The sequence below is a fragment of the Lagenorhynchus albirostris genome, chromosome 16, assembly GCF_949774975.1.
Source record: "Lagenorhynchus albirostris chromosome 16, mLagAlb1.1, whole genome shotgun sequence".
Taxonomy (NCBI): Eukaryota; Metazoa; Chordata; class Mammalia; order Artiodactyla; family Delphinidae; genus Lagenorhynchus; species Lagenorhynchus albirostris.
The window spans coordinates 15,361,494-15,505,672 of record NC_083110.1 but is presented as its reverse complement, the minus strand read 5'-3'; the positions used below and the strand labels follow the sequence as shown (position 1 = coordinate 15,505,672).

General features: G+C 36.2%; 1 protein-coding gene across 1 annotated transcript; it reads left to right on the top strand.

Annotated features, from left to right (window-relative positions):
- Nucleotides 1-26,210: 26,210 nt before the first annotated feature.
- RTKN2 (rhotekin 2) lies at nt 26,211-103,572 on the top strand. Its single transcript, XM_060126310.1, has 12 exons — nt 26,211-26,270; nt 32,745-32,941; nt 48,756-48,814; nt 58,684-58,737; nt 59,990-60,107; nt 62,459-62,653; nt 73,152-73,246; nt 82,524-82,630; nt 83,596-83,727; nt 96,876-97,041; nt 101,158-101,265; nt 102,746-103,572. The coding sequence occupies exons 1-12, from the start codon at nt 26,211-26,213 to the stop codon at nt 103,279-103,281; spliced, it is 1,827 nt and encodes a 608-aa protein (XP_059982293.1). The 3' UTR covers nt 103,282-103,572.
- Nucleotides 103,573-144,179: the final 40,607 nt, after the last annotated feature.

The following is a 144,179-nucleotide window of genomic DNA, read 5'->3' as shown; positions in this document are numbered from 1 at the left end:
TAATTTCAGAATTATTTAAGTAGAATTCCTAAAAGATAAATTCTGACTCTACTGACATGAATCAAGATTTCAGTCCTTGGTCAGCAGTCACCACTGGACATGTAATTAGATTCAAAATAACACATTCTAAATTGGTCTCTTAACTCTCGCAAATTGTTTTCTGCCCCTCAGCTTTACCCCTCAGCCTCTACTTCTCCCTGGATTGTTCCAGACTTGTATCAGGATTTCACCTCTATTATTAGCCTAAACTTGTTTTTTAGCAAAATGACGATCAAATGTCAGGAGATTGGTAGCGTGCTGCCTGATTCTGTGTTGCGCAGTTTGGAGAGTGGATGTGGCCACAGTGTGGCGAGCAGTCAGTGGGGCTGTAGGAGGGAGACGAGAGAAAGCAGGACAGATTCCCCTGTCCCTGGCGTGCATGGAACATCTGTTCCTGTATATTAAATGGAGAATCAGACTCACCACAGCGCTATAAACCAACTTCTGAGGCATAATTGGGTAGTTAACATTCAAAAGAAATAGTAGGCTCTGTAAAAACAAACAATTTTCTCTTGGCAAGTGGGAAATTACTCTTGAAATTTTGTATAACATTAAATAATCTCTTATCACCATTTCAACAGTGGATTTCAAAACAAACCTAAAAGTGTTCTGTCTTATTTTATTTGGTCTTACAATGATAAACAGATTGGTGGTCCTCTCCTCTCCACCTCCCTGCACGTAGGGACATGTGTGGTATACATACGTTCATTAAACAGATAGAAATTGACCATCTATTATGGGCTGGACACTGTAGGTAGAGATGATAGTGTTCAAGACCAACAAAATGCCTGCTTTCAGGGAGGTTACATTCTGGTGGGATGTGACTATAAATAACCATCATACAATAAATGAATAAGCTATATATGTATATATATGTATATACATATATATGAATGCTGTGTACTGTATTATATATGAAAACATGATGGATGAAATGAAAAATATATACATATTAAAAATATATATATCTAATTAAAGCAGATTTGAGAGCTACTTTAGATTGGGTGGTAAGAAGCCATCTCTAAAGAGGTGTCATTTACGATGAAATCTAAGAAGCAGCCAGCCACAGAAAGGTCAGGAGATCTTCATTCCAGGAAGAGAGAACACCTAGGCCAAAGGCTCTAAGGGAGAATAAGTGACACACTTGAAAAACAGGAAGGTCAATGGCTAAAGCAAAAAGGAAGAGGGGGATGAAGTTGGTGAGGTGGGCAGGGCCAGGACCTTGTAAGCTGAGGTAAGGTATCTAGGCTTTATTCTAGTCCTTGCCATACAGGATTCATTTTATTTATCCATTTGACTGTTGATAGGCATTGAGGTGTTTCCGATGCTATGATAAAGGATTTTATAATGAAAGGGTATACCTACACCTTCCTATCTCCTTTGGAAACCCATACCCCGCTAACACCTAACACACGCTTTGTTTGGATAATAAGAAAGTATATCTAGGACTTAATAGCACGTTTTTACATTTTAAAAGTAATATATGAAATAACATAACTATGAAAGGAAATGTAGAGGAAGAAACAAAAAAAGAAAATCATCATTTCTAGTATCCTATCACCTGATGTCCTAGATACCCTCCCTTTGTCTCTGAAAATCCATTTTCCACCCTACTTTGAGCTCTGGAAGCCTGATCTGCATAGGCTGCATTAACCAGCCCCCTTTGGCTTCTGGACTCCTATTAGACTTGGCTAATGGGAAGTACCAGCCAGAGACTGGAAGGATGGAAAACAGAGAAATTGAGGCATTTATTCTCCTTGTTCACTTCCTGCTAGATCTCCATGGATTGGGTGTATCTTTCTATAAAAGGCCTCAGCTTCTGTTAGACGGCCCTCTCCACATAGCCACTTTCTAACAACTATTCTCTTTAAATCCTTTCTACATCTTTGTAAATAGTCCCTTTATTAAATTCTCCTCAAAATACCTGCTCTGAGTGTGCCAATCGTAACTGTCAGGAACCTGACTGATAGACCAGAGATAATATTTTCTGTATTTATTCCAATATATTTCCAATAACTAACGCATAGTTTGGATCATTCTCCTGTCTCTTAATATTTTCCCATATTATTAACTATTATTTGAAAATATTACTTGCATGGTAATATTTTTCTATTTGTGATTTAAGCATTCAGTAATTATTGAACACTTAAATTATTTCCAATTTCTTGCTATCATGATATGATGAAAAATATCAGTATTCCTACCTTTCTGATTAAAAAGCTCTTTCCTGGGCTTCCCTGATGGTGCCGTGGTTAAGAATCCGCCTACCAATGCAGGGGACATGGGTCCAGGAAGATCCCACATGCCTCGGAGCAACTAAGCCCGTGCACCACAACTACTGAGCCTGCGCTCTAGAGCCCACGAGCCACAACTACTGAGCCCACATGCCACAACTACTAAAGCCCGCATGCCTAGAGCCTGTGCTCCGCAACAAGAGAAGCCACCGCAATGAGAAGCCCGTGCACCGCAACAAAGAGTAGCCCCCGCTCACCACAACTAGAGAAAGCCCGCATGCAGCAACGAAGACCCAACGCAGCCAAAAATTAATTAATTAATTAATTAATTAAAAAAATAATAAAAAGCTCTTTCCTTACTCTGAGGTTATTAAAATATTCTCCTATATCATCATCTAAAGCTTTATTGTTTTGCCTCATATTTAGATCTACAATATAACTATAGTGGAATTTTCTTTCAGGACACCCAAGGTGTCCCAACACCATTGATTTGAGTGACCATCCTTTCTCCCTTGGATCTGCAGGGCCACCGTTTTCATAAGTTGTATGTCCATATATACGTAGGTTTATTTCTAGGCTTTAGTCTGTTCCATTGGTTTATTTATTCTTGTGTCAATAATACTATATTGTTTGAATTAACATGACTTCATAATAAGTCTTGATATGTAGTACAGTAAGTCCTTGTACCTCTTCTTCTTCTAAATTGTCTTGGCTATTCTTTTTTTTTTTTTTTTGGATATTCTTTTATTTTTAGGAAGAGGAGAGGTGCTGAAGGATTTCCTGTTTTGTTTTTAATTTTATTTTTTAAATGAACATACAATAACGTTGAATTTTTTGAGGGATACAGTTTTATGAATGTTAACACAACTATAGATTCATTTTATTACCACCCAAGTCCGGATGTAGATGGCTTCATGACCCCAGAACTCTCTCATGCTGTTCCTTGGCAGCCACCTTCTTTCCCACCCCAGCCCCTGGCAATCACCGATCTCTTCTCTATTGGTAGCGTTTTTCTTTTTCGAGAAATTCGTCTAAATGGAATCATACAGTATGTAACCTTTTGAAACTGCCTTCTTTCACTCAGGACAATGTCTTTGATATTTATCCAAGTTGTTGCATGTTCCTTTTTATTGCTGAGCAGTATTCCATTGTTTGGATGTGCCAAAGTTTGTTTAAATATTCGCCCTTTGGAGGACATTTTGGTTGTTTCCAGTTTTTACTGATTATGAAGAAAGCTGCTATAAACATTTGTGTATGGGTTTTGTGTGAACATAGATGTTCATTTCATTAGGGTAAATATGTAGGAGTGCGACTGAGGGATAAGAACTGTATGTTAACCTTTGTAAGAAACTGTGAAACTGTTTGCCAGGGTGCTTCTACCATTTGGTATTCCCATTAGCAATGCTTGATGGTTCCAGTGGCAGAACACTTGACATTGTCTTTTCTTTTAAGCCACTCTAATAGTTTGAAGTGATGTGTCATTGTGGTTTTAATTGGCATTTCCAAGTGACTAATGATGTTGAACATCTTTTTATGTATATATTTGCCTTCTTCTCTTTGGTGAAGTGTCTATTCAAGTCTTCTGCTTTATTTATTTATTTATTTTTGATTCACAGAGTTTATTTTCTTATTGTTGAGTTTAAGAAATTCTCCCTATATATTGGATACAAGTCTTTTTTGTAGGATATGTGATTTGAAAGTATGTCACGCTCATCTGTAACTTGTCTTTTCATCCTCTTAACTGTATCCTTCACAGAGCAAAAGTTTTTAATTTGAGAGAGAACTTTGATGCTGGTGGTGCGCCAAAGATGACTGAAGCAGTAGTTGTGGTAAAAATTCCTTGATGGCCTCAGGGCGATGTGGTGCCCAGGGTGTCTGTGATGGTGGTTGTAGGGGTCAGAAAAGGAAGGCCTGTGCGACCTTAAGTGGTCACCATCACGGTCTTGCCCTCCAGGTGCAGCCCAAGCATGTGAATAGCGAGTAGTAGCAGCCAAGGTGGTGAGAGAAGAACAGATTAGAACAATACTGTCTGGGGTTTACTGAGTGACATCTTAACAGACTTCCCTTAATGGAATTCAGAGGAGGGGGAGGTCCCTTTTGTGCAGAGTGGTAAATTAAAATGAGTTCTTTGATCCCAACACATATTAAATGGTAGTAATTTCTCCTTTTCCTGTCCTGGGTGTTCCACTTCACCAGCTGCAGCAAGTTGAGTATCCCATTAGCTTAGCACAGCCGAAGAACACTCTGTCTTCCAAAATAATTACCTTGGGTTCATCTACAAAAGGCTGAAACTTTCCAATAAAAGTAAACACAAAGATGTGCTTTAAACAAGCTGTGTGCGCCCTCTCGTAGTTTCCTGTCAGATTCCCAGAGAAAGTCCATTATTCCTCCAGATGAGTTTTTTGATCACTTAAACAAATAGAGCATTCCATTCCTCTCATGATTTGTCATAATGAATATTTTCAAATTAATGTATCACACAGTTAATAAGTATGGCATTATTGTTTTCTTATAAATTTGCTATCAAACTTTGGAATAAACAGGCCCATGGCAGCAGAATAGATCTATACAGTTTCGAATAGTTTCAAAGCTTATTTCTATTCCTACCATTCTAATTTCTGAAAGAATAACAGAAGCATAATAAATTCCTCCTTTCTTGAACATAATTTTTCGAAGCTAATGAGAAATATGACACTAAAAATGTTAAGGCTCAAAACTGAAATCTTTCAATATTTGTCCAACAAACATTAGCTTTTGTCCCATGTAATAGACAGTGGGATTTTCCATTGCTGTTGATGTTTTAGAGTAGTGAAAAGAAGGTGGGAAAGAGATGAGAATCTTCTTTATTTCTATAGAGGAAGATGTTTTCTATGATGAATTTAGATTGTATATAAATATTGGTCTATTCCAAGTTAATATTAACATTAAGACACATTTTAGAATAACATAAGTTTAAAAGGGGGGCTTGGGACTTCCCTGGAGTTCCAGTGGTTAAGACTCTGCGCTTCCACTGCAGGGGGCACAGGTTCAAAGATCCCGCATGCTGTGTGGTGTAGCCAAAAAAAAAAAACGGGGCGGTGGGGGGGTTATTTTGCAAAAGTCCTTCTTTGATAACATGGTCAAAGTCAATAGTCAAGATGAAGAATAAATCCGTATTTATTTTTTAATGATTTAAAAAAAATTTTAATTTATTTTTTGATTGTATTGGGTCTTCGTTGCTGCACGCGGGCTTTCTCTAGTTGTGGTGAGCGGGGGCTACTCTTCGTTGGCAGTGCGTGGGCTTCTCATTGCGGTGGCTTCTCTTGTCGCAGAGCACGGGCTCCAGGTGCACGGGCTTCAGTAGTTGTGGCTCATGGGCTCTAGAGCCCAGGCTCAGTAGTTGTGGCGCACGGGCTTAGTTGCTCCGCGGCATGTGGGGTCTTCCGGACTAGGGATTGAACCCGTGTCCCCTCTATTGGCAGGAGAATTCCTAACCACTGCGCCACCAGGGAAATTCCTAAATCCATATTTATTAAACAAAAAGTATTAAGAGATGAAATGCTCTCTCTCTTTTTTCCCTCTTTCTTTTTAAAGAATAAATAGGTGATAAATTCAGGATGATCAGTAATCTGACTGAGGTATTCTTAACCTGTCACCATAGGATCTGTCCCAGAAGAACTTTTCTTTCCTCAACTTTAACCTCCTTACGTTATTTCTGCTTCCTTACTTTCTCCTCTTCACTTTCTGAACTTTACTGTACTGCGCGGTGATGGTGCAATAGGGGCTTAGTAATTCAGCTTTTCACAGTAAGTATAGTAAACAGTTTCCAGCATGTAGGTAAATGAGTGTGAATGGATCCTTGAAGCCTCAAAGGAAGGCCAAGAGAATTTTAGCTTTCAGAATATGTACTATCAAAACAAAACAACTCAGGAAAGCACCAAATGAACTTTTGACTTTAACAACATAGCTTCTTGGAGAACTCACTTGAGAGAAAAACAGTAAAATGTATCCCTGGGAAATTAGTTGTTAACTATAAGGCAGTTAATTTTAGGGGAACATTTTCCAAATGTGATCATTTTAATTATGTTATTCAGTGTTTAAGTCTTTTTTTCTAGCAATAATTAGAAAACTGGGTAAGTTGTCATTTCATTTCATGATTAATCAAAATCAGTAATTCTTTGTTTTTAGGTCTTTATTGTATCAATTGGAGATATTTGTAACAAGAAGTTATAATAGAATAATCAGATTCTGAATCTGTAAAGAACCTTGGAAAAGTCCTATCCACCCTTTCCCTACTTCCCAGCCCACCCCCTGTTAATTTCCTGATGTGAATACAGAGAGGCTAGAACACTTGTCCAAGGCCACTGGCAGAGTTGGAAGTAGCCTAGAATTAGCCAAATGCATCAAGAGTTTAACTGCCCCTCTGACTTAGCTCATGGTGTTCTCATCATCTCAATTTTTTAAAACTTGGTTTTCATCTCACCCACTCTTGGAAAGTTTTTTGGCAGAAACCGATGCCTCTCCTTTGCCGTTCTCTTGTAAAACCATGACACGCAGTGCACGTGGCATTTATCTTCTATGTTGTAATCACGGATTTCCCTTTATCTATCTCCCTCACTAGACTGGGATGACAGGCATTGTGTTCTGAAATTCTGTATCCTCAGCACCTATGTAATATCCTGGATTGTTCTAGGAAAGGATATAGAACTCAAGTCAGATTCATCTGACTAATCCTAGGACTGCTTTCAGAACTCTTTTGAAGGAAGTTATCCTTAGGCTGAAACCATAGCAGTAAATATGATGTTAGTCTGAACCTGCCTGGGGCCACTACCTGGAGCCTGATAATGAAGCCAACACTGAGGAAAACAAGAGTTGTGAAAAGAACAGATAAATATTTGTTAATATCCCTCAAGCTTCTGAACACTGCGATGCTTGAAATCAGCAGTATCAACTAGGATGCTTTTGGCTATAAATAAAGCATTCCATTACAATGAGCATTTCTTTTCCACATATAACAAAGAGTTCAGGTGTAGATTGTTCTAGCAATGACTCAAGAGATCAAACTAGGGCTCTGGGCCCACACATCTTGTCCAATCACTGCAGCATCACATCTTCACACAACCATGTCCAAAGACAAGAAGGAAAAGTGGATTCTCCTTAAGGACTTCCTCTTTTTATAAAGAAGGAAAGTTTTTTAAGGGCCCTAAGTTGGCTTCTCCTTATGTCTCACTGGCCAGGATTGGGTCACATGCTCATATCTAGGTCAAGGGAGGCTGGGTAAGGGCAGATCTGTCATTTTTCACCTCCACAGTGAGAGACAGGCTCTTCCAGCAAGCAAAAAAAATGGTAGTAGGGGGAGGTAGACCACTAGCAGGGTCTACAACACTGATTCTCCACGGGTTTTTCAGGTACATGAGGAAAAATATTTAATTTATTTAAGACTCTTTGAGTCAGTTTCTGTCCCTTACAACAAATCATGTATAACAAAATATTTCATTTTACACATTTATCTTTTTATTATAAATTTCTTAATATTTAAGATAAATTTCTTATAAATTATATACCATTTCCAAAGAAATAAAAAATTATGAAGATTATAAAGGCTATTTTTTTTTTGCTGTCCATATTTTCAGGAGACCCAAACATTCATGTATGTTAAGTAGAGCATTCATGCACTTACTGAGAAGATAATTGAGCTATTATCTCACAAATAGGGTTTTGGTACAATTTCAACATAAAATCAGTTAATATTTTATAGGATTACTCACTGTTATCTTGTTTTCGATCTCTGAGATTAGAATTTAAGATTAGTGTGCTCTTTTATCCACCACACATTCTGCAAATGCATGTCATTCCATTGCTCACTGTTTAAATTCACAGAAGAAGAACATAGAGTGTAAAGACATAAAAGCTGTACTCAGTTGACTGGCAGAATTGGGACTCAGAAGTTTTCTGTACTTCACAAGAAAAAAAAAAAAAACTTGGCTACTTCCAGTAAAAAATATATTTCTTTAGTGTATTTTTCAGTGACTAACTTTTAAAGACTTGAACCATTTGTAAATTAGATACTCTTTCCAATTTTTTTCTTAATGATGTTGCTTTATTTTTTTCAAAAGCCAGGACAGATGGCTTTTTTATTTTCAAATTTAATTATAGCTGTACATATGAGAAGCAAACTTGTCACTGCCTTTTGCATGAATTTTCTCAAAATTTTGCAGACAATTTTATACATACTAAATTTTCTCAGGTTTCATAATGGGTTCAGAAAATAGATATCAGCAGGACAGCTGGACAAATTTGGAATGAGTAGTATTAAAAAATGTGCCTTGTACCCCAATCACAATTATATTGAGATATCGAACTCTTATGAGTATAATTATATTTTAGTGAATAAAAATATAATCTGATCAGGGAAGCAAGGTGAATGCTAATCCTAATTGCAGTTTTTTTTTTCCCAAGAAACTTAATTTAATGGATGGACTATTTGTTTAGCTTCAAAACATGTTCATTTGGTTTGAGGCACACCCTGACAACAAAAAGAGTGGGTGATCATTTTTACCGAGGAGCTCTGAGAAATGGAAGAAAAAGAGACATCTAAAAGTCTATACACATAGACTTAATATAACTTGAAGCAGAATGACACTTCATGGGAAAAATCTGAGCTTTTTTTACCAGCTTCCATGAACCTTCAGGAGACCATGGCATGCAAATAATTGCAGTTTTGAACTCTCTTTAAAGTCATTCAAAATTTTTAAAAATCTATGGTATATCTCAAATCATGTTAAAAATCATTAAAATTGGGCTTCCCTGGTGGCGCAGTGGTTTAGAGTCCGCCTGCCGATGCAGGGGACACGGGTTCGTGCCCCGGTCTGGGAGGATCCCACATGCCGCGGAGTGGCTGGGCCCGTGAGCCATGGCCACAGAGCCTGCGCGTCCAGAGCCTGTGCTCCGCAACGGGAGAGGCCACAACAGTGAGAGGCCCGCGTACAGCAAAAAAAAAAAAAAAAAAAAATCATTAAAATTGATGTAATTAATGCCAACAATTACTGCCTAAAATGTGAAGACGATAAAAATATTTAGACAAACTGGAAAAAGTTGGGGAAAAAAAATCAAGCTTGAACTTGACTGGGCCTCTAGAGTTTCTCAACCTTGGCACTATTGGCACTTTGAGCTAGATAATTCTTATTGGGGCAGGGGGCCTTTCCCATGTATTGTAGGATAGTTAGTAGTATCCCAGGTCTCTTCCCACTAGGTGCCAATAGCACTCACTTCCAGTGTGACAACAAAAATGTCTCCAGGCATTGACAAATGTCCCCTGGGGGCAAAATTGTCCCCCCTACCCCCGACTGAGAACCACTACTGTGGATCCAACTACCGATTTACAAGAAGTTCAGAGGACAGAGGAACAGGAGATGGAATCAACAAAATTTACTCTGTGGGAAATTCTGCAGATCAAATGACCTTGTTTTTTCTACAAATAAACTGCAAGAAAGAAAGAAAAAGAGGTTAAAAGAGACTTAAGAGGCATCAGCCAATTGCAATGTATGGAACGTATTTTTACCCTGATTCCTACAAAGTATAAAAATATTGTGCAACAATAAGAGAAGTAGGAACACACTGAATGGATATTTGATAATAGTATGGAATTACTGTAATTGTGAGATTGTGGCTATGTCCCTAAAAAAAAATTTTATCTTTTAGAGAGCCTACTGAAATACTTTCAGAAGACATGATATGGAATTTGGGATTTGCTTCAAGGTTGATCCAGGAGGGCTGGGGTTGGGAGGAGGGAGCAACTTAAATAAAACAAGACTGATTATGAGTTGATAGTGTTGAAGTCAGGTGATGGGTTCATGAGAATTCACTTAATTAGTTTCTTTTACTTCGGATTATGTTTAATATTTGCTATAATAAATAATTTAAAAATATTTAGACATGTGTTTTCGAATAGTTTTAGCCTCATACACTGTCCCTATAGTAACAGCTTAATTTTTGTACTGAGTTATTAATTAATAAGTTAATTGGCCAGAGAAAAACACAGTGCATTTGCTTTAATCTATATTGGTTGGCTCTATTGATCAACTTAAAATTATTGGTAAATCACTGTCTTATATTAGGTAGACAGAACAAAATCTGACACAATGCTCAGTATAGTAGTTTTCAGGTAATGCCCCCCTCAACCCTGGGCCCCACAGAAGTACTTTCAGAAATATTTGATTCAAATTTCACTTTTTAAACACTTTTTCCAATTATTTTTTTTAAACTGTCATTTAAAATAATCCAACTTGGAGATTTACCTATCTGTTAGCATATAAGTAAAGTTAACTTGATTTTCCTGACACTGAAGAGTGAAGTTGCGTCTGCCATCACTGTTTAATTGAGTAAAGAACATACTGCAATTGCAAGGTGAGTGGTTGAAAAGTAGTACAATTTCCATGACTAGTCTGTGTGAATTCAAAATTTCTCAGCGTTTTGTAACCCTCCCCAAATGCAAATATTTAAAGTACCTTATGACTGCAACTTGCAATACTAATATCCAAATATTAATTTTTTGTTATCCTTGATCATTGTATAATACTATAGAAATGTTTTCAATTATACTAAAATAATTGTGTGCCAATCAAATGCTGTATCATTTACTTTATACATTTGAAAAAATAATGCTAGAGCAAGAAGTTTGAATATCAATGTCCATGTGGAAAGAAAATCAGGAGACCTAGTGAGGCCTGGACATCAGGTTTGAGCAAACATACCAGATGCATCTGAGGCAGAACCACATTTCAAGAAATGAGGCCTTACATGTTAGAAATTTCATTCCAGTTAGAAGCCCCATAAGGTCAGGAATCACATCTGGGTTATTCACAACTGTATGCCCAAGCCATTACCAACAAATGGCTTGTGAGAGCTTTATTTCCCACCTGAATCTCCATTAGTTCCCACCAAGACACGCTAAATTCCAAATTAATTATTTGCAAAGTCTCTAATTCATAGTTTATATAAGTTTCTCGAAATGATTAAGATATTATCTAAGCAAACAGACTCCAATTCCATTTTTAAATGTGGTAAATATTTAGAAAATGTAGAAAACACTTAGAAAAATGGCATGCTTTCCTAAGCATACCATTTATTCAGCATACTAAGGTCCATAGATACAATTTAAGAGTAGAAAAATAAGCCATGAAATCAAAGCCATTAGGAAAATATGTGCTACTTTTAGGTAATGTAGGTGAGAAAGGAATTGGCCCCAATTAACTTAAATGATAAACTTAACATTAAGAATAATTGGTTGGGGGACTTTCCTGGTGGCACAGTGGTTAAGAATCTGCCTGCCAATGCAGGGAACTCCATTCAAGCCCTGGTCCGGGAATATCCCACATGCCTCGGAGCAACTAAGCCCGAGCTCCACAACTACTGAGCCTGTGCTCTAGAGCCTGTGCTCCGCAACAAGAGAAGCCACTGCAGTGAGAAGCCCGTGCACTACAACCAAGAGTAGCCCCCGCTTGCCGCAGCTAGAGAAACCCCATGCCGGCAATGAAGACCCAATGCAGCCAAAAATAAATAAATTAATTTAAAAAAAAAAGAATAATTGGTTAGTAGAATTTTCAAAAAAGAATTGTGTTTTCAGGTTAATGATTCTGCTTATCTTTATCCTGCAATTATTTTCACAATTTTTTCCATTTTATTATTCATCTGTAACTTAGCAATTGCTAAATGAAGTGGTAAATTCTATAAGTACATAAAGGGAATGAACTTTCTCAAATATAGAAACTATGGAAGAGCTTAAGCCTCTGTCAAAAACCCAGCATCTCTTCAACATGCCTAAGATTCACAGGTTTAATTCTTATTCAACATTTCAGGTCTATATTATTTACTATAGCTTGTTAGATAATATGACTCTTGCTAGTATTATATCCTCTGCTAAAAGAAAATTCAAAGAGTTTGATCCTTAATCTCTTGGACTCTAGCCTAAATTAATGACAGATTTGTGTACCAAACATGAAGTCATAAAAATCCAAACCAGAGTACAAAATAATTTAAAAATTAAGGATGTTAATGTCCCCTTTTATACTTTTAGCTAAACATCTTGAAAATAAGTTTCCCCTAATCAATAGTGTAATAATGAGAATGATGTTTGTACTCTGAAGTCAAATATGATTAATTTTAGAGTAAATCAATTTTACAAAATTTATTAGAAGTAGAACTAATAAAATTACTGTGGTATTATCATATTAGTATATGATAATTAAAGAGAAAATGAGCATATCAAATTTAAAGGATCAAACCATGATTTATAATATCCATAAGGATTAATAACTTACAAGAGAATCACTCATTTCTTTAAACAGCTTTGGTTTATTAAAAACTAAAAGTGTGAAATGACTAGCACTCATTTCATGTTGACCTATTTTAGAAAAAAAGCAAGTTGATTATTAGGAAAGCAAATGAGAGCCAAGAGAAATAATCTATCCTAATTGATCATTAATTAATTTTGACTGGTTGTTCTTGCTAGACATTTGTATGAAATTATTAACATTGAAAGTACTTCAATAATTTAGCCAAGTATTTGACACAAGTTATTTTAATGATACATGAAAGACATCTTGTTAACATTCTGGAGTGAATAATGTTATTCATACAATCATAAATACGATGATCATAATAATAGATTCAGATTTGTAGTCTCATTTTTTAAATTGATTACCATGGCATCAGACCGACATTTTATCTAGTTTTGTATAAGCTTTTGATATGAACCTTGTTAATTTGGGGTTTATAGCCACAGAAATAAATAATAATGATCCCGAGGAATTATTTAATTCCACATACAGAATTTTATAAAGTATATGGGAGAATTGAGACTGAGGGTGTAGGTGGCAAGGCTTTTTCTTATACTTTTCATCTGAAAAATCAACATAAAATTAAGCAGGTAAAATCCTATGTTGGTTATACTTCCAACAGAAACCTTTCTCTAATAAAACCTGAAAATGAATTCAACAACACTAAGGCTGACTCTTGACTTTAGAGAGAGAGAGATGTGACTACTGATCAAGAGCTCTATCTTAAAAGCTAGATTATGCTTTATTTTTCAAAAGAAAAATTGCTGCTACTGCTAGGAAGAAAAAAATTACTTTCTCAGTGGACAAATGAATATATTTGTTTTTTGGTTAGTGCAGCTGTACCATAGTGCAGTCAAGGAAGCGTTTTATTTTTTTTTTTTGGAAGCGTTTTATTTAAAAGACATTACAGCTGTCACGACCCCTGAGCTCCTGGTGATTAATGAATCTTACATAAACTATGACAATTGGATATGGAAGACTGGAAAACAAGTGGCACCGCAGGATCTTCAATACTAGGCATCTTTTCCTTCTCACTCTTTTCTTTCCATTTAACTGTTTACATGTCCAATAGGACATGTAAACTTTTAGGCTCACAGCCTGAAAGAGAAACCATAGCAGGAGCCTTTCATATATTTCTGTTGATGTTGATGAACATGAGGAGATGGCCATTGGGGAAATCATAAATTGCTACCTGGGTGAAACCTTTACCAATACTGTAAGCAGTCATTTTAAAGTGATGGAAAAATATTGTGGTAGCCAACCATTAACAACCAATTCATGTCCTTCGGTAAATGTTATCATCAAAAAGGCCACATCAGAAAACCACTTTATGAAATGTTCTTTTGTCAGATATAGGAACTGCACCTTAAGATGCCTTATAGTATATATCAGTGTTTATACAAATACATAATAAATGAAAGCTAGCAATTTATCATATTACTAAAGATCTTTAGGAAGAGATTGCCAGTATGCCTCAGTAGCATATTAAAGGTATTTAATAAGAAGTAAATTCTTTGTTATTTTTATAACATTTTACAATCATTACATTGTTTCTATCCTCTTTTATAAAATTGTGGAATAGAACTAGATAGATAATCTCTAAGGCTTGTTCTAATTTCTAAAATTCTGTGATTGAATCTTTTTTGCTCTGAAAGTCCTATAGTACATTTTAGTAATAGTCACAAAAATTCTGACCTGATAAGCCATAAAGAATTGACATCAACCCAGATCTTTTTTTGCTAACATTGTCACACAATACATTTTATTCTATACCTTAGAAAAACATAGTATAGCACCTATCTTGTTCATCTGGTGATAATTAATAACCCATTCTCATATTCAAAATATGTATTGTAAGATCTTCTATTTATTTAATAAATTTAATCTGTTATTCTATTAAGATGAATTTTCTGGGACAACCTACATTTTTTCAGGGGGAAATATTTTGTTTGAATAATAAAAGGTGATTGACATTATCAGTTTGAATTAAAAAGGTGATTAACATGCTTAGTCAACAATTAGTTTGTTTCCCCTATTAATGAATTAAGGCATAGAAAAAAAAGATACACTAAGGGCTTTTAAGAATTCTTTTTTTTTTTTTTTTGCGGTACGCGGGCCTCTCACTGTTGTGGCCACTCCTGTTGCGGAGCACAGGCTCCGGACGCGCAGGCTCAGCGGCCATGGCTCACGGGCCCAGCCGCTCCGCGGCATGTGGGATTTTCCCGGACCGGGGCACGAACCTGTGTCCCCTGCATCGGCAGGCGGACTCTCAACCACTGCGCCACCAGGGAAGCACCAAGAATTTTGAAAATTCTACAGACATCTTCAACTTATAAAACTTATATTTGTTAAAACTGCAGTATGTTAAAAAGTAACTTATAGTAATCCCAATTTTGTTAACCATTATTTTAATTTTTTTAATTTTATGAATTTGAAACACAGTTAACAAAGGCAAATTTAGTTTCAGTAAATAAATATAATGTTCAAAAGAGGAAACTAATTTCACATTAGGTAATAAAATACATATCATTTTGTATGTAATTTCTATAATTAGCTTGAACATAAGAAACTATTAAGCAAAGATGCGAAGTAGAACTCAATTAAATAAAAACTATGCAGAAAAATAAGGTATTAGGCATTGGGAAGAAAATTCTTTCAACAGGGAAACTACCTCATCTTTTCTATTTAGTATAAATAGCCTTTCTCAGTACAGCAACATTTAAAAGAATATTTTGGTTAGATACTTTTCAAGTAAAAATCAAGTGTATGATTAGTACATAGAATTCTTCAAAGTATTTAGAGCTACACATTAAGGAAGCTACACATTAAACCTGCATGTAAAATCTCGGGTTTTATTAATACTATGCTAGGGAGAAAGAGTGACATTGTTATACTAACATCTACAAAGCAACAAAATGAAACTCCAAAAGATGAAGATATTGTTAGGACATAAAAAATACAGATGTACATCTAATGACTATATGCTTTGGCATGCACAAATGTTCTTTCAAGAACTCAGAGCCACATTATTTGAGTTACAAGTGACAAGTTTCTTGTTGATGCTATACTATATACTATTCTATATTTTACTTATTTCAACTAAAGAGTTTAGTGCATGTTTTACAAAATGACTATTTTTCTGTAAGTAGCAGAGAAATGATTTGAAGAAGTAACTCAGCATTTCATGTATAATTATTCATCACACATCATCATCATTACTGTGACAGCACCAGACAACCAAGCACTTTATAGCATTAGCATGGAGCCCCACCCTAACTGCCTGGCCATTCATAACACAGCAAATGGCAAGCCAAAAATAACATTCCCATAAGACCCAGAATTCTCTCTCACGGACAGCTCTAGTGAACAGTTTACGGTCGTTGTTAACCAGTGAAGAAGAGCTCAACAGGCTCACACACTTTGCAAAGTGGTCAAAGGATTCTCCTGCCTTTAGATTTTCAGAAAATAATAGAAACAGCGTTTTTACAAGACTCTGTGATTCATTCTTTCCAATGTGAGGATCTCAATGGAAGACAGGGGTCAAGCCCTTGGAACTCAGAATGCGGGGGTGAAGGAAAGGCAGATGGAGTTTGAAAACAAAACAGTTTAATAAGCTTGACTCTGCAATTTGTGGTAAACAAGCCAACTCAGTGCTCACCTTGACATCACACAAAACAAAAATGTAATATCTTCTAAGGTCAAAATAAACTTGTTTCTTCTAAAATTACCTTTAGTTTTACTTTTGTTAGTGACAACTTTTTAACTTACAATAAAATTTCAAAAGCATTAAAGACTCTTTAAAGAAGTTTATGGTTGTAAAAGAAGGTGTGCATAGTTATTTAGCTACTTTAGATGGAAATATTACTACTTCATGCTGAAATTATCAAGTCATTCATTCCACTGTTATCTGATGTAAATCTAGAGTTTTCATAACTTCCCTAATGTTTTCTTCTTGGGATTAGGATTATATAGGGGAGAATAAACCAATTCAGTGTTGTTAATGATACTACTGGCATGTATTTGCACATGCTTTACATTTTTCAAACACTTTCACAAATACTGGATACCAAAAAAAAAAAAATCCAGTGACAAGGGAAGAATGATTAATCCTATATCACAAGTGATGAAACTTACATTTACAGATGTCAAGTGACTTGGTGCATAGATATTTGGTGGCAGGGCTAAGACTATAGTTTAAATACCATCTCTTAGTTTGGTACTTGTATCAATCAGGATGGGCTAGGTAATGCTGTAGTGACAAACAATCCCCAGATCCAGAGGCTCAAAACAACAAAGATATATTTCTTGCTCCTAATATATGTCCATCAATAGATGTCTGTGGGTTCTCCAGTTCTCTCACTCTGAAACCCAGGATTTTGCACCATCCACTATCTGTAAGGTTGCCTGTCACTGGGACAGGGGGAAAGAAAATTATAGCAAATCACATACTTGCTCTTAAAGCTGCCGCACAGACACTTCTGCTCACGGTTCATCAGCCAAAGCATGGCTCATAGGCACAGTCAACTGCAAACAGGCAAACTTAGGAGCAAGGGAACCAAACCAAAACTATTTTGTGAATGTCACTGATTACAACAGTCAGTCCTATTAGGCACTAAACATTCAATTCACTCTTCTTCCTATAGGCAATATGTACTCACCTGTCCCTGAAGGAGAAAACCCAGAAGTGTCTTTCAATGAGAACATCAAGTTCAAAGAGCAGAATCTATGGGTGATACAGTGTAGTCCCTACATCAGGAAGAAACATGCTTCATGTCTGAGTGTGGCTCTGCTTGATCCAAAAAACTTCTGAACTAAAAAGGCAAGTCATCAGTTCCCTAAACATCCAGTATACACTGGTAAACTTGTGTTCAGGGTAACCTCAATAACTATTCCCTGGAGAAAAATAGGAGACACAGCAGTTGCTGGTGCGTAGCAGGTGTGAAATCCCAGTAGGCAGATATTGTAAGGATCCTTTATCCCGAGACGAGAGAAATGTTCCTTGATTAGACCCGGAAGGGGCTTCCCAGTCCAGTTATTCTCCATGGGTCTCTGTTCTAACCTTTGAAAAATGCTGTCTTTTCCATTTTCCTTTTTGGACACATTCAAAGTGAGCATCAGAATATGACCTTGTTAGGACACAGAGCAGCTTCTTCAGTGGCTACATGTGCAGAAGGAGAAAAGCAAAGATAATATGGTGAGTTTTCCTTAAAATCAAATATGTGCAATTTGACTGCTTTTTATTCTGTAATTATTTACTTCTTATATTTGTGGTGTTCAAATACCCTTTCTTGTGGACTTTTATATCAGCAGCATGGTGGACTTCATGAATAATGGTTCCTCTCACTATTGAGTAATTTTGCATGAAACATAAATTTTGCATAACATATAACTTTTGTAGCATTGCTGAGATCTCCAGAAAGAAGAAAAATCTCTAAGGGACTAAAATTAGAATAACAACAAAAATAACCAACCAAACAGAAAAACCTTGAGTTGAAACCAGAGCTGTACATGCATATGCACTCACACACAAAGCATTTTGCTTTGTCACTGGCAAGTAGAAGGATCTGTACCTGAGAACCTTATATTAAACTTAAGAATCTGGCCTGACTGGTCTTAGGTACCTAGAGCCTTTTGGCTCCAAGCAGAAGCATAGGCAAATCCTCTCTGGAAAAAAGTCGAGATTAGCTAAATTTGAACACAATAAATAAGACGATAGAATAAGGTTTAACCTCTGTCTAATTGTAGTCCCTGAATAACAGAATAGAGAGAACAGAGGAAAGGCAATTTTTGAAGAGTTAATGCTTAAGAATGGAGAAAATAAATCCAAAGTAACAAGGTGAACAATGTATCCTTAGTGAGATAAAGAGTTAAACATTAGAAACATTTCCTTTAAAATCGTGAAGAAAACAAATATACCCACTATCACCACATCATTTAACACTATAATGGCTGCCTGTCTCAGCCACTGCACTAAGTGAGATAAAAAGAATAAGGAAAATTAGAAAAGAAAGAAACAAAATTGTTATTATTCACACTGAGTCATTTACATAGAATACTCCCCCGCAAAACCTACAGACAATTTATTGGAAATAATAAGAGAATTTAGCAAGGCATCTGGATATAAAACCAGCAGATGAAAATCGGTTTTATTTCTATATACCAACCACAAATCGAAGACATATTTTTAAAGCATTATTTCCAATAGCAAGAAGAGATACATGGAATCCAAAAATGGAACAAAAGATATGCGAGGCCTATGTGGAAAAAACTGTAAAACTTTAAAGACATTAAAGAATCTAAATTTGCAACATATGTGATGTTCACGGATAGGAACGGCCAATAACCTAAATATATCATTTCCTTCTAAATTCAGTGCAATTCTAATAAAAATTCCAGTAGGCTTCTTTTTTATTTCTTTGGAACTTGAAAAGCTGATTCAAAATGTTATGTGAGAGTGCACAGGCCTAGTTTGTTGGCTGGATACTCTTGAGACGGAGAAAACAATGGTGCATATCCATAAAGAGAACCTTAAAAGAACCAAAGCAGGAAGAGAAGGGTTTGTCTTTAGCCTAACTGATGGTATTAATGCGCCTAAAGAAAAAAGTTACCTAGAGAAGGAGCTGCGTTTGTCTTGGAAACGAGGGGTACATATGAGAGGCTGTGAGGGAGGATGGGGAGTGGAAGAAGCAGAATTAGAAAAATTTGAGGAGGTGAGTCTGCAGGTATGCCCTCTGTTAAACATAGATGGGTCTGAGTATTGTAGCGTGATGCTATTTGATGTGTAAGTCAGCGGTTTTCAAACATTTTCGTGCAAAACACCTAAAAGAATTTTTTAAAACTTTTTACCCCTTACATATTTTTAAGGCGGCATCTGTTATATTTTAGCATACATCTAAATAGTTACAAAGGATGTAATTGCTGATGTATTAAAAAATATAATTTAAAATTTAAAACATATTTATTTAGTGTATCCAATGGAATCCAAAATGTCAAAGACCCAGCCACCATTTAAATATATGAACAACTTAATCTATAAGTTGGAAATTTTAGTGTTCCTTTTCCTACTTGAACTTGTATTTTTATTCCACTTCCTCCACAGAATTTTATGCTCATATAAAATATTTTTATGCTTGAGAGGTCTTTATTGCTCATCCTATCATGTTTCTCTGCAGCAAACATATGCATGTTAATTGGAATTTTATATTTAACTGTCAAGAGTTTTCTTTTGGGTTGCATTATTAAAATCATTAGTAGTACACAATTGATAAAAACAAAATAAGTATATTACAAATTATAATGGATCAATATTAAACATCAAAAGTGAAATTTTCCTGGCAATGAACCTCATAATGAGATGGATGAGCCCCTTCTTCCCTCCAATTAGTTTATGTATCCATGGGTGAATATTAAATAATGCTAGAATGAGCCAGCTTTCAACATCAAGTCCACATCTGGTTTTCATTTTTATAAATGTAAGCCCTAAGCTTGTGGTTCATTGCTTATAGCAACATCAATACCAATAAATTTAATTGTCCCTTTGGCTCCCAGATGGCTTTTATACCCTGGGGTATAAAAGGGATGGGTAATGCAGTAGGAATGGGTAAAAGTAGTAGGAATGGGTAAAAGTGATGCCTTTCTTTTGTCAAGCGGGAACAGGTGGCTGTGAAAAGGGGCCTTATGTGAAGCCTAGAGAGCAGGCAGGTCATAGGATGGGGAATATAAGTTGAAGATCATGATGATGATTCCTTTAAAACTGCCCAAGCCTATATAAACCCTGACAAGGTCTTTGTGTGCTATAGTTTGTGGCTCATTGATTCAAGTCCTAAAACCAATTCCTCTGGCTGATTTGCTTGCTCAGTATGGAGCCCTCTGATTTTAACGCCATTCGAATGTCCTTAGGCCTGTGTGTAATATGCATGTCACGTTAACAGTAATAACTCAAATTGCACTTAATTTCGTCCCCACCTGCTGACAGAACCTCTCATCCTTTGCAAATTCCACCCACCCAACCCCCCACCCAAGCTCCTAAACAGCGGCTCTTAAGTGTTCACAGATAAATCCACATGGCCGGTTCTTGTCTCTCACTGGGCATGGGCACCAATGCATTACGGTTGTACTTTTAACTTTCACATAGTATAAAATGTACTGGAAATGAATTAAATGTAAATTAAATTTTGTAAGCCAAAAAATGTATTATTATTTTGTCAAGTAAGTATCTGTTAAAATACCATACATTATTACCATTGTTTAACTTGTACAAGAATATTTTAAATGTTTTAGAAATATTTATTATTATGAAATGTTTAAGACACACAAAAGAATATATGTAATATTTAGGTAAGTTACCAGGTAAACATTAAAATGAATACATGTGAACCCATCACCCAACGTAAGAATTAAAGCATTACCATTACTAAAGCATGCTGTTTCCATCCCATCCCACTGCTTTTCTCCCAGAGAGTCACTATCCTGAGTTTTGTTTTTAGCACTCTCTTCCTTTTTAAATATAAACTTGTAAATACATATATAAGTATATGTATGTATTCCTAAGCAATGTATTGTTTAGATTCTCTTATTCATCTTTATAAAAATTATATATTTCATGTACTCTTCTTCAACTTGCTTTCTTCATTCAGTATTTCTAAGATTCAGCCATGATGTTACATGTATCTATGGTTCATTCATTTTTGTTGATATATAATATTCCATTGGGTAAATCACCACAATTTTTTTGCCCATTCTCCTGAAATGAACATTCGGATTGTCTTAATATTTTTGTTATTACAAGCAGTGTTGCTGGTGCACATTTGCAAGAGTTTATCTAAGGATATATAGATCTAAGAGTGGAATTGTTGGGTATTCCCATTTTCGACTCTGTTAAGATAGTTCTGAATTTTTTTCCAAAGTGATTGAACAAAGTTGCATCCCCTCTACCGGTGTACAATATCTTCTTGATTTTCACTTTCACCAGTCCTTAGTATTATCAAACTTATTATTACCAATCTAGTGACTGTAAAATATTATCTCAATTTTACAGGTTAAAGTTAATGATAAATTTGAGCAACTTTTCACATTTTATTTGCCATTTGGATTTACTGTCCTGTAATATGTGCCTACCATAACTTTTGATCATTTTCCACTGGGACTTTTTTTGATTTGTAGGAATTCTCCCTATATAATCTAGGTATTATTTTTCAGTGGTGGGTAATATATCTTGAATATATCCAACCCTATTCACATAAGCTTTTCTCATTCAGTTCTCAGTGTTCCTCAGGTCCTGTACGTTAGCTCATAGGTACTGGCGTTTTCTTCCTGCAGTAGCAATGCCTCATGTTTATGTGGGATAGCCAGTTTACAAAGCACTCTCACAAATCTTATTTGAGTCTCTCAACAACTTCTAAAAGAGAAGTTGGGTATTATTATACTTGTTTTATAGATAAGGACACTGAGTGGCTTGCCCAAGGTCACAGGGCTAATAAGTCCTCAGACTCTGTACTCCATATCCCCCTTATGATTATATGATGCTTCAGTTGTTTATAGATGATGGCTTATTCATTTAAGCAAATGCTGCACTTCTGCTTAGCATCTTTACTTCAGTTCCTTCTTTTTTATGTTTATAATTCAAGATACAGCTCTAGTCTATGAAGTTCATTCTAAATTCATTACCTACAAGATAATGTAAGTATCCAGATGAGTAAAGGAAGCTCCAATATGATTATTTAATAGGGTTTTTAAAAAAAGAATGTCCAGGGCTTCCCTGGTGGCGCAGTGGTTGAGAGTCCACCTGCTGATACAGGGGACACGGGTTCGTGCCCCAGTCCGGGAAGATCCCACATGCCGCAGAGCGGCTGGGCCTGTGAGCCATGGCCACTGAGCCTGCGCGTCCGGAGCCTGTGCTCCGCAAACGGGAGAGGCCACAACAGTGAGAGGCCCACATACCGCAAAAAAAAAAAAAAAAAAAAAAAAAAAAAGAATGTCCAGGAGGATACCAGAAACCACAACAGTTACCTGTTCTGGGGCAAATCACATTTTTGAAAGTAACGGGTCTATTATGTAAGAAAGCTGATTTCAAATTCAGTATTTTTCTTTCTTTTGGCCTTTTAGAGAGTTAAAAAGAGGAATACAGTGAACAAAGAGAAGAAAAATGTACTTTAATATTTATTAGTATTATCTAAATTGGCTGTTCTATTTATGTCAAATACTGATTTTCTATTTATTTATTAATTACTAAATATTATTTATTTGTTGTATTAGCTATAAATAATACTTATAATTAGTATTAAATGTTGAACTTATAATGGGAAGTGATATTGATAGGACAGTAATTCCATCACTCAACCTCTGGCTGAAGCTCCTACACCTGGGCAGTTGAGTGAGAAACCACCTACTGTGGGAGCCCAAGTGGGTGGGCTGTTAGCTCTCAAATGAGAGATGCCCAAGTGTTACCTGTCAAGCATTTGAGACGGTGAAATGTAGTACTTCTTACTTTCTGGGAGTTGTTAAATTCGTTCATTCATTCACCCTCAACCTGATCAAACCACTGCATGTGAAACCTTTAATCATTTGATAGTTTTCATAGATTATTCAATTTTTATGTACATCACATACACCAGAGAAAATTATGTTTGATGAAATTAGCAGTAATAAGAAAGGACCTGAGTATAAATAAAGAAATAGCATTCCTACTCTGAGGTATTTTAATCACCATATAATAGTTGTGTCTTAAGCACTTCCTGGGTACATCCCTTGATGAGTAATAAAGAGATAGAACCTCATTGTATCTTCTTCTCCAAAGAGAAAAGTTTTAATAGCAACTGTCTGTTCTACAGATAATTACTAAATATGACCTTTCCTTGGTCTCTTTTTTCTAGTATAAATGCATCTCCAATTATACACCTAGTATTTACTCATCAAATATTCCTACATCAGTGTCCAATTTAAAATTTGTTGGCTTGCTATTTTATTTTTGATTAGTGGCATTTTTGCTACTTTAATTAGGGTACTGAACATCACTGTCAGTACTAAGGTTTTTGTTTTTGTTTTTCTTGGGTCTTGCTTTTTTGGCACGTGGAATTTTGTTTCGTATAAAACAAAATGACTTTCTCGTGGTCTCTGATGATGGTCTCCTTTAAAATTAAAGGAGCATCTGGTTTTGGTGTGGGGATGATCCACGATTACGTTGTGACTGATCTATATTAGTTACTTGTACATTCTTTTTTTTTTTTTTTGGAATTTCACAAGGGGAAAACTACAAGTAACGAGTTTTATATAATTAAATTTGTTACAGATTTTCATGTTCAGGATAAACGATTTTTCAACCTTGGGTGAAAAAACTTGCATTAGTTTAAGGTGACTGTGTTTTACCTTAGGACAACTGTTGCATGCCAATTTGCGCCTGCGCACACGCCTGTGTGTGTGTGTGTGTGTGTGTGTGTGTGTGTGTGTGTGTTTAAACAGTTAAAACTGAGTTAAAAGATGTAAATTTAAAATTGGTTGTGTATCTAATCTGCCCCAGGTTCAGTATATAAACAATTCTTTAAAAACAAACAAACAAAAAAATGGTTGGCTTGGTCCTATTTCCATGAAGTGATGGTTTCTCTCAGTATTTTGTTCTGAGTCTGAGAGCTGTGTATATGAGAAATAATATATGGCTGATAACGAGTACCCTGTGTGTATTTCTGAGTCAGGTACTATACTAGGCTCATAAGGCTCACTTTGAATAGGGGATAATTATACCACAAAGTGGTAAGCATGAGAGAGAGGTGTGCATAAGGGGAGAAGGGTACCTAATGACTCTAGAATTCAGATCTGTGTTTGGAGAGAATGAGTTGAACTCTGTATTGGTAGTTTTGAACTCTACATATTTCATAGCTCTGTGTAAGGATATGGGTCATCCCTAATGACCCATACATTCCTAATGTAAGGGGAGAGCCATTCTTAGATGGGCAGCTTCTAGTGTCACTTGGTCCAGGGCCTTGAAGAGGCAAACTACCCTTTTGAGAGAAAGGGCTTTCTTTACATTTTCACAAATTCATCTCCAAACTAACTGGTTTAAAAAGGTCTTGTGGATAATGTGACCACATAACTTAATATCCACTTTGCCTAGGACAAGACAAGATTTGTGGGACATTGGGACAACAGACCCAAACAAGGACTGTCTCAGGCAAATAAACAGTCACTTTATATATGGAATGAAAAGTGACCTAGGCCTTTAGGAGGTGAGCTGGGATGGTTGATTTGATAGATTCTACCCTCAGGAGAAAAAATTGTCAGAAGCCAGAGACTTCTGTTGCCTTTTCAAGGGAAGGACTGTGGATATTTTTTGTTGTTGTTTTTAATAAATTTGTTTATTTATTTATTTTTGGCTGTGTGGGTCTTTGTTGCTGTGCACAGGCTTTTTCTAGTTGTGGCGAGTGGGGGCTACTATTTGGTGTGGTGCGCAGTCTTCTCATTGCAGTGGCTTGTCTTGCGGAGCACAGGCTCCAGGCGTGTGGGCTTCAGTAGTTGTGGCACATGGGCTCAGTAGTTGTGGCTCATGGGCTCTAGAACACAGGCTCAGCAGTTGTGGCGCACGGGTGTAGTTCCTCTGCAGCATGTGGGATCTTCCCCAACCAGGGCTCGAACCCATGTCCCCTGCATTGGCAGGCAGATTCTTAACCACTGCGCCACCAGGGAAGTCCAGGACTGTGGATTTTTAAAGAGTTTACAAAGGCCTGAAATCTTTGGCACTTCAATTTTGATTTTTAAAGATTCCATGCTTTGCCATTATATTTAATTCCCAATAATTAGTTTCCCAATATGATTAAAAGGGTCTTTATATTGGTCTTTAGTGACAGCAAGAAATGGGACTCTGGGGAAATGATACCTCATTCAGCTGTCACTTTGGATGTTGGTGGGGAAAGAGTAATGAAAGAGGTTTTTTGCAAGAAATAACAGACTACTCGGCTGGGGGGGAGGGGCATCTGGAATTACAAAGAAACACTGTGGACACAAGAAAAGGGCTTGTGAAATGCCTGACACGGTGTCTCACCAGCCTGATTAATAAGGCCATGATCTCTAAGTGACCCCGGGTGACAATCTGCGCTGTGTGTGAGTGATCGCTGAGGGCCGTGTCATTTGGTTCTCTGGGAGTGAGACCACGGGTTGTCTGTGGGAGTCCAGGGACTGCAGCCTTGGGTCAGCCCACCCCGAGCGCTTTGGAGGGCCTACGGTGGGATGCAGGCCGAAAGCTCCCTTTGCAAAAGGCTGGCCTTGAAAACCAGCAGCCGAAATCGTGCACCAGGGCAGGTGCTCTCAGTGACCAGTGCTTTCCCCACGATCCCGCCTACTCCTGTCTCAGGCCCGCCCACACCCCAAGCATTGCCTTAAGTCGGCCCACCGCTCCCTATTGTCCAGCGGGCACTGAGAACTCAGGTCTCCGCAACGTTCAGGCGTGGGCGGCGGGGGCGCGCCCACTGCGCGTGCGCGCGCCGGCTCGCACGCCCCCTCGCCCCCTCTACGCCGGGACTTGGTACGGCCGGGACGTCCCGGCGGTTGGCGTCCTCCGCTGCTCCAGTCAGGGGCGGGCTTTTCAAATCTTACCTTTGGAAGAGTGGCGGCGGCCCAGGCTGTGGCGCTGGTGATGGAGGGGCAGATCCTGAGGGGACCCGAGCTCCGCCCGGCGGGGCTTCCCGCTCAGCAGGTGAGTGAGGAAGGGAGCCGGCTTCAGGTCCTCAAGCGGTCGTTTTGCCTGGACGACGGGAAATTCCCCCCCCCCCGCCCCTTCGCGTCTCGTATTCCGCCGTGGCCAGGAACAAAGAACTAGGCGACTGCACTTTTGAGGCCCTAATGGAGCTTGGAAATCTCCCCGTTCCCGTCTCCCCACCCTCTCCCCCAATTTTCTTAGGGAGGAAACAGGCCCGGAATGGGGAAGCGACGCCGGAGTCTCGAAGCGCGTTTTGGGGCGCACCTGTCCGCCGCCCCTCCTCCCAGGATTGGGACGCTTGTCTTTTTGCAAGGGTGGGTGACGCAGGGGGAATGGGAGCCCCGGGATATCCCGGAAGCCCACCCGAGGCCCGTGGAGGACACTTGGCTTATTACTAGATTTGACGCAAAGCACAATCACTGCAGGAGCTTTGTCTACACACAGTATAAACTCGGTGGAGAGGGTGGAGAAGTAAACTGCAACCTCTGAACTCGAGAAAAAGTTGGTCTGATAGTGGATTCTTTTTGAATTGCATAGGAGAGAAGTTTGGTGTTCGGTATTTATCCATGTAAAATGTGTGTTAGGAACCTTTCTACTTAATATAGTCCAACATTATTTCTTGGCAGTTATTAAAAGTTTATGCTTTCCACTCTTAACCTTTAAAGAAAACTTAAAAGATGGGACTTAGAACTCTGATGTCTTTGAGCTGGAGCTCCACTTCCAGTTTACTCTCCACCGTGTTTTCCCTATTTTTAAAGTAGATTAAACCATATGAAATTCCGAGTTTTGTAGGTCAAAATTGGTAGAATATTAACAATTTTGTATGGTCCCACCTATTACCTTTGCTTAGCAACCCATTTTCTTTTCTGTAAACCTTAGAACCCTCAGCAGATAGGAAATTGTTAGGAAGTCTCCATAATGCTGTGAAAAGGAAGACCTTGAGTCGTTATGCAAAGAGGGCAGTAACTTTATCAGTAATTTATGCTGTTATGCCAGCATTTCCAAAAATTTCAAACATTTCGATGCGGAGTGTTTCTTTTCTGTTCTATCCTGTTATGTACTTTTGTTACCGAAATTGGGGCCCGGCTGCTGGCTGCTCAAAAGCCAATAAAGAGGCAAGATTGGTGGAAAGGAGTTTGCTTTGTTTTGGATGCCGGCAAAGGCCGGGGTCGGGTGGTGGGGTGCAGTGTTGGACGCCTGTCCAAAGGCTGACTCTGCCCCGCTGACAACCTCTGGACATGAGCTTCTGTAGACAGAGGGAGGGGCCACATGTGGAAACGGCACAGCCAGCTCTGACAGCCGTCTTGAAATTGGTCTTGCAGTGGTCTGACCAGTGTCGTCGTGATTATTTTAAGCACAGTTAACCTTCAGTTCCAGGGTTGGTTTGTTCCCATTTCTTTGAGGCTAGTTCTCGGATTCTGGCAGCTTATGTCTCGGCGCAGTCTGGTCGCCATGTAGTTAACGTCCACCTGCTGGGGGTTTCAGTACCTATCAGACAGCTCCCAGGATGTGGCTCAGAATATTACCTATAGCCCTTGAGAAGGAACTGAAGGCCCTCGACGTGGCTTACTGACTAAATTATTATTGTTTTGTCCCATTTGACTGCTTTTCTTTGCTTCTGCATATTCTCACTTCTCTGATTAAACTTATCGTTTGACTCAAGTTTTTCCACGGGCAAAAAGGCAGGCTGAGGACATGGGGGGCAAGGACCACAGGGTCCTGCTCCGTTTCCCTTTGATTGTACTAATTGTTTTTTTAAATTTGATTTCTAGTGAATTGGTGATCTTGAGGTTCTTGCACTTACCATGTAGGTGTTGGTGAGGCCGATCAAGTATATTTCTTGAGCTGTGTGCACCAGTAAATGTTTTTGTATGGTACAAAAGAGATAAGAGGATAAGGTCATAAAAGAAGTTTAGCTACATGGAATGAAAAGAAATATTTAAATATACGTAACGGCTGGATTATTTACATGTAGGAAAGTACATTACTTAAAGATTCTTAGGCAGCAACAAATTAAAATAATTGAGTTGTGGAATTCCTTCTGTTTGGATCTTGGAGAAAAATTGCAAAATAGTAATAGGTTTTAACCTAACAGGAATATTGAGGGTCAGTAAGAGAATTTTATACTTGACTAACACTGACTCTTTGTGTTTCCTTTGATCCTAATGAACCTGCCGTCAGATAGGGATAGCACCAAAGATTTTGAGATGGTCACTCACTAGTGTAACACCTCTACTCAAACCTTGGAGTCATCTGTGACTACTCACAGCATAGAATATTGGCTTTGGAGTCAGATTAAGGTAAAATCCAACTCTGTTTGTTGTGCAGCCTTGAATAAGTTACCTGTCTTTTCTAAGTTGCAGTTTCTGCAGTTGTAGGATGGTAAACTGCTTATCACAGAAATTTGTTGGAATTTGAGAACCTCTTTAAAGTACTTGCCACAGTACCTAGCACTCATACATGCTTGAGAGATGACTTATTTTTGTTATTATCTTTTGTCGCATTCACCTGAATAGTTGGCATAGCCACCTACCTTTTCTTACAAATGTTTAAGCTTTTGAAATTTTTATAAAAATAAAATTTGAGAAATAATATTTTCTCATTGCAGAAAAGTAAACATAGACAGAAACGTGAATTTAAGAATTCTTTCTCCAATTCCATTCCCCAGAATGAGCACTGTTAACAACTTCTAGACTTTTCTCTGTATGTAAACAACTCTTAAAATACACAAAATTTCTTTTGGAAAGAATGTATACTGCATATACTCTTCTGCAATCTTTTTCATCTTGCTCTCTTAGCTAACATGGTTTAACTATACCCATTAGGTGGGTGATAGTTTCTATCTGGATTACTACAGTTTTCTTACCAGCAGCCCAACTTCGTTTGTTTTTTTTTTCTTTTTTTTAGTCAGTGCCTAATTCCAACACTAAAGTCATTTTCTTTGTACTTCCTTTGTGCCCTTCTAGCTCTTAAAATCTAGTATATTTCCATTTTCTACATTATCTAAGTTTGCACATTTAAGTCATCTGTTTCATTCTTAGCCTTGCCCTATCCATTTATTTTTACCTGCCTGACTTTAAATACCTACGAGATAAGGCTTCTCTTTGACCTGATAGCAAGCCCTTATTTAGAAAATTGAAGAAGAAATAACAAAAGGAAGGCTCTCTCCCCATTCTCCGCTCTTCTTGGAGGCTTGAATTCACACACTTCTAAGAGGGATGCATACAGGGAAACATGCTTTTGTCACGGGCCCTAGTCAGTCTTGACTCTGCCATTATGGTTGAGGCAGTGATGATTTTCGGTCCCTACTCTTCCTCTTTGAGGTCAGTAAGCATCATCATTGAATGCCACCCTCATTACCTGATCATTGTTCTCTCTGTGGTTCGCACTAGACATCACTCCTAGCCTAGGAGCACTTTGTACCCCTTTTTAACTTAAAACAAATCCTTTGACTCCATTATGTTTTTCTTGGCTAGAGTAGTTTGCTTGACCAGAGATGTTTTCTCTGCATGTAAAGTATAGATGTGTACTATATATTATAGTATATATTATACTAAAAGAACTTGTATGGAGAACACAAAACTGGCTAATACAATGGTCCTTTTTTTCACCCTGAATGTGTTAAAAAAAGAAACTAGCACAACATTTTAAATCAACTATACTCCAATTAAAAAAAATGCATACACTTAATTTATCCGTCTTCTGTCAGCCCTCCCAGATCCACATCCACTCACTGTAGAGCAGGGGAGGTAAGGTCATAGTTTACTAAGTATGTTCATTTGGCTGGGTTAGGGATCAGCAAACCACTTCTGTAAAAGGACAAATAGTAAATATTTTCAGCTTTGTGGGCCACACAGTCTCTTTTGAAATTATTCAGCTCTGCCTTTGTAGCTTGAAAGTAGCCATAGACAACACAAACGGGCATGACTGTGCTCCTGTACAACTTTATTTACAAAAACAGGTACTGGCCAGGCTATAGTTTGCTGCCCACTGCTCTAAAGGACAGAATTCTAATATAATATCTGCTAGCTATATCTCATTTCCTTCCTGAATATTTAATCTTAAAAATACTGTAATTTTTTTTAAACCCTGACTTTACATTTCCTTTCTCCACTATATCCCATGCCTCTCTACTTTTATGAAGTCTTTATCAATAAGTGAAGAAAGACAATCTTCATTTACCAGATGGAAACCTTTAGAAGTCCGAACTGATTCCTTAGTGTTGTCTCTGGCCACCTACTGGTTTCTAAAGGTTGTTGCAACTTTCCAGATGGCTGGGGAATTTCAAGTAGTGCAGCCCTGGTTCTCTGCCGTGGCTGTGCACTGAATCACCAGAGGAGCTTTAAATAAAAGAGCAGGTTCCACCTCCAGAGATCCTAATTATTTGGGGGTAGGTCATAAGCTTAGGTACTTTTGTAAGGCCCTTCCTCTCTGCCTGAGGTGATTCTAATGTGCAGCCAGCTTTAAGAAGGACTGTGCTAGTCCTTCAACTGGCTGCCTGACTGTAGTATTTAAACTGGCTGCCTGACTGTAGTATTTAAACTGGCTGCCTGACTGTAGTATTTAAAAAGCAAACTTGAATTTAATGGCACCAGATGGTATTCGTTTATATTTGAGTTGTGGGGTAAAGTTATTCATCCCACTTTCAAGTTTCTCCCTAAGTAGACTCTCCAATGCTAACCCGCCTGCCAGAGTTTATTTCTAAAGACATATGGGTCACATAGATAATTCTTATAATTGATTACTAATTACATTAAAGAAGAATTTACTTTGGGACTGACAAGTCATAAAAAGATGAGATGGAGTTGTTGAAATTCAGTCATGTGTAAAGAAGGAAAAGCAGCAAATGACTACATTTATATAGTACATCAGTTTTGAGTTATACTACAAAAGAAGGTTTTTATGTGGCGATTACATGATGTAATTACAGGAGGTAATTAAACAGATCTGTTTTCTGCGTGTGAATAGCACATTTGATTGATTTGGATAATCAAGTTAAATCATCTGCAGTTTTTCTTTTTGGGTAATCATAGACTATTGCTCTAACTTTCAGCTTTTCTTTTTGAAAAGATTGTCCTTTCAATATCTGGAAATTTTGTTATTAGATTCATTCAGATTTTTGATATAAATTTTATTCCAGTTAAAAGGTAAACTATAGCGTTCATGTTTTGTTTTTTTTAACTGCAGAAGCTAGGATGATCTCTTCATTTTTAGAAATAGACATACTGAAGCATTATTACATGTTTGTAGTATATTAAAGAGTATCTAGTGATTTATAGTTTTTTAAAAGTCACTGAATTTAAATCAGAACAATACATTTCAGTTTATAGAATTTTGATGTTACATATGAAACTTGTTTATAGAGCCAGGCCATTTTAAGATCATTGTACAGAATGAAAGACTTTCAGAACTAAAATGATTTAGTAGTTTCATGGTGACTCTTAAAGCTAAAATAAATATATCCAAAAACTGTGTTCTAAATCTCTGTTCCAGGTAGCTAAAGCTTCTGACATTTTCTTAGCATAGTTCTTTCACTCTCTTGCTTCTGAGATTTTATTTACATTGCTTACCCTAACAAATAGCCTGTCACCTCTCTGCTGTTAAACCTTAGTTCCTTTATTCAGCATCTGTTCTTTTAGAAAGTGTTTCCTTGGTTAATTTAGTGTCATCAGTTACATCTTGCCATCTCACAGTGCAACTTACATAATACATGCATGTGCTGTATTGTTCACATTGGTTATTATATTCTTGTATTAGTTTCCTGAGGCTGCCATAACAAATTACCAAAACTGAGTGGCTTAAAACAACAGAAATTTGTTCTCTCAGAGTTTTGGAGTCCAGAAGTCTGAAATCAGGGTACCTGCAGGGCCATGTTCCTGCTGAAGGGACTAGAGAAGAATCTGTCCTTGCCTTTTCCAGCTTCTGGTGGTTGCTGGCAATACTTGGTGTTCCGTGGCTTGTAGACTCATTACTCCAGTCTCTGCCTTCATCTTCACATGGAGTTCTCTATGTATCCCTCTGTGTCTTCACTTGGCTTTCCTATGAGGCCAACAGTCATTGGATTTAGGGCCCACACTAATCCAGTATGACCTCATCTTAACTAATTACATCTGCAAAAGTATGTCCAAATAAGGTTACATTCTAAGGTTCTGGGAGGACAGGAATATGTGGGGGACACTATTCAACCTTGTACAGTTACAGTAAGAATATATATTATTTCTCACCTTTGTTTCTGTTCTGTTTATCCAGTAGATTGTAAAGACTTCCTAATAAAGCAAGAAGTTAAGATTTTGCACAGAGCCTTTAAAAGATTTTGTACTATCATACACTAAAACTTTGTTACTTTCCCAATGTAGTATAAAATTATAATACTAGGTAGTACATTTTCCATCTATTAGGGGTAAAAAGAAATGTTATAATTTTGGGTTTTGCTACCTTTTAAAAATGCTTTTTCTCTCTCTTTTTTTTAAGGACTGCAGCATTCAAGAAAAAATACATTTAGAGATGCGAATACGAGAAGGGGTATGGAAACTCCTTTCTCTGAGCACTCAGAAAGACCAGATTTTGCATGCAGTTAAGAATCTCATGGTGTGCAATGCTCGAATAATGGCTTACACATTGGAGCTGCAGAAATTAGAAGAGCAGATTGCAAATCCAATTGGAAGATGGTTAGTGACATTGTTTACCTATGGCTTTTAATGTACTTAAATATTTACATTAAAAACATCATATAGGGCTTGCCTGGTGGCGCAGTGGTTGAGAGTTCGCCTGCCGATGCAGGGGACACGGGTTCGTGCCCCGGTCCGGGAAGATCCCACATGCCGCGGAGCAGCTGGGCCCATGAGCCATGGCCGCTGAGCCTGCGCGTCCGGAGCCTGTGTTCCTCAAGGGGAGAGGCCACAATAGTGAGAGGCCTGCATATCGCAAAAAACCCCCCCCAAAAAACGAAAAAAACACCACCATATAATTTAACCTGAAATGTCAAATCATCAAAGCTTTTAAAAATTACACTGAAGTAGCCTCTGATATCATAAACATTTTTAAGTAGGGCTCAGAGTAAACGTACTATTAAGGCAGCAGTTTTTACTGGCCAGTTTTGTTGTGTTCAGTACTTCCAGATTGTAAAATGAAGTGGTTAAGAAGCAAGGAGTGAGGAAATATTTTAAGAAGGAGGACTAAGACTGATATCTGAGTGTATAGAAATGTAAATTAAAAAAAAAAAACTAATTGCTTAAAAATAAACTGATAAAAAGATACTAGCTGAGAGTAATGGAAACTTAGAAATTGAAATGAGTGGGCAGCAAAATTAAAGATATAAATGGAATTAAAGCTATGAATGGGATTAAAGCTATGAATAGACTTAAAGATATGAATGGAAGGGAACTTAAAAATCTGGTAACACATTCCTTTCATATGTTGAGTGTAAGTTCCAGAGAGGCAAGTGACTTACTCAAGGACACTTGAGTGACACTAGTGACGCTAGAACACTAGTGAGTGTTCTAACTAGTGACAGAAGCTAATGAGAGGTTACTTACCATTTGCTAAGTAACTTCTGGTCCTTGTTCTCTCTGTCACTACATGCTGCCTTTTTGGATCAGGTCTAGATTTTGTGTATGAAATTTACATCCTATCCTACTTACAATGCCAAGTCTTATTTGGACCTTAGGATTGACTCGATTTAGTGGCTAGATATTGGTTTCCTTTTTAATATAAATGGTTTCACATTATTCATTGTTGATCAGTCTTAAAGCTGTAACACTAATTAAAAGTTTCTTTTTAGACATTAGTGGCCATTGATTGGGCTGTTCATGGTACACCTCCATGAAATTCTTGAAAAGTAAGGTAAAAACACAGGTCAGAGAAAGAGATTTTTGTAAATATAGAATATTGATGAAATCGTATAGTAAACACTTATGTACGAAGTGGCTAATATTTATTAGCTTTATTCCCTTGGGATAGCTGTTTAATCTCTTTGTGCCTTATTTCCTTCATTACAGTTGACATAATAATATTTACATTTTGAAAATTAAGATGATATATATTAAAAACCTAATAATACCTTTTATGTAATTAGTACTCAACGTATGTCAAACAATTTTCACTATTATTTATCCCTGGCATTATAAAATGAAATTATTCCAGTATCATAATCCAGGAAAATACTTTTCAGATACACATACACTGGACTAAGGCAGTGCTTCACCAGCTGTGTCAAATATATTACTTAGAGTAGATGATTTTGTATCACAAGATATGCAAAGCCAACGAATAAATATGGCGTATCTTTTTATAGCATGAATTTTTAAGATAAAGCATTAGGAATTTAGGATTGTGGCATGGTTTTGGATTATGCTACTCATCGGGATACATGTTCCTTCTCCCCAGCCTTTATAACAATGTGTTGTCAAGGGGCGGGACTGTTAAAGTGGAAGAATTTTAGAAGCACTGGTTTAAGTACAGTGTGGGACTAAACACTCAATATTATATCATTTCTCACAGTTATATGGAATGTTCCTCCGGGAATCATGTCTACCCTTCATATTCATGTTCTTCAAGTATAACGAATTGTGAACTGGCCATTTTCTTTAACAACTTTCCTCCAACTTTCCTGAAGTTGCTGATTTGGAAAAATGTTAAATAAGCTTAATTCCTGTTGGATTTATGTAACAAAGATAAGAAAAAATACCTGGGACTCTCAACTGAAGATGTGTACAATTTTCAGTTTCTTTACTGATTATCTTTGATAGATGAAAATAGCTTTGATGCTATATTTGTTTTATATTTGAACATTTATATTTGTTCATCACTCCTTGCCTCCGTTAATTATTGAATTATTTCTTTAAAAAATCTGAATATTCTATATGAATTATTTTGTTTACAACTTCATTTTGTTATGTGCAGATATAACCTGAGGTTACTGATCAAACGTAACTGGAAATTATAGTACTTTCCTTCTTACTACATAAAAATGATCTAAAGATAAAAGAGAATCCCATGATAGTTTTTTTAGTTCCTTGAAGAAAGTTATGTAAATTATGCCATTTGATTAGTCAATCCAATATTTATTGAATATCTACTACTTGTAGAACACTTATTTAGTATTGTGCCACTGTATCCAAATTCAAAGAACAGAATTTGTCGAAATGTGAGTATGTTTGTATATTCAGCAGTCAAATACCTTACCTTTAGAGACTCAGTGGTCTGTTCCTTAGCTTGGTTTTGAGGGTCTTTAAGATAGAAAAGTGCTCCACTTTTACTTTGCTACCAGAATTAAAATAGCATTTTAACGAGCCTCCTGCCTACCACTAGTCTACCTTCTCTAAAATTTTATGATAAAATGTAAAAAAAATTAATACCGACAATACATCTAGACTCTTTCAAAGAAGAATCAAATCAGTATGAAATGGTAGAATCGAGGAGGGTCTAATGGAAGAATTGGGTCTGAATCTTCCAGATCATAAAGGGTGGGTAGAGTTTGGTTTGTTGAGTAGAAAGAAAGCAGATTAAAAGTAAGAAAAATAGCAAAACAAAAGCTTAGGGTGAAAAATGAGCATGAATTCCAGAACATTGAAGAGATGTGTTTGGTTGAGGCTGAAGGTCAAGCCAAAGTTGAAAAGGAGGTGGGTAGCAAAATTCAAGGAAGTTTACAATGACATCAGGTTAACTGGTATTAACTGACAGCCTTTCCAGGTGCCAGATACTGTGCTAGGGTTTCACAAATACCACATCACAAACTGAGAGAGGTATAAACCTCTTTATTAAAGATTTGGGAACAGGAACTTGGAAAATATTAGATAACTGTTTCAAAGGGCACACAGTGACTCTGTGACTAGGATGTGAACCCGAACGACTTAAAAGCCTGAGCCTTGCTTAACCCTCCCCAGAGAAGCCCATGTATTTTGTACTACCCCAAGTTGCCCTGTTAAGTTGTTATAGGACTTTACATTTATTTCATTGTTTATCTTTTACCATTTTATTTTCAGTAAGAAAGAGGCATGATAAAATGGGTGTTTAAGAAGGTTATCTGGCAGTAGAGTATTGAAAAGGATGGTGAGACAAAATAATTGAAATAATAAATTTTTAGGGAAAATATTTAAGAACAGGCAGATAGAGAAGTGATCAAATAAGTAACTTTTGATGAGATAAATGAGATAAAAACTAGTGCATGAGTTTTGGGTTATTTTAATAGATATTTACTCAAGGTCCTCTTGATACAGTAACAACCATTCTGCAAACAGTTTCACTTATTTCTCAATTTATTATGAGTTTATTAAAGTAAGCAAATAGTCTTACTTCATTTTACAGCCTGTTTAAACTGGGGTTCCAGGAAAGAGTTAAGCCCTAATGCCCCAAGACATGCATTGTATACAATGACTTAACTTCCGTGTATTTAGAATACTACTAGTTTGGTACCATTCTTGGGAGAATTGAGAAAATAGTCATTCTCTGGTTTAGTTGAGGAACCCCACTTGAGAAATCAGTGATATAGTCATATCATTTATTCTTTTTTTAACCACCTATCTGAGAATATTGGTAATTGGTTAAATGTTCCATTACCATAATGTTCTAATAATGTAACAGAAGCTTTGTTCTCCTTAAATGTATGTAATTATGAAACACCTTCTGGTATACTATCTATTTTTTACATCTAAATATGCGAACGATACCCAGGTTTGTGTAAAATTCATAATAGAGTTGTGTAAAATTCATAATTATGAAACACCTTCTGGTACACTATTTTTTACATCTAAATATGCGAAAGATACCCAGGTTTGTGTAAAATTCATAATAGAGTCAGGGTGACTCAAAAAAAAAAGTAGAATATGGAAAGTTTTCTAGGTTGAGTAGACAGTAGCTAGTGAGGGTATGGAGTGGAGCACGGACAGCTGACTGCCTTATTAGTTCAAAGGGTAGGATTACTTGGTTACAGCAGTCTGTCAGTATGCTAGTCTTTTAAGTGGTAAATGAGACTATCTCCCTGCCTTTTCCCTGCATGTTATAGCCATATATACCTACTTAAAAGACTTGCTTATATTGGTCCACTTCTTAAAAAACAGCTAATGGTTTCCATTTACTAAAATTCCTTAGGTAGGCATCGCATTCCAGGATCTTCGTGGTCTGATCTCAAACTACTTTCATAGTAGTTTACAAATTAGTTCTTAACTTTCTACTTTACAGATTTATTTCAGCCAAATGCTTGATCTGTATCCCGAAAACAGTTCTTGAATTTTTCTGTCTCCAGTGCTTTTGCTTATACCGATGTGCCCTATCTTCCATTCCCATTTCATAAGACCTCTTTTGCTCTGCAATACCCTACTTGCATCATCAAAGTTTCCTTTGAAATTGTATTCAGAAAAAGATCATTTCTTCCTTTATGCTCATAGTAAGGACTCAAAAAATGATTATTTGCCTCCTTTTAGTTCTAGTAGCATCTGAACCATGAATATCTCACTGTAGTATACTATACTCTAATATTCTATATTCCATTTATGAGCATGTATTATCAATTAAATTATAAACTTTTAGGGGCAGGGACAATGTTGGTTCTTACTTATTAGATGAAGAAATAAAGATGATATCACCACTCATTTCATACGGTCATTTTTGAGGATTTAGTGGCTGGAGCTTGGAGGCAACTCAACTAATGTTGATTCTTTTCTCTTTCTTCTTTGTATCCCCAGAACACCTAACAGTGCTATATAACTATTTAAGAACAATTTAATTTGTGCTTCATAACGTTTTGCCTCCTCCTCCCTTCCATGTGTATGATGAGCAAATAGGGCTTATAATTTAATAACAGTTAATTATATGGCAGTTACTCATTTTTCTTCTTGTTACTTTCTTCCATGTTCTTAGGTTCTTCCTGTTTTTGTTGGCCTCTGTGCTTGACATGTTCCAGATTATCATTTACTATTTTCTACTTCGTTCACTTTTTTAAAACCAACTTTTTATTATGAAATTTCATATGTAAAAAGTTTAAGAATAGTATAGACGTCATGTATATTCTCCACCTGGAAGGACCAGTTAATAGTTTGCCATATATGTTCATCCACTCTCCTTCTCTATCTTGGTACTCATACACACAGACACATACTCACACACATATGCATGCATGCATGTACACACATACACATTTTTCTTCTTCTGTGTTGAACCATTTGAAAATAAGTTGCAGACAACATGGCATGTATATCTCAGTAGTTCAGCGTATATCTTCTAAAAACAAGAACATTCTCCTATATAACCAAAATATGGTTATCATATATAAAATATTGACAGTAATTGCATAATCATCCACTAATATTCAGTCCATATTCAATTATACCTAGTTGTCAAAAGAAAATTCTTTATAGTTCCTTTTCCAAAACCAGAATTCAGTCAAGATTCATTTGGTTATGTTTCTTTAATCATTTTACCTTTATCTAAAAACTCCTTGCCATTGATGCTTTGAAGAGTCTAGACTTTTAAAAATATCCTTTAAAAATATTCTGCACTGTATATTTGTCTATTTAGGGGAGGGAAGAATTTCTGCTCTACCCCTCTTGGTTCTTTTGACCGGTCTAATAATTAAATAGGTACAAGACAGATTAATAGGAGAAAAACAAATTTAATTTCGTACATATGGTGGTCCCATAGGTATAAGACTCAAGAGGTGACCAAAGCATGTTGTTTATACACCTTTTTAGACGAAGAGTAAATTATTTGTGAAGATTTGACAAAACAAAAGGGTTTGGGCTTGGAGTAGCAAATTAATGAAGAAGTAATAAAGTTTGTTTATACAGCTTCCCCTGCCCCAAACTCTGTATCTCTGGTAATAAGGATGCCCTCCATCCTCCAGCATAGGGAGGATATCTTCCCATGGGAGCTTTGTTTCCTGCTTTCAGGGGAACAAGGGAGGGTTAGGGTGTTCTTCTTGCATGGGCTGTTTCTCAAGTGACTTGATTTCATTTTATTTTTAATAAATTTATTTATTTATTTATTTTTGGCTGCGTTGGGTCTTTGTTGCTGCACGCGGGCTTTCTCTAGTTGCGGCAAGCAGGGGCTGTTCTTCATTGTGGTGCACAGGCTTCTCATTGCGGTGGCTTCTCTTGTTGCGGAGCACAGGCTGCAGGCACGTGGGCTTCAGTAGTTGTGGCACGCGGGCTCAGTAGTTGTGGCTCACGGGCTTAGTTGCACCGCGGCATGTGGGATCTTCCCGGACCAGGGCTTGAGCCCGTGTCCCCTACATTGGCAGGAGGATTCTTTACCAGTGCACCACCAGGAAAGTCCTCTCAAGTGACTTTAATTCAAAATAGTCAACATTCCACATTGGCATATTTTGGGGTGGCCTCCCACAAACCCCATCATCTAATTGTTTCTTTTGGTATTATTGAACCTTTTCTCACATTCCCTGTTTTTGCTGTAACTGGAAGTTGGATCAGACTTAATCAGACTCAGGTTAAACATTTTTTTTGCAAGAATTTTTCTTGGTTAGGTTGGGTACTGTATATGCTGCCAGTGTGGTACGATGTGATGTTTGTTTTTAACCGCTCTAAATGATGCTGAGTTTGATCCCTTGGTTTAGATGGCAGTTGCCACATTTCTCCTCTGTGATATAATGGTTCTCCCTTTGCAATTCATAAGTAACCTTTGGGCTATTATATTGGGGCTAGGAGAATATTCTGTTATCCAACAAGCTTTCACTTAATGACTGTATCCATTTATGATCCTTGCCTAAATTATTAGGGCTTTACAAGACAGTGATTATCTAATTCTATTATTTTTCTATACTTTTTAGCTAATATTCTTCTGTAAGGAAGGCCATTCCTCTTCTTTCTCTCTCCGTAGATTTGTGGATTTTTATTTATTCAATGTTTTATCATTTATAGTCATTAATCATTTTGATAGATTAAATTTTCCTAATTTTGTTCAATGGAAGTTCCGTCAAACTGGCTTCTTTTTTCTTTTGACCTGCTTCTATATAAGTCTTTAAGAACTTTCTTACTTTCCGGCCCAAAAGGTGACCCAGGCTTGCCTTGTATTTTCTGTGCCTTAGACCTAGAGTCGGCCATTTCTCTAATGACTCCTGATTGCCTTTAATGGTGAATAGTACTTTGAAACCAAGATGTGGGCACTAGGTGTGCTCATTGTTATTGGGGATCACTTCTTTTAGGCCTTGAAAAGGACATAGCTATGGGAAAGACTTTTTTAAAAATCATGAGTTTATATTGATATTTATAGGCTTTGTTTTCTTGAATCACTTTATATTTGTATCTCTTTTTCTTATGCTGAAAATCTTAATTGCTAACCAACAGTAATATATTTCCTTATTTGTTTTATATGTTTCTTATTTGTTTTATACTATGATTATATAAAATAGTTTCATAATTATAGTACCAATATGATTGCTGACATAAACCTACCTGGGCAAGTTCAAGATGTCCTTGTAGTTCTTTTCCAATGTACAGAAATTATGGAAACTTTCCAATATACAGAAAAGTTGAAAGAATTGTACAGTGAAGACTGATATATCCATCACCTAGAGTCTGCAGTTAATATTTTACTATATTGACTTTATCCTATATCCTTTTATTTATCTGTCAATTCATCTTATTTTTTATGATGCAGTTCAAAGAAAGTTCCTTTTTGTGAGTGTGTATGTGTGTATACATACAAATATACATACATTCTTGTGGATAAAGGGTTAGGAGACTATGTTTAAAAGTTACTTAAAATGATCTTTTTCTCTCTGTATGGTTATGTTATCAGTTTCATAAACAGTCATTTGTTACTTGTGTCAGTTTGGGGTTGCCTTTTTTTCCCTCTTTGAATAAATCATGCTTTCTGGATATGTTGTATTTCTTTTTCCCCAAAGCTGGATTAGTAGTACCTGCCTCTGTCCCCACTTCAAGAGGCAGCCACTGTTCTGCTTTTTTTTCCCCCACCATATGTTTTGCCTATTCTAGAACTTAATACAAATGGAATTGTCCAGTGTGTACCCTATCCGTTTCATCAGCATAATACTTTTGAGATTCTTCAGGTAGCTAGCATGTATCAGTGATTTGTTCCTCTTTATTGGTAAGTAATATTTCACTGTATGAATATACCATGGTGCTACTTCTTTCCTCTGGGGTTGACTTTTCTCTAATTTCTTCCTGGTTTTGGTTGCTTGCCAGTCCCTTCAGGTAGTTGTTTTTTAATAATTTTTCCATATTTTATATTGTTTTCTATGGGAGAATTTCTCTGATATGAGCTATTCCAACATTACCAGAAGATAAATTCATTTTGTTGCATCTTGAGCAAATAAATTTTTAGTTTTTTCTACTTTATGAAATATTTTGAAATTTTCTTTCTGACTTAATATGGTCAGTTTTCATGACTGTCATGGGCTTTTGAAGTTATATTTCATTTTTCAGAGTATGAAGTTCGATATGTATATATATATTTATATATATGCAAAAGATTTATGTTATTGATTATGTTTTTATCTTTTGACCAGTTGAACTATCTTGGACTGAAAGAGATAAGTTAAGATTTTTGTTATTAAGGTTTTGCTGTCTTACCCTTGTATATCCTGTACTTAATGTTTTATGAAACATTTGGTACTTTAGTACTTGTTATATATTTATTGCCAATTGCAGCCTTTAGCATTATAAAAGTGTCCTTTTGTTGTTGTTGTCCTATAATGCTTTTGGATCTGAGTTCTACAGTTTCCTGATAACAAGATCATATACCCTGATTTCTTATTGTTTGCATTTGTTTGGTGTATCTTTGCCCATCTCTTTAGTTTATTAGCCTTTATGAATTGTTTGGTTGAAGGTGTGTTTCTTGTATTCATCCCAGAGTTCGGTTTTACATTATGAGCCTATCTGAAAATCCTTTTACTAGAGGAGTTAAGCATACTTACATATATATTACTGATATATTTGGTTTCAGCTTTGTCATATGTTCTTTTATGTTATGTTAACTTACGTGTATTATAATTATAACTTGTCTTTTACCCTGTGGTCTGTTTTCTTTTTTTAAAATATTAATTTATTTATTTTTGGCTGTGTTGGGTCTTTGTTGCTGTGCGTGGGCTTTCTGTAGTTGCGGCGAGCGGGGGTACTCTTTGTTGCGGTGCATGGGCTCCTCATTGCAGTGGCTTCTCTTGTTGCGGAGCATGGGCCCTATCTAGGCACGTGGGCTTCAGTAGGTGTGGCTCGCAGGCTCTAGGGCGCAGGCTCAGTAGCTGTGACACATGGGCTTAGTTGCTCCGCGGCATGTGGGGTCTTCGTGGACCAGGGCTTGAACCTGTGTCCCCTGCATTGGCAGACGGATTCTTAACCACTGTGCAACCAGGGAAGCCTGGTCTGTTTTCTTTATTTAATTTAAGAAGAGTTTTATTGGTCATAGAAGTTACTAGAACTTTATATTTATAAACTATATACTGATAACTTTATAATGACCTTAGTTCTTTTTTTCTTAGGCTTTTCCTATTTTGTTTTTCTGCTTTAAATGATATCATTTTGTTTCCACTTACTATTTTCTGTGTAGAAATCAATGAACTTATTCTATTTTCCCATGTCTTCCTTCTCTACCTTTCTTTTTTTTTTTAGGGTTGTATTTCTCCTTTGGTAGGTGGATAGTGTTTACATACTAATCTTGTACTTGTAACTTCACCTCTGTTTTAGTCTTTGATCTGCAATTAAATATATATAATGTTCACTACCTGTCCTTTTGTTGTACTTTCCAAAATTATCTCTTGTTTAGAGGAAACTCATGAGCTAGTAGATTCCACAACCTGAGTGCAGTTTTCTTCACATTCTTGCATGTTTAAAGTGCTTTTCTTTAGTGTTGGTACCTAAAGTGCAGCTTGGCTGGATACAAAATCCTTGGCCAACACTTTCTTTCCTTGAGCTTCTTGAATACCTTGCTCCATTGTTGTCGTGTTATCAACAAATCTAATGTCTAATTTTTTTTTCCTTTGTTGACTGATTTTTTTTCCCTGTAAATGACTTGATCTTTTTATCTGGAAGCTGAAAGATATTTTCTTTATCTTAAAGGCTGGTAATTTTACTGGAATGTGACTATGGCTGAGCATTTTAGCTCATTTAGTGCCTTTTAAATATGTAGATTCAGTTCTTTTATTTTCAGGTTTTCCTGGAATTAAAGCCTCCAGAAAACATTAATTCTGTCCTATCTCATTATTTTATTTTTCTTATGTAAGGACTCCAGTTGCACACAAGTTGGATCTTCTTTGCCTGTCTTCTATGTCTTTCACTTTTTCTTTGATGTTTTTAAACTCTTTATTTTATTTTTGTTCTTTTGGTTCTTTGGGTTCTCATCCACTGTGTCCCTTAGTGTACTTTCAGTTTTATATTTTTGTCCTTGGGCACCTTGTATTTACTCTTCATTTTAGAGATGATTTAATTTTTTCCAGCTTCTTTCCTTGTTCTCTTATTTTTTTTCTTCTTTTTGCATTATTTACCTGCTCTTTATCCTTTACTAATGTGAGGTGTTAGATTTCAGATTCATGGTTTCTCTCATGTTTGCAATAGCTACTTAGCTACACTTAATTTATTTTGGAGTATCGTTGTTAACTTGTTTGTTATTGTATATTTTTTGGAAAGTTTTTGGTGGGGTATTTTTATCAGCTGAAGCATTCTGATTCTTTCTACTTTCACTTTATAATAGCTTTCTATGGGTGTTTGGATCCTTTTTTGTTGTTGTTCCTAATGAAACAAAATGAAATACGTAGGATATAGCATTTTCCTGGGCCAAGTGATGGTGGTGGGGAGGGGGTTGGGTAAAAAGGCTTACTTGGTTTCTTAGTTCAAGAGTGTTTTCTATTATTGGAACTATGAAAAGTAGTTTCTTTAATAAATGGTTCCTTTCGGGATGTTGGTTGGTTGGTTTTCTGATACTTTGATACTGGTTTGTTTCTTAGGGTTTTTAACTTAAGCTGCTTTCTCCTTCTTCTCCTCTTCCTCCTCCCCCTCCCTGTCCCTCTCCCCTCCTCCTCCTCCCTTTTTTTTTTCATGGCCAAGTCTTCAAAGGATACCTCCCCTATTGCATGTCTGTCTTCTCCACAAGACTAACAACTTCTGAACCAGAATTATTTTGGAGCCCCTACCAGTGCTGTGGTAGCACTGGTTTTATATCCATTCTCTTTTCTTATGATCTTCTAGAGGAGATCATAAGTTGATCTTATTTGCGTTTTGCAATACCAGACTCTTTACTTGTGTAAGGCCTCCAGGAACTGGTTTTAATGTTTTCAGTTGTCAATTTCCTCTCTTACATGTAAATTGAAGTTTGTGATAGTCTCTTTTCTAGTTATGCTGTCAGTGTGGGCTGTAGATGATTTTGCTTTCCTTGTTGACGTGAAACCTTTTGTAGGATTTCCTGGAGAGATTCCAGTTTAGGTGGCTACCATTATTTTACACAAACTGGAAAGTCATACTCTGATCACTTTAACAAATGATTTAGTGCCTCTTCCACATAAGCTCCAAGTTAATACTGAAGCCAAAAATACAAACACTCACAAAGTAATCCTAGTATTTATGTAGCATTTCTAAGAATGATTCAGAATACATTAAAAATATTATTGCATTCAGTAGCTATGAGGTAAGTAGGTACTTCCTGCATTTTACAGATGAGGTTGCTGAGGCTAAGAGGTTAACAGCAACTCATTAACCAGTTATTGATGGATAAGAGTCACACCTAAGACTTTAGTCTAAATCTACTGCTTGCTCTACCAAAAAGACATATCCTATTTTACTTCATTTAGTATTCACTAAGTCTTTACTGAATGCCTTAGAATGTACTGGGCTGTATACCAGGCACTGGTGATTGAGCAGTGAACAGAATAGACAAAAAAATCCCTATTCTTGCAGAGCTTACATTTTAGCAATAATATTCTCCTCTGCCCCAACCCACTAGTCTGTCTCTTGCCTTAACTTCTTAAAACTGTATTTGGCTTTGTGAAAATAATACTAGTCAAAGACATTTATAGTACCTAATTTTAGGTATCATTCACCATAATTCTGATTTTAATAATGCCACAAAAACTAGCTTCTCATACTCCAATTGCCTAGTTTAATTGCTTATATACTACAATATAAACAAAAATAAAAATGTGGGTTGCCAGTGAAAATTATGTACTCCTGGTATTTCTACAATAAAACATGGTATAGTTAAGACATTAATTATTTTATTTTTTTAAACTTTATATTGTTTGGTATCTGTTGAAAAGAGGTTGTTGTCTCAAGGTTTGAAGTAGAAAACTCATCTTCCCAGCTTAACATAGTTATGAAGGTATTAATTTTATACCACATAGTTTTAGGATGGTTTAAAAGTCCACATTAAGCATTTCTGTGTGTTTTAGTTTTCACTTATTTGCACAAGAGGTGAAGAATTTTATAACCTGCTTTGAAATAATAGAATAGTATTTAGAATTCTTCTAAATGCTTTGTTAATATAAAATTCTTTCATCATTATGTTATTTCTCATTGTATCTTGTTAATTCTGGAAAAGAAATGCTATTTTAAATTCCCATACGGAACAACATAAAATAGGATAATATGTATTTACTTGGCCAATTTTAATACAGATTTTTGAGCAACAAAGTGGCTGATTGGCACCCTCTGTTGGTCATTTTATTTACCTACAGGCAGAAATATAAGTTAATAAAACAAAGTTAAAACTTTGTCTTATATATTTTTATCTCTATCTTTTAAATTACAAGTCTTACCAAAATAATGCTCTAAACTGGGTTCATAAGAATAAGGTACAAAAAAAAAGAATAAGGTACACTATTATTTAGCTGTGCTTTTGTCTGAATGATTTTGTGGTTATTTGCTTTTTCCTCAGACTGGCTCTCTAACTGTAGCATTTAGAATTGACATTAACATTGCAGATTTTAAAACAACTATTGATTTAACTGTAGCAAACTATTAGCTACAGTAGCACATTATTAAACAGATAATGTTTAACAATTTATTGTCAATTTGGATTAATTAGAAAAACATCACATTTTAGCACCCTAAATAGCAGTTGAGTTATTTGAAATGAAAATAATTCAAGCTTCTGAAACATGAGTCTGGATTACTTTAGTTCATTTCTCAATTTTTTAAAGAAAGAATCATTCTGTAAGATTATATGGTTAATTGGATTTATATTATAATTTGATAATATTTGTATATAATAAGTTTGTTGACAGGTCCTGAAAATGCCTATGCAAGTAATTTTATACTTATAGGGGAGAAAGCTATACTCTGCCAGGTGGTTGAATAGTTTGGAGGGGAAAAATTTTTTTGGTAAATGTTCAGCAAGTTTGCTTTTGGTGATTCTAGTATTTTAGAATTTCACTTGTCTGCCAAAGCCTCAAGTTTAATCCAATTTAATAATGCCTAATGGATTTCAATTTTAACATAATTTATGACCTATTCCATAATACTCAAGTTACTCACTGAATTAGAGCTTCCTTGTATTTTTTCACTGAAATAAATATTTTAAGAATTTATATTATGCATTGCTCATATAGAACGTGTTTTTAGAAGTATTACAAATGCCAACCAACTGTATTTATATTGTATTTCTTGTACCAATTTGAGGAAATTGAGATTTGTGTTTGGTTTCTAGTGGGCCTTTCAGTATATTATTTTCACCATAACATAGTAGACTATTCAATTGAATTTTTCACTCTGATGAATTAATAAGCCAGCTAAAATTCTCCAACGTGACAAACTGAACTTGAGTATAAAATACCGAACTTGACTCTTTTTAAAATTTATGATTCAACAAAACATTATTTTGAAATAATGAGTACTTTTATTTTTCACTGAGTGAATTTCCTTTTAACTTAAATACCAGTGTGACCATAAGGTAATTAGATAGGATCCTGAAAATTTATGGCTTTAAGTCTACAACATTACTTTAGTTACACCTAGTGCTTGATTCTGTAAATACCATATAAATGTCCCATATAAGCTTATCGACTTCAATACATCAGTAAATTCTTTTTGCTCCTTTGGAATATATTTCACCTGTAATACTTATGTGCTTAATCCACTAAGAGAGTAAAAAAAGGTGGGATGATGTATTTTGTTTTCAAATTTGGATGCATGATAATGAATATATATGCAATCTTTTTAACAAGGCTACTGAAATGTGTTAAGGTGTGTCACTCTCCTGAAACTTAGTTAGATACACTTCAAACTCCCACCCAATCTTTCTCCAAAAGCCCTTTTAGAATCAGAACAGTATTCAAATGAAAAGTTTCTATCTTACCACGTATTTGAAGTACCTAGTTAAATTAACTGGCAGTTAATTGGCTAACCAAATCAAATAGAGGCCAAAAAAGAGTGCAAAGAAGAATACTCCTGGATACATTGCTCTAGAAATGGAATGCTAATCTCTAAATGCAGGTTATTAGGAAATAGGATATTGGATAACTATTCAGAGGTGGGATTGATTTGGTCTAATAGAAGATAACTATTTTGAAAAAAAATTTTTTTTAATATTTAAGTATTTATTTATTTGGTTGTGTCGGGTCTTAGTTGCAGCTCGTGGGCTCCAGTTGCAGCTCATGGGCTCCTTAGTTGCAGCTCATGGGCTCCTTTGTTGCGGCTCACCAGCTTCTTAGTTGTGGTACGTGGGCTCCTTAGTTGTGGCATGCAAACTCTTAGTTGTGGCATGCACGTGGGATCCAGTTCCCATACCAGGGATCGAACCCAGGCCCCCTGCATTGGGAGCATGGAGTGTTAACCACTGCACCACCAGGGAAGTCCCTGAAAAAATTTTTTATGATAATAGTATAGTCTACAGTCAGAACTGGAAGTGTCTTATATCCCAAGAATTTCCTTTGAGACCTTTTCTATTGTCATGATAATATTTTCCTCTCCACATTTTATTCTCTCTAGAGGGCTACTCCCTTCCTTTGCCAACTTAGTTCATTTATTGTTTCAGTGTATGCTTAGCTTTTTAGAACTTCAAGGAAATGAAATATGATATTACCACACATGAATATGTAGCAGAGAGTAATTTTTTAAATATTTGTTAGATTTTTTAAGGATAAGATACTCTTGGGCAGCATGTTCATGGTTGGGAAGTTCATTAACTTTTTCAGGCAACTATAATCTGGTAAGCTAGAAATATAATTTATGAAATGGTGATGCAAGGTATTATACTTCCTAGGACCTGTACAAATATTGCACATCTTGTTTTTAAATGTAAGAAGTCACAAAAGCCTTTCATTGTAGAGTAAGCCATTATATAATCGTCAGGGAATGTAAAGCTTGTATGAAAAAAATCAAAGATAATGGCTCTATATATTTCTTTTAAAGCCAGCTACTGTTGACTAAACATCATAAAGTTTGAGTCAAATAGTTTATGTTAACTGGAAGTCATTATTATTCAAGGATGTGTTTATTTTTAATATTTAGGCATTTGTGAAAGTTCGTTAAAACAATTGCTTATTAGAGAAGATCCTTTTTTTCATTAGGGTTTTTTTTCTTTTGACAGTGATGTGAATTTTGAAAGTAAAGCACGAACAGCATGTAAGGGAAAGATTGCCATATCAGGTATGCTATATTGGATCATTTTTCTATTGCTGAATAAATTCTATAAAGTAACTTCCTAGAGTTAGTGGGGCTTTTTAATTCCCTATGTCCATTTTCTTTTTTCATTTTATTTTGCATACCTCTATCAGAATATTTGTTCTAAAACACTGTTTTCATCATTATGCTCTACATTTGTATAGAATTTTACAATTGAGAAAACTGTTTCATGTATATTACATATATTATGAAGTTTTCTCTTCACTGCAACACTGTGTAATAGGTAGGGTAGTTTCCTTTTTCTATAGACTCAGAGGTTAAATGACTTTGGTTGAGCTGGGCTGCAAACTCAATTCTTTTGACTCCCCATTCCGTTTTTGCTCAGAAGTTTCAATACTGTGTTTAATGTTTGTCTACTCCAGAATTTCCATGAGGGTTGGAACCTTGTTTGCTTTGTTCATCACTATATACCCAGGAGCTGACACAGTGCTTGTACGTAGTTATCACTCAGTGAATATTGATTGGATGGATGACTACACTCCATTGCCCATAGGATAGAGACTAGACTTCCCCCTAGAGTTTTCTATTCCCAAATATTTTTCTAGTCATATCTTCCACTACTCCTATACATAAGCTGTCTGCTTTAGCGAGACATTTCTCTCCCTGTTCTGTCAACACACCCCATGTTCCTAATACCCAGTTAGCTCTTGAAATAACTATATTATCTTCAGGATCTATTTGCTCATCTATAAAGCCTTCCCTGTTCCCTGCTAGAAATGTTTTTCCCTTCTGTAATTCTTAATGCAGTTAGGAGACACTTTACCACTAGATGGCACTTATGCTGTGTTGTCTCAGTTTCTCCAAAGTGTTAAGGAAGCTAAAGACAATGGCTTGGAGATGCCACAGATTGAAGTGAATAAATACATGGCTGACTCATGTGTATACTAGTTAGATAATGTACCTTTTATAAATATTATCTCATTGGTACGTTTTGGAAACAACAGACCTCCAGCGGTCCTTAAATAATAACTAGTTTGTTTCATTGGCTAAAAGCCTCAGGGAGGCTGCTGCTGTATTTCAGGCCCTCTTACCCAAGGAACTGTTTGGTTGTGTTTTTTTTTTTTTCCCAAGGAACTGTTTTTAAAAATGTCTTCATGTTAAAAATTCTCCTACAGGAAGGATATACCTGAATTTTACATATGAAATAATTGTCCTAAATCAGAGGAATTACCCTCAGCAAAAATTCTTCAGAAAAATATCTGAGCTATATATAAAAATCCATTGCTTGTTTTATAGTTATTTATATTTATGTTTTCATCTTTCCAATTATGAATGGAATAAAACATGTTTTATATCTTATTTATCCTTTTGATGCCAAGCATAGCACTTTTACATATTAGTTGTTCACTATGTTCAATACATTTTAATGTGAAAAAACAAAATATTATAGATCTTTAAAGGGGGTTTTCTAAAAATACTTAAACATAATCCTCCATTCCTTGCTTCTGGTGTAGTGCCACTCAGTACACAAATGAGAGGTGTTAAATTGCTGTTGAAGACTGAATGCCATGATAAAGTTAGCCTCTACTGTCATTTCATAATAGTTTATTGACTGCAGCAATCATGAAATTAGCATTAACTCTCCATTTAGAAGAGTGTTTAAATAAAAACATTTAGAGAAAAAACTATTTTCTTGACCATGAATACTCGAGTATAGAAATTAAACTTATTTCTGCATGTGTTTCTTCTTTTTAAAAGATAATTTTAAATTAAATTAAGGAGCCAAAAGTCTCAGAAAATGGGATACATGTGCAATTTGTTTACATCTTTGCTTAGGCTTAATTATATCTTGTCTGTATATTTGTGAAAGATAAAAACAAAGAACATTAAAAACTAATTCACCTTTATAAATCCATTTTCTTTTGACATGGGAATGAAAATGTGACTTTTGTTTTGATCAAAATGAATATTTGCAACAAAGTTTCATAATGTTTCTGAGATTACATTGATTTCCAGGAGATACCTGGGATTTCTATTTCTAGCTTCACCACTCACTGGCCAGATCTTTATAAAAGTAAAAAGAATAATTGAGGTTTATCCCGATTGTTTCTGCTCAACACCAAATAATTGCATATGGTAATTGTCTCAGCCTATTCACTAACTACTAATTCGATGACTAAAGCCAAATCAGTTCACAAAGTACCTCGGTTTTCACTTTTGAAAACGATAGACTTCTAGGACCTGATAGCATCAAGTTAGCGATCCTATTATGGCTCTTTCACTTTACCATTAAAGTGTCAATTAAGACATTAAAAAAAAGACAAAGGTAAGAGTACTGTAAATTAAAACTGAGTCAACCATTTGCAAGAAGCTGGAAGGAATTTCTACTCTTCGAGAGTGAATTTTAAAATGTAGCTAATGAGTTACACATCTTTTGCCATCTGAACAGTACGTGACCACCTGGGAAATAGATAAGAAATGTCCACCTTCTCCTCTTGAGGATCTGACATAGCTAGGCATGGGAAAGAGCAAGACTGACCAATAGGCCATGGTTGTACAGCAACCATGTAAGTAAGGGTCCATGTTCCTTCCAAGATAGTGTAAATAGTTAATACCACCCTACTAGAAAAAGAATAGCTGTGAAAAAGAACAGTTGTGAACTGCAGTGAGTCAGCAATTCTGGTCAAGCAAGAAGCAGGCCCTTTGACAGGACATCAGCCAAGTCATAATTATAAAACAATAAAGGTGAGCCCATTAAAATCAAGAACAAAATAGCAATGTCTATTATATTAATATTACAACAGAGTTTTAGAAATTTTAGCTAAAATAGTAAGAATGAAAGATGAAACTACTGAAAATAAATAGATAAATTGAGTACTATTTGAAGATAATAGATTGCGGACCTAGAAAATATAAGGAAATTTACTGAAACATTGTTTGAATTAATAAAGAATTCAGTAAAAGTGGCTAGATTCAAGATATATACATAAAAAGTTGTAGCTGCTCTCAACACCAGCAAGAACGAGTTACAGTAAAAGCAGCAAAAAACAAAAACATTAAATACCACATGAATAACCTTAATAAAAATATGAGGGTAACTGTATTATGCTACTCTATGTAAATAGCATATTGTAAAGTTAACAGTTCCCAAGTTACTTTGGATACTAGAATTCTAATAAAACATTGGAGGGGGAATTTTGACACATTATTTCTAAGATTTACTTAAAGAAATTAGCAAGAGAGAATAAAATGTTTTTGGAAGGACATATTTCTGACAGATGGTAAAGTATATTATAATGTTTCAGTGGTTATGATGGTATGGTATTGGTATCAGGATAGATAACGATTCAATTAGATCTATAAAGCATATAGCCAAGGAAAGAACACTTACTCAGAACGGCATATATGATAAAGATGGCGTCATTCAATCAGTGAAGAAGAGAAGGCCTATTAAATATATAAATGGAGCTAGAACTGTTTTTATAAGAAGAATATGTTTACCTCACATACTCAAAAATCTTACAAATATTAAATAATTTTTTAAGATTCATTCATTCGTTTATTTGGGCTGCATTGGGTCTTCATTGCCACGTGAGCTTTCTTTAGTTGCGGCGAGGGGGGGTTATTTGTTGTTGCCGTGCGTGGGCTTCTCATTGTGATGGCTTCTCTTGTTGTGGAGCACGGGCTCTAGGCTCACGGGCTTCAGTAGTTGTGGCACACAGGCTCAGTAGTTGTGGCTCACAGGCTCTAGAGCACGGGCTCAGTAGTTGTGGCTTGCAGGCTCTAGAGCGCAGGCTCAGTAGTTGTGGCGCCTGGGCTTAGTTGCTCTGCGGCATGTGGGATCTTCCTAGACCAGGGCTCGAACCCGTGTCCCCTGCCTCGGCAGGCAGATTCTGAATCACTGCGCCACCAGGGAAGTCCCTAAATAATTAATTTTTAAAAGTACAAACCATAAATATATTTTTAAAAAGAACAAGAAAAATGGGCCATGGATACAAACATATTCACTGAACTGGCCAGTAAGTTTATTAACATTTTTCTTAGTCAAGAAAATGCAAATGTCCAGTGGCTAAGACTCCATGTTCCCAATACCTGCCTTTGATCCCTGGTCAGGGAACTAGATCCCACATGCCACAACTAGAGATCCCACATGCAGCAATGAAGATCCCGCGTGCTACAACTAAGATCCGGTGCAGCCAAATAAATAAATAAATAAATATTTTTAAAAAGAAAAGAAAACGTAAACAATTAGATCCTGTCATTGGCTATTAAATTAGTAAATATATGTATATTTAATTGAAGTACAGTCAGTTTACAATGTTGTGTTACTTTCTGGCATACAGCAAAGTGATTCCATTATACATATATGTGTGTGTATATATATATATTCTATTTCATATTCTTCTCTATTATAGGTTATTACAAGATATGAATATAGTTCCCTGTGCTAAACAGTAGGACCTGTTGTTTATTTTATATATATATAGTAGTTTGTATCTGCTAATCCCAAACTCCTAATTTATCCCTCGCCCACCCCCTTTCCCGTTTGGTAACTGTAAGTTTGTTCTCTGTGTCTGTGAGTCTATTTCTGTTTTGTAAATAAGTTCGTGTTGTATTTTAGATCCAAAATATAAATGATACCATATGGTGTTTGTCTTTCTCTTTTTGACTTGCCTCACAGTATGATAATATCTAGGTCCATTCATATTGCTGCAAATGGCATTATTTCATTCTTTTTTATGGCTGCGTAGTATTCCATTGTATTTATGTACCACATCTTTTTTATTCATTCATCTCTCAATGGACATTTGAGTTGCTTCCATGTCTTGGCTGTTGTAAATAGTGATGCTATGAACATTGGTGTGCATGTATTTTTTCAAATTATAGTTTTGTCCGGATATATGCCCGGGCTGGGATTGCTGGATCACATGGCAACTCTATTTTTAGTTTTTTGAGGAACTTCCATGCTGTTCTCCATAGTGGCTGCACCAATTTACATTCCCACGAACAGTGTAGGAGGGTTCCCTTTTTTCCATACCCACTCCAGCATTTGTTACTTGTAGACTTTTTCATGATGGCCATCCTGACCAGCATGAGATGGTACCTCACTGGTCAGGTAATTTTTGTAGTTTTGATTTGCATTTCTCTAAAAAATAGTGATGTTGAGCATCTTTATGTGCCTGTTGGCCATCTGTATGTCTTCTTTGGAGAAATGTCTATTTAGGATTTCTGCCCATTTTTTGATTGACTTGTTTGTTTTTTTTGTTACTGAGTTGTATGAGTTGTTTATATGTTTTGTTGTTGTTATATGTTTTGGAAATATATATATGTTTATATGTTTTGGAAATGTCATGGATCGCATCATTTACAAATATCAATACTTTCTCCCAGTCCGTAGATTGTCTTTTCGCTTCGTTTATGATTTCCTTTGCTGTGCAAAAGCTTTTAAGTTTGATTAGGTCCCATTTGTTTGTTTTTGCTTTTATTTCTATTGCCTTGGGAGACTGACCTAAGAAAACATTGGTATGATTTATGTCAGAGAATGTTTTGCTTATGGTCTCTTCTAGGAGTTTTATGGTATCCTGTTTTATATTTAAGTCTTTAAGCCATTTTGAGTTTTTGTGTATGGTGTTGAGGGAGTGTTCTAACTTCATTGATTTACATGTAGCTGTCCAGCTTTCCCAACATCACTTGCCAAAGAGATTGTCTTTTTTCCATTGTATATTCTTGCCTCCTTTGTTGAAAATTAATTGACTATTGGTGTGTGGGTTTATTTCTGGGCTCTCTTTTCTGTTCTGTTGATCCATATGTCTGTTTTTGTGCCAGTCCATGCTGTTTTGATTACTGTAGCTTTGAGGTATTGTCTGAAGTCTGGGAAAATTATGCCTCTAGCTTTGTTCTTTTTCCTCAGGATTGCTTTGACAATTCTGGGTCTTTTATTGTTCTGTATAAATTTTACGATTATTCAAGTTTGGTATAAAGTGACAGGGGTTAATGTGACAGGGATTGCATTAATTCTGTAGATTGCTTTGGGTAGTATGGCCATTTTAACAATATTAATTCTTCCAATCCAAGAGCATGGTATATCTTTCCATTTCTTTAAATCATCTTTAATTTTCCTCATCAGTGTTTTTATAGTTCTCAGCATATGTCACCTCCTTGGTCAGGTTTATTCCTAAATATTTTATTTTTTTGATGTGATTTTAAAAGTGATTTTTTTTTTAACTTTCCCTTTCTGGTATTTCATTGTTATCGTAAATAAATGCAACAGATTTCTGTATGTTAATCTTGTATCCTGCTACCTTGCTGAATTTGTTTATCAGTTCTAATAGTTTTTGTATGGAGTCTTTAGGGTTCTTTCTATGTACTATCATGTCATCTGCATATAATGACAGTGTAACCTATTGCCTTCCAATTTGGATATATTTTATTTATTTTTTTCTTGTCTGATTGCTGTGGCTAGACTTCCAATGCTATGTTGAATAGAAGTGGTGAAGGAATTCCCTGGTGGTCCAGTGGTTAAGACCTTGTGCTTTCACTGCCGTGGGCCCAGGTTCAGTCCCTGGTTGGGGAACTAAGATTCCACAAACTATGAGGTGCAACCAAAAAAAAAAAAAAGGTGGTTAGATTGAGCATCCTTGTCTTGTTCCAGAATTTAGTGAGAAGGCTTTCAACTTCTCACCATTGAGTATTATGTCAGCTGTAGGTTTGCCATAAATAGCTTTTATTATGTTGAGATATGTTTCCTCTATACTCACTTTGGTAAGAGTTTTTATCATGAATGGATGTTGAATTTTATCAAGTGCTGTTTTTGCATCTATCGAGATAATCATGTGGTTTTTGTCGTTTCTCTTGTTGATGTGGTGTATCACATTGATTGATTTTCATACGTTGAACCATCCTTGTGACCCTGGGATAAATCCAACTTGATCATGGCATATGGTCCTTTTTATGTGTTGTTGGATTTGGTTTGCTAATATTTTGTTGAGAATTTCTGCATCTGTATTCATCAAAGATATTGGCCTATAATTTTCTGTTTTGATAGTGCTTTTGTCTGATTTTGGTATCAGGGTGATGGTGGCTTCATAGAATGACTTTGGGAGTATTCCCTCCTCTTCAGTGTTTTGGTATAGTTTGAGAAGGATTGGTCTGAGTTCTTTGTGTGTTTGGTAGAATTCCACAGTGAAGCCATCCAGTCCTGGACTTTGTTTTGCAGGGAGTTTTTGTTTTTGTTTTTTGTTTGTTTGTTTAATTAATTATTTTTTTGTTAAATTTTTGGCTGTGTTGGGTCTTCGTTGCTGGGCGTGGGCTTTCTCTAGTTGAGGCGAGCGGGAGCTATTCTTCATTGCGGTGCGCGGGCTTCTCATTGTGGTGGCTTCTCTTGTCACAGAACACGGGCTCTAGGTGTGTGGGCTTCAGTAGTTGTGGCACGTGGGCTCAGTAGTTGTGGCTTGTGGGCTCTAGAGCACAGGTTCAGTAGTTGTGGCGCATGGGCTTAGTTGCTCTGCAGCATGTTGGATCTTCCCGGACCAGGGCTTGAACCCATGTCCCCTGCGTTGGCAGGCGGATTCTCAACCACTGCACCATGAGGGAAGCCCCTGGAGTTTTTGGTTTTGGTTTTTTTTGGAGATTCTATTTCACTTCTAGTGATTGGTCTGTTCAAATTATCCGTTTCTTCTTGATTCTTGATTCAATTTTGGTGGGCTCTATGTTTGTAGAAACTTGTCCATTTCTTCTAGGTTGTTCAGTTTGTTGGCATATAATTGTTCATAGTGTTCTCTTATGGTTTTTTGTATTTCTGAAATATCCATTCTTACTTCTCCTCTTTCATTTCTTATTTTGTTTATTTGGGTCCTCTCTCTTCTTGGTGAGCCTGACTAGAGGTTTGTCCATTTTGTTTACCCTTTCAAAAAAACAGCTCTTGTTTTTATTGTTTTTTTTTTTATAGTTTTTAAATCTCTATTTTATTTATTTCCTCTTTGATCTTTATTGTTTTCTTCCTTCTGCTGACTTTAGGTTTAGTTTGTTCTTTTTTTTTCTAATTCTTTCAGGTGGTAGGTTAGGTTATTTATTTGAGATTTTTCTTGTTTTTTGAGGAAGGCCTGTATTGCTATGAACTTCCGTCTCAGGACTGCCTTTGCTGCATGCCACAGATTTTGAATGGTTGTGTTTTTACAGTCATTTAAACTTAATTGATATTTTCAGGACATTATATCCAAAAAAATCCAGAATATACATTCTTTTCAAGTGCACATGGAACACTCTCTAGGATAGACCCACATACTAGGACACAAAACAAGCCTCAGCAAATTTAAGAGGATAGAAAGTTTTTCAAGCATCTTTTCCATGTACAACGGCATGAAACTGAAAATAAACCACATGAAGAGAAACAAGAAAAAACAATTACATGGAGACTAAACAACATGGTACTAAAAAACCAGTGGGTCAGTGATGAAATCGAAGAGGGAATTAAAAAATACTTTGAGACAAATGACAATGAAAACACAACCATAAATTAGTAAATATATTTTAAAAATTATTGTTGGATGAAATGTATGTAAAGTGTTTAGCCAAGCTTTCTACCTGGTTGGGCAGAATAGGGATGGAGTAATACAAAGATGTTCTAGAAAGGAACTTGGAAATAGGCACTAAGAACCTTAGAATTCTAAACAAATAAAAATGTAGACAAAAGATCATGGGATCTAAAAGTGAAGCACATCATAAAGGTAGCCAAATAGCTTATGTTCAGAAAGATTTATAATTATTTGAAAGTGGCATAATTAATAGGTATGAAAAATATGCAAATAAACTTCCTAAGTGTAATAAGGAAATGTCTTAAACAGAAATTTCCCAGAAAGGTTCGATATCGTTTTTGTACTGAGTACAAAATTAAAAATTAAAACTAACTTCACTTTATCATTGAGATTTCTACTGTGCTGTGTTATGCTGTAATCACACATCTTAATCTATTTGGTAATACCTTAATTCTCTAACTTTGAAACTATGCAGATAGCATAAGAATGTCAGAGGAAAATTGTTACTACATAATGTTAACCTAGTATTAAAAGTAAAGGGAAGAATGGAGAAAACTAGGAAGGCAAAATTTTGACTGTGTCAAAGCTCTAGATTAATTTCCGGAATAAAGATTGTTAACACAGTCACTTTGGAGTTTGAAGAACGTGTGAATGAGAGAAATATGTTTAGCTCACTTTTAGAACGTACGCCCTTTTCTTGGCCTGAAAGAAGTAATACATTCCTCTTTTTAGTTTTCTTAAGGAAAATGCTACAGTTTGTAACATGAATATACAAAGATCTGCAAATTCTTTTGTAGACAAGTTAAATCTTCTTAATGGAGAGATCTTGGATTTGTTTGTTAAGAGCTGGGTCTCTCCCAGAAACCAATGATCTTAGACAAGTCAATCTTAGACAATTTAATTTTCTTCATCTTTAAAGTTTGCATAGTGGACAAAAGTTCTAAAGTCATTTCTACCTCTACTATTCTATGATTTTGAAATATATTTAACTACATTTGCTGGTACCGCTTACCCAAAATAGAAATTGAACGCTAGGTTACCCAAATTTCACCTATTTCAAAAACATAAATCATGAAAAGAAAATTTTATGGCATAAGCTTATTACAGACCTTTCTTAATCAATTAATTTCTTGAGTAGTAGTTGGTGGGGTTTTTTAGTAAAATAAATATAACAGATTTTATATTCCTAGTCTAAGCTGTTTTTAAGAGAAAACATTATTGTGTTTGAATATTTAAATAATAAATAAATATTGGCTTTAATGGTCAGAATCCATTGTGGAATTCAGAGGTTTATTTCACTCTAAGAAATGAAATTTACCAAAATTATTACTTGTCATTTCTTTTCCCCCTCCTCTATAGATATTCGTATACCACTAATGTGGAAAGACTCTGATCACTTCAGCAGTAAAGAACGTATGTATGATTTTAATTGTAATTGAAATATCTTCTGTAATATGTAGTAAATTTGAGATTATTAGGAGAAAAAACTGCTTCTCCAGTGAAATAAATGGATGTCATTTGACAGAATAAGCAGAATCTTGTTGATAGGAACCTGTGCAAGGATGGTGAGTAACAGGTAATAGAGAAGGGAATTGTGCAATGGAAGGAAATGTTTGAGTCATGGTAAAGGCAACATTATTTGACCAAGATCTTGGAGATCTTTCTGCCTTGTTTTCTTACTTCAGATTATTTAACAGGATGTAAGAGGAAAAGATTTTTAGCTTGATCTGATTGTTTTCCCCTTCAGCATTTTATGGCTTCATATAGTCTTAACAAATCCATGCATTGTGGGTCATGGAAATTAACCTCAAATGATTTTTAGCTGTTAGAGGCAAAGCAGAAAAGATATGATAATCCTTTATCTTTCTTGTCTATTGTGATAGCTTTGTTCCTCATACTTTAAAATCTGAATCACATTGAGCACAATTAGTTTTATATGAAAAATCCAAAATCAGATTAGTACATTTGTTATTCAATTAGGAAATATAAATTACTTTACAAAGGAATACATGCAGGTATTAAGTACATCTTTCTGATTGCAGTAGAGAGTTAAGTTTTTCTGAAGAGGTACATTTTCTCAGTAATGAGGTTTCAGTCCTTTAATCACCTAATACTTCTTAAAAACATCATCAAATTAGAAGGCCCAGCAGCTATGGTTTTTGTGTTCACATGTCTACTTTTTATTGTTTTTGTGGTTTCCTCCCTTTCAGTTTGGTGGAAAATGTTTTGCTGTTAATGTGCTTGCTCCTAACCTCTCATAATAGAAAACTTATTTTTCTTAAAATATACTTGGAAACCAAATGACAGGGGTAATAGTATGTACATAAAATAATAAATTTGCTATTAATTAAAGCTTAAAGAGTTTTCTAGGAATAAAATTTGTGAGTTTGGTGGGTACTTTTAGGCTGCTGAGAGGCCTCTATTTTTAACTTTATTTTTTGATACTCCTTACTTTAATTGTTGTGCCTTAGTTGGGCAAGCTATTAATATATATTGGCAAAACAGTCTATGTAAAAAGTTAAAGGATTACAGTGTACAATGTATGAAAATAAGAATCTATTAGCAAATATTTAGGCTAATTATTTTCATTTTCAAGCAGATTTTAACATAATATAGGCATGATTCATCACATGAATCATTGTATTATGTTGTTTTTCTTCTCTAGGATCACAGCGCTATGCCATTTTTTGTTTATTCAAAATGGGAGCTGAAGTTTTTGATACTAACATGGTGATTGTGGATAAAACAGTCACAGATATATGTTTTGAAAATGTGACCATATTGTAAGTATTTTTTAATCTTCATTGAATGAAAAGAATCTAAAATTCTACCTTTTTCAAAGGAAGGCAAATTTATTGGATTATTTTTGAAGCATTAAAATCTTTAAATTGATTTTGAACATTGCATTATTCAAAATAAGCCCATCTCTGCATTTGAGATTTTTCCAGTGTAAAATAAAGTGGAAATCATGTAATATTAGTAGTAACACTATGAATACAATGGAATCTCATTATAACATTATTTTATGTAGAGTGAATTTGGGCATAAAAGAGGTTCTTACATCTCATATAGGAGATTTGGTTACAGAAATACCAAAATAGTATAACAACTTTATGAGATAGTTCTGAAATATGTACCATAGGCAAAGTACTTTGGTAAAATTTTGAGATATTCTTTTTCTTATGGTGCACTTCCATGTTTTCACTCCAAAACAATAAAAAGTTGGGTGATCCTCAGGGCTGTTTTTATTGCCCCTGCTCTTTTACAGGCTCATTTTATTGTGGTCATAATATAGAACCAGAAAGAACTCCTCAGGTAGCCATAGAAATCATTTTTAACTAACATAAGTTTTTCCTGGCCTTTTTTTCTATTGGCCTAAATCAGTATGTGATTTTTATTTCCTACAGGGTTTCAAAGACAGTATCTTTGCATCCAAATATTAATAACTACTTAACTATTAAAATCAATATACATGTTTTTCCCATCTTTAGCTATGGAGCTATATATACAGTTGAGATTGAAAGTACTAGTTTTGCCACTCATGTAGCATTAAAAAAATGATTGCAAACCATGTTTTGTGGCTTTGGTTCAGTGTCCCATAAGGAATTGTACAGCACAGAAAAATATAATACATTTTTCTGAGTTATCAGCAGTAGTGCAGGCCATCTTATAAGCTCTGTTGAACCAAAGAAATTTACTTAGGATGCCCCAAATATTGCCAAATGTTTACATAACTAAGACTTAAAAATAAATATTTATTATTTACCTAAATATACTAATTTCCATTATCAACTATTACTAGTGCATCTTTTCCTGCCAAAATCATCCTGTTAATGGACTCTTTTCTTCACATCACTTTGCTGTTGTTTGTTTTTACCACAAAGACAAAAATCATAATATTTTTCACAGAAAGAACAATGCAAGTTACTTGGGAAGACAACACATGATTTATAATTTTTTTTTAATTCTGTAAATATTTTAAATTGTTCTAAAAATAACTGCTCACAGATGTTCTAAATGTTATTTTAAAATGTGCTTTTTGTTATGATTGTTTTAATAAGTATTCAATATTTATGAATCTCTGGTTTTTCTCTAAATATTGACATTTGTTAGTCATTACCAGGAATACTGTATGTTTCAGAGTTGCCAAATAATAAACTATAAAAATATTTGGAAGTTATTCCTTGGATTTATTCAAACTATAGTTTGGCTATTTAAATCTTAAAAAGTCTATGCTGTGTTTTTAAAATCTCTGAGGCTGATGGATTGTCCTCTGCAGACAACATCTACTGCTGATGGACCTCCTTTGCGATTTGAAGTATATTTTACTGTTACTAACATCACCACAATCGTTTATAGTAAAGATAGTTCACTGTGTCTGAGAAAGAGCAAAGCCAATCTTGGCATTGCAGATTTTCTGCATATTGGTTTAATAAATACATACTGAATATCTTTTATGCTAGATTAAGAATACAAAGATTACCAAGACATCACTCCCCCTCAAGGAGTTCATGCCTTGAAATATATCTCTTTATATTCATTTTTTTGTTTGTTTTCTCCTGTACAACTAAATAGTGAAATGTTATTTCAGAGTTATTAGGTACAAAGGTGGAGCGGGGAGGAGGGGCGCGGTGTTGAGTGGACTGTATGACTCTTTATGAAAAAGGCGTGAAAACTAAAGGTTTCAGCAGAAGAAAGCTTTTGTTTCTTTTAATTTTCTTTGTGTTCTTTGTTTTCAAATCTTTTTCCTTTGGAGGAATCGTGATTTCAGGAAATCATACATATAATGTAAATACCTTAAAAACAGCTATATTATAGGAATGAAAAGGAGAAATGGCATTGGCAACGAAATGACCAGGGCATTTTATTCTTTTCCTTTAAATAATTTGCCTGTAAATATTGGTTAAATTGAGTTAAGATTGCCCTACTTTAGAAGCTGGTAGCTCTCGAAGTTGTAGTGACTCTCTCAGGTCATTTAGATACTAAATAAACACTGGGATATTCTATCTCATTAACATATATTAACATAAACCTGTTCCAAATGCTGCTTTTAAATGTTATGAAAACATCACAGGATGTTATTTTATTTTCTACTGAGTTAAATTTCTAACATTATGATTGTCCTTGTTTTTAGTAATGAAGCAGGGCCAGACTTTCAGATAAAGGTGGAAGTATATAGTTGCTGTACAGAAGACTCTTCTATAACCAACACACCAAAAAAATTAGCTAAGAAACTGAAGACATCTATAAGCAAAGCTACAGGGAAGAAAATAAGTTCAGTGCTTCAAGAAGATCATGAAATGTGCTTGTCCTTCAGTTCTGCTATTTAGTAAGTTTTCTAATACAATATTTACAGCGATACAGTATAATTATGTATTTGTGACATTTTAAAGTATTGTATATGGAGAATATCTTTACATTTTAAATGGGAAAAAACATCCTGAGGCAGGAATATAACTTGGTTGTCTGACATTTACCCAGCTGAGTTATCCTTAATACCTTCCTTTGAAAGTAGAAAGTTGGGGCTTCCCTGGTGGCACAGTGGTTAAGAATCTGCCTGCCAATGCAGGAGACACGGGTTCGAGCTCTGGTCCCGGGAAGATCCCACATGCCGCGGAGCAACTAAGCCCGTGTGCCATAACTACTAAGCCTGCACTTTAGAGCCCACAAGCCAAAACTTCTGAAGCCCGCGCACCTAGAACCTGTGCTCTGAAGCAAGAGAAGCCACCGCAATGAGAAGCCCACGCACCGCAACAAAGAGTAGACCCTGCTCGCCGCAACTAGAGAAAGCCCGCATGCAGCAACGAAGACCCAACGCAGCCAAAAATAAATAAATAAATAAATTAAAAAAAAGAAAGTAGAAAGTTGGGTGACAGTATGCTTTCAGTGATTTTGAATTCCAATATCTAGCAGAAAGATGAGTTATTTTTCTTGAAAAGGGACTATCTACATGTTAAGTTGTTTGCTACATATCAGTCTACTAATTGGATTTCTGCATATGTCATGCATTAGCCTTAAAGATTTTAAAAAATATTTTATTTCTTTATAACAAAACCACATTACCATTATCACATCTAACAAAATAAAAAATAAGTTCTGAATATCATCTGATGTCCAGTCTGTGTTCAAATTGCCCCAATTCTGAGGAAGTTCTCTTCTGATCTGTGCAAGTCAAGATGCAAACAAGGTCTACAACATTGCATTTAGGTGAGTCTTTTAATCTTTAACAATTTCCCAGCTACTTTTTTCCTTGCCATTATTTATTGAAGAAGCCAGATCTTATAGATTTCCCATATTTTGAATTTATCTGATTCCATCTTTGTGGTCTTTTTAAACATCTTTTTCTATCCTCTGTGTTTCCTACAACTTGTAGTCAGATCTAGAGGACTGATTAGTTTCAGGTTCTCTTTTAGGACAATGTACTTTCTACTGTATCCCATTTGGAGGTCTTGTCTCACTTTTCCTCATGTTAAACCTGACCAGTGGGTTCAGGTGTTGTCAACTTGATCCATCCATTATAAAGTTCCCTATCAATCTTTTATCTAATGGTGTTAGCAGCTATTGCAGGTCATTCATTATTTCATTAGGGGTTATAATTTGGTGACTTTCTAAATTTGTCCTTTATTTATTTATATTTTATCTTGATTCTTTTCTCTCTTTTTTAAAAAAATTATTTATTTATTTTTGGCTGCGCTGGGTCTTTGTTGCTGCATGCAGGCTTTCTCTAGTTGCAGAGAGCAGGGGCTACTCTTCGTTGCGGTGCACAGCCTTCTCATTGTGGTGGCTTCTCTTGTTGCAGAGCACGGGTTCTAGGTGCGCGTACGCGCTTCAGTAGTTGTGGCTTGTGGGCTCTAGAGCACAGGCTCAGTAGTTGTGGTGCGTGGGCTTAGTTGCTCCATGGCATGTGGGATCTTCCCGGACCAGGGCTCTAACCCATGTCTCCTGCATTGGCAGGCGGATTCTTAACCACTGCACCACCAGGGAAGTTCTGCATTTATTTTTAAACCTAGAATTCTCTCAAAGAAGAACTTTCTTTTGTTAACTCTCTGGATATAAATGCAAAAAAATTGGTGGAGGAGAAGGAGGAAAAAAATACTCGGTTCCTTCATTTTAGAATAATAAGTTGATGTTCTACCATGGAGGTGATCAATGTTTTGTTTTATTTGAACTCTTGTATTTTTATATATTTGTGTTTCAGTCAATTACAGTTATTCTCTTTGAAGCCAATTTGTCCCATCTTTGATCAGTGGGGAACCTTTAAGCTGACTCTGCATCCTTTTGACACAACCTAATCTCTGATTAGCTTCTTTGCTCTCTGGCCAGGGAACATGTTCCATGTTCATCTTCTGTTTTTCTGCCCACAGTTGGAATCACCATCTCTTCAAGAAGCCCTGGTTTCTTTCAGATACTTTCTTTAAACATTGTGTTTGCTTCTTTACAAGTATTTTTATCTTTTATGTTTCTTGGGAAAACTGTTGTACAGGCTGCATTCCTAGAATTTCTTTGCATGTCTTGGTAGGGTTGGCTCTTCAGCATGTAAGTAATTTTACTGTAATTACAAAAAGCAAAATATTTTAGGTGTAGATCCTGGAAATATCAATCATCAAAATGTAACTAAATAACTCTTTTCATATCAGATATATTACATGTGAAAGTGACTTGGGACCCTAGCATTGTGGCTTTCAGTTTATTTTGATTGAGATCCACAGTAAGAAATACATTTTACATTATTACTGAATACACAGTAACATAAGCAGACAGATTTCGTGAAGCAATACTTAGCCCTTGCTATTTATAGTATAGTCACTTGACTTTTTTTATTCTAGTTATTTTCAGTTTCTTTTAATTCCGTTTATGAATCATTAAATTGATTTCATGATTGTTGAATGGGTCCCATCCACTGAAAAAAAGAAGGCATAGAAGATGTAAATCTTTGCTAATATAAATGTCATTAAAAAGGAGGGAGGGATACCCTTTCATTTTCTTCCTTTAGAATTAAGGCTGTCTTAAAACTTTTGTAGATTAAGATGATAATCAAGTATTTGCTGGAAAATGCTTTAATTCAACTATAAGGTAATGGAACTCTGTCTTTTTGATGATTGAATGAACAATTGTATTTCTAGTTTGAAGCATAGATTTTAGAACTGAAAGAGATAATCACCAAGTTAGTAGTTTTAAAACGTTTTTAAGCAGCAAAATTCTTTATTTAAAAAAAAAAAAACAGGACCAACATAGGCAGAACACTCTATGACATAAATCACAGCAAGATCCTTTTTGACCCACCTCCTAGAGAAATGGAAACAAAAACAACAATAAACAAATGGGACCTAATGAAACTTCAAAGCTTTTGCACAGCAAAGGAAAACATAAACAAGATGAAAAGATAACCCTCAGAATGGGAGAAAATATTTGCAAATGAAGCAACTGACAAAGGATTAATCTCCAGAATTTACAAGCAGCTCATGCAGCTCAATATCAAAAAACAAACAAAACAACCCAATCCAAAAATGGGCAGAAGACCTAAATAGACATTTCTCCAAAGAAGATATACAGACTGCCAACAAACACATGAAAGGATGCTCAACATCACTAATCATTAGAGAAATACAAGTCAAAACTACAATGAGGTATCACTTCACACTGATCATCAAAATATCTGCAAACAATAAATGCTGGAGAGGGTGTGGAGAAGAGGGAACCCTCTTGCACTGTTGGTGGGAATGTAAATTGATAACAGCCACTATGGAGAACAGTATGGAGGTTCCTTAAAAAACTAAAAATAGAACTACCATACGACCCAGCAATCCCACTATTGGGCATATACCCTAAGAAAGAGTCATGTACCACAATGTTCATTGCAGCCCTATTTACAATAGCCAGTACATGGAAGCAACCTAAGTGTCCATCGACAGGTGAATGGATGAAGAAGATGTGGCACATATATACAAGGGAATATTGCTCAGCCATAAAAAGAAATGAAATTGAGTTATTTGTAGTGAGGTGGATGGACCTACAGTCTGTCATACAGAGTGAAGTAAGTCAGAAAGAGAAAAACAAATACCGTATGCTAACACATATATATGGAATCTAAAAAAAAAAAAAAATGGTTCTGAAGAACCTAGGGGCAGAACAGGAATAAAGATGCAGATGTAGAGAATGGACTTGAGGACACGGGGAGGGGGAAGGGTAAGCTGGGACGAAGTGAGAGAGTGGCATCGACATTTATACACTACCAAATGTAAAATAGCTAGTGGGAAGCAGCCGCATGTCACAGGGAGATCAGCTCGGTGCTTTGTGACCACCTAGAGGGGTGGGATAGGGAGGGTGGGAGGGAGACACAAGAGGGAGGTGATATGGGGATATGTGTATATGTATAGCTGATTCACTTTGTTATAAAGCAGAAACTAACACACCATTGTAAAGCAATTATACACCAATAAAGATGTTAAAAAAAAAAGAAAACAGGACCAGTAGTGTCCTGAACAAGTTACATTATTTCCTGGGCCTCAGTTTTCTCATGAAAGATAAGGATGCTTAGACATAATCATCTATTTTTAGAAGGCTCCTTAGAGACATTTTAGGGTTTCATATACCTTTCAAGCATGTAAAAACAATGACTGGGCTTCTCAAACAGTTTAAAATTTCATTGTTTGGCAGGGAATACTTGATTTTTCTATCCTGTCTTTTATTATTTGTGTGACCCAAGACAGATTAATTTACTCTGGGTTTTTATTTTTCCCTCTGTAAAATGGGAATAATAATAATGTAATACTATCTAACGCCATTGGATTATTATGAGACTCAAAAAGGTAATTCATGAGCTTGGTATGTAGTAAGCATTTAATAAATGTAGCTGTTACTATTATTGTTACTATTTTTACTGTTCTGAGACCAGTGCTTTTTCTGAAATTTTTTTTCAAATTCATGCTGAAGCACTTCAGTTTAGAAACCTTCATAGGATTATAAAATATAGACAGATATTTTAAAATTGAAAAACCAATGTTTATCATTTCATAGAAGATACTCTAAGTGATGTTGGAACTTGTGTTTAACCTATACTCCTCTTCAAAGCCTAGAGGTGTATTTGAGAATAACATTATTGCTATTAAGCTCTTTGTAATAGGAACTGACATATTTGTCTTGAAGTGTTCATTCTCCTCTTCAGATTTGTCATTCTATTTGGTTTATTTCGTGAATCCAAACACCAATTTTCCTTATCAACATTTCCCATGAAACTTGCATGCCATTTGCTTATTTATACCATTAAAGCTGATCAAAAGATAGGGTAAAGCCTTTTATAACATTTCACCAAATTATATTCTTCTAATACCAGCATTCTTTTGAGCTTCTGGTGTGAATGCCAAGTATACTAGGTTAAACTCATAGCCCAGAACTACTCTTACCTGATACTTCCTTAAGTGACCACTTCAGCACCCTGATAGGAGTTTGAGAATAGCATTAGTAATCAGAATGCATAAGAGGACCAATTTTTATTTCTTTAATAGTGATCTAGTTCAATGAGAAGATTCCTAATATAGCTTTTAATTTTTAACCAAAATGGGCAAACTATATCTTCTCTAATTATATGGCATGTGCCCAAATATAGCTGTTCTTCCTAACAAAAGAGTGCATTTTTTTCAGACTACCGTTTAAGGTAGTCATTTATTTTTTCATAACATTTTTGGAACCCCCGCTCCATCAAATGTTACAACAATTGGCCTATTTGCTTTTTTAAAAAAATGTAGCTGATTAAACTTTTGGGAACTCAATATTAGGGTTGGCTAAAAAGAATGAGAGTAATGTTTTAGTAAGAAAACGTTATCCTGACAAGAATGTTTTAAAACTGAGATCATTGTTGATTTTGGAAGCATTGGCATTGTAATTAGTCATGGTTTAAAAATGAAGTAACTTGAAATATCATCATAAAGTATTGTTTGATCTGAAAGAAGACAGTGAACATTTTTGGTAATTTTTAGCATGCTCCCTGGTGTGATTCATTTACTCATTTTATTTGTGGAATTTAGCTTACTGAAATTCCTGTAGCTAGATTTTCCCAGTGTTTCTAATAGCTGAATTAACTATTTTATGCTCCTTGAGAACCATTTAGTACATTATTCTTCATTGTATAAATTGTAGTTTTAAAGAATTGTGAAAACTAGTAAAATTGAGAGTGATTATTTACTGGACAAAAATGTGTATTAAAAAAAATAAGCCCCAATACTACATTTTAAATTAGATTGAAGTTACAAAACAAATATCCTTGGGCAGAGTAAGTGGATTATTTATGTTTTGAGGAACAGTGGTGTTAATGGTTTGGTAGTGTGAAAGATAATGCAGTGTTCAAAAATAACTAAGGAATTACTCACCTATTGGGTATAATTTTGTTTATTCATTCATTTAATCATCTTAGAAATTATAATTCAGCAGTTATGTCACATGGTACTTTGGATTTAAACGTAAGTCATGTTTCCTGCACTCAAAATTCTTAAGGAAGTATGAAGGTAGTAAGTAAAGTAGAGTGGGATTCTGTTTCCAGTGTACCACTTGCTAGTTATAGGCAAGTCAATTACATTCTCTGAACTTCAGTTTCATCATTTGAAAATATGGACCGAAATATCTGCCCTGCCTACCTTAAGTAGCTATTGTGAACTGTTAAAGATATTGCCTGTTAAAGTGCCTTAAACTGCACATAGGTAGATGTAGTATTACAAAGCTTTGCATGTCTCTGATTTTTGGGGGAGGTTTTCATCCTACTACCACTTCACAAATCCTACGGCATTTATTATTTCATTACAAAAGTAATATAAACTTGAGAAATAGAATCTAGAAGAGAAAAAAATGTATTCATAGTTCACCCTAAATCAAATACTTTTTATAATTTTGAACTGATATTTTTCCTCCAGGTTTTAAAATTCCTAGCCTTGGGTATATTCATAATTATACTACACATTCATATACATGCATGTATATACACACACACATTTTCTTCTTGAGTTATTACAGAGTCTTCACATGATCATTTTAATGACCACTATCAACTGTCTCTCTCATAGCTTATTCTTAGGGGAGGTTATCAATAATGTTTTTTGTATTGTTATTTTAAGATGTGTAATTCATTGGAAATAGAGGCAAATGTATTACATGTTTACCTTAAAGTAGTTGAGGGAAAGGTGTCTTAGTTACAATTACTTTTTAAGGCCTGAGAAAAAAATTAAACATATACTTGGGTCATCACATAATTTTAGCCTCTTTGTCACACAGGTTGTCACCTCTCCAGCGCACTCAGTGCAAATGAGCTTTATTAAAAGCTATATTAGCTACTTCCTGTGCACACTAAAAGCAGTATTTCGTACTGCACTGTGTATGGAAATGATGCTATTCCTGAAGTGACGCACACTCTAATGTTTTTAGTGGTCAGCGAGAATAAATTACATCACTCCTAAAAATAAAACGCAAAGTATCTTCATTCTCTTTCTCTCCCAGTCTCTGCCTCTCACTATTTCAGGTATTTTTCTTGTTGGATTTAAAATCCATATAGACTGTCCATCTAATACTTTGACCTCTAAGTTTGATGACCTCTTTGCCTCCAGTGATCTTGTTCTCATGCCTATTTTAGCCATCCACCCCACAATTGTACCCTAGGTCTTATCTGGTCTCTGTAGTAGTGTCCCACACTATCTACCACCTCCCACGTTTCCAGCTTTCTCCTTTCAGTACTCTGACTCCAACTTAGCTCAAGTTCTATGATTTACCATTTTGTTCTTTCCTAGCATTTCTCTCCTTTTGTCATACTTACCTTGGAAAAAATTCAACCTTGGTTAAATCCTGCCTTTAGCTCTTCTGCACCTGCACTCATGAGGAATAGATGAGGAACCTGGAGAAAACAGTCATACTGACTGGTCTCACTTTAGAGGGATCACTAACCTTAAGTGAGTTCCAGTATGTGCAGTCCTACTGAGTGTCCGTAGCCCTCCACGTTACGTCTCGTCAGAGTATTTCACATTGTGTCACTCTCTCTTATGAAACCTCCAATACCCACTCCTCTCCACTCCTTATTCAAAGCTGATGACTTCATTTCCTATATCATTGATGCTGCTGAAGTAATCAGAAGAGAACTTGCACATCCTCCATCAACCAAATCTATCAGCCTACCTGCATCTGTATATTTATTTGCTGCTTTCCTTCCTTGTAACTGCCTTTGCTCCATCTGAGGCCACCTACCTGTACACTAGATCCCATCTTCTCAAGTACACAGAAGTAGGCTCCTGCACATGTCCCCCACTTCTACTACCTCTTCAGTGTTTCTTTTCCTGCATCATTTCCAAAAACATACAAATATGCTGAAATACCTCACATTTCCTCTGCCGCATTTAACAGCTATCCTTTACAGAAAAGTTTTTTATATTCTCTATCTCCACTTTTTGTCCTCCCATTCTCTCTTGAACCATTTCAGTCAAGTTTCATCCATCGTTCAGAAACTGCTCTTGTCAAGGTCAGCAGTGATCTACATGTTGCCAAATACCATGGTCATTTATCATTATTCCTTCTCCTGGACCTTTCAGCATTTTTCAACACAACTGATCACTGTCCTGAAACACTTTTTGAACTTGGCTTCCAGGATACCACTTTCGGGGTGTCTCTTCTGCCTCAGTGACAGTCCCTTGCCTGTCTCCTTTGTTCATTGCTCTTCAACTTAATCTGAAATGATGGAGTACTTGTGTCCCAATATTCAGTTCGCACATTTTATTTAACTAACTTTCATTGAATTTCATCTATATACTGTTAACTCCCAAATTTAATTTCTTGAATAGTTTTTCCTCTCCTAACTGCAGATTCATATATTCACCTGCCTACCCTACAACCCATTCTCAAACTTAATCTGTTCAAAACTAAATTCTTACTTCCCATATCCATTCTCTCAGTCAGCCTCCTTGCAGTTAATGACAATTCGCTTTTTCTGGTTGCTCAGGCCAAAAACCTTGGAGTTGTCCTTGACTCTGTCCTTTCTTTTACATCCCATGACCACATTGGGTCAACTTTAAGACTATATCAGGAATCTTAGCACTTCTCACTACCCCATCAACTACCACCCTGTTCCAGGCCTGCACCAGCTCTGGACTGGTGAGGTGCAGTAACTTTCTAGTTGGCACTAACATTTTCAATCTTGGCCTCTGTGGTCTGTTCTCAACATGGCAGCCAGAGAGATCATTTAAAAATACAAGTCATATCATAGCATATGCCTCTGCTCCAAATCTACCACTTGCTTCCCATCTCACTCAGAATATAATCCAGGGTCCTTATCATGCTCTACAGGGCATGCCCTACTGCAGTGCAGAGTGTCTGCCCCTTCTTACCTTTAGACATCTTGTCTCACTCTCCCTCACTGTACTCCAGCCACACGGCCGTCTTGTTGTTTGTCAGATACACGCAGCATCACTTATCCACTTACTGTCAGTAATCTGTTCCTGAAAATAACATGTTTTGCACTAAAATGTTGATAGGGAGTCTATTTACCATTATTGTAAGTAGGAACAATTGTAATGTAGTTGCATAAAACCTGTGTTATCAGTTGACAGATTATCATGTTGAGATCATGTTTAACACATTGTGCCCTGATCACCAAACAACTCATATGATTGTTAATAGGCAGTTTTGTGTGTAGTAATATTTACTCTTCATTCTAATTGCTGTTCTCAATTGCTCCTATTCTTTCTCCACAGTTTTTTAAAATACTTCCTCCACTTTGGGGGGGCACTTTTTATGTAACAGTAGGGAAAAATAAGAGCTAATTATGGAAGGCACTACAGAAATGTGTTCAGGATAAGTGAAAATAGCAGAGAATGGCCCACACTGAGAATGAGGCTAGTGCCTCTTAGCTCTAGAAACAGTGGAGATTTGTTGATACTTAGTGGACTTTCCCAGTAATCTACACAGGAGTCTGAATTATACCAATCGTATTCAGAATGTAACTTAAAATTCTACTCGTGCATTGTTTTGTTAAAATTTTTTTGTTGAGTTTTAGAGAAAGAAACATAAATTTTCCTGTGTAAACACTGACAAAAAACATTGGCTGGTGAGAGATACCTCTGGTCTATATTGGTTGTATATTAAAAACCAAGATATATCAAACCAATAAATCAAATGCTTTAAGCCTTAAACTTATGCAGTAATGTATGGCAATTATTTCTCAATAAAACGGAAAAAAATACCCAAAACCAAGAGGCATTCTCCCAGGGAACAACATTCCGTGCGGTATGCCATTGTTTATTAAAGAAGTGCGTGCATGCATTGCATTCTTGCTACATGTATATATATATATTTGTGATAGAGATTTTATTACATATTTAGTAAGAGACAAAGAAGGTTTATGAAACATATCACCTGGCCCAATTAATAAAAATTCTCATCAGACTTTATATGCTAATTCTATTTTTAATTTTTTGAAGAATGACCACACTGTTTTCCATAGTGGTTGTACCATTTTATGTTTCCATCAGCAGTGCACAATGGTTCCAGTTTGACCACATCCTGGCCAACACTCGTTGCTTTGTTTCTTTTTATTTATTTATTTTAATAATGGCCATTCTAATGGGTGTGAAGTGGTTTCTCATTATGGTTTTGATTTGTGTTTTCCTAAGGATTAATGATCTTGAGTATCTCTTCATGTTTTTATTGGCCATTTGTATATTTTCTTTGGAGAAATGTCTGTTTAAGACCTTTGCCCGTTTTTTAATCGGGTTGTTTATTTTGTTGTTGAACATCTAAATATTTTATGTAGTGGAAAATATACTAAAATACTTAAAACATGTCTTTTTTCTCACTATTAGTGGTGCAAAGTACAGTTTGCTAGCTCATACTACCCTGAGCTTGGAAAGTGCTGAGAATAGCTTCAAGACCCATAATCTGTCTATTAATGGGGATGGTAAGTACAGTCTATATTTTACTTATTATACATGTTATGTCAATATTTGTGTGGTGACAGTAATAATTTTTAATTTTAATATGTTCCCCTGAAGTGATTATTGGCCTAAATAATGTAGTCACGAGTAACTCTGTGGATTCTTGAAAATATGTCTGTCCCTTTTCCCCAAAAGCAGAAAGTTTATTTTTCTCTTTCTACTGTTTGCTAGAGATTTGTTTGTGAGGCTTGCTTGGTGAGAACATAAAGGTTTTGCATATTCTGAATCCTTGTCTTTGACTTGAAATTGGTGACTTTACCACTCTTCTAGTTGTCAAAGATGTATCTTATTTTTAAATTTGAAATTGAGGAAGCCAGTAAAAGCATGAAGAGCCATCTATCTTTACAACAAAAGGTATAAGGAAGGTAGTATATAATTTTATATATTATACTTCAAAAAATGAAAAAGAATAAGTAACCCAAATCATATTTCCAAACTACTTTACCAACACTACTCTATATTTTTCATCATAGGTAAAAATAATCTTGGAGCGTGGACAGTGCTCCTGCTGTTTTACAAATCTTCTAATCACTTACCTCCCTTCTTCACCTTGCTATATATTTCTTTTTAATAAACTATAACTACAAATTATCATCCAGAGAAAAAGGTTTAAGATTAATTTAGCCCTACCTTCCCACATATCCTCTGCTTGCTACCAACAGAAGGTAGGCATGAACGATTCTGCGGATCACTCATTACGTCAGTATATGTTATGTCAATATATGTGTAAACACTGACAAAAGCATTGGCTAGTGAGAGAGATCTCTGGTCTATGATGGTTGTATATTAAAAACCAAGATAAATCAAACCAGTATTTTACATTCAGTATCAAATGGTTTATAACCCATATTGTATGATATTAAGTATTTGAGTTTAAATCTACCATCATATTCTGTGTTTTCTGTTTGTCTTACTTATTCCGTGGTGGTTTTCTCTTTCTTGCATCTTTAAGGATTGATAGTTTTATCATTTCAGTTTTTCCTTGTTCTAATTAAAGTTATAATTCTTTTTCTCATCTTTTAGACATTACCTCTAGAAATTTTATTAATCATACTTAAGTCTAAAATGAAAAGATAATTTTACCTTTTTCTCAGATCCTGCAAGGACTTTAGAATAAACTCCATTTCTTTGACCTATGTGCTGTTGTTATACATTATAATTCTGTTTGGTTTTTAAATTTCACAAGATGTTTTATACACTTAATATTTATTTAGATTTGCCTGCATGTTTCCATGTACTGCTTGTGTCTTATACCTTACATCTGGTATTATTTTCCTGCTGCTTGAAGTGTAATCCTTAGAATTTATTTTAGTTTGTTCTGCTAATATCATACTTCTTAGTTCTTTGTGTATGTCTGAAGATGACTTTGTTTAGCTTCATTCTTGAAAGATATTTTTTACATGATGTAGAAACTTGAATATTTTACTTTGTGAATATTAAAGATATAATTCCAGTACCTTCTGGCATCTCGTACTGGCTGTCGAAAATCATTTGTCAGTGTGTTGCTTCTGTGAAGGTAACTTTTAATTTTCTCTTTGTCTTTGGTTTTCTGAAGCTTCACCGTGCTATAGGTGTAGAATTTAATTTTATTTATGCTGCTTTTGGACATCCTTGAACTTCTTTAAATTGATGGATGTCTTTCATTATTTCTGGACAAAATCTTACTTGTCTATTCAGGCAGCCTCTGATCCATTCTATTGCCTTTCTCCCTGTAGCATTCCTAGTAAACCTATGTTAGTCTTTCTGACTGTATCCTCTATGTTTAGTACCCTTTATGATGTATTCCTCATCTTTTTGTCTGTCTATGCTGCTTTTCTGGAATTTTAATGCACTGTCTTCTGTTTCCTTTATTCTCTTTGCAGCTCTGTCTGATCTGCTGATAAATCTGTATACCAAGTTCTTCATTTCACTTATTGTACTTATTTCTAGAAGTTCTGTTTGACTTTTTCAAATCTGCTATGCCACTTTTCACTTTTTATTCTCTGCATATATTGTTAATATTATCTTTTAGGTTTTTATTAAAAGAGTAGGCATAGCTGTTTTATAGTCTATGGCTAATGATTCAGATATATAAAGTCTTTCTTGATCAGTTTCTCTCTTTTTTTTTTTTTTAACTGGTTCTCAGTCATGATGTCTCAATTCCTTGCACGTCTAGTTATCTTCATGTGCTTGTCATTGTAATTGAAAGTCTACATAGAGGAATAAATTAATGCTCGGTGTCTCTTTTTGCATCTCACAGGCACCTGGTGAGACTATCATTCTGGCCTCACTTTATCCAAAGACCATGTCTGAGTTTCTCTGCATCCCTTCATCCCTACCTCCGGGCAGTGGGAATCCTGGGCAGTTAGGTTGGTTTACTCATGGTTCACCACTACCCTGTTGGTGATTCCTTTGGGATATCAGTTTAATATGAGGAGAATCGTCCCATTAATCTGCCTACATTGTTCAGGTCCTAGACTGTGATTTCTGTTCTGCTTCCCTCGTCTTGCAGGATCATTAAGTCATAAATTGAGATTTTCTGGGATTGGCAGATGCTCTCAGGACAAACACAGCTTCTGTGCTCATTTAACTCACTGGTTCTCATTTATCAGATTTGTACTGGAAGTTTATTATAGTTTTGTTACCTCTTTCTTGCTCTGGGGAAAAGTTTTAAAATATATTTGGTTCAGCATTTTTAGTAGTTTTCAGTGGGAAGATTGGTCTGAACAATCTAATCAAGCCTTCTATCACCCAAAACTTGAAGTTTGCAATAGTATTAGCATTGTCAATTTTATCAGAAAACTTGGCAAATTAAGTTTGTTTAATTCCATTTGTGTTAGTTCTCTAGAATTACCAATATTATCACCATATGTTGAGTGCCTATTATGTGCCAGACATTGTTCATTGAAATATTATTCAGCCTTGAAAAAGGAAATTCTGCAATATGTGACAACATGAATGATCCTTGAGGACACTATGCTAACTGAAACAACCAGTCACAGAAGGACAAATACTACCTGATTCCACTTATATGAGGTATCTAAAATAGACAAACGATTAGAAGCAGAGAGTCGAATGGCAGTTCCTAGGGGCTAGGAGAAGGAGAAAGGAGGAGCTGCTAATAAACAGATCTAAAGCTTCAGTTATACAAGATGAATAAGTTCTAGAGATCTGCTGTACAACATTATAACATTTGTTAACTCTACTGTATTGTACACTAAAAATCTGTTAAGAGAGTACATCTCCTATTACATGTTCATACCACAATAAAATATAAATAAATACATGAACACTGTTAAAGCAGTTTTTATTCTTAGTCTCTGTGAGACGTAGTTATAAGGGAGCATCACAGTGAAGTGATTAATAGTGGAGACTGGAGCCATCAGCCTTAGATTCGTATTCCAGTTCTAGCACTGGCTAGCTGTGTGCTTTCACAAGTTCCTCATTTTGTTATCATTTATATTTTACAAATGAGTAAAATACAGCTTAGAGAATGTAACATGCCAGATTATGTAGCTAGCCAGTGGTCGAGCCAGACTTCAAGTAATCTAGGAAAGGCTGTGCTCTTTCTGCTATGCATTCTGGTTAGGCATGATTACTGATAAAGCACCTAAAGACTCAAAATACTATCGATGTGTGAATAATGGAATTGGTGATGAAAGGTCCCATTCTTTCAACCAAGTCACCTGAAAGGTTGTGGAAGGGAACAAAATTCACAAAGAAATCATCGATTTTAGCAGTGTCACGTCTTCAGTGTTCTATAAGATATTACTAGGTTCTCCTTTAATAAAATGCTCCTGAGCAAATAAGCATGGGAACTATGTGGTATACTTCTTTCTTTGAGAAACACAATAAAGACTAGCATGTTAAAGACTGTGAAAAGACCTGTGCTTACAGCAATAATACCCAACCCCTGTTGACATTGGAACTTGTAGATGCCACAGAAAAAAATTTCAAGAACACTAACCTATATGCCTAACCCTTTTGATGTGATAGGTATATCTCTAGAAATGTGTGTAAATTAAAATCTTGTAAATCAGTTATATTTTGAAAAAAAAAGAAAGCTTGTAATTAAAAAGAAACAAAATTTTATACAGAAAAAAGCCACCCTCGGATTTATTCATTAATAAATCTATGTTTAATAGGGTTTCCTAAATAAATTTATGTCAGTGTCTACCAAATACTATAAAATAAAGAGGAAATACAAGATTTTTGAAATTTATAACTCAACTTTATTACTTGTGCTAGTTTAAGGAAAAAGCCAAAATGATATCTTAAGGCTTATATTTGTCATCAAGAAATTTTTATACTTTTTACAAAACAATGAAACCACATTGTAAAGATAGACTCACATGGAACTGAGATGTTATCGATTCTTTCTCTTGCCTGTGTTTTGTTTTTGTTGTTGCTGTTGTTTTTAAACTCCATTTTGCTCCCCATCTGAAACTACAGATGAATTAGATAAAATCTTTAAGTAATGAAAAGTCAAACTGCTCTTTCACTTCCTGTTTCATTTCATCTTGTCCTAATACCACCTTTGGTTAGAAAAGAAGAATTAAGTATTTTGATTAATGTGTTGCACAAGGGCAGAAAGACAGCATTGAGAAATGGAAAGGATATGGTTTGGGGAGTGAGAGTGCCCTGGATATGAAATTATGAGAAGCATCTTTTACATGCCAGACACAGCGATAAATGTCATGCACACATTATCTTATGTGATTTCACAGCAACCCTAGTACTTAATAGGTAGTATTTTAAGAATGAGAAATTGATACTCGGGCAAGTTAAGTGAATAGCCTAGATGCTGTATTTCTTGTCAGAAGTAGGGAGAAAAAGCTGTGACTGTGCTTTATTCCACAGTGGTCATGAGCTGTAGAGAAACCTATGTAGGAAGTAAGAGGTGATTGCAGTGTATGTGGCACGTGATCTGTAGAGCAAAGAATTTTACATCCAGTATATCTTTTCAAGGTCTTTTCAAGGTCTGCAGTGAGGAAGGAATTATTTTTCTTGGTGTGCCATGAAATCTGAACTTATTTTACTAGAGAAGCACACTGTTACATGTGGTATTTAGGTTCCAGATACATTATTGATTGTGACTGGTCTGAAAAACTAATCATTTATGATTCTGTTTCTTTAGGAGGTGGATCCTAACTTAAAAACAAGCCATTCATAAATCTGGGTTTGCTATGTAAAGAAATTCGCTTTTGGGGCTTCCCTCGTGGCGCAGTGGTTGAGAGTCTGCCTGCCGATGCGGGGGACGTGGGTTTGTGCCCCGGTCCGGGAGGATCCCACATCCCGTGGAGCGGCTGGGCCCGTGAGCCATGGCTGCTGAGCCTGTGTGTCTGGAGCCTGTGCTCCACAACGGGAGAGGCCACAACAGTGAGAGGCCTGCGTACCGCAAAAATAAATAAATAAATAAATAAATTCCCTTTCAAACTTTAAACTCATAAATCACAAGGGTGATTTCAATTGTATTACGTAGATGCATGCTTTTATAGAATTTTTATTTCATTTCCTGCCTATTTTACAAAAGGAGATTCTAATTTATGTATTTATGTCTGCATTTTTAAATCATTGACTTTATTGTATTTATACACTTATTTCTCTCAGATCAAACCCTTTGTTTCTAAAAGACAGCAGCTTTAACAAAGAGTTGAATAGTCCCAGACAATTTGTGGTATGCTATTCTTCAGTAGAATGTTGAGCAGGTAAATTGTTAAAAAACTGTTTTTGTGTTAACTTTGTGCTCTTCATTTATGCTGGTCTTTTTCATTTAACTGATGTGTCAAGCCTTGGCTACACTGCCTCTATATATTAAATAATTGTATTTTTACAAAAAATGTTTTATTTTCCGGACTTACTAAGACCTTTTGGTCAATGATAGTAACAGCCAATGGTTAGTCATTTAATAGGCAGTTACCAACATGGGTGCAGTGAAAACTTTACAGATATTTTTTATGTGGTCCAGTGTGAACATAGGACCGTATGTTGCATTTTTATTTATACCCCAATACACAGAATAAATTATACAGTGCTTTCCTTCCATACAGTTATAAAGGTTGTATACCTGCCTGCACACTACATTAAAGGACTATCTTAATGTTTTTTGAAAGAACTTTTTTAAACAATTGCAGACTTACAGAACAGTTAAAAGTTGAATATCAAGATTTTTTTCCCCCCAAAATATATGAGAACAAGTTGCTTACCTGATGCTTCATTACTCCCAAATATGTTAATACCTGTTCCTACTAAAAGACATCTGGCTACATCACTACAGCTATTCAAGTCAGCATTAATACATTACTATTATTTCTACTAATACAGACACCATTCAAATGTTACTCCAATAATGTCCCTTATGACAAAAGGATCCAGTGCAGATTCACGCATTGCATTTAATCATCATGCTTCTTTAGTTTCTTTCAATTTAGATCAGTTCTCCAGTCATTCCTTGGCTTTCATAACCTTGACATTTTTAAACATCATAGTTATTTTGTAGAAGTTCCCTCAGTTTGGGTTCGTCTGATGTTTTCTTGGACTGAGACTCAGGATATGCGTCTTTGGCAGAAATATCGCAGCGGTGATGCTGCGTTCTCATTGCATTCTGTCAGGTGGCATCTTTTGATTCATCCCATTACTGATGATGTTCACTTGATTAGGGTGGTGTCTGTTAAGCTTCTCTACTGTTAAGTTACTCTTTTTGTTTTCCTCTTTGTAATTAATACATTTTTTATGTGTGGGAGGGGGATACTTTGAAACTAAGTATATTTATTAGACTTTCAACTTATTCATTGATTTATTTATATCAACATGGACTCATGTTTTACAGTTTTATTCAGTGCCTTATAATCTGCTAATATCTTGTTTAAGATTCAGATTGTCTCCATTTTGGCCAATGGGAGCACATTCAAGATGGCTTCTGTGTCTTTTTACATGTCCTCCTCATTCATTGAGTACTTCCTTACGTAAGGCATAACAAGATATTTCAGGCTCATCATGTACTTTCCCTGCCTCAGTCCTGGAGTCATCCGTTTCTCCAAGGAAGACTGGTTCTTTTTAATAGAAATAATATTTAGAAGACATGATCTGAGCTATAGGTATTTTCATTGCTATTAGACTGTCACTATTAGGTGTCACTTTTCCTAGGCCCTCTCAGTGGACGTACATGTATATATATTTTGTCATGCATTTCTTTTTTAAAATTTATTTATTTATTTTTGGCTGTGTTGGGTCTTCATTGCAGTGCGCAGGTTTTTCATTGTGGTGGCTTCTCTTGTTGCAGAGCACGGGCTCTAGGTGCACGGGCTTCAGTAGCTGTGGCATGTAGGCTCAGTAGTTGTGGCTTATAGGCTCCAGAGCTCAGGCTCAGTAGTTGTGGTGCACGGGCTTAGTTGCTCCACAGCATGTGGGATCTTCCCGGACCAGGGCTCGAATCCACGTCCCCTGCATCGGCAGGCGGATTCTTAACCACTGCACCACGAGGGAAGTCCTGTCATGCATTTGTTCTTTTTTTTTTTTTAACATCTTTATTGGAGTATAATTGCTTTACAGTGGTGTGTCAGTTTCTGCTGTAAAACAAAGTGAATCAGCTATACATACACATATATCCCCATATCCCCTCCTTCTTGCTTCTCCCTCCCACCCTCCCTATCCCACCCCTCTAGGTGGTCACAAAGCACCGAGCTGATCTCCCTGTGCTATGTGTCTGCTTCCCACTAGCTATCTAGTTTACATTTGGTAGTGTATATAAGTCCATGCCACTCTCTCACTTCGTCCCAGCTTACCCTTCCCCCTCCCTGTGTCCTCAAGTCCATTCTCTATGTCTGCATCTTTATTCCTGTCCTGACCCTAGGTTCTTCAGAACCATCTTTTTTTTTTTCAGATTCCATATATGTATGTTAGCATACGGTATTTGTTTTTCTCTTTCTGACTCACTTCACTCTGTATGTCATGCATTTCTTAATCTCTGTATGTTGAAAACCATGAGTTCACACCAGTATGTCTAGTTCTAATCCAATACCAAAGAGTTCATTCTGCACATTTGTAATGCCTTCCTCTGACAGCGAGAAACCTGTCTTCTATTATCTTTAATGCTTTTTATTCTTTGGTCAGTCTCCTCAAAAGCAACCATTTTCCATCTTTCTCACATAACTGCTTCTCTCTCCTGCCGGGGCTCTGACTCCCCTTCTGGGCTGCCCCTGGCCCCACAGGGATACTCCTTACCTTGCTCAGGCTCACACAGCCCCACCAGGGCTGCCCTCCTCAGCCCATGTGAACACCGTCCTCAGCCTGCTGTGCTCTGACACCCCACACCCGGCTGTCTCTCTGCTTGCATTTCCATCTCCCCAGGCTCTGACACACTGGTCTGGGTCACCAAATGTGTGAATGGTCCCCTCGTTACTCTCAAACTGACTCCCGTGGCTGGACCGCCCCCCGCACTCTTCTTAATTTCCCTGGATTCGGACACCTCACTTGGGCAGCACCGCACACAGATACCCTCCTTACTCTACCTGGGCCCCTCCTCCCCACGCCAGGCCGGCCACTGAGCAGAGGCCCCTTTTGGGTTCTGTATTCCCCATGCGACCCGTCCTCCTCCGCCCCTTCAGGCTCCGGTTCCTCATGCCAGGCAGCTCTCCCACTCGCCTTCCTTACCTGACCGGCCCCAGCACCCAGCTGTGGCACACCACTGCTCCCCGCCCGCCCCTGCCCAACTCCTGGCACAGATACCCATTGTGGTGGACTCCACATAATGGCTGACACCCGAGTTGTTCAGTAAGGGAAGGGACAAGGGGAAAGGTCAAAAGGGTTATTATTAAATTCTGATCATAAAGTTGTGCCCTGAACTGTTTTATTCAGAGCATCACTTTGCTAATTATTATAATGAAAATCAGAGCAAAAAGTAGAATTTGACGAACAAAAATCACTTTATTAGGATGTTTTTTAAAATACATGAGTTTACTTATATGCCCTGAACTACCTCCATTGATTAATTACTTTAAGATCAAACAAGAGATCAAGAGACTAAACGTTCCATGTCTACTCCAGGTGATAGCATGCTGTAAACTATCAGTTTAATACCATCCTGTCCTGACTGCTTTCTTTTATTTGATTTTGTCATTGAATACAGTCATTTGAGCAGGATGAACCTTTACATATGTTCTTATATAAAGCAAAAAAAAAATTGTAAAAATAATCAAAATGTATAATAATGACCTGAAATAAACATATATTTATAACTTGATTTTTTTCTCATTTAAATAGAAGAGTCCTCGTTTTGGCTTCCCTTATATGGTAACATGTGCTGCCGATTAGTCGCCCAACCAGCTTGTATGGCTGAGGATGCGTTTGCAGGATTTCTTAATCAGCAGGTTAGAGAACTTTAAATATCCTGCAACAATTATAGCTCTAATTTTGATCTTAATATCCTGGCAGTTGTTTGGCATTCTGATATTGTGAAGTATTTTTTTTTTAATAAAGTCTTCTCTTAAATGACAGTTTTCTCCTTGTTAGACATCAAATGTGGGGGGAGGGTGCAGCTGGGAGTGAGAAGGTAGGGAAGGGGAGGGGTCTGATGCAGTTTTGATGGCTAAGGGGCTACCTCTTCCAGGTTCCTCTGCTTCATTAATAGCAGTAACAGGATAATCAGTACCAGAGGACTCCCTGTGGAAACTGATGAGGACTGCTCAACACCTTTCACATGAAGGCCTTTCTGGCAGACAGCTCTTGGCACAGTTTAGGCCTCTGGGCTTCCAAAGCTGCCTCTGTGCCACCTACTCCTAATTTATTTATAACCATAGTTATTTGTATTCAGTAAATAATTAATTATGGGCCTCAATGAATCAATAGCTTTTTAAAAAAGATTCCATTAAGAGGAAAGAAAATTTGCATTCTTACAGGGAAGTCAACATTTTCCAGTGTTCTTAGAACAGTAAGGGAATATTTTGAATATTCAATTATTTTGAATATTCAGTTATTTTTATACTTTTCCTGAGTCAGTACGTGAATTGCTGTGGAATTCCAATCACTAATTTTTAATAGACTAGCTTCTCTAAAACTGCATTGATTTATGATTTTATGTATATAAAAGTTATGTGATAATTATTACCTCTATTTTGCTTAATGCTTTTGAGAATTCCACACCTTTCTTCTCTGATACAAACTTACTTTTTTACTTTGGGCTATTGACTTATTGTATCGTAAATTAATGGGTAACTCTATCACATTAAAACATTTCAAAAAACTAACTTTGCTAATTCAAGTATTTTGTTGAATTTAGAGTTAAGATGATAAATAATGATTTAAAGTTGAGAGTTTCTTGATTTTTCTTTTTCAGCAAATGGTAGAAGGTCTGATTAGTTGGAGAAGGTTGTATTGTGTTTTAAGAGGGGGTAAACTCTATTGTTTTTACACTCCAGAAGAAATCGAAGGTAAAGTGGAACCAGCTTTGGTAGTGTCCATTAACAAGGTAAATAAAATGCTATTTTGAAAATAAAGGTATAACATTTTATGAAGTTTGTTCTTTTCTATTACAATTCACACTGTTGTCATCTTATTTACAAAAAGGGAAGGACTGCTAAAACTAGGTTAGTTCGTAAAGATATTCTTATTTTTCTTTCCATTTATAGAGCTTATCTGGTAAAGGAAATACTATATATTTCCTACGAAAACATAGTAATTGGAATCTATACTAGCAAATAGATTTTAAAGCAGAGAATGTAACTCCACATTAACAGGGTATTTAAATTTTTTAGGAATTTATTTAATTAAGAGATTATAAAAACATAAATTGTTAGCTCATGTTAACGATGATGCTCTTTCTAGTTAATACTTAAATGAACCCATTAAAAAGAAATTCCTGAGTATACTTTCTGATTTCTTATGGGGCTAATGGGCAGTTGTTCAACCTTCTGCCAGGACAAGAAAGCCTCACATTCTGTTGAGAATACCACATACACATAAATATACTGGTTTGATCCAAAGGAAATTATAAAATTTTAGTTAGAAAGTTTTCACTCAAAAATCTGTAGGAAAAGTTTTCAGTCTAAGGCAGGCTTATTTTCTTTATCTCACAATCTTAATTTGTTTTCATCTATCATCCAAGTCTAGTGTTTATTAGAGGTTTTTTTCCCCTCTTTTTATAGCATTCCTACTCTAGAGTTAAAATGGCATTTCTAGAGTAGAATGTCATGTTTTCTGCCTATGGACTGCAATTAATTGTCTTAGTTTTTTTACTTTGCTTACCTGCAGAGTGGTTAAAGTGAAGTATATGATAAAATATGAGCCATCACATCTGTTAACTGTAAGATACGTGTTCTACTTGCCTTTAAGTTATCTTTTGAGGAAGAATGTAAAGTTATATGTCCTGAAAAAACATGTAGATACTGGTCTGCTAGTGTATAAGGATTTAGTTAATTTCTGTGATCTTTGCAATAGTAACATTTGATCTGTTTCTATCCTGCTTTTAGAAATGACACTACCTTTTGCTCAAAGGAAATCCTTCAGTGAGACCTTTTTACTATGTAATTAAGTCCACTTAATTTGTCTGTTTTGTGTATAAGAAAGATTAATGTTGCTCTTAAATAATATACCTCAGTATTATAACATAGTGAATTTATTTTCATTTAGAAAATTAGGTTAATGAAAGTATAATTTTATTATTGGAAAATTGATACAATTTTTTCATTGTTTTGTTTTGTTTATGCAGTGTTCATTCCCCCCCATAGTCTTTTGAAAATTTCAAATGTACAGAAAAGTTGAAAGAAGAGAAAAGTAAAACCTGATACCCATCACCTAGATTCTTCAGCTATTAACATTTTGCCACATTTGCTTTCTCTCTAGATAGTTAAAAAAAAATTTTTTCTGAACCACTTGAAAGTAAGCAGCATACAGCATAACATTTCTTTCCTAGAATATGTCAGCATATTTCTCCTGAAAACAAGGACATTTCTTTCATAACCATAATATTATTATCACACTCAATAAATTTATTGTTGATAAAATAATATTATCTAAGATACAGAGCAAATTGCCCCAGTTATTCCCAAAATATTCTTTCTTATTTTTATTTTTTGTTTTATCCAAGACCCCATCAAGGGTCACAGATTGCATCTGATCACTATGTCTTTTGTTTCCCTTTTACCTAAATTGTGCCCTTCTCTTGCCTTTTTTTTTTTTGGTTTTTATGACACTAACATTTTTGAAAAGTCCAGGCAAGTCCCCAAATCTGTTTTTGACTAATTGTTTCGCTAGATTCATGTTAAGTATTTTTGGCTGGAGTTCTACATAGATGATTTTGTCTAACCTTATTTTCACTAGGTAGTAAAAATGGAATCCTACCAATTTTTTTCTTACATGATGCACAATGGAATATGGATAGCTATAAACCAAATTAAAATGTAATCTAAGCAAATGCGATTTTAAAAGTTTGATCTGAAAACAGTCTTCAAAGTATTCATTTTACCTATCTCAGCCCTTTAAGGGAGGCAGAGCATGTAGGTCAGCCCTGATTTACAGGTATCTTATTTCTGTTTTACAAGTGACAAAACATACTCAGAGATCAGATAGAACTTGTTTAGCTAGTAAGTAGAATTATATGGCTTACTCTTTCCTAATGGGTAGAAAAAAATAGATAAAAATTCATGGATTGTTTATCTGTTTCTTCATAGACATACTGCAAGACAAGATTTGGAAGGCAAAATTAGACTTTTCCCTATCTCCATATCCACTTTGTATCAGTTTTGAAAGTAAAAAGTAACTCTGAAATGAAGTTCTGAGTCCAAAGCCAAGTTACCTGTAGGCAATGACTTAGGCATGTATTGAATCTTTACCATTTAAATTTAAGAGGACAATTATAATAGAACTCCTCTGTTATTGTAGTCAGTGCATCTGTATTTTCTTATTTGATGACAAGAGTCTAATTCCAGAAAAGTAGTTAACAGGATCTACATGGCCTGACTAAATTGACCTTTTTCAATTGACTCATTTTTCCTTGTGGTAATAAAGGTGATGGCCTGGCAACCGATGGGATTCTGTAGTCAATCGACTCCATTATTAAGATGACTGAAATCAGCGTACCTAGAAATCCCAGTGGTGGCTCCACTATTGAGCTTTACAAATTCACAGGAAAATGGTTTGTCTAGTAATTTGTATAGACTCGACCTTAGACTTGGCGGGACAGCGTGGGCTGTATTTGACCCTGAGGACTGATGACATAAATATCTCTTCCATCAAATATGACTTTTGTCTAAACTACCAAAAAGAATTTTAATATTAAACCATGAGGTAAGGTTAAGGTTGGGAAGAATAATATAATTTAGTTGCTTATCTCAAAGATTAAACTGATGACAAAGTGTTACATTCTGTAGCTTTGCGATATTTCCGTCTTAATTTTCTCCAGTGCCGGTTCCAGCACTGATTCCTGCCCTTTCTCTTTAGAAACTTTTCCCTTTGCATTTCCTACTTCTTTTTTTTTTTTTAATTTTTATTGGAGTATAGTTGATTCACAATGTTGTGTTAGTTTCTGCTGTACAGCAAAGTGAGTCAGTTACACATATACATATATCCACTCTTTTTAGATTCTTTTCCCATATAGGTCATTACAGAGTATTGAGTAGAGTCACCTGTGCCATACAGTACGTCCTTATTAGTTATCTGTTTTATATATAGTAGTGTGTATATGTCAATCCCAATCTCTCAATTTATTCCTCCCCCTCTTTCATCCCTGGTAACCATAAGATTGTTTTCTACCTCTGTGACTCTATTTCTGTTTTGTAAATAAGTTCATTTGTACCATTTTTTAAGATTCCACATATAAGCAGTATCATGATATTTGTCTTTCTCTGTCTGACTTACTTCACTTAGTATGATAACCTCTGGGTCCATCCATGTTGCTGCAAATAGCATTATTTCATTCTTTTTTATGGCTGAGTAATATTCCATTGTATATATGTACCACATCTTCTTTATCCATTCAAATGTCAATAGACATTTATGTTGCTTCTGTGTCCTGGTTATTGTAAATAGTGCTGCAGTGAACATTGGGGTGCTTGTATCTTTTTGAATTATGGTTTTCTCTGGGTATATGCCCAGGAGTGGGATTGCTGGATCATATGGTAGCTCTGTTTTTAGTTTTTTTAGGGAACCTCCATACCATTCTGCATAGTGGTTGTACCAATTTATATTCCCACCAACAGTGTAGAAGGGTTCCCTTTTCTCCACACCCTCTCCAGCATTTACCGTTAGTAAATGTTTTTGATGTTGGCCATTCTGACCATTGTGAGATGATACCTCATTGTAGTTTTGATGTACATTTCTCTAATAGTGATGTTGAGCTTCTTTTCATCTTTTTTGGCCATCTTTGTCTTTGGAGAAATGTCTATTTAGATCTTCTGCCCATTTTTTGATTGGATTTTTTGTTGTTGTTGTTATTGAGCCGCATGAGCTATTTGTATATTTTGGAGTTTAATACTTGGTCAGTCACGTTGTTTGCAAATATTTTCTCCCATTCTGTAGGTTGTCTTTTTGTTTACAGTTTCCTTTGCTATGCAAAAGCTTTTAAGTTTCATTAGGTCCCATTCGTTTATTTTTATTTTCATTACTCTAGGAGGTTGTTCAAAAAAGATCTTGCTTTGATTCATGTCAGAGAGTGTTCTATGTTTTCCTCTAAGAGTTTTATAGTATCTAGCCTTACATTTAGGTCTTTAATCCATTTTGAGTTTGGTTTTGTATATGGTTTAGGGAGTGTTCTAATTTCATTCTTTTACATGTAGCTGTCCAGTTTTCCCAGCACCACTTATTGAAGAGACTTTCCTTTCACCATTGTATATCCTTGCCTGTTTTGTCATAGATTAGTTGACCATAGGTGTGTGGGTTTATCTCTGGACTTTCTATCCTGTTCCATTGCTGTATATTTCTGGTTTGGGGCCAGTACCGTGCTCTTTTGATGACTGTAGCTTTGTAGTATAGTCTGAAGTCAGGGAACCTGATTCCTCCAGCTCCATTTTTATTTCTCAAGATTTCTTTGGCTAGTCAGGCCTTTTGTGTTTCCATACAAATTGTACAATTTTTTTGTTCTAATTCTGTGAAAAATGCCATTGGTAATTTGGTAGGGATTACACTGAATCTGTAGATTGCTTTGGGTAGTATAGTCATTTTGATAATGTTGATTCTTCCAATCCAAGAACATGGTATATCATCCATCTGTTTGTGTGTGATCTTTGATTTCTTTCATCAGTATCTTATAGTTTTCTGAGTACAGGTCTTTTGCCTCCTTAGGTAGGTTTATTCCGGTATTTTATTCTTTTTGATGCAGTGGTCATTGGGATTGTTTCCTTATTTCTCTTTCTGATCTTTTGTTGTTAGTGTATAGGAATGCAAGAGATTTCTGTGTGTTAATTTTATATCCTGCAACTTTACCACATTCATTGATGAGCTCTAGTAGTTTTCTGGTAGCATCTTTAGGATTTTCTATGTAGAGTATCATGTCGTCTGCAAACTGTGACAGTTTTAACTCTTCTTTTCCAACTTGGATTCCTTTTATTTCTTTTCTTCTCTTATTGCCATGGTTAGAACTTCCAAAACTGTGTTGGATAAAAGTGGCGAGCGTGGACATCCTTGTCTTGTTCGTGATCTTAGAGGAAATGCTTTCAGTTTTTCACTGTTGAGGGTGATGTTTGCTGTGGGTTTGTCATATATGGCCCTTATTATGTTGAGGTAGGTTCCCTCTATGCCCACTTTCTGGAGAGCTTTTTTTAATCATAAATGGGTGCTGAATTTTGTCAAAATCTTTTTCCACATCTATTGAGATGATCATATGGTATTCTTCAATTTGTTAATGTGGTGTATCACATTGATTGATTTGTGTATATTGAAGAATCCTTGCATCCCTCACATAAATCCCACTTAATCATAGTGTATGATCCTTTTAATGTGTTGTTGGAGCATTTCCTACTTTTATCTCAGGTTTCCTTTGAGCCCTTCCATTCATCTGAAAACTTCACTCTTAATAGTAAATGCCACTGGTCTCGTTATTTAACTATGTCAAACACCATCTCAGTCAAGAAATCTATTTGTTACTTCTAAAAACATGACTGTTATCTAATTATATCTTATATTAAAGTAATTTTTACTTATTTTTCTCAGCTTATAAGATTATTCAAATTTATAGAAAAGTTGAAAAAAATACTACAGTGAACACTTGTATACCACCCAGATTTAACCGTTAACATTTTGTCATATTTGCTTTATCTATTTTTCTTTTTTTTGGGAGGAGTTTAAGCACTTTATATTTTATTTAATTTTTTAATCAGCTGTTATGGTGGTATGGTTTACATAAAATAAAATTCACCAGTTTTAAGGGTACAGTTTGATAACTTTGACAAATAATATACAGTTGTGTAATCATTACTATAATCATTATTGGATTATAGTTTTTTAAATCTTTTTTTTGTTTTGTTTTGTTTTGTTTTTTTGCGGTACGCAGGCCTCTCACTCTTGTGGCCTCTCCCGTTGTGGAGCACAGGCTCCGGACGTGCAGGCTCAGCGGCCATGGCTCACGGGCCTAGCTGCTCCACGGCATGTGGGATCTTCCCGGACCGGGGCACAAACCCGTGTCGCCTGCATCGGCAGGCGGACTCTCAACCACTGCACCACCAGGGAAGCCCTAAATCTTTTTTATGAGAACATTAAGTCTACTCTCTTAGAAAATGTCACTTATTCAATAGTGTTATCAACTATAGTCACGATGTTTTACGTTAGATCTTTGGACCTTATTTATCTTATAGCTGAAAGTTTTGTTTTGTTTAGCTGCAAGTTTATAAAGTCTCTTATCTATATTTCTTGCTGAGCCATTTGAACATAAGTCTCCAACATTGATGATTCATCCCTGAATACTTCAACATCTTCCTTTTAGAAATAGGAGCCTCTCAAATTATATAAATTTATATATATATAAAATTATGTATATGCGTATATATATATAATTACAATACCATTATCACAGCTAAGCAAATTAACAGTAATTCTCTTATATCATCTAATATCCAGTCCATAGTCAAGTTTCCCCGTTGTCTCCAAAATGTCCTTTTAGCTCTTGTTTTCAATCTAGGACTATTCGAAGCTTGTGCATCCTTTGTACTTCTTCTAAACTGTAAATTAGGTCTAGGGGCTTGATTAAATTCATTTTAAACATTATTATGAGAATATTTCATGGATAATAACAAATACTTTATGAAGAATTCTGTTCAGAGGCATATGATGTCAAGTGTCTTACTATTGGCAATGCCAGGTTTAATGACTTGGTTAAGGTGGTTACCACTAGCTCTCTCCACTATAAAGGTAAATTTTTGTCTTTACAATTAGCAAGTAGTCAATGAAGTGATGCTTAGACACAGTGTGACTATCTTTATTGTTCAGCAATCTTTCACATAATGGTTTTAGTGAACTGATTGCCCTTACCTGAATCGGTCATTACATTGGAGATTGCACACGTTCTTCTACTACTGTCCTTCCTTCTGTATGTGTTAGCTGGCATTCTTTTGTAAAGGACTTTTTCTTATCAACTAGGAATGAATTACAGTCTTTCCTGAAAAGGCTGGGTAAATGTTTAATGTTAATGACCAATTTTCAGAGTAAGGAGTTGTGTTATTACATGTTGACATTGTATTGTTATTGGCAATATGTATTGGAGTGGAGTTACCTACCCCCTGCAGAAGTAGCACATGAGTGTCGTTTCTGTTGTCCCACACCACCTCCAATATTATGATAAACTCATAGATTTTAAACTATTCAATCTACTCAGTGTTTTAAATTACTTGGGTTTTAAATATAAGGTAGATGTTTTAATTATTTTGCTTACTTTGTAAATTTCTAAGGGACATGTACTATTAGAGTATTCTTAAATAAAGGGGATCATTGATAAATGCCAACTTGGTTGGATAGTGTTTTTGTTTCAGTTTTTAGTGTATTTCCAGTGCTGGGTCTCTAAGATCTTTTTATGCTTAATAATGTTAAATATTAAATACAAAGTTTCTTTCTTTTGGTTGTCTTTCTCCTCTCATGATTTAGAAAATAATAATTTTGCTTAATGCTGCTTTAAAAATTATGTGAAAACATGAATTTTACAGTTGCTAAGGTATATAAATAATAGTTCTGCTATTTTGATCACAGGATCTGTTCTCTGACTATAATTCTTGTCCTTCTAAATGGCATTTCCTGTAAGGCTAAGTCAGTTCATTAATTTTCAGAGGGAGCCATCTGTGGAAATAGTCACATTAAGGAAAGAAAAGCCTAAAAGCTATCCCCCTCCTCTTTTCAATCCAAATTTGAAAGGATGATTTACTTCAAAGTGATTGCTTCAACTTCAAAAAACTTCCCTATGAATGTTGTTGAGCTAGACATTCTCAATAAGGGGTACTTAACTGGAGCCACTGAATCTCCTGTACGTTGTAGAAAGCATTTTATTAGCCAAAGTTTTATCCATTGCCAGTGGGGTGGGGATTGGAATGGAAAAGAAATGTGAGTCTTTGAGATCAATAGTCTTTTCTTGATCTAAATAGTATGCATCACTTCATTTTAATGAATCATAAAATCTGTACCAAACAAGTCAATAACACTAGTTGGTGTGATAGTCCTTTGTTAAATTGTCTTGAAATTGTTTTTAACCATTACATTTATCATGGACCCTAGCAAGTAAAATTACCATGAAGCACATGGGATTTTCTTCATATTATGTTAGTCCTCTTAATGCATGTATCACCTATTCAGATTGTCCCTTATTAAATACAGCAAAAAGAATTTTTTAAGCAGTCTTTTCCTTTAAGAGTTTACATCTGATTTCATTGACATAAATTGAAAATAACTATATCACTAATACTAATCAGACCTAATGCTTGGTTTAATTTATGGTTATGCTTTATATACTTCAAACATTCCTTGTCATATATTGTAGAAGGTATGCTTTCTTTGTCATTAGAATACATATAAGGTCTAAAGCTTGTTTTTAGCCATCAACAATTTTGTCTTCATCCCTGGTTAACAAGACTTTAGACCAGACACCTTTCAAAGAACTCATTTATCCTTACAACATGTTTGTGAGGAAGGTGTGAGTGAAATATTATCTCTGCATTATAGATAAGAAAGCAGGCTCTTAGTTTTTTGTACTTGTATTTTATTTTTTAATTGTTTTTTTGAAAAATTTCAAGATAATCTATAGAAAGAATAGTATAAATGAACCCGTCTGTACCCTCACACATTTCCTCCACCGTTGGATTATTTTGAAGCAGATCCTAGCAATCATATCATTTTACTTGTAAATATTACACTGCCGTACTGAAAATTTATAGCCGTACATGAAGTCAATTTATCATCAAAAATCCAGACAGTGTTCAAATGTCTCAGTCTTGTAATTTTTTAAACAACTTTTTGAATCAGGATCCAAATAAGGACCATACATTGCATTGATTGATTAGTTCTCTTAAATCTCTTAGTCTGTTGGCTTTTATTCTACCACCCTCTTTATCTCGCTCTCTCTTTCCCCTACACATATACACACACAATTTATTTGTTGAAGAAATTTGGTCATTTATCCTACAGAGTTTTTCAGAGTCTAGAATTTGCTGATTGCATCTTCAAGTTGTCTTTTTTCTTCTATTTCTGAATCAGATTTAGGTTTGTTTGTTGGTTGATTAGTAAGGATATGTCTTAGTACTTTTATCAGGAGGCATATAATAACGTCTGGGTCTTCCACTCACGTTAACATCCACTGATGAACGTTGCTTAGATTCTTTATTTCATTAGGGATTGCAAACTGCTGCTATTTTAACATTCTTTCTTCATTTATTAGCTGGGACACCTCTACTTCATCAGCTGTTAGGTTGAAGGACAGTTTTTACAAGATACCCAAGATAAAGGTTTGATTTTTTGCATTTATATACTAGTTACCAAATCTATGAGGCGGTTCCCTAGCATCCTTCAGAGGTGACCAATGAGTTAGTTTTTAAATATCATTATGAATTTGTGGATTTAAAGACTTTTCATGCATCAGTCCATTACCATTGTAATTCTTATTGATGCTCAGATTGTCCCATCCTTGGCTACTGGAAGCCTCTTCAAGTTTACTTTTGAGTCCTTTTGGTGCAACCCTAGTAATCTTTGATTTCTGGTAGGACAAGATGTTCCAGGCCCATCCTATATATTTCCTGGCCCAGGCTGGGGATAAGCCATTTCTCTAAAGAGTTCTGATTCCTTTTATTAGGAAAGAGTATTTAGAAACTATAATCTGGGTATGTAGTAGACATTTTTAAAGTCATATAGTCAAAAGTAAAGTAGGAAACAATTTATAAATCTAGTTCTGATCTGGTAATTTTCCATTACTACAGAAATGGAGAGGTTGAAGTACAGTTTTAATTCAAAAATAATGAAAAACCTAAAAGAAACTTTCCTTTGACTTCAGAGTTAATTATATTTTGTTACAAAATTGACTTCTCAGATTGTACCTTTCTTGACTTCACTTGGCCTTCTCGGGGTAACCATCGTCTCATGCAGTGGAAAGTTGTAGTTCAGTATGTGCCGATTGACAAAAGTAGAGCCAGCCAAGGATGAAAATTTCATCGTGAATAATCTCAAATCTATCTACGTATCAATAGGAGTTGGTTTTAAAGCCTCCCAAATCAAATAAAAAGGTTTGGAATTAGCAAAAACAAAACAAGAAACTGACCTTGCAGAGAACGCTTATCTCAGAACATGTTTCCTCATCTATAAATTAAAGAGCAGATTATCTCTAGGATCTGAGTCTATCAATGTAAAACTTTTTAGCATTATCTGAGTTATTCTTTTGTTATTCATTTATTCATCAAATATTTTTCAATCACTTAGTGGGTACCAGGCAGTATTTTAGTTGATGTAAATAATGGGGGCAAGAATACCAAGTTGCTTGCTTTCATACCCTGCTGAGAGGAGATACTTATCTATACATTGTGTGAGCCCATAATGATAACAGTCCTAAAATTCATCTTGTGTTTTCTAATCCATTCCTTGTTTGGGAAGTGAAGTCCTGAGCACTATTATTGATACTTTAGCCATAGTGAAAAAAAAAATTGCACGAACTTTCTGACATTATCAGAAACTTTGTTTACTCACTTTTTCTTTGACGTACAGTTTTTTTGGTTGAAAAAATTTCCCATTAGTTAAATTATTTTGGATGATAAAATATAGAGGTTAATTCAGATGATCTGTGTTTCATTTGCACCTTTTAAAAACCTCTCGTGTTGTAAAAATTTAGCGGTATTTATGGTTACCAGTGTTAACGGAGTGTACAGTATTTATATACTATTGTATTATTTTCTATTAGAAGGATATAAATGACCCAGCTTGTCAGATTTTCTACATAGCTATTTTTGTTTGAAATGGTATCCTGGTATTATTAATAATTGTACCTATTCATCTGTAAAAATTTCAACTTATTTAAAAGTTGAATCCATTTTAATTCTATATACAAAAGGTCGTCAGAAATTTGTATTAAAATGGATTTGGGTGGAGGGAATCACAATTTCAGCAACAAGAATACTTCATATTTTATCATTCAGGTTTTTTTTTTTAATACAGCAATAGAGGGTTGTCCCCCCAGCCCTCCATCTGAGTCAGCTTTCATTTAGTCTGAAAGAAGGATATCAAAGATTCTTCTGAGAGCTTAAGTCATTCTCTGCTAGTGATAATAAACTTTATATTTAAAGAGGTTGATTACATGTTATCAGGCTCCAAAGATGCCATTTAGGCAGCATTTTTAAATACTGTGTAAGTAATTACTTTAAAAAGTTAATTCACAAAGTTTATTACCAAGGAGTATAAAGTATAAAGGAGTATAAAAAGACCCTATTATGATAAAATTACAGTGTCGGCCATAAGTGTTAACAATCCTCTGAAGACACTCGCATTCCTGCTTTTTAAAAAATGACAGGATAGACTGTCTCTAAGTTATCAATCCTTATATTTTGGGATACTTGAAAATTTCAAAGTTATGTTGCTACTTTATATAGCATACTTTTTCTCAAGTGATTTTTGAATAGGAGTTCCTTCCTTCAGAAAAGAACTTCTTATGTAGCCTGTATGGTGTTCACCTGCCCATATTTACCTGTTTTTCAGGGAGTGAACAGCTTTTCTTCCAAACTCTTTCCAACTTCTATAAAGTCCACATAGACATCATTAAGTGTGTATTTTGGTGTGTGACTCTGCACACAGACTTTCTTCACTCTAAACTCAATGAAGTGAAGAATTTCTTCCCACTCTGAATCAGCTTTTGTAACTGCTAGCCAAGTATTCTTCTACACGCAATACAGTAAGCTTAACCATACTGCTGTAGAGCTGCTCTAGCCGATACAGTAGCCACTAGCCACCAGTGGCTGTTAGGCACTTAGGATGTGGCCAGTCCAAGTTGAGATATGTTGTAAGTATAAAATACAGACTGGATTTTGGCGGCGTAGTGTGAAAAAAGAATGTAAAGTATCTCAAATTTTTCTTATCAATTACATGTTAAAATAATACTTTGAATATATGGGTTACAAAAAATACATTATTTTAAAATAATATATTAATTAATTATTACATAATTATTTTCACCAGTTTCATTTTACCCTTTTTAATGTGGTTACTAGAAAATCTTAAGTTACTTACATGACTCACATTATATTTCTAACAAACAGCATTGCTGTAGAAAATGTCATGTCAATCATTATCCAGGCAGCCAAATCACTATCTTTGCTTAATAGATAGGTCTATTCCAGACTTTCTTTTCCACGATTCCTTGGAAACTACATGTAGTTGCTCGCTTATCATGTGACTTAGCAGTGCCTGTGTGTGACTTGGGAATAGTCTCTTCTACACATAGACACAAGAAGGATCACACAATGTCATACCTAGTACCAATCAGAAAAAAGGTTTAGACTATCAACGTGTATGAAACCATTGCCTTTGTTGTAAAATGTTGCATTCATCATTTAAAAAAATAATTTTTACCATTATAAAGGTTATATTACTTTATGGATCTTTACCTATGAGCTTTGTAAATGAATGTTACATATGAAATAAGTGTTAATGATGAAAGCCTAATTGTTTACTGTAGTAAACATTAAGTTATGGTTTTACTGCTTTAACTGATAACACTGTATACTATGCATGAGTATTAGAATAAGAAACATACTTTACTGATTCTTCTATTTTATTACTGTTGAAAACACAGTTAACATAACTCAGAGTTATAACATACTGTACTTGTTTTATTGCAAATTTTAAGACGTATATAAAAGACAGCAAACTCCTACTTAAACTAAGAGATAGACACAGAGATTATGTTTTAATCTCATGTAATTTAACATAAGTGCTATATGTAGTATACTTTGAAATATTACTCAGTATTTTTAATATCAAACATTTTTAAAATAACCTTCTAGATATGAGCTTGAATATTGAAAATTCTCAAAATTACATATTTTAAATTTCAGACGATCAGCAATAAGATTGTAATTGCATCTGGTATAAATATGGTAGCTAAGCAATAAAACATTTATTCGATCATTACAGAAATAGTCTCTTATAAAACAACAGTTTTGTCTTAATATTTAGGAAACCAGAATTCGGGCAATGGATAAGGATAAAAAGAAAAGAATCCATAATTTCTCTGTCATCAACCCTGTTGCTGGACAGGCTACAACTCATATTTTTGCAGCTGACAACAGAGAAGATCTTCAGAAGTGGATGGAAGCCTTCTGGCAGCATCTCTTTGATCTTAGTAAGTTGACATTTGGATTTTCTAGTAGTATATTCATGTCGCATGAAGGGCTGTACATAGCAATCTAAATATTAAGATTATATTATAATTGTATAGCTTGTATCAAGAATTTGTTATGCTCTTGAATAAAATGGTAGTATATCATCAGTGCATTGATGCTTTTTTCTCTCCATCTTTCCCCAGTGCATGACTGATTATAGTATAGTATACCTTTGAATTCCTAGTATACTTACCTGTTACTTTTAAGTTCTGGTCTCTAAAACAACTAGACCACATTTTTTCAAAATATTCGGTCAAACTACTTAAGGCAGTGTGTTTGATCAAAGGAATAATAAACTACATGAGGAGTAAAAAACTTCTCTAGGGTAGTGATGATCATAAAATATTGAAATGTTCAAAAGGAGATTCATTTTTATGTAGGCTTCTGTTAACTCTCAATTCATTATTATATCATTTTGGACATCATCCAAAGAGATTTTTTTTTTTAACTGCACATATGGTTTTTCAGTTTCAATAATACAGTTCAATGGCATGGATTATAAAAACAATGTGATAGTAATGTAATAGAGTCCTAGTATGTAAAATATGTGAAGTTCTAATATTCTCAATTTAAGGAGGAATTTTATCAACAGGAAAATACTAAAATTGTATATTGAAGATGTAGACTATTGATAATGGCTGTTTCTAAGCAAACTAAGCCTACTGTAGATTCAATCAGAATTTTATGTCTTTAGAATACTTTTCTACAGAACTGAAAAGTAGAGCCATTTCCAAACAATAGAAAGTTATTTCTGCAACTCCTAGAAATAATCCTGGAGATATTTTAGGACATTTTAGGAGCTGTTACCGAGAACTCTAAAAACAGTTAATATCTGTAGTCCTCAGATTAATTTTTATAAGCCTTCTCTGATCCATGGCCTGGTCAGTTATTACACTGATGGTTGAGGAGGGGGAAGAAAAGGGATCTAAATTTATTGATTACCTTCCACATACCATATGGCTTCATTTATTTTTCATAACAACCCAGTGAGGTAGAAATTTTTTCCCACTGCTCTAAAGATGAGAAAATTGAGGCCTGAAAAGGTTACAGGTTTATTGCAGGGAACCAGAGGACTCTCTGCATGGCTTTCTTGGATTCTTTATAATTTGTTTTCCTTAAATACTGTCCTTTGACACTCAGTAGATATTTAAATATTTCTTCCAGGCTTATTAGCATGCGCTACATTTCTTTATTTTAAAATTTCAGCTGATCTTAGGTGTGTAACTTAAAAGACAGCAACTTCCTTTCATTTGCTGATCACAGCTAAAATTTTAACCGCTTTCCTAAATGCTCTGATTTAGAGAGTCTGTCTTATAAAAAAGACTGTGTTACTTTTAGAAATGATTCTGGCATTTTATAATTTTTATGTAGACAAAAACAGGAAGGAGGAGTAAAGGAAAGTAAAAATGCCAGAATATTATAGTCTGGATATCAACTACTATTAGATGATCTCATGTTTTCATTCCCCAAATTATGTAAAATAATTTATCATGCTAAAAGAGGGACTTAGAGGGATAAGAATCTCATGACATTTTTATAGTGTCAAAGTAATAAGAAAGTGATGACGACTAGGTTCTCAGGTCTGGCTACTTTTTTAGTATTTAATGCTTTGGGGATAAAATCTGCCAATCTGTCTAGTTTTTAAAGTATAAATTCTATTACATTTGCTGTTTAGAATTCATTGTGTAAGATATGAAGATATGAAGCAAAGATGGAAGGGTTTATACTATCCTGAAGATTGACTTGTACTTTAAAATTTTTACCCTCCTAGTGATAAGTGTAGCCTCTTGTGATCTTAGGTGAAATATGATGTGTAGAACAAAGTAGAGGATAGATATCCAGGGCAGAATAAAGTAACAGTAATTTAGTACTTAGAACAAATTTCAATTACTTGACTTAGCTTAAGAGTATAAAATCGTGAGGGTGAGATAACTGTAAATCATGAGAAAACACTAATGGAACTCGGTGTGTTTAGCCTGTGGAAGAACAGCCTAAGGAGTGAAGGTTAGGAGGCAAGGGGGAGGTAATAGCTAATTTTTAATATTGGATAGCTAACAAACATGTAAAAGAGGAATGACACTTGCTTTGGATGATCAAATAGGGTAGAGCTAGGAATGGTGAGTCAAAGATAAATTTTTTCAAATATTTAATAATATAAATACTGAGTTAAATAAGCAGCTTAACTTGACTGGGAACACTGTAACAATAAATATGGTGGGAAGCATCTTCAATATACAGATTTTATGTGAACAAAATGTATCCATTTAATATTTCATATTGGGCCTTTATTTTTATGTTAGCATATTAGTATTACGTTTAACTGTGCATGGTAAAATTTATTTACTGGTAAAGTAAATGTTTAATTGTAACATCTTGACCAGTGAACATACCACATTTATACCTATGACTCTGTAATACATGGGATAATGTGGCTTTATATTCCAGTTTTCAACATGAGTAGTATTCTGCTATCAGTTTAACAATGAAGAGCTTTCATCTATCAATATAGAAAAAAATACTGCACTACATAACTTGTCTAAGGTTTGACAGAGAATTGTTTGCTGGTTTAAAGTGTTTCATTACCTTCCCAGTAGATAAGGCCTTTTTTTCCTGCCCCCAAGAAGGAAAGGCTGGCTTTTACATATTCATCTAAAAAAGTAGAAAGGTGGAATAAGTTATCGGATCTCAGATCCTACTAGATTTAAATTCTACAGGGCAACCTCTGAAGCCTCAAACTCAAGATTTTATTCCCTTTATAAATTGCTGTGTGAGTTATTTTGAAATTTTTACCATATTCTATACTTAGCATAAAACATACTGAAAGGTTTTTTTCATGCTTCTTAACTATTTTTTATGTTTCTAAGCATACTGAAAGGTTTTTTTATGTTTCTTAACTATTAGGTGGTGGATTTTAAATTTATGCATATATTACCTTATTAACATGACAGTAAATTAGACTTAAATCAACAAAAATAGATAATTTGACTAAACATGAAGTGTCTTTAATTTTTAAGCCATGGAAAATAAGTTGGATATTGAATATGAAGGTTGAGAATTAATAAGAGAGAAATATAGATCATAAATCATTATAAAAAGGCACGTGTATATTACATTTACTTTTCTGCTAATGTAAGGTAGAATATAAGAATGGTAAACCTCCATAACTTACTTTTATAATGAATATATAGACACATAGTTTCTAGCACAGCTGTTACCCAGCGTGCAGGTCCACAATAAAGACGGAAAGGTTACATTTTTTTTACACCCACTCAGGAGAAATAAATCTGAGAATTTTATTTTGAGATGAACATAGTAAAACATAATTACAAGAAAAATTAATGTTGTCCACACTTTTGAATCTTAACTTAATTGAAACAACTTATTCAAGAGTATTTTTATTATTATTCTGAATGCCTAATGGCTTTATTTAACGTGTCCTTCCTAAAACAGATTAGATCCAGTTAGAATTTTGAGCGATCTGTCTTTATAGTAACAGGTTTTTATATATCCTAACTAAAATGAATATACAGCATTCTTCTAGTTTCCTGATTTTTGAAAGGGCATGATAATCATCTTAAGAGATCATTTTTATATAAGCAACTCTTATTTCTTAATTAAAATTTTCAAAGTTAAAATCATTTTTGAGAACCACTACTCCTTACGTTTTTTCTACTTCCTGCTAGGTAATTATATTTCAGTTAATTTTTACCTTTCAACTGTCTTAAATACTGGATGTTTTTATTTAATATTTAAAATGAGAGAATTTATACAAACCTTTGCTGTAAATAGAGATTTTAGTTATTGACCATCTAGTGAAGTAGTATAGTATTTAATAGCCTACAGATCTTAGCTTAATATCTGTTCATAGAGATTTATATTTAAAATAGAGTACTTTTATGCCTAGACTTAGACTTTGAAATCATGGGAAGTACTAGGATTTTATAGCTTCTTTAAGATAATGCTTTATAAATTCACTTACTTTTCAAATCAAAAAATATGTTAATATCTGTTGAAAATTAAATATACATCTTCACATTTATGTTTTAAACTAGCGTGCCTTTTTCTGTCTTTCTTAGGCCAATGGAAGCATTGTTGTGAAGAACTTATGAAAATTGAGAGTATGTCACCACGGAAACCACCTTTGTTCTTGACAAAAGAGGCAACCTCAGTCTACCATGATATGAGTAAGTGGGGTTTGTCTTTTCTAAGCTGCAGGGTAACAAAAACAACATTGTCCTTACTCAAGCAGCTTATTCTGTTGACATTAAAATGCTAAAATTTTCAGGGCACAGTCAAAATGAATGAAAAAAGACTATGATTATAGTCTAAGGAACTCATGTTTAATAGATGAATTAATACAAAATTAATGAATACACATTTTTCATAGTTTGAATGCTTAAGATCAAACAAAAATGTTAAGGCTTCAAAATGAATAAGGGTGCACTGAAAATAAATATTAGCTAAGTAGCTGATGAAAATTCTGAAATGTAAACTTGAGATTCTAAAATATAATTATGTTCAGTAATTTTTTTCCATATTTTATTAAATTTGTTTTAAAGTAGCATTGATAAATGAATATTAATAAATGGACCCTTTCATCTCAGGCCAAAAAATTGGTTAAGTTTAATACTTTGGAAAATTTAAAATTTCTAGACTCATTAATATTCCATTTTCCCACACTTTGAAGGTTATTTGTCTTTGTGGGATTGCCTCAGTGAATAGTGTTGTGAATAAGCACAAGTCAGAGCTAAATTCTGGTGTATTTTTCCACCAGTGTCCCTGCACTTACGTATACCTTAAAATGTTGGATTTAAAATGAAACATTTGAGTTTACACATTTGAATATGTCATGTAATAGACGTTTATCTGTGTTCTATTTTTCCCAAGGATCATAACCAAAGTGGTATTAAGGCTTCACTCTGTTTCCATGGGTTTTTTGTTTTGGATTTTTCCCCTATTACAGAGACTGCTGGTCTACAGGAAAGAATACTAATCCAGTTACATTTTCCCAGTTTACATATCAGGGTTTTATAAAAGGGAATCCACTCTTACCTAGAAGTCAGAATAGATTTTAAATCCAAGAAAAGATATTTTATAAATACTTAACCTGTAGAATTCAAAAAATTTCTGATGTAGCTCCACTCCTTTGAAAGCTGGATTTTACACATTTGTTTAGGAATATCTTTAAGTGTGTGTGTGTGTGTGTGTGTGTGTGTGTGCGCGCAGTGCACAGTACATGATCTCCTTATTTATTTATTTATTTATTTATTTATTTATTTGCGGTACGCGGGCCTCTCACTGTTGTGGCCTCTCCCGCTGCGGAGCACAGGCTCCGGACGCGCAGGCTCAGCGGCCATGGCTCACGGACCCAGCCGCTCCGCGGCATGTGGGATCTTCCCGGACCGGCACACGAACCCGTGTCCCCTGCATCGGCAGGAGGACTCTCAACCACTGTGCCACCAGGGAAGCCCGATCTCCTTATTTTTTGGTTCCATTAGTTCGGTTATTTTTACAAGTAAACACATTAAAAGAAAAAAAACACTTGCTTATCCTAGTCTGTTTTTGATAACTGTTTTTAGATAACATATTATAATAACTTTCTTGGGCAAAGCATATACTGCTTTTGAATTTTTTTCCATGTATTTTTTCTTAAAATTATTACAGGCATTGATTCACCTATAAAACTTGAAAGTTTAACTGATATAATACAAAAAAAAATTGAACAGACAAATGGAGAGTTCCTTATTGGTCAGCATGAAGAATCCTCACCACCTCCTTGGGCCACACTCTTTGATGGTAATCACCAAGTTGTCAGCAAGAAAAAGGTATTATCTCCTGCAAGCAAGCAGTTACATGATGGGAAAGGGAAAAAGAGACGAGCTCCCCTTCCTCCTTCTGGTAAAGCTGCATTCAGCTTAAAAACACAGAGCAACACAGATCAATTGGTTAAGGACAACCGGGAAAAGACAAGTGTATCTCAGACCTCACCTTTGGATACCAAATTATCGACCCTAATGCATCACTTACAGAAACCAATGGCTGCTCCTCGAAAACTTCTTCCTGCCAGGAAAAATAGTTTAACTGATGGTGAGCACACAGACACTAAAACCAATTTTGAAGCCAAGCCAGTGCCTGCTCCACGGCAGAAATCTATCAAAGACATTTTGGACCCTAGATCATGGTTGCAGGCACACGTGTAGAAAACCCTTAATGTCTAAGACATTTAACAAAATCTGTAACTGTGAGGCTTAATTCAGAAGCACTATAGATGTAGTAATATGTAATTATGTAGGTAAATATGACAGTGATTTACATCAATAATTAAGCTATTAGTTGTAAAAAAATGTTTTATAATGAAGAAATGGATTTCTCTAGCAGAGTGCAGGAGGCAGTTTCTAGACAATATCCCGATTATTGGAAGGGTTAATTTATTCCTAAGTTAGTACCAGGCAGTGAACAAGCACTAGGCAGAAGAAAGCATTAAAATTTCTTCGGGGAGGGATTGTCTAGTAATTTAAAATGTGTTAAATAAGAGCCATATTCTCATTGTGAGGATTTTAATACTAATGGAATGTTTCAAAAGTTTTATTCAAACCACAAATTATAAAATCCACCCAAGAAAATTTCTTCTTAGCATTCTGGAATTCTCATCTAATGGTCCACTGGCTCTCATCTATTGTTTAACTCACTACTTAACTCAGTGACCTTTCAGATTCCTGAGATACATTTTTGAATATTAAATTCTTCATTTTTAAAGGGAATATGTAATGTGCTGTTCAAAGTTGTTTCCTTGATGAGCCCTGAAATCCTGTCGACATTAACTCTCATAAGTAAAGCAAAACATTTTTTAGTTTAAGAAACAGGTAGATGAAATATACTTTACTTCCACTTTTCTATGCATGGTACTAATTTCTATTGTGATATTGGCATTTGGGGAAGTGAGTAGCTGATTAACACCTTAAGATTCATTCAGTACTTATTTAAAAAGCAGATGGCCGATTCAAAATATCAGAAAAGTTGGCCATGATAATAATTTTCAGAATTAATCCATGTAAAAAATTTTAATTAGATTTCCTTTTTCTAGTAAGGGTTCATGTCTGCTACTGATATTTGTCATTAAAAGTCATACTCTTTCAATAATGACATTGGAATCATTTCCATAGGAGGTAATTTCCATAGCAACTAATCATAGTGACACAAACAAGATTATGAAATCAAGTGATGAATAAATAGCAACAGAATGAATACCTCAAAGGAACAAAAAAATCCATTTTCTTAATAATTATGCTTCTTATAAACAACAGCTAGACAATCTTAAAAAATCTAATCAGAATTTCCAAGTAAAATAAAACAGTTTCCTTAAGGTGTCAGCAACAGCACTAAAAATCTCAATTCACACTGAACCCTAAATGTCATTGCAACAAATGAAAATATAAGAATTAAATTACTGCCCTGTGTATAATCTCTAGAGATCTTTTTAAAGCTTGTAAGAACTCTATTTGGATCAGAACTACATTATTTTAAAGTAAAATGAACACTTGACAAAAAATAACATTAATTTAAATGGAGCCTTTCATTATTTTTAGATAGCAGAGTCTTTTTTCATTTATGTAGAATGATGTAACTGCCAGGTTACTTTTGTGTTTACCCAGGACTCCTAGTAAGAATTGGGACTCAAGGGAGTAATGATACAAAAGGTCTCTTGTGACTGGCGACACCAGGATAGACATAGCATTTGATGAGAAGGAAATCCTATATGCTTGCCTGATAGAATTTAGAGACAATCAAGTGTATGAAAACCTAAAAAGGTAGGATTAATTTGTTTTTTCTAACTAGAAGGCTCTCGTAAATCTCAGTTGTGATTGCCGATTCAGTAAATGACATTAAAAATCTAATGGATATTATTTTTGTTTATTTTTTAAACCTCACTGCTGTTTTTGACAGCATTTTAACTGTCGTTGCCACTAAATTATTGAGCTAGAAGATGCTGCAGGAAAAATTGTTTCTGAAACTGGCATCTAAGCATTCTTGTATTTTTGTGTTTTTTTAGTTAAAGCCTTCCTTAGAACAAACCAGTGTTAAAACTTCTAAATTATATGCTTGTCATTTCTCCTTATGCATATTATATCAAGAAGGATTTAAGTTGTACAGGAAACAGAATTTGTTCTTAGAGAAATTACCTAGCAGTTGTGCCCTTAGGGGGCACTTTGAAACAAGCCTGAAGCCCATCTTCCTAGAAACATTTAGGCGAAGCCTAACCAAGGACCACCTCCCCCCAAAATTATTTAGGCTGTTTCTGGGGTCCCATCTTAACTGTATGTTACAAAGCCTTTAAAATCCGACTGTAGTCTTCAGCTGTACTTCTTTTGACATGGTACTCATTAGATGTTAGTTCTCCCCACTCTCCACTCCCCTCGAAAGGTATAATAAAAAGTTAAGGATCCTTCCCTCCTTCCTTCCCTCCCTCTCCCTTCCTTCCACAGTTAAACAAAAATCTAAAAATACTGAGTTAAACACTTTGTCAAGGAGTTTGTCAAAAGAACTATTTGTTTTCTCATTTCCTAAACCGGAAGTTTATGACAGAGAAAAATATACCATGTAATAAAAACATTTCAGCTTTTTATGAGCTGGCTTTTTACATTCCTTGTTTGTCCTTTTCATTTGTTTCTTGATATATGAAGACTAATAAACTTGAAACAAGGAGTTAGCTGTCAGATCTTGATAATAATGTTATAATTGGAGATACATAATAGAAAGAATAGGTATTTTATTATAATTCAGATGATCTGATAATAATAGCTTAGAAAATTACATTTCAAGCTCTGGGATATAAATTACTTAAAACATCATTAAGATAGTATTTTAATTGCTACAAAGTAATGAGCTTTTTATTTAAACATCTTGCAAGGACAAAGAAAGCATTTTGTTACTATAAATGCACACCTCCTAAGGTAAATAGTCTTTAAAAATATCAGACATGCCAACTCGTGGTTAGTTTTGTTAAATCCTCCCTAATTGTCTGCAGTGCCCCCCTGACTTCTTTTAAACGGACGTGCATGTATGTGGAAAACTAAATCCATTTATTATAAATGCCTTATCTTTACCCTTTAGGTTCCTACTAAATGTATTTTACCGGGTACTGTTTATTAAGATGGAAGCTTCCTTGATTTAGAGACAGTTCATGTAAGGTAGGTAAGCAGTCAAGTATTTCTTTAGGCTTATGTTCAGCTCCTCAGCCACCTACTGAGAAGTTAATTAATTCAGTACAAAATGAAATTATAGGGCAGTTTGGTGCAGTTTATGTTAAATGCCATTTGAATGTAATCACCTGTGTTACCTTGAACAAGGAACAACCATACTAGATAGAGATAGAATGCTGCACCATGAGCAAGAGAAGTGCTTTGGCAGGAAAAATATCTGTCCCTGTGGTTAGAATTTATCAAAACTCATTGTCTTTTTAAAGAGTGAATTGTTGAGCAGTAATTAAACTTTAACTGATGAGCATTTATATTCTCATAGTTGTCTTTGGTGTTCTATTAGTCTTAAACTATAATGTAGATAGATAGAGTTGACTTTTTGCATTTACATTTCAAAGACATTACTATTTGTAAATGTTCACATGTTTATGTGTAACTGCTTCATTGCTAATAATAGTTATAATAAAAATGGTTTATTCTGTATCATGCATATTCTAAGTTAATACTAGAAAAGTGTTACCTTTGATTTTTTTTTTTTTTTTTTTTTTTTTTTTTTTTTTTGCGGTACGCGGGCCCCTCACTGCTGTGGCCTTTCCCGTTGCAGAGCACAGGCTCCGGACGCACAGGCTCAGCGGCCATGGCTCACGGGCCCAGCCGCTCCGCGGCATGTGGGATCTTCCCGGACCGGGGCACAAACCCGTGTCCCCTGCATCGGCAGGCAGACTCTCAACCACTGCACCACCAGGGAAGCCCCTTTGAATTTTTAAGAGACGAGACTTCAGTTGAAAATATGGTCAGATATGTTATTTTCTATGACATACTTATATCATTGGCATTGTTTATAATTTTTATTTTTTAATTAAATGCGGGTCAAGCTTCTGGATTAGAAAGTATTATATCATGGATACATATATATATATTTTTAAGTATTAGAGATTGATAAGGAAGCCAAGGTCATGTGATTAAAACTTCTATATTTTAGAAGAAGTGATTCATGAAAGCATTTTCTAGATTTTTCCTTTAGGTACCCCCTCTGGGCTATAGACTGGTAGAAGTAAATAAACAGTGTTGTGAAATCAGGTTAAACAGAGAAAGACATACTACCCAGCAGCTGGTGCTAATTATTGTAAAACTAATATTCACAAGCCTTGGTATAACTTACATTTATTACAGTGTTGTACATAATCCTCTTACACTGTATTCTTCTGAAAATCCATTGAAGTATCCTTAGTTTTTAGGTTAGTGGTGCATAATTTCCCCAGAGCTTACGTTACTCTGATAATAAATTAGGGACCTAGGATACTCAGTTGCTGTTAGCCACAAGGAGACTCATTTTAATGCACCTCCCTCAGTACTTAATTTATTCCCATGGAGCACCTCAGGGAAGAGGGAGAGAAATGAGCAATCCTGGCTCAAATATATTATTTCAGCATTTTACTTCTAAATCTGTAGTGTGACCAGAAATATTTAACATTCCTTTTTAGAAGAAACATCCCTTTCTCTAAGGAGAGAGGACTGCTAATCAATGTGCTCACAGAAGCAAAATACCTTAAGTTTCCAATAACATAAATTTAACTATTAAAGAAATATTAACATTTTTATTTATCTCAAGATAGGAAAAAATACCAATCCTGGCATGTTTGATAGGCAAAGTCATTCCAAATCCTGGTAAAATTGTGTTTTAGATTGCAGCAATTTGCTTTGAGAGATGTGGTAATCTCTTAATGTAACTACTAAAGGAGAGATAGATTGAAAAGATCTTATACATACATAATTATGCTGTATCATAAACATGTTGCAAGATATCCAAATAGATCATTTTGCTGAAAATGAATACTTTTCTGAGTGTTGTATCAAGATATATTTTATTTTTGTTTACTCAAAAGAAGACAATTTTTGTGTTTGTGAATGGATATATTTTTGTTGAATTTAGCCAACTGAGAAACATATTTTCAGCTTAATTAGTTGCAGCAATTTTAATTTTACCTTAAAGGGGAGAAAAAGTATCAAGAGTTATCCATCTATTCACCTTAAGTATTAAAACATGTTTTATATTTATTACATATAAAAGTAGAAGTGTATACATACATATACATACATGTACCCTGTCAAATCTTCAATCCAGATATTTTCAATTAATTTTAAAAGATTCCTTTAAAATGTGCTGCCAGTGCTAGAAGAGTCAAAGTCCAAACCTCTTTCCACAGTTCACAGGAAACATCACAACCCAGCTTCAACTGCCATACCCTTCTAGGCGCTTTCCTCTTATGGCTCTCATCTTTTGGACGTTGCCTCAACAATCTGTGCTGTTTCTACTTGCTCTTCATTTCTTATGCTGTCCTCTCTTTGGCTAGAATATCTTTTCTGCTCCTCTTCTTCATGCATTCTCCTCTCAACCCACAGTCAACAAATTTTATTCATTCTTCAAAATGGTAGCACCACTAAATTCACAAAGACTTTGTACCCTCCTCAACCTCTCCATCTAGGTGAAGTTATACTCCTTCCTCGTGCTTTATATGTACCTCTATTTATAGCCTGAAGTCTTTCTTTGTATTTTTGTATTCCCCTATGTATTAATTTTATGAATTTGTTGCTCCTGCGTAACAAATTACCATCAACTTAGAACAACACCCTTTCATTATCTCACATTTCTTTGGAATAGAAGTCTGGATGGGCTTCAATGGGTTCTCTGCTTGGGATCCCACAAGGCTTATATCACGGTGTCAGCCAGGCTAGGCTCTAATCTGGAGGCTCTGGGAAAATCCGCTTCCAGTCTTTTTTAGGTTGTCAGCAAAATTCAGTTTCTCATGCTTGTTGATTGGCCAAGGGTCACTCTCCTAGAGACCACCCTCCAGTCCTCGTACGTGGCCCCCTCAATCTTCAAAGCCAGTAATAGCTCATTAAACCTGACACATCCAAATTCTCCTTAAGGAGGATTTGAATCTGTCTGACTTTTCTATCCACAATCAACTGGAGAAAACTGCCTTTTAAGGGCTCATGTGATTAGATGTAGCCCACCAGGATAACCTCCCTTTTGATTAATTCAAGGTCCACTGATTAGTAACCTTAATTACATCTGGAAAAATCTCTTTTGACTATAATGTAACATAGTCATAGGCATGATATCATATTCATAGGACAGGAGATCTTGGGGGCCATTTAAAAATTCTGCCACCTACCGCAAGTTAGATTTTTCAAGGGCAGGGAGCGTGTGTTATTTGACTTTTAACCCTGTCATAATAGTAATGAGGGAGGATTATTGTGTATTTATTATGTGTAAGGTATTGTGCTAAACACATGAATTAACTCATTTAATCCTTAAAATAGTCCTCCTAGTAACCCCACTAAACAGATGTAATGTAGGAGACTTGCCCTGGGTCACACTGCGTGGTAGTTAAGAGTGTGATTTCTGGAATTAGACCTTGATTAAATTCTAGCTCTGCCATGACCTAGCTGTGTGATGGTGCTGGGTTTTTTTTTAACCTCATCTAAGTTTGGGGGTTTTTTTGGTGTTTTTTTTTTTACATCTTTAAGCTAGAAATAGTACTTACCTCATAGGATAGTTGTGATTACTCAAAAAGATAACGCATGTAACACATAGCCCAGGGCCTTCAATTGTTTTTATGACCTGACATGTAGCATGAAACAAATGTGTGGTATGTGTATATACATACATATATATCCTTAAAAGAAATTATAACCCTTGTCCCATTTTTATTTTTTGCTTGATGAGAACATACTGGAATTACAGTACATAAGAATTTAAGAGATACTTAAGATATGTCCATATACTCACTGTCCTAATATAAGAACCCTATGTTATGCACTCCTGGGGTTTATAAGATTAAGAAGAATACTTGGGCTTCCCTGGTGGCGCAGTGGTTGAGAGTCTGCCTGCCGATGCAGGGGACACAGGTTCGTGCCCCGGTCCGGGAGGATCCCACGTGCCGCGGAGCGGCTGGGCCCGTGAGCCAAGGCTGCTGAGCCTGCGCGTCCGGAGCCTGTGCTCCGCAACGGGAGAGGCCACAACAGTGAGAGGCCCGCGTACCGCAAAAAAAAAAAAAAAAAGAAGAAGAAGAAGAATACTTATTCCGGAGAAGTTCACATTGTAGTTGTTGGGATCAACTGTATTAGAGAATATTGATATGGATTACTGTTTAAACTTGACTCCTGTATATATAACATAGATATATCTGTATACAGACATTTAAAACAATCTCTACCTACCATCAGTGAACTTAAAAAATTAGTTGAAAAGGTTAAATAATACATAAAATAACAGTGGGCAATATGAAAAAAACAGTCAGTGTAACACAATTAAGCATCTGATTTTAAGTGCTGTGAGAGATCTGTGAGGGGTATGAGAACTTCTACACAGCAATTTTTCGACAAGAGCAAAAGGCCTTGTATCTTTTTACTACTAAAATGATGAATTAAGCAGTGCAAAATTATATACTATGAATATCTTTGCTGTGAGAACAAGTCATAATAGGAAGATTTTTCAAATCTAGGGGAAATAAGTGAAATAGAAGTCAATTTATCCAACAGGCTCCTGGAGGAGTTTAATTTTATACCATTCAAATTTCAGGGAGATTAGTAGTCATGGAAGTCTGTGGAAAGGAATGGATTGGATAGGCAGTTAGCCTATTGTTAAGAATCAACAAGAAGATTAGAATGGCTGAAGTAAAAGTGGCAGTAGGGGAAAGGTAGGGTATGTTGGACCACATGCAGGACCTTAATGCCAGTTCAAAAACATAAGTTAAACTAAGTAGGACAACAGGACTAGAGTTGGCAGAGTTAGTGGAAAGAGCACGCAGCTTATGAATTGGGAGAATTGGATTCTAGTCCCTGGTTTACAATTAACTAGCCATCTTGCCTTGGGTAAGCTATTATTTACCAGTTCAACTTCATTATCAGTAGAACCACTGAAATGGCTGTTGGTGTTTGTCTCGAGCTCATCTAGAGAGCCCTAGGTTCCTGAGTTGATGCCCTTAGAGTCTGCAACCAGTGGGGGTGATGCCAAGTGAGTGAGTCTCTGGGGCTCCCTCTCCTAAACCTCCTGAATCAGCTAGAGCAGCTCCAAGTTGATCTGTTTAATTTTAAACCCCATGAGGTAGTATTATAATAGCCACCGTTTTACAGATGAGCAGTTTGAGGCACAGAACAGTTAAGTAACTTGCCCAAGGTCTCATGGTGAATGAGACAGGATTTGAAAGTAATCAGTCATCATTCAAAGTGAGTGATCAACCTCCTCATTGTACTACAACCTCTAATAAACGTGAAATAACAATAAAACATTGAGAGCAAGTTTTGCCAGCCTAGCCTGAAAACTGTTTTTCCCTAGTGATGTGATCACTTGGAGTATCTCTTTGTATTAAAGCCCCCCATGAAAATCGGTTTCATTCACAGTTACATCCAGCCTGTACTATTCTGGGCATCATGTCTGGCCCTGGAAGGTATTTGGGAGGGGAGGTTTGGGTATATGTAAACCTGACTCTACTAGCAGGCCGTGGAGAGCATTATAATAGAAATATGAAAGGGAGGAAAAGATAAATTCCATCCAGGAACATCTGGGAGGATGGGTATTTGAGCCAGGCTTGAAGTATGAGTTTTTATTAATTACATTTCTTTTTGGTAAAAAAGCAACAGGTGATAACTTAAGCAAAAGCAACAATAGCAAAACTGGTGGGGGACTTTATTGAAAGGCTATTAGAATCATCCAGAGGAATGAAGGGGGCCTAAGGAAGGTTGGACAGGACAAGTCAGGGTCCTCAGCAACATAAAGATTGAAAGAATAAAGTTTTATTCTCCTAGAGTAGTGACTACATCAACATATTAAAACTTTTTAATATTGGGGTGAAAACATGAATCACAGAACTTAACATCTAGAACTGTGGTTCTAAATCAGGAGTAATTTGTGTTCACCATGGACTATTTGGCAGTGTCTGGAGACATTTTTGATTGCCCCGACGGAGGTTCAGAGTGCTGCTCGAATCTGGTAGGAAGAGACCAGGGATGCTGCTAAGTCTTGTGGGATTGGGCTCTGCAGATATGGGAAAGGGCATTCCGAACAGGGAACAGAAAGAACAGTGGAGCAGGAGGATCACCGTGGTTTAAAATATGTCCACAGATTCTTTCACCCTTCTTCAAACGTAGAACGTAATTCTCCTCCCGTTGAATTGGGACTTAGGGATTCACTTCTAATGAATAGAGTATGGTGGAAATGATGCCGTGTGACTTGTGAGGCTAAGATATGAAGGAGAGTTTATACCTAAGCACTCTGTCTTGGATCACTGACTTTGAGGGAAGCCAGCAACTACACTCCCATCAGTCCTGGAAGAGACCCATGTGGAGAGAAACTGAGACCTCTGCCCCACAACCAGCACCAACTTTCGAATGAGCACTCAGAAGCGGATCCACAAACCTAGGCATGATGGCAGCCTCTGGAGAAATTCCAAGCCAGAACCACCAAGCTAAACACCTCCTAAATTCTTGACCTGCAGAAATTGATAATAAATATTTATTATTATTATTTTTTAACATCTTTATTGGAGTATAATTGCTTTACAATGGTGTGTTAGTTTCTGCTTTATAACAAAGTGAATCAGCTATACATATGCATACATCCCAATGTCTCCTCCCTCTTGCATCTCCCTCCCACCCTCCCTATCCCACCCCTCTAGGTGGTCACAAAGCAGCGAGCTGATCTCCCTGTGCTATGTGGCTGCTTCCCACTAGCTATCTGTTTTACATTTGGTAGTGTGTATATGTCCAAGCCACTCTCTCACTTCATCCCAGCTTCCCCTTCCCCTTCCCCGTGTCCTCAAGTCCATTCTCTACATCTGCGTCTTTATTCCTGTCCTGCCCTTACGTTCTCTGGAATCTTTTTTTTTTTTTTAGATTCCATATATATATATGTGTTAGCATATGGTATTTGTTTTTCTCTTTCTGACTTACTTCACTCTGTATAACAGACTCTAGGTCCATCCACCTCACTACAAATAACTCAATTTCGTTTCTTTTTATGGCTGAGTAAAAATAGTCCATTGTATATATGTGCCACATTTTCTTTATCCATTCATCCGATGATGGATACTTAGGTTGCTTCCGTGTCTTGGCTATTGTAAATAGAACTGCAATGAACACTGTGGTATATGACTCTTTTTGAATTATGGTTTTCTCAGGGTATAAGCCCGGTAGTGGGATTGCTGGGTCGTATGGTAGTTCTATTTTTAAATTTTTAAGGAACCTCCATAGTGACTGTATCAATTTACATTCCCACCAACAGTGCAAGAGGGTTCCCTTTTCTCCACACCCTCTCCAGCATTTATTGTTTGTAGATTTTTGATGATGGCCATTCTTACGAGTGTGAGGTGATACCTAATTGTAGTTTTGATTTGCATTTCTCTAATGATTAGTGATGTTGAGCATCCTTTCATGTGTTTGTTGGCAATCTGTATATCTTCTTTGGAGAAATGTCTATTTAGGTCTTCTGCCCATTTTTGGATTGGGTTTGTTTTTTTGATACTGAGCTTCATGAGCTGCTTGTAAATTTAGGAGATTAATCCTTTGTCAGGTGCTTCATTTGCAAATATGTTCTCCCATTCTGAGGGTTGTCTTTTCGTCTTGTTTATGTTTTCCTTTGCTGTGCAAAAGCTTTGAAGTTTCATTAGGTCCCATTTGTTTATTTTTGCTTTTATTTCCATTTCTCTAGGAGGTGGATCAAAAAGGATCTTGCTGTGATTTATGTCATAGAGTGTTCTGCCTATGTTTTCCTCTAAGAGTTTTATAGTGTCTGGCTTTACATTTAGGTCTTTAATCCATTTTGAGTTTATTTTTGTGTATGGTGTTAGGGAGTGTTCTAATTTCATTCTTTTACATGTAGCTGTCCAGTTTTCCCAGCACCACTTATTGAAGAGGGTGTCTTTTCTCCATTATGAATTCTCGCCTTCTTTATCAAAAATAACATGACCATAGGTGCGTGGGTTTATCTCTGGGCTTTCTATCCTGTTTCATTGATCTCTATTTCTGTTTTTGTGCCAGTACCATACAGTCTGGTTTACTGTAGCTTTGTAGTATAGTCTGAAGTCTGGGAGCCTGATTCCTCCATCTCCGTTTTTCTTTCTCAAGATTGCTTTGGCTATTTGGGGTCTTTTGTGTTTCCATAGAAATTGTGAAATTTTTTGTTCTAGTTCTGTGAAAAATGCCATTGTTTGATAGGGATTGCATTGAATCTGTAGATTTCTTTGGGTAGTATAGTCATTTTCACAATGTTGATTCTTCCAATCCAAGAACATGGTATATCTCTCCATCTGTTTGTATCATCTGTAATTTCTTTCATCACTTTCTTACAGTTTTCTACATACAGGTCTTTTGTCTCCTTAGGTAGGTTTATTCCTAGGTATTTGATTCTTTTTGTTGCAATGGTAAATGAGAGTGTTTCCTTAATTTCTCTTAGATTTTTCATCATTAGTGTATAGGAATGCAAGAGATTTCTGTGCATTAATTTTGTATCCTGCTACTTTACCAAATTCATTGATTAGCTCTAGTAGTTTTCTGGTAGCATCTTTAGGATTCTCTACGTATAGTATCATGTCATTTGCAGACAGAGACAGCTTTACTTCTTCTTTTCTGATTAGGGTTCCTTTTATTTCTTTTTCTTCTCTGATTGCTGTTGCTAAAACTTCCAAAACTATGTTGAATAATAGTTGTGAGAGTTGGCAACCTTGTCTTGTTCCTGATCTTAGAGGAAATGGTTTCAGTTTTTCACAATTGAGAACGATGTGGGCTGTGGGTTTGTCATATATGGCCTTTATTATGCTGTGGTAAGTTCCCTCTATGCCTACTTTCTGGAGGGTTTTTATCATAAATGGGTGTTGAACTTTGTGAAAAGCGTTTTCTTCATCTACTGAGATGATCATATGTTTTTTCTCCTTCAGTTTGTTAATATGTTGTATCACAGTGATTGATTTGCATATATTGAAGAATCCTTGCATTCCTGGGATAAACCCCACTTGATCCTGGTGCTGTTGGATTCTGTTTGCTAGTATTTTGTTGAGGATTTTTGCATCTATGTTCATCAGTGATACTGGCCTGTAGTTTTCTTTCTTTGTGACGTCTTTGTTTGGTTTTGGTATCAGGGTGATGGTGGCCTCGTAGAATGAGTTTGGGAGTGTTCCTCCCTCTGCTATATTTTGGAAGAGTTTGAGAAGGATAGGTGTTAGCTCTTCTCTAAATGTTTGATAGAATTCGCCTGTGAAGCCATCTGGTCCTGAGCTTTTGTTTGTTGTAAGATTTTGAATCACAGTTGTAATTTCAGTGCTTGTGATTGGTCTGTTTATATTTTCTATTTCTTCCTGGTTCAGTTGTGGAAGGTTGTGCTTTTCTAAGAATTTGTTCATTTCTTCCAGGTTGTCCATTTTATTGGCATATAGTTGCTTGTAGTAATCTCTCATGATCTGGCTAATGGTTTATCAATTTTGTTTATCTTCTCAAAGAACCAGCTTTTAGTTTTATTGATCTTTGCTATTGTTTTCTTCATTTCTTTTTCATTTATTTCTGATTTGATCTTTATGATTTCTTTCCTTCTGCTAACTTTGGGGTTCTTTTGTTCTTCTTTCTCTAATTGCTTTAGGTGTAAGGTTAGGTTGTTTATTTGAGATGTTTCTTGTTTCTTGAGGTAGGATTGTATTGCTATAAACTTCCCTCTGATAACTGCTTTTGGTGAGTCCCATAGGTTTTGGGTCATCGTGTTTTCATTGTCATTTGTTTCTAGGCATTTTTTGATTTCCTCTTTGATTTTTTCAGTGATCTCTTGGTTATTTAGTAGCATATTGTTTAGCCTCCATATGTTTGTATGTTTTACAGATTTTTTCCTGTAATTAATATCTAGTCTCATAGCATTGTGGTCAGAAAAGATACTTGATATGATTTCAATTTTCTTAAATTTACCAAGGCTTTATTTGTGACCCAAGATATGATCTATTCTGGAGAATGTTCCATGAGCACTTGAGAAGTGTATTCTGTTATTTTTGGATGTAATGTCCTATAAATATCAATTAAGTCCATCTTGTTTAATGTATCATTTAAAGCTTGTGTTTCCTTATTTATTTTCATTTTGGATGATCTGTCCATTGGTGAAAGTGGGGTGTTAAAGTCCCCTACTATGATTGTGTTACTATTGATTTCCCCTTTTATGACTGTTAGCATTTGCCTTGTGTATTGAGGTGCTCCTATGTTGGGTGCATAAATATTTACAATTGTTATATCTTCTTCTTGGATTGATCCCTTGATCATTATGTAGTGTCCTTCTTTGTCTCTTGTAATAGTCTTTATTTTAAAGTCTATTTTGTCTGCTCTGAGAATTACTACTCCAGCTTTCTTTTGATTTCCATTTGCATGGAATATCTTTTTCCATCCCCTCACTTTCAATCTGTATGCGTCCCTATGTCTGAAGTGGGTCTCCTGTGGACAGCATATATATGGGTCTTGTTTTTGTATCCATTCAGCCAGTCTATGTCTTTTGGTTGGAGCATTTAATCCATTTATATTTAAGGTAGTTATTGATATGTATGTTTCTATTACCATTTTCTTAATTGTTTTGGGTTTGTTATTATAGGTCTTTTCCTTCTCTTGTGTTTCCTGCCTAGAGAAGTTCCTTTAGCATTTGTTGTAAAGCTGGTTTGGTGGTGCTGAATTCTCTTAGCTTTTGCTTGTCTGTAAAGGTTTTGATTTCTCTGTCGAATCTGACTGAGATCCTTTCTGGGTAGAGTAATCTTGGTTGTAGGTTTTTCCCTTTCATCACTTTAAGTATGTCCTGCCACTCCCTTCTGGCTTGCAGAGTTTCTGCTGAGAGATCAGCTGTTAACCTTATGGGGATTCCCTTGTATGATATTTGCTGCTTTTCCCTTGCTGCTTTTAATGTTTTTCCTTTGTATTTAATTTTTGATAGTTTGATTAATATGTGTCTTGGCATGTTTCTCCTTGGATTTATCCTGTATGGGACTCTGTGCACTTCCTGGACTTGATTGACTGTTTCCTTTCCTGTGTTAGGGAAGTTTTCTACTATAATCTCTTCAAATATTTTCTCAGACCCTTTCTTTTTCTCTTCTGGGACCCCTACAATTCTAATGTTGGTGCATTTAATGTTGTCCCAGAGGTCTCTGAGACTGTCCTCAATTCTTTTCATTCTTTTTTCTTTATTCTGCTCTGTGGTAGTTATTTCCACTATTTAATCTTCCAGGTCACTCATCTGTTCTTCTCCTCAGTTATTCTGCTATTGATTCCTTCTAGAGAATTTTTAATTTCATTTATTGTGTTGTTCATCATTGTTTGTTTGCTCTTTAGTTCTTCTAGGTCCTTGTTAAACGTTTCTTGTATTTTCTCCATTCTATTTCCAAGATTTTGGATTACATTTACTATCATTACTCTGAATTCGTTTTCAGGTAGACTGCCCATTTCCTCTTCATTTGTTAGGTCTGGTGGGTTATTACCTTGCTTCTTCATCTGCTGTGTGTTTCTCTGTCTTCTCATTTTCTTAACTTACTGTGTTTGGGGTCTCCTTTTCACAGGCTCTAAGTTCATAGTTCCCGTTGTTTTTGGTGTCTGCCCCCAGTGGGTAAGGTGGGTTCAGTGGGTTGTGTCGGCTTCCTGGTGTAGGGCACTGGTGCCTGTGTTCTGGTGGATGAGGCTGGATCTTGTCTTTCTCGTGAGCAGGACCATGTCCCTTGGTGTTTTGGGGGTGTCTGTGACCTTATTATGAATTGAGGCAGCCTCTCTGCTAGTGGGTGGGGTTGTGTTCCTGTCCTGCTCATTGTTTGGCATAGGGTGTCCAGCATTGTAGCTTGCTGGTTGTTGAGTTGAGCTGGGTTTAGTGTTGAGATGGAGATCTCTGAGAGAGCTTTCGCCGTTTGATATTACGTGGAGCCGGGACGTCTCTGGTGGACCAGTGTCCTGAACTCAGCTCTCCCACCTCAGAGGCACAGGCCTGACACCGAAGTGGGGCACCAAGACCCTGTCAGCCACACGGCTCAGCAGAAAAGGGAGGAAGGAGGGAGGAAGGAAGCAAGGAAGGAAGGAAGGAAAAATTAATAAAATAAAAAAGGGCTTCCCTGGTGGCACAGTGGTTGAGAGGCCGCCTGCCGATGCAGGGGACGCGGGTTCGTGCCCCGGTCCGGGAGGATCCCACATGCCACGGAGCGGCTGGGCCCGTGAGCCATGGCCGCTGAGCCTGCGCGTCCGGAGCCTGTGCTCCGCAATGGGAGAGGCCACAACACTGAGAGGACCACATACCACAAAAAAAAAAAAAAAATTGAAAAGTAATTTAAAGAAAAGAAAGAAGAGATCAACCAAACCAAAGAAACAAATCCACCAGTGATAACAAGCGCTAAAAAACTATACCAAAAAAACAGGCAGAACCCTAGGAGAAATGGTAAAAGCAAAGCTATACAGACAAAATCACAAGAAAGTCCATCGCCTCAATTTGGGATGATTCATTGTCTATTCATGTATTCCACAGATGCAGGGTACATCAAGTTGATTGTGGAGATTTAATCTACTGCTCTTGAGGCCACTGGGAGAGATTTCTGTTTCTCTTCTTTGTTTGCACAGCTCCAGGGGTTCGGCTTTGGATTGGCCCCGCCTCTGCGTGTAGGTCGCCTGAGGGCATCTGTTCCCGCTCAGACAGGACGGGGTTAAAGGAGCAGCTGATTCGGGGGCTCTGGCTCACTCAGGCCAGGGGGAGGGAGGGGTACAGAAGAATGCGGGGCGAGCCTGCAGCAGCAGAGGCCAGCATGATGTTGCAACAGCCTGTGGCGCGCCATGTGTTCTCCTGGGGAAGTTGTCCCTAGATCCCGGGACCCTGGCAGTGGCGGGCTGCACAGGCTCCCCGGAAGCGGGGTATGGATAGTGACCTGTGCTCGCACACAGGCTTCCTGGTGGCTGTAGCAGCAGCCACCTTAGCGTTTCATGCCAGTGTCTGGTGTCCGCGCTCACAGCCACGGCTCGTGCCCGTCTCTGGAGCTCCTTTAAGCAGCGCTCTTAATCCCCTCTCCTCGCGCACCAGGAAAAAAAGGGGGAAGAAAAAGTCTCTTGCCTCTTCGGCAGATCCAGACTTTTTCCCGGACGCCCTCCCGGCTAGGCGTGGCGCACTAACCCCTGCAGGCTGTGTTCACGCCGCCAACCCCAGTCCTCTCCCTGCGCTCCGACCGAAGCCCGAGCCTCAGCTCCCAGCCCCGCCTGCCCCGGTGGGTGAGCAGACAACCCTCTCGGGCTGGTGAGTGCTGGTAAGCGCCAATCCTCTTTGCGGCAATCTCTCCGCTGTTCCCTCCGCACCTCTGTTGCTGCGCTCTCCTCCGCAGCTCCGAAGCTTACCCCCACTCCCACCACCACCCCCTCTCCCCGTCTCCGCCAGTGAAGGGGCTTCCTAGTGTGTGGAAACCTTTCCTCCTTCACAGCTCCCTCCCACTGGTGCAGGTCCCGTCCCTATTCTTTTGTCTCTGTTTATTCTGTTTTCTTTTGCCCTACCCAGGTACGTGGGGAAGTTTCTTGCCTTTTGGGAAGTCTGAGGTCTTCTGACAGCCTTCAGTAGGTGTTCTGTAGGAGTTGTTCCACGTGTAGATGTATTTCTGATGTATTTGTGGGGAGGAAGGTGATCTCCGTGTGTTACTCTTCCGCCATCTTGAAAGTCTCTCAAATGTTTATTATTTTAACCAGTAGGTTTTGGGCTATTGGTTTCCATGGCAGTATATATTTTTAAAAAGCATAAAAATATAGGGTATGCCAAGGGCTTGAAATGGTTTAATTGTGTATGGTTGGGAATTAGTGAGAAATAAGGTTGACTAGGCAGGTGAACTCAGGTCATGGAAGGCCTTGAATGTCAGGCTGAAGAATTTACCTTTTGTTTGGTAGCTGAAGAAATCTGCCATATGGGCGTAGTATATCCAGATCACATCTGGCTTATTCTCTGTTAGAGTAGCAAGGGAAGAAGTAACTACAGTTAGTATTGGGGTTCATGCACATCATTAAATTGTCTGTAGAAGAAAAACAACCTATAAATGTCACCACTACATGTTAAGTTCATGGAGGGCAGGGGCCATTTTATCTGTCATGCTTTGTCAATATAAAGGTACTGAGAAGATCAAGTCTCCCCTGGCTTTATAAAAAATTTTTTGAAGAAGAGAGAAACCTCTCACAGGTGTCCAGGTCACTAATGTGACACCATTGAGTTGATTTTTCTTACCTGCCAGCCTTTTTGCAAGGGTAGGGTGACACATTAAATTGCTTCCACCTGCAGCATCTTAGCATGACTGGGTTTATCAAGTTCTCTTTTCAGTAGGCAAGAAGGAAGGAGAGGCCTGAAGGGCTGTGAAGAGTGACACAGAGGGGTGAACAGATTGAAGGGAGGAAACATTCAGGGGCCCAGAGCAAACCTCATTGGCATGCGTCCACACCAAGGGGTTTGAGTGGATTCCATGATTCCTCCTCCCTGCTGGGGGAAATTCAACTGTGTATTTGGTTTGGTTTGGGTGGGGTTTTGTTTGCTTGTTTTTATCATTTGTAATACCAAAAGTGTTTTTTAAATAGTCAGTTATGAGAGCGGAGCTGTTATCATCCCAAAATCAATCACTCAGGGTTTCTCAGGGAAATTAGAATAACATGCCCGGTGTACTTCAACACCTTTACTATGTCATGTAGCAAACATCCCAAGAAATTAAATTCAGTAAAAATTTGGAGATATGATTACACTTGAGATGGATTTCAACCCAAATCAATTGCTAAAATAAAAAACTGAGACTGGAGAACTCAAAAAGTATAGGACTAAATGTACCACAAGTCTTATCAACTCCAGTGTAAATAGTCTGTTTAATTTTCTGCCGTGAACTTCCTGGGAAGCAGTTGATAACTTGTTCTGTTTATATATTATTTTGGGGACGAAAACAACATGTATTCAGCCAACACTTTGCTAATCGCCGTCATAGGTAGACCTCTGCTCATTGCCTGGGCGTGTGAAGACGAGGATGAAGGCTAGTCTGTCCTCACAGAGTGTATCGATTAGTTGGATTGATTCATGCGGTTTAGTTCCAGTGTCAGAAAAAAAACAAGTATTTTTCTGATCAGTAACCAGCATTGAAATGACAACAGTACAATGGTTTACTTTTGTTTCAGCAGCAGAGCCCTGTTTCCAAATAAAATTTTATGTAGGCCTTTTAATACGTAAAACAGGTCAAAGTGGAACTAGTCTGGAGTGGGAAGGGAGTGAGGAGCCCTTGGCTTCCTATCCTACCTCGTCACCCATTTCACCTCCTAGCAGTCCCAGAATCTTCTCTGTAGGACCTTGGGGTTTCCCAGAACAGTTTGAAAACTGCTGATCTAGTGCATTGCTTGAGTCTTGGTGAAGTATTGCTGGACATTCAGTTTAGAAGCTGATGAGCTATAGATTAACTCTTCTTTCTTTTTGCAGTTAATTGGCCTTTTAGAACCTTACATTTTGACTGCTCAGTACTGGATTACTCAGTAGGCAAAAATAAGCAATGCTCAATCCAACAAAACACACACACACACACACACACACACACACACACACACACATACACAGAAGAAAGAGACCAGACTTTTTAATAAGAAAAAAAGAAACTATATTAATTCCATCACAAGTATAATATTTATATTTTATGGGTTGGTATAGTATTGTTTTTTAATTATATAGGGTGGAGGGAAGAGGGCACCAAAATTTTCAGTGCTTGAAGTCTTCCAAAGGCTTCCTTCCCCACTCAGTAGCCGTCAACTGATTCCTGGGGCCATGAATCAAGGAGAGAACATAGCTCCTTAAACCACACAGGTCCTTCTCTGTCGGGGCTGGTAGCCACATTCCCTGTTGTACCAATGCCCATTCCAGTTAGCAGACAGAGGAATGCAAAGATGTTCACTGTGCTCTGTCTGCCTCCATGGTTGCAAAGTCTCCATATTTGTCCCCTTGAAGTCAAGAACAGTTTCCCTCATCAATTCTGTTTCTCGTAAATCACTCACTTAACTTGTCCTTTAAGCAAAACTTTACATGGATTTGTAGAGAGGAACCTTTTGGGGAACTTCTCAATATCTAGATGCATTAAGTAGAAACTTTCACTGAATTATAAAATATTTCCCCAATGTAAAATAAAACAAGCACAAAATAAAAGTTTATATGTTAAGAATAGGTGAGAGTGAGATCCCCTAGGCAGGGCAGTCAGGCATGGAGGGGAGAAAAGCAAAGGTGTGATGGCCCAGCTCCCTCCTGTGGTTAGTCACGTTTTACAGTCTCCTTCCATTGCAATGCTAAAAGTGCACCACCCTGGGTTCCAGTCCCAAAGGTGCTGCCTTCACCGACCCGCTTTAGGTCAATACCTAACTCTGCCAAGCCTCAGACCGTGTAAAATGGTAATAATAGAACCTTCCTCAGAGTGTCGTTGCAAGCATTCAATGAGAAATTGTAAAGCTATCTGTAAAGTTCCAGGAAAATAGTAAGTGTCCAATAAATGTTAGCTACTAAGGCTATTAGTATGGCAGCCACTGAGGTGGTGCTGAGCGCAAACAATACCTGATACACTGTTTAGGAAACAACACAGCTTGGGGTGGCTGCAAGGTGAGGAGCCACTGGTCAGGTACCATGGCTTCTCTTGTTAGGTTCACCTGGACTCCTCCTTGAAAACCAGCCCAAGAGCTCGTCCTTTGAAGTCTCACTACAGTTTGAAAGTGAGGCAAGTCTTTACCAAAAGCATTTTTTTTAATTGAAGTATAGTTGATTTACAATGTTGTATTAATTTCTGCTATATAGCAAAGTGATTCATTTATAAACATATAAATTCGTTGTTATATTCTTTTCCATTATGGTTTATCCTGGGATATTGAATATAGTTCCCTGTGCTCTACTGTAAGACCTTGTTGTTTATCTATTCTATATATAATAGTTTGTATCTGCTAATCCCAAACTCCCAATTCATCCCTCCTCCACCCTCTCTCCCCCATGGCAACCACAAGTCTGTTCTCTGTGTCTGTGAGTCTGTTCCTGTTGCGTAGATAGTTTCATTTGTGTCATGTTTTAGATTCCACATATAAGTGATATCATATGGCATTTGTCTTTCTCTTTCTGACTTATTTCACTTAGTATGATCACCTCTGGGTCCATCCATGTTGCTGCAAATGGCAGTATTTCATTATTTTTTATGGCTGAGTAGTATTCCATTGTATATATATACCACCTCTTCTTTATCCATTCATCCATTGATGGACATTTAGGTTGTTTCCATGTCTTGGCTGTTGTGAATAGTGCTTCTATGAACGTAGGGGTGCATGTATCTTATTGAGTTATAGTTTTGTTTGGATATTTGCCCAGGAGTGGGATTGCTGGGTCACATGGCAACTCTATTTTTAGGTTTTTGGGGACCTGCCATACTGTTTTCCATAGTGGCTGCACCAATTTACATTTCCACCAACAGTGTAGGAGGGTTCCCTTTTCTCCACACCCTCTCCAGCATTTGTTATTTGTACACTTTTTAATAATGGCCATTCTGATGAATGTGAGGTGATACCTCATTGTTGTTTTGATTTGCATTTCTCTAACAGCAATTTGAAGCATCTTTTCATGTGCCTGTTGGCCACCTGTATGTCTTCTTTGGAGAAATGTCTGTTTATGTCTTCTGCCCATTTTTTGATTGGGTTGTTTGTCTTTTGTTATTGTTGAGTTGTATAAGCTGTTTGTATATTTTGGAAATTAAGCCTTTGTTGGTCGCATCATTTGCAAATATTTTCTTCCAGTCCGTAGGTTGTCTTTTCGTTTTGTTTATGTTATGTTTCCTCTGCTGTACAAAAGCTTGTAAGTTTGATTAGGTCCCATTTGTTTATTTTTGCTCCAAAAGCAGTGTTGGAATCAGAGGTGGAGGAACTGATGGAATCAAATGCTTATTAGCTTAGGACTCAGTGCCTAAGTCAACTTGGAGAGGCTGCCACTCAAAAATGTGAGTTTTTATTTTTACTGTGGAGGTCATATTTATGATAACTTCTAGAAGCAAGAAATGGCAAGTTAAATTATCATAAGACAAAACAAGAGTCATCTGAAGTTGACACTTAAATCAGATATGTCGGTGGCAAAATTAATTAGAACATGGAGGCAAAAGCAATGGGAAAGACTTTAGCAAGATTTCTGGGGAGTTGGGGATGGTGATGGTGAGGGAGCCTGGACTGACCATTGACCAGTGGTTTACCTATTAAATCTGACAGGCGTTTGGCCAGTGAATGGTAATATTCATTATGAGGCAAGAGAATATCTGGTAAAACCTACACTTTTATTCTCTCTTCAGTAATTAACAAGGCCTGTTTGTTTTCTTTACTCATCTCTGGTTTGAGATCATCATTAAATAATTATAAAATATAAACAGAGTGCTAGCATCTTGGGTGTCTTTGGTTTTTGAGAAATCTTTCTCTAGAGAATATATAACTTCACAATCGCTGTACTTATTTTAAGTTCTTTAGGCTGGAAAGGAACCTCAAAGGCAATCTACTCCAACTTCCTTCCCAAGGCAGAAGTGCTCCCCTAACCCATAATATCCATGTGTGCCAGCTTCTAGTTGACATGATTTTTTTTGTTTTTTACTTTTTAGATTGTTTGTGTCTAGAATATTCAGACTGATTTCTTGTAAGTTCCAGTTCTAAGAAAGGTCCTCTTACATATTTTGATGGCTCATTTTTCTTGAAACTTGCAGCTTTCCTCTGACTCCCCTTTGTGATTCTGACTGGCAGTGACTTTCTAGTTTTCTTCTCACCTTTATGGGAGTAAAGGTGATTTTTTTCAAAATATTAATAATCAACTACATAATCTCCAGAAACAGATACTGCCAGCAGTCTTCAAATTCCTCTTCACATAGTATCTCAAATACTATATTCAAACAGCTGCACAAAATTTAAAATGCAACATGGCATTTCTCTGGCAGAATATAAGCTTCATAAGGGAAAAGACATGTGTTTTCTTCTTGTATTCTTAGCACCTAATACAGTACCTGACACATAATAATGGCTTTAGAACAATTCTTAAGAGGCATTGAATGAACGTTTTGTAGAGCTGTCGCTGTTTATTATTTTCCATTCAGCATTTACAGGTACCTTTCTTTTAAAGACGTCTGCTATTTACATAGCCACTTCATTGTTCATTAGTACATGACTCCGGTAAGCGTATCTCCTGTGAAGAGAAATATTATAACAAATTATTACGGCATTCAATACTGGTATTTCAGTTACTCAACTAATCCACCCACTGATAGAGTGAACTGAATTAAATACTTTGAAGAATAAACTCAAGTAAATCTTGATAAAAATCAAAGGCTGAGGAAATCTTGTTTGACAGAAGTCATGAACAAAAATGCTAAAATGAATACTGTTTAGGAAGAAATCCTCATTCTACAGCAGACTAAGTGAAGAGTAATAGTTCAAGAGTATCAAAATGCCTATGTGATCAAAAGGCAGAAACAGCTTCTTTTTACTATGTCTCTTAATATTCCAGGACTCATAATATCCTGCCTGCATGAGCACCTGTCTTTGTGGTAATTCAGAGTATTTGAACACCTTATCTAATCCAACCTCAAATTTCCTGTGAGGTAGGTAAGCACTGAGGGCTCTTGGTACTGTTTTCAAGATGAGGCAAGTGAATTAGAGAGACTGTTTACACACTCCAAATTTCACAGAAACTTAAAGAGGAAGTGAGGGTAAGAATTAGCAGTTAATTCCCAGTCGTAGAAATCAATATCAGAGCTTGAAAGGACATTGTTGATAACCTGGCCCAACATGGGCTTTCCTGATGATACTTACTTGTGGTGACTTGATTCATTTCACCAACCACACAAATTTTGTGTAATTTTTAAATCATAAAAATAATATAGAACATAGTTTTATGTGTGTGTGTGTATATATATATAAATACATGGTATAGAAGGGTATTAAATTTTAAAAACAAACAAAAGATATGTATTACTCCCTCCTCTCACATCTCAGTGCCACTTTTGAAGATTCTCATTACCCAGATGTAGCTATTAACAGTTTTTAATATATATTTCAAAAAAATTTTCTAAGCATTTTAAAGTATGTGCGTGTATACATGTACACACACACACATGCAACTGTATGTTCCACTTTCTATTAAATAGCTATCCTTGGATATGTAATAGTCATTCCAAACTTAACATGACCTTCTGCTGTTCTCTCCCAACCTGATGTTCCCAGTTTTCTCCATCTGGTGAATATCAACTTCATCTTTCCAGTTGCCCAGGTCAAAAATCATGAAATCATCTTCAGCTTCTCTCTTTCCTCCCTACTCTATGTCCAGTCCATCAACAAATCTTATTGAGTATATGTTAAAAATATATCCAGAATCCAACCAGTTATCGCCATCCCTGTTGCTTCGACCCTAGTTCAAACCACCATCATCTGTTGCCTGAGTTGTTGCAATAGTCTTCTAACTGTTCTCCCCACTTCTCTTTAGCTTCCTGTTGTCTATACTCAGTATAGCAGGCGGGCATCCTGTGAAAACACAATTCAGTTATATCTCTTCCATATTCAAAAACCATCCATGGACTTTCCCTGGTGGCACAGTGGTTAAGAATCCGCCTGCCAATGCAGGGGACGTGGGTTTGAGCCCTGGTCCGGGAAGATCCCATGTGCCACAACTACTGAAGCCCGCGTGCCTAGAACCCCTGCTCTGTAGCAAGAGAAGCCACCGCAAGGAGAAGCCCATGCACCGCAATGAAGAGTAGCCCTTGCTTGTCGCAACTAGAGAAAGCCCTCCTGCAGCAACAAAGACCCAGCGCAGCCAAAAATAAATATAAATAAATAAATAAGTTTATTTAAAAAAAAAAAAACATCCAAAGGCTCCCCATTCAATTCAGAGTAAAAGCCAAATGACCTGTAAGACTCTACATGATATCTTGACCCCTTACCTCTCTTACTTTATCTCCTGCTCTTCTTGAGACGCCTCACTCTCTTTGCTTTAGACATACTGGCCTTTTTGCTGTCTTGAACATTCCAAGCATGTTCCTGCCTCAGAGCCTTTTGCACTTGCTGTTTCTTTTGCCTGGAATGTTCTTGCCCGACTTATCCTCCCTTCCTTCAAGTCTTAATTTAAATGTGACTTTCTTAATGAGTCCTTCCCTAGCCACCCTACTTATAATTGTTACTCTATTCCCAAGCTCATACTTTCTACACCCTTCCTTGCTTAAGTTTTCTCCTTAGAATTCATTTTTACTTATTTGTCTTACTAGTTATCAATCCCTCTGAGATAGATGGCTTCCAAATGTAACCACATTAACTTCCATCCCACATACTCTTTTCTGATGTGACATTGCTGCTCCCCCCCACCTTCAAGAGATGGAGTCTGTTTCCCCTCCACTTGATTCTGGGCTTCCGTCTTCTATGTTTGGAATGCTTCCATTGGAGGCCAGTGGCCACATAAGAAAACCAACTACCCTGAGACCACCAAGCTTTAAGGAAGGCCAAGCTAGTGGAGAGAAGCCACATATGGATGAGTACCCCAAGGCTCCAGACATGGGTAAAGTCTTACTCTAGACTGAGCAAAGGCTTCTTGAACTTTCTAGCCCATCATAGCCATCAGCTGAACGGAGTCAAGTGATTGACCCATCATCCGACACGATATGAACAGAACTGTCAAGCCAGGCCCTAAATTCCTAAATCATAGAATTGTGAGGAAATAAAAAGTTTGCTTGAAGACACTATGTTTTGGGGTAGTGTATTAAGCAACAATAGATATGTGAAACATTCCCATACTAGAATGTAAGCTCCATGAGGACAAGGATATTTACTGGTTTTGTTGACTGCTGTATCCCCAGTGTATCCAGTAGTACTTGGAACAAGTTAGGTGCTCAGTAAACATCTGTTGAGTGAACGAATAAGTAAATCAAAGAGAGAGAGAACATCATGAAGGGAACATTACTAGTAGATCAGTATTTCTTTCTAATGCCATAAAACAGTAGGATATGGGTCCTAACTATGGCCATGATGCTGCCCACAGGGCCAACTTCCCAGGCTGGCCAGGACACAGAGGGTGCTCAGCACTGCATCTCAGGAAAACCAGGTTCACAGACATTGTCTTCAAACTTTTTATTTGAGATATTAAATCAAACTTTTAATTAACCAAATAAACTTTTAAGATGAAGTTTGTCTTTCTAAATATAAAAGGAACACAGATACATGGCAAAAATTTTAAACATCACAGGAAGTTTGTGCCATGAAAAGTGAGTTTCATTTTTCTCCCCGTGTTAACAGTTCCTTTGGTAATAGTCTAGAAAATGTCTAGGCACAAGTGAGGCCTAAAGATTATCCCATTCTGTTCCTTGCTTTTTTCACTCTACACAGTATATTAAAGAAGGTTCCCTAAATGTACCAAAAACAGCATTTAGCCCCCATTTACCGAATACCTACTATAGCCACCATCCAGTGGCCCATTTAATCCTCACAACAACCCAGTAAGGTAGATAATATCATTTTATAGATGGAGGAATTGAGGCTTGAATAAGTGACAAAGCTTGTCCAAAGTTAAACACTTTGGAAATGATAGATTCAAGGTCTAACTCCAGAGCTATGCTTAACTTCCTTCCTCTACCGCCTGTGTAGCAGAGATGGAACTCATCGAGTTCTGCATTGTTATATTCCATTGACACAATCTTTTGGGCATTTTAGGCTTGAGCAAATGACTAAATATATTGAAGGTAATGGGAGCCAGGTTTCCCACTATTGGGGAAGGGAGTTATAAGTATGGAAAGGGAAAGAGTAGAATATACCCCTTCATGTTAGATTGGAATTGGAAGTATCACTGTGAACTCATTTTTATTACATATCTATATCTTAGCTCTGTCCACTGAGAAGGCCTAGATATAAAGACATACCAGTAGCAATGAATGTGCTCAGATCTTGCTTCTAAATACTAGTCTCCACTAAAAGGAACCAGAGTTCCTTGGAGAAATGAGTGAGTCTGTTGCTGGCACAGGGACAGCACAAGATAAGTCTGGAACATTTTAACGCACCAGAAAGTAAGAAAGTGCTCCCAGTAGTCAAGCTGGAACCATTTGAGCAACCAAATAAAGTAGTCTTGGATTATAACACACAGTATAAAATAACTATTCATGAATTCATACTGACAAAAATAAAAGAATGAGTAAATAACAAGGGAGAAGAATTCCAATATACCTTTATATATGTTATATTTATACATTTATAATTTACATAGATACCCCTTTCTCAAGGAAGTGGGGCATAACTCCCCACTCCATGAACTGGGGCTACACATAGTGACCTCCTTCCAAAGAGCACAGTATGGAAAGAAGGAAGAAAAGTGTGGTGAGATGTGATAAACACTACCTCATCTAGGTGAGCTCTTTCACTTGGCCCAGTATTCCTTTGACATACCTCATACATTGCATTTTTGTTTGAGTACTTCCTCGTTTTCTGGTACTACAGAATTCTCCAGGCTCATCTGTGTATTTCCAGCCCCAATCCTAGAATCACCGATTTCTCCAAGGAGCCCTGGTTCCTTTTACTGGGGAATGGTTTTAGAAACCAAGATCTGATTGCTCACTGTGCTCATTGTTACTGACGTATCCTTGCTTCTAGCTCTCTCTGCTGACAGAATAAGAAAATGTATGTGTATATACTAACATATGTATGTGTTTTTCAAAGAATTTGTGCATTTCATCTAAGTGGTCAAATTTATTGCCATAACACTGATAATTTCTTATTTTTTCTGATCGGTTTGGCTAGAGATTTATTAATTTTTTTATTTTTTCTGATCAGTATGGCTAGAGATTTATTAATTTTTTTTTTAAGAAGATGTTGGGGGTAGGAGTTTATTAATTAATTAATTTATTTTTCCTGTGTTGGGTCTTCATTTCTGTGCGACGACTTTCTCTAGTTTTGGCAAGCGGGGACCACTCTTCATCGCGGTGCGTGGGCCTCTCACTATAATGGCTCCTCTTGTTGTGGAGCACAGGCTCCAGACGCACAGGCTCAGTAGTTGTGGCTCACGGGCCTAGTTGCTCCACGGCATGTGGGATCCTCCCAGACCAGGGCTCGAACCCGTGTCCCCTGCATTAGCAGGCAGATTCTCAACCACTGCACCACCAGGGAAGCCCTATTAATTTTATTGATCTAAAAAAATCAGCTCCAGGCTTCCCTGGTGGCACAGTGGTTAGGAATCCGCCTGCCGGTGCAGGGGACACGGGTTTAAGCCCTGGTCCAGGAAGATCCCACATGCTGTGGAGCAACTAAGCCCATGTGCCACAGCTACTGAGCCTGCACTCTAGAGCCTGTGTGCCACAACTACTGAAGCCTGTGCGCCTAGAGCCCATGCTCCACAACAAGAGAAGCCACTGCAGTAAGAAGCCCGCGCACCGCAATGAAGAGTAGCCCCACATGCAGCAACCAGAGGAAGCCTGCACACAGCAACAAAGACCCAATGCAGCCAAAAATAAATAAATTTATAAAAAATTTTAAAATCAGCCTTTATTGATTTTTTTAATTGCTTCTTTGTTTTCAAGGTCATCAATTTCCACTTAATTCTGTATTATTTTTCTTCTTCTCCTTTGGATTATATTTGCTCTTCATTTTCTACTTTCTTAAGGTGGAAGCTAAGGTCACTAATTTGAGACTGCTTTTTTTTTTTTTTTTTTAACTACAGGCACTTACTGCATGAATTCCCCTCTAAGTACAGCTTTACCAGCATCTTACAAATGTTGATAATGCTGTGTTTTCATTTCATTCAGTTCAAAATACTTTTAATTTTCCTTTTTTATTTCTTTTTTGATCATAGGTTATTTAGAAGAGTATTATTTAGTTTCTAAACATTTTAAGATTTTCTGCAGATCTTTCTGGTATTGATTTCTAGTTTAATAGCACTGTGTCAGAGAACATGCTTTGTATAGCCTGAATTCTTTTAAACATGTTGAGTTTTGTTTTATGGCCCAGAATGTGGTGTCTCTGGATGAGTGTTCCATGTACATACACTTAAAAAGAATGCATATTCTACCGTCATTGGGTGGAGTGTTCTATAAATGTCAATTAAGTCCTGTTGTGTTGTTTAACTCTTCTATGTACCTGTTATCCACCTTTTGTCTACCTGTTTAGTCAGTTATTGAGAGAGGGATATTGAAATCCCTAACTATAATTGTGGATGTATTTATTTCTCCTTGCAGTTTTATGAGTTTTTACTCATGTATTTTAAAAATCTGTTATCGGTTTCATAAAAGTTTAGGATTTTCATGTCCTCCTGATGAACTAACTGATCCCTTTATCTTTGAGAAATGACCTTTCTTCTTCTTATTACTATCTTTGCTCTGTAATTACTTCATCTGATATTAACATAGCCACTCTTACTTCCTTTTGATTAATGTTAGCTTGGTACCTCTCATTTCAGCCTTTTACATCATTTTACATTTAACCCCATTTGTTCTTTATGTTTTAAGTGAGTTTCTTATAGGATTAGACAGTTAAGCGCTTGCTTTTTAATCCAATCTGACAATCTCTGCTTTTTAATTAGGATGTTTATTTAGATCATTTACATTTAAGATGATTATTTATATGATAAAGTGTAAATTTTTCATTTTGCTATTGTTTTCTTTTTTTAAATATTTACTTGGCTGCGTTGGGTTTTCATTGCAGCATGTGGGATCTTCGTTGCAGCACGCAGGATCTTTCAGTGTGGCGTGCAGGAGTTGTGGTGCACGGGCTCAGTTGTTGCGGCATGCAGGCTCAGTAGTTGCAGCATGCAGGCACAGTTGTCCTGCGGCATGTGAGATCTTAGTTCCCCGACCAGGGATCAAACCCATGTCCCCTGCATTGGGAGGTGGGTTCTTAACCACTGGACCATCAGGAAGTCCCTGCTATTGTTTTCTGTTTAAGCCATACATCAGTTCATTGTTCCTCTCTTCTTTTTTTTTTTTTTTTTTGGCCTTCTTTTAGATTAACAGAGTATTATTATTATTATTACATTTTATCACCTTTGTTGGCTTATTTTTATTATTATTACATTTTGTCACCTTTGTTGGCTTACTAACTCTTAGTAACTCTTGTCGTTTTAATGGTTCTTTTATACTGTAATAAAGACCGACTTGTTAGATTAGCAGTTGAATTTCTCTTTTATATTACTGCCTAACTTTTAAAACAGAAATAACATTTTTGAGTATCTACTATGTGCCAGGTACTGTTCAGCACTTGTAATATCTTGTAATTAGCTCATGTAATACAAGAAGACTGTGAGGTATGGACTGTTGCTTTCATTTTACAAAACAGGCCTGAGAGGTTCACTTGCTCAAGGTTACACAGCGAGTAAATTGTTGAGTCTGGATTAACCTACCCTCTCCTTAGCCCTGTATCTCTGAGTCTTAGTAAATTCACAGTGGTGATCTCAAATCAATACTGTCTGATTTGAGATCACCACTGCTTCCTTTGAAAATTTAGTTTTATATGATTATTTTTATTTTTTTATTATTTTAACTCACAAATCTATTTGTGGTAGCTTAACAATTAAGGGTTTCCTTGCATTTTTAATTTTATGTGATTTGGGAAATTTCCATACCACATGGCTCCAGCCATGGCCTTCTCAGTTCCTGCAAAGTAATCCATCAAACAGAAACCAGAGCATTTATTGTTGTAAGTATTCTTCCACTGGAGGTTATACTGAACTCCATAATTTCTGAGGTTGTTTACCAACTTTACCAGTCTGCATTTAAAAATGCTCCCAAGAACTAATTACTTAAAAATCATAACTTGTTTATAATTTTTTAAATTTGGTGTTTTCCCATTTAATATGGATGTACATTTTCTTGTTGCCAAGAAGATGTTATACCAAAAGAATAAGATTCCATTACTGAATGATTTCAGCCAATATGAATGTGTGTTTAGCAGGTTGGTATATAACTGATTTTCTGAGTATGTGCCAAGGTCCGCAAATCCTTGGCAGTAGTGGTAATAGGGGTATCTCTGAGACCCCTTCAGCAATATGAGAAAACGAAACAATTTTCATAATAACACTAAAAAGATAATTTGCCTTGTTGACTTTGTTGACATTTACACTGATGGTAAAAAAAAAAGAAAAGAGCACTAATGGGTAAAACTGTTGGCACCTTAGAGGGAATAGCAGACTATACTTAGTAGTCATGTTTTCTTCACCACCATGTGGGAGAAAAAAGACAGTTTTGTTAAATGTCCTTGATGGATCAGTTAAAAATTATTAATTTTACTAAACACTGATGCTTGGTTACATGTGTTTTTAGTGTTCTGTCTGATGAAATAGGAATTATAAATATTCCTATATTTCATAATTAGGAATATGAATAAAGCACTTCTCTGTACCAAAGTATGACAGTTGTCTCGAGGAAAAGCACTTACGTGGTTGCTTGGGTTGTGAGCTCAACTAGACTTTTTTCATGGAACATTTTTACTTAAAAGAACAAGTGACAGGCAAATTATGGTTATTTAGACTTGGTTATTTGGCAGACATTTTCTCAAAAACGGATGAAGTCAGTCTGTTTCTACAAGACATGCAATTGACAGTATTTTTTTCCAATGCTGAAATTTAAGCTTTCAAGTGAAAATTAGAATTTTGGAAAACTAGTATCTGTTACCATGAATGTGACAGTTTCCCAATACTTAAAAACTTTTCTGAAGAGATTGGTAGTGATATTAGAAGCTGTGATTTTTGTATATTGTATAATGAAATTCATCAACATTTGGAATATCTACATAACTCTGTCAGCCAATATTTTCCAAATGACCCATGCATGATGTTACAAAATCCTGCACAGGTAAAATTGCAAGATAAACCAATGGATACTATTGTAATAGAGTACAAAATTTCCATTGATATAATTTCAGATTCTAGATTGCATCTGTCTCTTGTCAGATTTTAGCATAGTATCAAAGAAGATCTACGATTATACTAAAAGGCTAAAATACTCCTTTTTTTTTTTTTTAACTACGTACATATCTATGAGGCCAGTTTTCTACATACACTTTAGCCGAAATAACATAGATTAAATGCAAAAGCAGGTATGAGAATCAGGCTGTTTCTTATCAAGCCAGACATTAAAGAGACTTGTAAAAATGTAAAATAATGCTACTTTCCTCACTAATTTTTTATTTTTTTAAATATAGTTATTTTTCATAAAAATTTTAATGATGTTAACATATAATGGGTTTTTTAAATGAATTAGAAATTAAATATTTTTATATTTCTCAGTTTTAATTTCTAATAGTAAATATTTATAGCTACAGTGCACATAAACACTGTTGGGGTCTTGGAATAATTTTTACGACTCTAAAGGGATTCTGAGACCAAAGCATTTGAGAACTGACAGTATAGATCTTCCAGCTCACACTGAGCCTGCCTCTCTGACAACTGACCCTCCGTCTATCCACAGCAGTTGTTTATTTACCTAAGCTACAATTCTTCCCCTCCTCCCCCCTCCTCTCTAGTGTACTGGGGGCCAGGAGGAAATGGGGAGACTGAATGGATACCTGACTCCAGCAAGGCCTGTCTTGTTCTCTTACAGTTCAGGTGGGGCTAAAAGAGTGTTGGTGTCTCTCCAGTGCCTGATTCCATAATACATGATGTCAGTTACCACACAGGGCCCAACTTTCCACCTAGTGGAGGAAATAAGAGCAGAAATTGGTTTGCAGACCGAGAAGTGAATGAAGCAGATAGACAAAGAGAAGTCGAGATGAGAGGCAGAGCAAAAACATAAATTCCTAGGGTTTCCCACAGACCTCCAGCTTGGTTCCAGTTTATGGCTGAGTACTGGCTTGGGTTCTATGAAAGAGCCCAGTATCATAGTAATAAATAATATCTTTTCCTTTAGCCGGCTTGAGTGGGTTTCTCTTACTTGAAACCACATGAATCATTTATAGCTAATAAAGTAGGACTCGTGATCCGTTATCAAACTTTATAAAGTTTATGATCTGGTATACATTTCAGAGTATATTAGGCTAGAAACACAAAGCCAGTTTCCTGGAAATGCAAATGTACTATTTTTATATTGGAATTAAAAGGAATAATTAGCATAGGCTACATATGGATTAATTCCTACCTTCAAAGAATTAGGACTCTATCAAACATTCTTACCACAAAATTACGCTGAACAAAATTTAGTCTTTCTGTGATTCAAAAGAATTTAGAATCTTTTAATGCTCCAGGGACATTACCATTTTATAAATTGCACAAAAAATTCTCATTATTTCAGCTTTCTGGTAGTTTGGATTCAGAATAAATGGGAATTTACTGCAATACTTTGAATTATTAAGTTCTGAGGAGCTCAAAGTACTTCAAATTCACATGAATTATATCATTTATCTTTCTCAACAGTAGAATGAAATTTACAAATGGAAACAGCAATGGGTGGATTCAGGATACAAAGTCATGTTTCTCAATGTTCAAATGAGTATTTCTTCTCTTGGGCTATTCTGAATGGATGCTCTTTTCTTTTTCCACTTCAAAATATGATTTTTTTCAGCTAATGATCAAATAGGACTAAGGCCAGCAGCAAAGAATTTGGGCTATAATTTTATTTTATTGTTAAGTACATAGTGATTTGATTATGGGTATCGGCTCATAAATTTTCTGATGAACCTGAATCCTGCAGTTTATTTTCATGAAAAAGGAAAACTCAAACGTAATGGTGAAAAATCAAATGCATCTACATATACTTCTGGCTTTCACCAGGGCTAAAAATATGCTTTAAGATGTACAGGAAATAAAGTGTTTTAATTTTAAAAACTTTTGCTGTAGTGTGCAGCCTTGGCCATAGTATACTAGAGTTTGATTTTCTATTTATGGATTATCTATGACCAAATACAATATTTAATATATAAATGACCCTCTTGCCATCCAAGCTCCCTCTGAACACCTCTCTCCCTTAAAATGTAATTAGTTTCTTTCTGCTGCTAAAAAATTTAACGCTTTCTGAAGCCAAAGCTTATTTCTATATCACCTGCTGTTTTGGAGTATCTGTACCTTTCCTCCTTCCTGCCAGTTAGCATGGATAATCAGAAGCGAACCGTAAGGAGAAATCTTCCATTTAGAACACATCAATTTGTACTAAGTCTAATCTAAAAGATTAATATGGAGCATGTGGTACATTCAACAGGAAAATGGCATTTAAATATTAATACTAGATAAATACATTCTTGCTGCTGTCTTTGATAATTTATAAGTCATACACTTCTAGAAGGAAGTAGATCACTTTTTTCTTTTATGCTGTTACTCAGTAACATTATACAGCAACATGTAAAACAAGGCACCATTTTCCTAGTCAGATTTGACAAGGGAAAGTGAAAAATTTGGGTCCAATTTCAACCTCATTTCCTTACAGCCTAGATTTGTGTCACATGCTGGATCCTAACTGGTGCTTTCCAAATTAAATGTATATTTCTCAAACCAATATCTTAAGTGGTAATGTTCCAACAGTCCAAATGTCGATTACCAAAACAAACATTTGTTTCTCTAGCGAGTGTTTTCACACAAAAGCATTTGATTCACGTACTGCAGCAAACAAACATTTGCTTTAGGCAGTTGAGGCAGCCAAAAGTTCTTACAGAAACATTTCACAGGCTGGCTGGCATCCCTCCCTGGAGCAGGGCTTGCTGATGTCCGAGAATGCTTGTGAAGCCGGTTGCTGACCAAGAGAATCCTTTGCAAGACGTTTAGGCCATGAAGAGGCACAAGCATTTTCAAAACAAATCTTATGAGAAAATGTGCTTCTAATTATGATGTTTCTATTAGAAAATTTCTTCATGTCTTCACAAAGCTACATTTGCTGATATAAATTCAGCCTTTGATGTAATCACAAAACCAAATTCTTATGAAAGTTCACAAAGGCAGATTTCACATAAAAACTCATACAGTTCAGGAATCATTATTTATGCAAGAGCTCATGAGAGTTTCATTACATAAATGGTCCTATTACTACATTAAAGGCTATTTTCTCTCTGAACAAGATGTAGATTATATGCGTAAGTATGTTTTTCTTAAGTGCGCGTCTACTTCACTGTAAAGATGCAGCTTCCGCATAAAAATCTCTTACTTTCCATATTATCTGAATGCTATTAGAATGAATCAGTATTTCTGAGGAAGTCATTTACTTAACTATATGTTCTTTAAGGCATGGGGAAATTGATTCTTAACTTCTGTACCAAAGACAGAGTTTCCTAGCAACAGGGTGAAGACTGATTATTTGAATAGTTCTAAGCTGAGAATAGTTACTAGCTGGCTTAAAAGCAAACTAAGAGAGGTTATTCTTAGATGAATGAATGATTGAAAACACACACAAAGTGTCACTTGGAGTATATTTGATAGAACACATGAGAAGTTGGATTGCTAAGCTAATCAACTTGCAAGAAGAGTTTACTGATTACTTTCTATGGATTTGATTCTATTTTGACATTGCTGCGATGGGGCAGATATGATGCAGGTATGCAACCATAATCATTACAGTAACAATTGATTTAGCATGTATTATGGGCCAGTGCATACAGGTGAAATAACTTAAAAAATAGGTAGAGAATGGCTGATCAAGGTCCAACCCAGGTCTGTCTGATATTAAAACCTTGTAAACTGTACTGCCTTTACATGGGAAGCCCAAAGTATTTCTTGTCTTCCAGAAACTTTCAAGCTCATTGTAAAGAAAACACACCCAAAAGATTTAGGGACTCGCCTAAGAGAGTAGTTGTTTAAGGATTAATAATATTAAAGTAACAAAAGCTTGCTTTTATTGAGCCTTACTTGGTGTCAGGGACTGTGCTAAGGACCTGACATCATTAAGGAGATGGAGCTTGGGCTTGGCCTCAAAACGGGTGGGCAAAGATAGAAGCCAGGTCCTTTGAGAGGATGAAACAGCATGGGGGAGGGGGTGCTATTTGGCATCTGTCAGGCTTGGGGTGACAGGTTGGTGTGAGGGGTGGCACTGAATGGGTAGGTGGCCCCAATTACGGAGGACCTTGCAAACCAGACCCTAATGCAGACATTTAACCCAGGAGAGACATGTGGACTCATTCCATGTTCTTAAACATTGGAGACATGATCATTCCCCCCTGTAATTACTAGGATAAAGGGAATACAGTTATGCCCCGCTTCTCAAAAGTTCACTTTACACCACTTTGCTTTAGCAAAACACCTACACTAACACCTGTTTCTGAAAGCCAAAAGAAATCCAAAGAATATTTTCACTTTTACAAAAAAAAGGGGGAAAGTGCAGATAGCATTCAGTATGTGTTTTGCAGTGAGCCATTATAGAGGCAGCTCACAGCGCACCCCAAGCAGTGAGAATAGCAGTGAGAACAGCACCGCCAAACTCCTTCCCGGGGACTACACTCAGCATCTCAGCATGAAGCTGGCATAACTTGAACTGAGTCCATGAGCATCTGTGCTTTATCTTGATTTATTTTGTGCATTTGTTAGCAGAATGTGTCCTAAGGTAATTGCTTCTCCACTCTACGCCATTTCTGCTTATGAAAGGTTTCACAGGAGCACTCTACTTTCAGATAGTGGGGGGAACCTGTATGGATTTTCTGTTGAAGTAGCTACTGCCAATGTTCTCTCTGAAAGGCTTGCCAATTACTCTACCACCAATATGCCAACAGGATTTTAGAGTTTTCCATCTGCCATATTTTCAAACACTTTAATATTTGCTAATTTTTTCTTTAAAAGTGATATCCCATATTTTTTGTTTTGCACATCTTTGGCTTTTGATGTGATTGTGCACCTATTTAGATATAAAGTTAATTTACAGTAACTGGCCATTTATTTTTCTGTGAATTCATGTTTGTATTTCTTTTCTTATCCTAGTGGGTAGGTTTTTTCTTGTTGATTTGTGGAAACTCTTTATATATTATGTTTTCTGTCTCTTTGTTTATCATATATGTTCAGTATTGTCTCAGGGTATTGTTTTTCTTCCAACTTGGATTATAGTGTATTTTTTCCATATACATTACTATTTATGTAGCTAAAGGTAAAAATCTTTTAAATACAGATACTAGGCTTCATATGCCTAGAAGGAAATGCCAACATTATAAAAAATATTCCAGTATTTTCTCCTAGAACTTAAATTTTTTGATACATTTACATTTCTACACATTTGATACATTTGATCCATCTGGAATATAATTTGGTTTAGGTGTGAAGTAGAAATTTATTTTCATTTTTGCTACTGATTTGAAATGTCTAATTATCATATGTTAATTTTCTATACATGGGTCTGTTTCAGATTTCTGTTCTATTTCCTTACTCTATGATGAAATGACACCATATTGGTTTAATTACTATCATTTTATTAAAATGTCCTGTTACAGTATAGCACAGTGGTTAGGAGCCTAGTAGAGAAGAGCACAGACTCTGGCACTGAGACAAGTTGCTCAGTCTCTCTGTTCCTCAGTTCCCTATCTTTAAAACAAGGATAATAGGGTGGTCATGAGGATTTTATGAGTTTCTATATATATAAAGTACTTAAAACAGTGCCTGGCATGTAGTAAGTATTTGTAAAGGTGTTGACTGTTATTATTTGTCATAATTTTTCACCAAAATTTTCTTGCTTGTATTCTGCATCTTCTGGATGATTTTTAGAATCAATCCCTAAGAGGGCTTATCAAGAGATTCTCAAAAGGCCATTCCCTTCTTACGAGGAACACTGATGCCACCTGTTAAGGTAATTTCATTTTCCCCTTGGCACATAATAAGCACGTAATAAGTGGCAATAACTTCATTGTTAAAGTTATTATTTTGGAAGGAACAGCAATAGTGCAAAAGTGAATACATTTTCCTCAGATGTGTCATTTTCCTCCACCTGCTTGTAACGGAATCTATGTAGAGAAGAGAGAGAAAGCTGGGGAGTAGGGGATGGAGGGAGGGTGCCAAAGGAGCAGCTTCTCTTACATTCCTTTGCAGGAATTTGTAAGTAGATCTCTTTCTTGCCCCCTCAGCATTCTTCTGTGGCCCTTGCCTTTAAAGAACTTTTGTGGAAATCAGAAAGGGCTGTATTTCAGCCCCTTCCTCCCCAGCAAGCATGTTGGATCCTCAGAGATCCGGGGGAGATAAAAACTCCCAGAAACTGCACTTGGGGATTAACATAGGCTTTAGCAGAGAGATACTCAGTTGTTTAGCTGAAGCAGAAATCATACTGAAATGCCTGCAGCCAATGCAAATCAAAGGTAGTCAAACTATTCTCTCATGAACCTCCTGAAAAATTTTCGGAAAACCATGTACCCTTATCAGATTTTAGGTTAACATCTAAAATTCTTAATAGTGAGCTTAATAGTTAGTTTTACAAGGTAATTAGTGGTGCACTGTAAACGGTGACATTTTAAAATAAAAGCCTTATATCACTCTGATAGAAGTTAAACCCCACTGCAATTTGATAACCACCATCAACCATAAAAAGGTACACCAACAAATTTTATTTGACAAACAAATTTTACTTCCTTTTTCTCCTTGAACTTATTTTTTAATTTCTCTTCTCCCACAAAATTTTATTTGAATATAATGTTTGATTTAAAGTGTTTTATTCATCACACTTTCAGACTTCTCTGCCACATAAATTAAAATACAAATTGAGAGTTTATTTCCTGTGACCGTAAAGAGCATATGTGTTAAAATCTTTTCTTCTGGAAAAATTGATTAAAACAGCCTGAATATACTTATAAAGTTGTTATGAATACCTGTTAAACATAAAATTTTATTTGAAATGCATACCTGTATGAGATAGGTGGGTTTTATTTTTTCCAATTAGTTCGTATATGCGTAGGTGAACATTACTTAATGCTAGAATGAGATCGGGTTCAGCACCAAATCTGTTCCTGTGTTTGGTGTTTATAGATGTAAGGGCTGAGAAACCTCGTTTATAAAAACAAGTAAACGGGAACAGGAACCATTTTGTTACAGCAACGTCAAGATCAATATTTTGAATTGTCTTATCGTCACCCAGGGAGTTGTAACACCCCGAGGCAATGCACCACGGTAGGATTTGAGATGGGTAGAATGTGTGCGTTTGTTCTGCCTGACGGGTTGGGTTCTCCGGAGGCAGATGCTGAGACAGAAGGTGAGGGCAAGCGTTCTGTACTGGAGAGAACTTGGTGAGCACGTGGCCAACCCAGGAGGCAGCTCTGAAGCAATTATTGCCCATTAAAGTTGTGCTGGTGACAGGCTGAGGGGACGGGCCTCGATGCCGCCACACGCTCAGTCACCCAGGTAGGGTGGGCCTTTAGTGGATGAGGCCAACCCTGAAGGAGCTTGCCCAGGGGGCCAGTGTAGTCATTTCCTGGGGTTGCCATAACCCATTGCCACAAACTGGGTGGCTTAAAAGTGACAACTTTATCCTCTCAGTTCTGGAGGCCAGAAGTCCAAAGGCAAGGTGTTGACGGGCAGTTCCTTCTGGAGGCTCTGAAGGAGGCTGCTCCGTGCTTCTCTCCCAGCTTCTGCAGGCTCCTGGCGCTCCTGGGCATTCCCTGGCTCAGATCTCTGCCTCTGTCTTCACGTGGCCTTCCCCTCTGTGTTTCTGTGGTTCCCTACTTTTCAGTTCCTTCTAAAAAAACACTCCTCATTGGATTTAGGGCCCTCCCTCCATAATGTAGGATGATCTCAAGACCCTTACCTTAATTATATCTACAAAGACCTTTATTCCGTGTAAGGCAACAATCTGAGGCTCCAGATGGCTGTATCTTTTGGAAGTCACCATTTGACCCACTACAGGCAGCTAGTGCTTTGTTGAAGGGGGAGTTGAGCAGTGTATCTTGGTATCTCCCACATTTTGCAACGTGAGAAAAAGGTGATTGTAAAGGGGAGCTGAGAAAAAGAGGGCAACTCTGAGGCTCAGAAGGCAAGCAGTTTGCCAATCAGATCGGCCTTAGAAATGAGAGCATATGGAAGCTGAGTGTCTAGAAATTGATACTCCTTGGAAAGCCTTTGTGTACCCCAGGGTGACAAGTAACCCAATTTGAGGATTTAGTTCCAGCTGACTGTTTCCTTGCAGGAATACAGGCCTCAGGTTCCTAGATCTCCAGTTATTTAAGAGAATGAGGAATTCACACTTTAAGTGGTATCTCCTTATTTTTAAATGTTGTCAACTAATTCAAAACAAACAAACAAATAAAACCTGTAGAGACCCAAGGAAAAAAATGTTGTGAGCTGAATACATAGCCACTGAGATAACCTGTGCTCTATGTTTCTATCCCTACTCCTCCCATAGTAAGTAAAAGAAATATCAGTGCATCTTCTTTGATGGCCACCAATTTACCATCTCACCTGGAGAGCTGCATCAGTCAGGGTTCTCCAGAGAAAGAGAACCAATCAAATATGTGTGTATGTATGTGTGCGTGTGTGTGTATATATATATATTTATTTATTTATTTTAAGAAATTGGCTCATACGATTGCGGGGGCTGGCAAGCCTGGAATCCATAGGGCAGTTTGGCAAGCTGGCAACTCAGGCAGGAATTAATGCTGCGGTCTTGAGGCAGAATTGTTTTCTTCTCCAGGAAAGCTCAGTTTTTGCTGCTAAGAACTTCTGGTTAATTGGATGAGGCCTGCTCACATTACCGAGGGTAATCTCATTCACTTAAAGTCCACTGGTTTTATTTTATTTTATTTATTTTTTTAATTTTTATTTTATATTGGAGTATAGTTGATTAACAATGCTGTGTTAGTTTCAGGTGTACAGCAAAGCAAATCAGTTATATATGAATCTATTCTTTTTCAAATTCTTTTCCCATTTAACTTATTACAGAGTATTGAGTAGAGTTCCCTGTGCTATACAGTAGGTCCTTGTTCGTTGTCTATTTTAAATATAGCAGTGTGTACGAGTCAATCCCAAACTCCTAATCTATCCCTCCCCCCAACCCTTCCCTCCTGGTAACCATAAATTCATTCTCTAAGTCTACGAGTCTGTTTCTGTTTTGTAAATAAGTTCATTTGTATCCTTTTTTTTTTTTAAGATTCCACATATAAATGATATCATATGGTATTTTTCTTCCTCTCTCTGACTTACTTCACTTAGTAATATGATAATCTCCAGGTCCATCCATGTTGCTGCAAATGGCATTATTTCATTCTTTTTTAATGGCTGAGTAATATTCCACTGTATATATGTACCACATCGTCTTTATCCATTCATCTGTCAATGGACATTTAGGTTGCTTTCATGTCTTGGCTATTGTAAACAGCACTGCAATGAACATTGGGTGGCATATATCCTTTTGAACCATGTTTTTCTCCGGATATATGCCCAGGAGGGGGATTGCTGGATCATATGGTAGCTTTATTTTTGGTTTCCTAAGGAACCTCCATGCTGTTCTCTATAGTGGCTATACCAGTGTACATTCCCACCAACAGTGTAGGAGGGTTCCCTTTTCTCCACACCCTCTCCAGCATTTATTGTTTGTAGATGCAAAAATCCTCAACAAAATACTAGCAAACTGAATCCAACAGTACATTAAAAGGATCATACACCTTGAACAAGTGGGATTTATCCTAGGGATGCAAGGATTTTTCAATATCCACAAATTAATCATTCTGATACACCACATGAACAAATTGAATAATAAAAATCATATGATCTTCTCAACAGATGCAGAAAGAGCTTTTGACAAAATTCAATACCGATCTATGATTAAAAAAAAAAAAACAACTCTCCAGAAAGTGGGCATAGAGGGAACATACCTCAATATAATAAAGGCCATATATGACAAACCTACAGCTCATATCATACTCAACAGTGAAAAGCTGAAAGCATTTCCTCTAAGATCAGGACCAAGACAGGATGTCCACTCTCGCCATTTTTATTCAACATAGTTTTGGAAGTCCTGCCACGGCAGTCAAGAGAAGATAAAGTCAACTGA

Excerpts from the sequence above, each read along its gene's own strand:
- RTKN2 (XM_060126310.1), top strand. The coding sequence starts at position 26,211 with ATGGAGGGGCAGATCCTGAGGGGACCCGAGCTCCGCCCGGCGGGGCTT. Across the intron at positions 26,271-32,744 it reads CGGGGCTTCCCGCTCAGCAG|GACTGCAGCATTCAAGAAAA; the intron begins GTGAGTGAGGAA and ends CTTTTTTTTAAG. Across the intron at positions 32,942-48,755 it reads GCAAATCCAATTGGAAGATG|TGATGTGAATTTTGAAAGTA; the intron begins GTTAGTGACATT and ends TTCTTTTGACAG.